The sequence below is a fragment of the Camelus bactrianus genome, chromosome 21 (assembly GCF_048773025.1).
Source record: "Camelus bactrianus isolate YW-2024 breed Bactrian camel chromosome 21, ASM4877302v1, whole genome shotgun sequence".
Taxonomy (NCBI): Eukaryota; Metazoa; Chordata; class Mammalia; order Artiodactyla; family Camelidae; genus Camelus; species Camelus bactrianus.
In genome coordinates this window covers 9,715,731-9,857,694 of record NC_133559.1, presented here as the reverse complement: position 1 = coordinate 9,857,694, position 141,964 = coordinate 9,715,731, and the positions used below count along the sequence as shown (strand labels likewise).

Sequence of the window (141,964 nt, the reverse complement as noted above, 5' to 3'; positions counted from 1 at the left end):
CATGTCTTTAAACTCTCCACCATGGAATCCCAACAACAGTCAGACAAGCCTCACTCTTGACTCTAAACCTTTTCACTGAACACATCTCTCCTCATTAGAAATTAAGTTCCACGAAGGCAGAGGTTTTTTTTTTTTTTTTTATCAGTTTTGCTCCCTTCTATACATCCCAGCACTCAAAACAATGTCTGGCATTACTGGTTTAAAAAAAAATAGTTGAATGCAATTACTATTTGGTATTTAAAAACACATGGACCTCACTGACCAAAAAAGTATATTCCCAGACAGCTTAGTGAAAAGTAAATTAATGAATATTAAGTGTTAGTTTCACTTTGTCTGATGTTGCTATTTCAAGATGGTGGGACTTTCAGATTGACCTTGAGTTGAAAAGTTTCATTTTCTCTTTAGGTTATAATGCCTTATATAGTTTCTCTACTGAGTTGCTAATGATCTGGAAGCAAACACTTATATTTAGAGGAAAAAATTGTATAAAAGAGGAGGACAGGGATAAGTTAGGAGTTTGAGATTAACAGATACGCACTACTATATATAAAAGAGATAAACAACAAGGACCTACTGTACAGCACAGGGGACTATATTCAACTTCTTATAATAAGCTATAATGGAAAAGAATCTGAAAATAAAATTGTATGTGTGTATATATATACATATATATATAATGTATATATATATGAAATGCTTTGCTGTATACCTGAAACTAACATTGTAAATCAACTGCACGTCAATAAAAAATAAAATAAAAATTGTATAAAGGAACCTAGTGATTCATCCACTTTGGAAAAGTAGAGAATGATCACCTAATATAATTGTTTGGTAACTGCCTGAAATTTTAAGCTTCCTAATGTCTGGTTAAATTTAGGGGAAGTTAAAATGATCACAACAAAGTTAACATTCCCATCCAAAGCACAAACCCAGCAAAATGGATCTAGGATAAAACATGTATAAAAGTTAACCTTTTATTTTTGCTTTTTCCAAAGCTACCTATAAATATTTTAAAACCCAGAGTTGCGTTATACATGCAAATTGTGAAAATGGAGACATGTATTCCATATTAAAAAGGGTATTAAGTTTGTGTTTTAAGATTTCCAGTTACCAATCAAAAAGCTACAGTGGATTAAGAAGGAACACAGTCTATAAGAAGCTATGATGAGGTAAAAAATTATTATCTGAAAAGTGCTGCCTAGAATCAAGTCAGCGGGGAAGAAGGGACGAAACACAAGGTGAGAAAGAGAGGAGACTCGAGAGCAAATTGGGACGTGTGGGAGGGGCTAAAGTCTGGGATTCAGGTCACGAGCACCAGGACTGTCTGTCTTGTGGCTGTTTTGCTTTATTGTTGTGTTGCAAAGTGTGAGAAGCTCAGGCAAACATGACAGCTTAAGAGAACATATGAGACCACACAGGAAATGCTCGTCTCAACACCAGATCTAACTTGTAACAGCTGTGTCACCTTGGACAAGACTTAGCTTCCCTGAATCCCAGTTTCCTGATCTGGAAAGCAGGGGCAATGAAAGCCCCCGCACAGAGTTGCGATGTTGGGATTGATCATGATGGTGCACGTACTTGGTACATTATCATCAGCCAGACAAAAATACCTAACCTGCCCGAGGCAAGGTCCTGATTCTTGCCCTCTCCCCAGAACTAACCTATACCAGTTTTCTCATCTTTGTACAGTGGCAATTTGGTTCATAAAGTTGTGCAGGCAAAACAAAAAACAAAACAAAAAAACCCTTAGAATTATCCTTTTACTCCTTTCTTTTTTCCAGCCCATCAGGAAATCCATCAACTCCACCTTTAAAATATATTTAACACCCTGCCACTTCTCACCACCTCCGTTACAACTACCCTGGTGCATATCACCATTTTTTTTTTCCCCTAGGACTGTTGCAATAGCCTCTTCACTGGTCTCTCTGCCCCACCTTTGCATCCTAAAGTTCTAAACTTAGCCAGAGAGAGCCTTTTAAAGTATGTCAGATCACATTACTCATCTGCTCAGCACGCTCCAATGGCTGTAATTTCACTCAGAGTAAAATAGAAAGCCTGGATCATGGCTTGTAAGGGCCTGAAGGATCTGGTTCCCTATCATACCTCTCTGGCTCCATTTCCTGCCCCTTTTCTCCCCCCTCACTTGGCAATAGCCACACATGGGCCTCTTGACTGTTCCCGAAAAACCATCAATCGAATTCTCACCCCAGGACCTTTGCACTGTGTTGCCCTCTGCCTGTAAGACTCATCCCCCTGATAAAAAAATATAGATAGATAGATAGATAGATAGATAGATAGATAGATAGATAGATAGATAGAGATAGAGATATATCCATATATATATATATGAGTAAATTTGAAGATCTAATTACTTTATTCAACGGTTCGTGAATCACGCAGCATCCCACCAGTAAATAGAAAGGCATTCCAAGGAGTTGTGCTGCAAAAATGGAAGGTTTCTATAGGCAGAAAAAATAGGGGCAAGAAAGTTATTGGCAAAAGAAAAGAAAGTCGTCCTCTTCAGGAGGTTAGGGAAGGTCAGGGGTCTTATTATGCAGATCACCTCATGCTGACTTAAAGAAATATGCGTAACATGACAGTTGTGAGTTTCAGTTTTATTCAGGGTCTTACCAGAATAAAATATCACCTGGGAGATAGCTCAGTAGCTCTGAGGAAACTGCTCCAAAGAGGTAGGGGAGGAGATAAATACATATTATTTCTGACTAGTGAATATGTCTAGTCAAAAATACATCTTGGTAACAGATTATGACTAGTCACAAAGATCAGATATCTCAAATTAATGATTTTAGAGCTTTCCTGTGTATGTATCAAAGAAAATTCAATTAACAATCAAGAAGAAAGAAGGGAATTTTACTTGAGCCAAACTGAGGATTACAACCTGGGAGACAGACTCTGAGAAGCTCTGAGAACTGTCTCACCTGTTAGAAGTTGAAGGCACAGTCAGATACACTTTTGAGGCAAAGGATTGTACATCAGAATGACACAGTGATATTTTACATACAGTTCAGCATATATATAAAGTCCAGGTAAGTGCAGACAAGGCAAGCAGCAAGTCACTATGACCCCCTGCAGAGTTGGGAAAGAATGCCATTCTTTGAAGAACTTACATTGTTAGCATCAGAAGAAAGGAAAAAAAATGGATCCTTACAGTCGAGCACGCTCTCTCATCTTTGAAGAGGTCCAGCTAACGTGTAATGCAGACACACACTGCACATTAGGGAGGGAGGGAGGTGACCCAAAAGGACACAGAGGATTTTCCATTTAAATGTTCTTGCCCTGCCTGAAAATACAAATTGTATTTCATCATATGGGAGGTGCAAGCATCTGGATTCATTCAAATTCATCCTGAGCTTTACATCTAACTATCTAAGCAGCCTGCTTGTCCAAAGTACACATCCTGTATCATCTTAATTTCCTCTCAAAGTGCACTGTTGGTCAGCGACGGCAGCAGGTTATGACTTAATTCTTTAGAGCTAGTGATGGGCAACAAAACTCTTGGCTCCTCTTTGTTCATATTCACTCATGCTGATTAGGAAATTTCAGATTGTCCGTTTAAAGATAACATTCCTGAGAGAGGCAGTTAAATCTTGCTTCGCTGTTGCGGGGACAAATGACTTCACTTGGGGTCTATGGTTTCTTTTTTTTAACACCCAAATATCAGCAATTATTAACACCACATTACAGGGAGCACCCCTCCTCCCTGCCACTGTCTGTCTCCCAACACTGCTTCATTTTCTTCCGAATATCTTTAACTACCTGATGTCATAGTCCATATTTACTTTTCTGTCACTCTGCATGAGAATGTCCACAACTTGAGGTTAGGAATTCTGCTGCGTTCACTCTTGTCCATTTAACACGCAGAACATTACAAAGCATGTCTTGAGCAGTCAATAAGCTATCTGTCAAATAAACTTACTGAATGAAATGTGAGATTTTTTTTCCCTTGATTAACTGTAAATAATAGTTAAAATGCTGAAAATAAAAGCTGTCACTTTGTGAAATGTGAAATAAGATGGAGCCACATATGTCAAAAGATTTTAAACAGAAGCCAGGAGGCCATTAAGGAGGGGGACCTTAAGCACATTCTCACCAGCAGGAAGGAACCATGAACTTTTGAACTGGGCCGAACCATGAACTTTTGAACTGGGCCAAACCACAAATATTCAAAGGACTCTGCAAGAACCCCTGCAACCTGCCACAAAAATGAACTTTTACCTCCTGCCTGTGACAGTCTTAGCAATCCATCATGTTTAGCCAAGACTAGCTTCTGCCTCCAACTCCAATTAAAATTCTTTGTAATGCACACTTCCCTTCTTTGCTTTTAAAAACCTCTGACTTACTCCCTTGCAGGACAGTTTGGGTTGCTGCCCGAATCTCTGCACCCTGAATTGCAATTCTTTGTTCCTAAATAAATGTGCTGTCCTTGATTATTGCTTCCTAGGCTTATTTAGGTTCACAGCATTAAGTAAATGTGAAAAATTAACAAACAGAAACTTTAATTAAATAGAGACAAGAGATCTGGATGGGGAGGTCTCAAGTCCTGCAAGGACAGCAGAGCCCAACAGGAAGAGGAAAGATCCATCTTCTTTCCTGACAAAAGGACTCGGCCAATGAAAAGCCATGGACTCTTTGTTTACTTTAGCCTCCCCCCAACTTCCTTTTCCCCTCTATAAAAGCATTCTCTTTCTCTGCCATGGGGCATTTGCACATGGGTTGCAGACCCCAAACTGCAATTCTCGGCTGATCCTGAATAAACCCATCTTTACTGGAGAAACATCTGGCGATCTATGGTTTTAGGTCAAGATAATTAAACACATGGTTAAAATGGATATGACAACCCGTATGATGTGTGTTTGCAATAGCATGTCACGCCAGTCATAGTTTACTGCCTGACAGCAACATAATGAATAAGAGTACGGGTGAGGGTGAGGACCTGGCTAGTGATCAGGACACAAAATGTCCAGTTGAATTATGCAAACGTTTTCAGTTTGGTGACTTTTGAGTTCCTAAAAGATCAATTTTTAAAATTTGGCTTTACAAAGATAAACAGATCAACCTCCTATTTAAATTGGTCATTAACTTTCATTAACTTTGTTTTTCTGCCAGAAACATAAACAGAACTAGATAATCGAGAAAGCTTAGTTAATTTTATTGGGTCTCAGTTTCCCCACCTGTAAAGTGGAAAGATTTTTTTTTTTTGCATTGGAAAATAGTTGGGTCTTTTGTTTGTTTGTTTTTGTTGTTGTTATTTTGGGTTTTTAAAATTTTTTTTTGAAGTATAGTCAGTTTATAACGTTGTATCAATTTCTGGTGTACAGCACAATACTTCAGTCATAAAGGAACATACATATATTTGTTTTCATATTCTTTTTAGCCGTAAGTTACTACAAGATAGTGAATATAGTTCCCTGTGCTATACGGTAGAAACTTGTTCATCTATTTTATACATAGTAGTTAGTTTCTGCAAATCTCAACCTCCCAATTTATCCCTTCCCACCCTCTGCCTCCCCTGGTAACCATAAATTTGTTTTCTATGTCTGTGAGTCTGTTTCTTTTTTGCAGATGTCTTTTTTTTTTTTTATTAAAGTGGAAGGATTTTTGTGAATATTTTAAAATGTGAATATATATAAAGTGCTTAACACAAAGTCTGGTACAAATTAAACACCAACAATAGCTATTTTATTATTATATCCCTTGGCATAAGAGAGACATTTGGTTTTTGTCCCCAGCTCCTGGCACTGAGTTCCTAAACCCTTGGTATTTCCTGAGTGACAGAGTGATGGGAGACTCTTGTTCTAATGAGGCGACGCCTGACAAGTTCCTAGATAGCTTTAAGATGGGAGGCTGGCTGCCAGAAAGGCCAAGCCTTGATAAGAAGCTTAGAACTTCCAGCCCCACTCCCAACCTCTGGGGAAGTTCCAACCTCTGCGAGGGGAAAGGGACTGGAAACTGAGCCAACCGCCAATGGCCAATAATTTTATCAATCCTGCCTGTTATGAAACCTCCATAAAAACCCCTAAATGGCTGCGTTCAGGGAACTTTCGAGTTTGCAAGCACACCCACACGCCGGGAGGGTGGCACACCCCAAATCTATGGGGACAGAAGCTCCTGCCCTTGGGACCCTTCCAAGTCTTGCTTTATGTATCTTCTAATTGTTCATTTGTAAGCTTTATAATAAACGGTAATTATAAGCATAGCATTTCCTGAGTTCTGTAAATTATTCTGGCAAACTATCAAATCTGAAAGGGGGAGAGGGTGTGGGAACCCCTGACTTTGTATCCAAGTAGGACAGAAGTGGGAAGTAACCAGAGGACCTGATACTTGCAACTGATATCTGAAGTGAGGACGTTTTGGGAGACTGAGTCCTTAAACTCCAGGTAATTAGTGTCAAAACTGAATTGAATTGTGGGACACCTTGTTGGTATCAGAGTTGGAGATGTGGTGTTGGAAAAACACCATGTAGTTGGTTGGTATGAGAAAAAAATCCAGACATAAGCATTGTATTATCGTATGCATGAAACTTGTGGTCATGGGGAGTTTATAGAAATCTGAGAAACTTAGGTTTAGTTTCCAGAGCCAGCCAATGGCCCTCCAAAGACATCTATGTCCTAGTCCCAAGAATCTGTGATTATGTTAGGTTTTATGGCTAAGAGGAATTAAAGTTGCAGATAAAATTAAGGTTCCTAATCACCTGGCCTTAAAATAAAGAGATTATCCTGGATTATCCAGATAGGCCCAAGGTAATCACAAGAATGCTTAAAAGTAATTGGGAGGCAGAGAAAACATCAGAGAAAACAGATAAACAACAAGTTCCTATGGTATAGCACACAAAACTATATTCCTTATCTTGAAATAGCCCATAATAAGGACATAAAAAGGAATATATATATGTGTACAAATGAATCACTATGCTGTACACCAGAAATTAACACAACATTGTAAATCGACTATACTTCAAATTTCAAAAAAAGAAAAAAGTCAAGAGAGGTGGCAGCACGAGGATTCAGCCCACCATTGCTGGCTTTGGAGCTGGAGTGAGCGGTCATGAGCCAAGGCTTGTAGACAACCTTAGATACTGAAAAGGGCAAATCTCTCCTAGAGCCTCCAGAAGGCACACAGCCCTGCTGACACCTGGACTTCAGCCCAGCGAGACTCATTTCAGACTTAAGACCTCTGGAATTGTAAGCTGATAAATGTGGTTGTTTTGAGCCACTCAGTTTGAGCCTACCTTCAGCATTGCCTCATGTTGTCCATCCCTGTAACTTACAGCCCTTTTAAAGTCATGAACCCAACTCATGCCTCATAGCTCAACAGCACATTAAAACAGACCTTCAATACCTTCACATTATGTCTGACGTTAGTCCCAAACCACTTACACTACCCCCTTCCCACTACAAAACTCCAACATCCTCTAGCTTTACCAAATCCAATATGGTGGCCATTACCTCCACGTGGCTACTGAGCATGTGAAACAGACCAGTTGCATTGAGATGTGTTGTCAGTGCAAAATGCAAACTAGATTTCAAAAACTTGAACGTACAAAATAATGTAAGAATCTCACTGTCAATTTTTTAAATATTGATTGCTTGCTGAAATGTTCATATTTTAGATACATTGGGGTAAATATGTAAAAATTAACTGTACTTTGTTCTTTTTACCTTTTTAACATGACTACTAGAAAATGTTCAGTGATGTACATGGCTTCCATTACATTTTTATTAGACAATGCTGTTCTGGACCCATTCTAACTTGTACATTTGTGGTTAGTCATACTGTGTATGGCCTCACTCAATCCTCAGGCCTGAAGCAATAATGTGCTTCTTCTTCCCTTGACTGCTGTTGTCCACCCTGTGTCTGATTTTTAGACATTCTTGGCCCTCCCATAAACTAGGCGACGATGGGCACAGAACACCTAACCATGGGCAGCAACACTGCTTCAAGGTAACTGTGCTCCTTACTCAAGCCTTCTTACTCTATCTATAACACAGTCTCACAATTTTGGCAATTCTGCTCTGTTTTACCAGTTGTGTTTGGTATTATTCTCTAAGAATTCATAAAAGAAAAAAAGCACTAAAAAAAAATTTTGCTCACTTGCCAACTAAAGTTTACAAACACTTTGATTCCTCCTCCATAGCCTTGTTTATAAACTTTTAAGTTTACAATCAAAAAACATTTTAATTAAAAATAGGTGTGCATATTATTTTTAAGTTTTTATACATGTGCAGATAAAACTATTGGAAATCTCTAAAACGTTAAGTGTTTTCTCTGAGTACATAGATAAACAGGTGATGCTCGTTTTATTTTTCAATTTCATGATTTTTCTGAAATATATACAATATACATATGTTACTTTTATAATCAAAGGGAGGGAAAAAAAACTTCAATTTATAATCAAACAGCCAAGCCTGATAAAGCACAGAAAGCAATGTTTATTTCCTGTATTTATGAAGAGAAGAGTGGACTTCCTGTGGGTTTTGCTAAACGAAGAACCAAATGAAATGAGCCAAGCTGTTGGCTGATTCTCTTTAAGCATCTTTAGGAGACCCACCTGCAAAGGCTCCTAGTGGGAAGAGAAGGAGATAGCTTAGGACTCTTGAAGATGGAAATACAGATTCAATAAACAGAGAAGGCAGGAGAGGATTTCCTGGGTAGGTCTGCCTGCACTGAGTAGCAGATAAAGTCACAGATCCCAGAACACCATATCCCTTCCTCTATAGGCACCAGTCACTCCATCCCTGACACACACGACCAGATCAAAAAAAAAAGGGGGGGGGGGTGGTATTTGCGAAAAAGTAACAAGAGTCCTCAAAAACACCTAAGGACCAAGATGGTCCTACTCTGCCCCAAATGTGCCTCCCTTGCCTTGGTGTCTCTCCCTTTGGTCAAGGCGCTGCAGTGAGTCTATCACCACTGGGGTGGGGGGGGGGGGGCGGTCAGAGTGATCACAAGTCACAGCATAAGGGGAGGACAGGAGACAGCAGCACATGGTGTCCTCACTGAGCAGGTATGTCCCCCATGTCCATGTTCACTTCTGCATCCCAACAGCCCTTCCCTATGGAGTTCAGGGAACACACCAGAAATGCCAAGGACTCTACTCCAGGGTCACCCCCACTACCAAACAGTCATGCAGACCTCGGTTCTTTACTCTGCTCTTCACTTACAAGGGTGAGATTTTAGACACGTTATTTGTTTCAGAATCTGTAAAGCTGCAGTCAAGGTGCATCAAGGGGGAGGGAGACCAGTCAGGACCCCTTCCCTAAGAGGCAGCTTTGTACTTTCCAGGAATGCTTCCTAGGTAGGGAAGGGCATATTCTAGGTGAGGCGGGTCTCCCAGGGGTCCCTCTGATCTCTCCCTCACTTCCCTCGTCCCTGTTCTCTCTGGAGTCCCCTAATGGACTAAAATTCCCCCTAATATTCATTTGGTCAGGAAAAAGAGGGGGGGCCTACATTTATGGTAGTTACTCTCCTGACCTTCTACATCTCTCTCCACACACACACACACACACACACACACACACACACACTGCCTCTGCCGAGCCTTGCTCGTGACACTCCCTAATCATATCATTGTGTCTTATTATAGTTCTTTGCATGGACTTATGTTTGAAACACACAGGTCACCCAGGGAAAACTTTCAAGGGGCCTAAAAAGAATCCTGGGGTCTAAAAGAAGAGAGGATAAAATGATTCCATTTGCAACAGGAAAAAATTACATTAGACTCCATAAGAACTCTTTTAAAATAAAACTAACTCAAGAAGTACCACCTCCTCTTTTGAGTAAAATTGTCTCCCTTTCTTGCTTTCCCTTCCACTATACAGTGTCTTTCCCCAACAATCCTTCCCTCAATAGGTTTATGAGTCACCTGGGGAGACAGTGTAACCCCAGGGAACTGCCAGTATGAGGCAGGAAGCAAGACTTAAGCCCAGTTAAGAGATGAGTAAGATTAGATCATTTTACTGAAGAGGACGGAGGCCCAGTGAGTTCTGTGATGTACAGCCAGCAAGTGTCAGAGCTGGAATTCAAACCTGGGTCTGACTGACTCCAAGGCCCGTACTCTCAAACGCCAGGCAGACAGCCCTTTCCATAACCAGCTTCAAAGGACCTACGGTCTGGTAGGTAGAGATTCATACATACAAAAATACGTTTTGTTTTGATAGAAGGAGTGGGCATAGGAGAAGAAACCCATCTACCCTGGGCAGAAGAGAGCTGTTAGAGCTTCTTGGAAGACATGTTCCTCTGGCCGAGTTGTGAAAGATCAGCAAATGTAGAAAGGCAAGGATTAAGGGAAAGAGCATTCTGGACAAAGAAAACAACAGAGAGAAAAATAAAATAGTAATATAGTCAGGGGATTGCAAATTTCATATTTCTGAATCATTAAGTCAGGAAGAGTATAGAGAAGATAAAGATGTTGAGATAAAGTGGAATGAAAGTCGGGAGCGGAGAAGGGGTGCCTGGAATGCCAACTAGGGAGCTGCCAACTGAACGGCTTTACGTGGGAGACACGCTCAGCTTTGTGGTTGGTGACAGTCCCTCTGTGGCAGTAAAGTGGATGCCCTGGAAGGGGAGTGAGACTGGCAGCCAGGAGACCAGGATAGAGGCAAAAGCAATAGGTCAGTCTCATCCTTCCGCACAAGAAGGTGGGAAGTGGTCCCAGAGATAACAGAGCAGTACTGAAGCCAGTTCAAAAGTGGGGAAAATGGTTCTATGTCCCCGAAACACCACAGTGGACCCTGGTTCTTCAGACTTAGGGAATTTGCTTAGCCACAACTTACTGAGATAACCCTTGATTATTCTAGTTTTTCTATATTGCAGATTGCTCACAGTTAAGGACTGTATCTTATTTGTCTCTGTAGATCCCACACTATTCACTATACACAGTGTCTTGCACACAGAAAGCGCTCTGTAAATGCTTTTTAAAAAATCCTTTCATTCTGCAAATGAGTGCTTTCCATACACCACGTCCTAGGGACTGAGGAAACAGATTAAGACCATACTCTCATGAGGCTCATTTTCTAGTTTGGGAAACAAGACAATAAGCAAGTCAACAAATGTATATTTTCAAGAAGTCATACTACTTGACATGGCTGGAGTGATAAAAGCTCTATTTTAAATAAGGTGGTCAGAGAGGCCTCTTTGATGGATGAGTATTTGCGTGAGGCCCTGAAAAAGGGTACCTGAAGAAGGGTATTCCAGGCAGAGGGAGTGTACATGGCATGTTCACAAAACAGCAATAAAGCCAGGTAGCCAGAGCAGAGTGACCACAAGGAAGAGGGTAGGAGGTGAGATTAGAGAGGTAAGAAGGGATCAAATCATGTAGGGGTTTGGAGACGATCCATTTAAGCACCGAAGATGAAATTTCACCTCTTTAATGGTAGGCCCCATTCTCAAGGGATGCAAATGAAGTAGTATTAGTCATAAACAACCTCAGAGGTAAATCTACTGCCCAAAGGCATTGCAAAGCATTCTTAAACTAAATAAGCATGGTTATTAGATTATTTATTATTTGGAAACCTATCAACCCCCACCCACCTACTGCACTGCCTCCAATAAGACAATGTAGAATAGACTAGGGGAAGAAAAAGATCTGATTTAACAGTTCAAAAATATCTTTTGAAAAGGTAATATTCCCACTCTAGCCTAGCCAATCCATTAAGGCACTCTTGAAAAAAAAAAAAAAAAAACAGATGCTAAGGCTTATCTTCCCCAGTTACACAAGGTTCTATGTCACATCACACATCAGTGGGTCCCTCCTGTCTACTGTTTTCATGAAATTATTATTTTTTTAATGGAAGTACTGGGGATTGAACCCAGGACCTCATACATGCACTCTACCATTGAGCCAACCATGAGATTAACTTCTCAAATCTCAGATTCCTCCCATCACTCAATAGGCAGCAGAATAATTAAGACAGTTGGAGCTGCATGGCGCGTCACGATCCTGAAGCACTGCAAGTGACTGCGGCACAAGCAGTGGGTAAAAGCGCTGAGAGACCGCGGAGCCCTGCAACAAGACGACAATTAACAGGCATTTCTTCACACAAGGATGAAGGCCAGGCATGGGGCATTCTGTGTCACTAAATCCCCTGCGAACGTGGCTTTCCCCGCAACACTATCCGGTGGCCAAGTAACAAAACAGCAAGATACAAAGGAAACAGCTTGGGTCAGAACAAGGGGAGAAGGGAGCCTGGGAATGGTAAGAAGAGTACGGAACAGAAGGAGAGGTGAAGAGGCAAAGTACTCTGGAATGAGCTGAAGGAGGGATGAGAATAAGCAGAGGAACACAGAGGAAGGTGGGAGAGAGGCTGACGTCATCCTGCCCTGTTGCTTACCTGTACATCTGTGTCATCCCAGACTGGCTCCCCCAGCATCTAGATGGTTTTTGGCTAGGGCATCCCCAGCACGGAGCCCACAGAGCCCTGCTCACAGCCAGCACCAAACTGTTTGCTGAGGTACACAAAGAAAAGGATTGCTCTCTCTTCCCCCTCTTTCACCATATAGCCTCCTGACTTCTATAAAACCTAGTTCTGCACTTTCTTCTTTTTTTTCTATCCAGTTTCTTTCATTCCCCCTCTCTGGCCTACAAGTCAACCCAGGTGTGCACCCACTGTTGTATTATCAAAATGTGGAGGACAGAGACAAACTGTCAGGACCAAAAGGGGGCCGTCTGTGACCAAGGCTGCCCACCAGGCTTAAGCAGAGACTACGGAGAGGTGGAACCAGAAAAGAGGCAATGACTAGAAGAGAAACAAAAAGAAGTGAGCTGCAAGTCTACGTAACTGGAAGGCTCAGATCTGCTTATGCCTACAAACATGCTGTGAGAGCCTTTTCTTGGGGCCCTTGGCATGCCTCCTGGGCTAAAGGCAAAGTGTTAAGAAGAGTTCTGTCTGTCTAGGACAGAGACAAGAAAGGGTACTCGCGAGAGAAAGAAGGATGGAGGTGGATTCCAGGGACCGAGTGTGAAGATCACAGAGAGACGAGGAACTTAAGGCCAGTCGGAGCCAGCTTAGAAGCATAAAGGGGATTTGTAGGTAACTGGGGCTTATAAAGAGGGAAGCCTCAAGTCTGGGACGAACTGAAGGCCCCTGAAGGAGAGACAGAAAGAGCAAGGTCTCACCCGAAAGAGAACTAGCAGAGCAAAACCACACCCACGCAGCTCCTCCACACCCGATTCTCCCGTGCAAGCAGCTTCTCCGCACCAGCTCGGACCCACTGGCCTCCAAGACTTCTCTCCGAAAGACGGGACCACGGTCCCCTGAACTACAACGCCCACACTGCCCCACGGGCAGGCCGAGTGACCCAGCCTCTTCTGATGCCCACTAGCCAATGGGCTTCGCCAATTTCCTCCGTCCCCCGAAAAGTCACGGGAGGAGTGGGAGCTTCCGGCCCCCTGACTTGTCCTCTTGCCCCTCGGGGACTCCAAAGGTGCAGCGCTTACGACAAGACGGTAAGCCAGCGTTTCCAGGCGTAAGGAAGGGAACGTCCACTGCTCGGGTTCTGCTTGTTAAGCGTGGGCTGCTTCCGCTGATAGTTAGTCCCAACCCACTCCTTTTAGGCTCCTTCCCCACCTCTTCCGGGGCGGGGCCTCGGGCCTGCGGCGCATGCGCACTGTCTCCCCCGTTCCGGGGCGGGCCTCGGATCTCCAGCACATGCGCACTTCCCCACCACTTGGGGCGGGCTACGGCTTGGGACGCATGCGCATCTCGAAAAAGACGCAACAGCGCGTCCCGGGTCTGCGGTTGTTTCCGTTGCTATGCTCAGGGCAATGCATTTTGGGGAAACTGCTCTTTTTTCCTTCATTTTCTTTGTCTTGTTTAACATCGGGAAGCAGCAGTGAAGCGTTCTTAAAAGACCCCTAAAGCTGGAGTTGAAATTTAGACTCTAACAAACCAGCTGTGGCGTGTTGGGCAAGGCAGGACCTCTGCCTCCTGGTGTGTGAAAGCCGACGACAGTAGAGGCGCAGCCGGCGTCCTCGCGCTGCTGGGACGGCTGTGTGCAAGGGGTACTCGTGGTGCCCACGGCCCTCCAGGCCCCCGTGGGGCAGCAGTTTCCAGGCCAAGCGGCCTTCTGAGCGCCGTGCCCCAGGTAGAACTAGGCATTGGTCCAGCACTGAATGCAGAGAAAGAAAGGAATTGGATAGGGGAGAGCATTTTGGGCACTTAGTCCCCTGGCTGGTGATAGACACGTGACTCCATCAATCTTTCTCTTTTCACCTCCAGACCATCTCCTATTTATTTCCTGCGGAAGTGGAGGATGGGGTACTGGGGTATGGTTTGGGATAGCAGAACTGACTTGCCACCTCGTGATGGTACCTCTCAATTTGACATCGTAACTTGACAATTCTAAAGTGCCAAAGGGGTCCTACCTAACATCCTGCAACACAAACGCCATCTCCTTTACCGAGAACACTTGTTACACACCTTCTCTTTCTTCCTCTTGTTTCTGTGACTAGCTCCTTCTCATCTTTTATGTATCAGCGTAGATAGACATCATCACTGCCAGGGAGAAATGCCAAAACTGCCCAGCCTAGGCAGGGGACTGACCTATCACTTCCCAAGTTCCCCATGCCTCCCTCATAGCGGTTACCACGCTATGTTCTAAATGACTCTTTTATATATATATAGATAAAATGTCTGTATCTCCCTCTCTACATCTGTTGTCACATTGCCTTTCTGTCTGACTCCTAAAAGGTGACTTGTGATTACATCTGGCCCACCCAGATAATCACGGATAACTTCCCCATTTCGAAATTCTTCACTTAATCGAATCTTCATAGTCCCCTTTACCATGTAAGACAATATGTCCACATGTTCTTGGGGATTAGGGTGGGACATCTTTGGGGAGACATTACACAACCTGCCACTTAGGGTATCTGCCTGGCACATAGTAAGTGCTCAAAATACTGTTACTAATAATAATATTTATACTTATATGCTGAGGGGAAAGAGCCATCAGAAAGACATTACAAACATAGGAAAGAGAGACTCTGAGAGAGAGAAAGCAAGAACCCTTAAGCCAAAAGGAATGTGTCCAGAACACAGCTGGAGGGAGGAACATTGTGGTCCTGCACAGTGAGGTAATATACACACACCTGGCAAAAGTGTTTTAATATGTCATTCAATGCATTTTTGTTTTTTTCCTTTATTCCTTCAAGTGTGCCTACACTAGTGAAGGAACATGGTATTGTCACTATCTCAGCCTGACAACCTCACCACATGTGATCACAGAAGCTCCCTGAAATTTCACCTCTGATTTATCGCTGTTTCTCCCAGAGCTTCTGGCTCGGTCTCTTTCACAAAATAGATGCTCAATAAATGTGTTTTTTTGGTGGGGAGGGTATAGCTTAGTGGTAGAGCACATGCTTACCATGCACGAGGTCCTGGGTTCAATCTCCAGTACCTCCATCAAAATAATACATAAATAAACCAACGTAATTACCTCCCCACAAAAAAACAAAACCCAAAAGAATTATCTAGGAGTCTGAAAGATGTAGTAACAGCACTACAATAGGAAGAACATTGGGATTTAAAAAAGCACTAGGTTGGACTTTTTTTTTTTTTTAATCTAAAGGTAAATGCCTGGTTCTAGAACCAATTTCTGCATGGCTTTGAGCAAATTACTCAATCTCTCTGAGCCTCGGTTCCCTGAGAGGATTAAGCCAGCTGCTGCAGCCACTGAGCCCAGTAGCTGGTGTAAAGAAACAAATAATGCAATAAATGCAAAGATTACTGTGTCTCAGAATTATGGTTTTCAATAAAATAATGTGTCAGAGCACCAAGGACAGTGTCTTAACAGAGACAGTGAACTTTAATTTCCTCTCTTCCATGTTAGAAATTTAAAATAGATCTGCATAAAAAATTTAAACTTAACACTCTCCGTAAAGAGGGCATGAGAAACACTGGAAACTGGGAAACTCATGAGATTCTATTACCATCACCTAGGTAAGAAGACTTAGATAGTGGGCAGGGTTTTCCAGAGAAACAGAAGCAACAGGGGTGTGTGTGTGTGTGTGTGTGTGTGTGTGTGTTAGAGGAACAGGCTCACACAGTTATGGAGGCCAAGAAGTCTCATGATCTGCCATCCACAAGCCGGAGACCCAGGGAAGCCAGTGGTTTAATCCAGCCTGAGTCCAAAGGCCTGAGAACCAGGAGCAGTGATGTCCATGGGCAGGAGAAGATGGATGTCCCAACTTAAACCAAGAGTAAGGTCTCCCTTACTCCGCCTTTTTGTTCTGTCCAGACCCCAAGTGGATTGATGAGCCCGCCTGCTTTGGTGAAGGCAATCTTCTTTATTTAGTCTACCAGTTCAAGTGTTAATCTCTTCTGCAAACACCCTCACAGACTTACTCAGAAAAACTGTTTGCCAGTTACCGAGGTGTCCCTTAGTGTAGCCAGCTGGCACAAAAAGAACCATCACAGTGGGGACGGTATAGCTCAAGTGGCTTAGCATGCATGAGGTCTTGGGTTCAATCCCCAGTACCTCCGTTAAGAATAAATAAACCTAATTACCTCCCCTCCCCACCAAAATAAAAAATAATTAAATAATACAATAATAAAAGAACCATCACAACTCAGAACCTTCAGGGTTCATGGAGGACCCACGTGTCGGGATCTCAGTGGTCAATACATTTAGAAAGGAGCAGACCCAAATGGGTGCTCTCCGCACCTGGCGAGAGGGGGTGAAAGCCAGGTGGAGAGAAGCCAGGAGTGCTGGTAATAGAGGGTTTCTGCCCTAAGAAAGAAGACGTCAAGAATGTGGGGAAAGTGCCCCCCAATACCACATTCTACTTCATTTCTTCCCCTTAGGCTTCCAGATGCCACCATCCACGTCATCAGGTGCTGGCCCCAGCCAGTGGTGAACTCTTCCTCGACACCGTGGAGGGTAACTCAGAGGGGTCTCCCCTGGAGATACTGGAGGGAGCTCAAACCACCTGGCCTCTCAGCATGACTCGTTTCTGGGCCCTGCCTCTCAGGAAATACATGAAGGACAATTCACCCTGAATATCTCTGGCAGCTGATTCAGAGGATGATGAGTTGCTTGACCGTTTCCTGTAAGTCAGCAACATCACCAGGGAACATAAAGGAAACTGTCAGGCCCAGAGCCCCACCAAAGACTCCTCAGTACCCCGTCTGAAGTGAGTTCGGGGTAGTCAACCAAACCACAGCCCCATGTGAAGCATCAGACTAGAGAACGAGAAAAGAGTAGAGAAGATAAGAGCTTGCGAAGTCCCGTCTGGTTGGGGAGGTACGACCAACGTGCCTGAAACAAGGAGCCATAAAGATCCAGACAAGAATGCTAGTGGACTTGGGGTTTCTTTTGGGAGGGATGAAAATATCCTCAGATTAGATTGTGGATTGTGATGTTTGAACAACCTTGTGAATCTACAAAGACATTGAACCATATGATTTAAATGGGCAAATTGCATGGTATGTGAATTACATTTCAATACAGATGTTTAAACATGTTGTGGTGAACCAGGAGAGGAGCAACCAGACTCCCGGTCCTTGACTCAGTGTGCCAGTAACTGTGTGACCCTGGTCACTGTTCCTTTTCATGCCTCAGTTTCCTCACCTGTTAGGTGAAGGAGTTGGACTAGTCTACCTGTAAGGTTCCTGTGTTAGTTTCCTGGAGCTGTTGTGACAAGTTACCACAACCTTGGTGACTTAACACGACAGTGATTCTCTCACAATTCTGGAGGCCAGAGGGCTGAAATCAAGGTGTTGTCAGCACCATGCTCCCCGCAGGGGCTCTGGGGGAGAATCCATTCCTTGTCTCTTCTAGGTTTATTCCTGTGCTTGTGGCCACGTCTCTCTCTGCTCTGTCTTTCCACTTGGATAATCTAAGTTAAACTCCCCGTCTTGAGATCCTTAATTTAATCACATCTTTTGCCATATAAGGTAACATCCACATGTTCCAGGGAATTGAGGGGGGTAATTCTTATACAGATCTTTGCAAGTTTATAGGAGAGTTGGGAGAACCACCTTGAGAAAATACGAAATGCCTTATATCTTGTAGACCCCCCTTCCCTTCCCTTCCAACCTAGTCATATTTAAAACAACTTCCATTTGTATGGAATTTTATGGTTTGAAAAGTTATTATGCATTTATCAGCTCACTGCAGTCCCATAAAAAACTATGAATTTGGTACTATCACTATAATTTCATTTCTGATGAATAAATGGAGGCTCAGAGAGATTAAGTGACCTAACCAAGGTCATGCACACTAGGAAGTCCTAGTGCTGGACTCTAGTTTTAGTCCTTGCCTTCCAAATCCTTTGGTACCCACTCTGCCATCACCTGCCTGAATCTTGGTATAGCATTAAGAGGTTCCAGAGCAGGTTGGGGTTGATGCACTTGGAGCTAATTCAGTTCTCATTATTCCTTCTGCCAAGTACAGCTGAAAACCCCAGCTATAAAACCAAACTAAGAGGACTCTGAAAGTTGGGAAGAAGGCAGGCTGACTAGGGTTCTTGGGACCCAGAGCTCAACATAACAATACATTCCATGGTTGGGTTTTTTTTTTTTTTTTTTTGGTGTTGTTGTTGTTGTTGTTTTCCCTCATATGTCCTAGACGAGGTGCTGGAGAAGCAACCTGGAAATGCCAATGGGCACAGACAAAAAGAAGTCCAAGAAAAGCCTACTTGCTTTCTCTAGCTGAAGTACTAGGGAAAAGGCAATCAAGCAAGATGAAAACCTTCAGATAATTCCTTACTCGAGCCAAACACCGTGGAAAACTCATGGTCCCACCTCCAACCCTACAGGGAGGTGGAGACCCTAGGCTTCCAGCCTTGTCCAGCTGGAATGAAGTCCCGTTCTCCATTCTTCACCCCTGGCCATAAGCTTCTTCATTTCTTCATCCCTTGCCAGGGTGGTATCAGAGAAGACAGAGTGGGGAGCTGGGGCTTTCTTTCCTGCCCAGAGGTCATGAACTCCCCATCCAGAGATGATAAGACGCCCCTCTCCCTCCCTGTCAAAGTGTCAGAGGAGGCCACCTGGGGAGTCTGAAACCCCACACCCATCCTGCAATGGGGTGTAACCTCTCCCCACTAGCCTGGGTTGGCAAAGGAGGCTGAGTGGAGAAGCTGAACCTTCACTCCTGACTGGCATTCGTGAGGTGATGCTCCTTACCCACAGCTAGCATGATATCAGAGGAATCCTGCTAAAACAGAAAATTTAAATAAGATCTAGAGTCTCAAAACTCCCAATATGTCCAGCAGGCAATCGGGATCACAAATCATCCCAAGAACCAGGAAATTCTCATCTTAAATTTAACAAGACACCAGATGCCAATACCAAGATGATGCAGGTATGGGAATTACCTGACAAGGATTTTAAAGAATCATAAAAATGCTTCAGCAAACAATTATGAATGCACTGGAAACAAATTTTCTTAAAAAATAGAATATCTCAGTGAAATAACTGAAGATATAAAGAAGAACCACATGGCAATTTAAGAACTGAAAAATATAATTACCAAAATCTTAAACTCAATGGATATGCCCATCAGCAGAATGGAAGGGACAGAAGAAAACAATCAATGAACCTGAAGACCAAACAATATAAATGACCCAAGTTGAAAAAGAGTCATTTGGATAAATACAGTAGACTTTTTTTCTCCTCTTGTGTTTTCTAAATTGTTTGACAATCAAACCAAAAAGTATAACATTGTTCATTTCAATGTGTATAGAAGAAATACTTAATAAAATTATATTATAATGGAGGAAGTAAAGGGACTTAAAAGGAGGTGACTTTTCTACACTTGTCTCCAACTGACAGACTGTGAACACCGATAGCTCTCCATTCTGTAGCTTGATTTCAGCGGTGATCACCAGAATCCACCCATATGATGAAATGCCATGTAACTGTATGCGCACATTGGTTTCAATGTCCTTTCACTGGTTTCAATTTTGTACTATAATTACACAAGATTAGCCACTGGGGGACACTGGATGAAGGATCCATGGAACCTCCCTGTATTATCTTTGTAACTTCCTATATATTTAAAATAATTTCAAAATGCAAAGTAAAAAAAATAAGTAAATAAAATAGGATTGAAGGGGCAATTTCACAGGCAATTGGGGAACTCCCTTTTCAATCTGGAGCCCAGATGTGAAGGGAGGTGGTGCCCAGAAGGTGGCGGCTTCTGGACTAGAACCTTCAGTTCAGACCCTGGCCTCATCCTCCCGTGACTTCACAAAGCCTCAGGAGCCCCGCCTACCACTCGGAAGTTTTGCCAGTTGAACCATTGTTTCAGGACTGTGTTTGCATTGGAAGCAGTTGTTCAATCTTCCTGAGCAAGGTGCTCTGCCTGCTCAGTTACACCCAAAGGAAGATGGCCCCATGTGAGCAACAGGATCCGTAGACGTGTGGCCGCGGCTTCACACCCATTCCTAGGCTGTCACAAAGGACAAGACCAATCCTCGTGGCTTTCGTGGTTGTGCGAGCAGTTGGCTTCTGCCACGTATCTCAGCTCTTTGAGAAACCTATGTCTTCCCCACAACTTCCAGCCTTCTTATGGGACAAGGGTGCACTCAGCGTTGCCTTACCTGCTCCTGCTCACCTAGTGAAAGCTCTCTTCTTCTTTGTGCTCCTGATGGCTCTCGTCACGCTCCTCATCCTGGTCTGGACAGTAGCCAAAGTCAAAAGCAACAAGAGCAGAGAATCAGTCCAAAGCAAGGAGGCAACACCTCTGGCATGAAGATCTGCATTCTTGGTGGAGATGCCCCTGCAGGGAAGATCTGGAGGCCCCAGAGGCAGGGCCATCTTGGAGCTGACTTGGAGGGAGAGCCTGGGGAGGAAGACCTGCTTCAGCCACCCAGTCCCCCAGTGCCAGCTGTTCCCCACCACCAGGCCTCCTTTCCCTCCTCTGCCACCGCCTCCGATAGAATTCTCACTCACCCTGCTGCTCTTTGGCTGGTCCAGGCTTCTGAGTTTAAATGGCTTCTCTCTCTGGATCTTCCACACTGAAATTATAAATGGTTCTTGATTTCTGTGTTAACAGAAGAAAGGAATAAATTCAAGGAGAATTAAAATTTGATGACAAAGCCCAAATTTCCCTTTTTAAATTGGGTATATGTTGGCTCTGGGATATCAAAATTATTGGGCGCTCACAGCATCTCAGACTACGCAATGAAACTACACTGGAAGCTCAGTTCCAGAAGATCCTTAAAATGGAACAGCTCACCTACCCTGAATTCTAGGTAAAATTCTCCCTCCTCTTCACCTAATTCTAGGAATAGAGTATTTCTTCTCAAAAAAAATTTTTTTGCCGCACCAACTACTTTTCTCTCTTCTTCCCCATCATCCAACTTTGTGGGTTGGCAAATTTTTAATATTGTATTCTTGTCTGATTATTAACATCTTTTCTGAATTTGGAACAAATTAACTTCTTTTTCAAATGAAACCCACATTAAAGAGACGGTGTTTTGAAAAAAAATCCATACTCTCGTCCAATTACCCTCAGGAGCATTTGACATTTGCCTGGAAGAAATCAGCATTTTTTTAGGAGAAAAACCTCTGTGTCCAACCCCACGGTTAACTGTTCCTCCTAAAAGCATCCTGTCCGGTGTCCCTTGTCTCCCTTCCCACATGCACTTGACTCCAGAGTCTTGAGCCAAGAGCCCCTCCCTCAAAAATCTTTTTCATTGCTTAGAGTCATGGGACTGTGTCTGTTCCTCCCTGGGACCTGGGCTGTGTACTTTCTATCTGAACCCATTGCAGTCCACTCTAATCCATAGAAATTAAGGAGCTTGGTCACTTGGTGCTGAGGAGAGGCTAATATTGCCGCCAGATCCAAGGGAAGCCCTCCTTCCCCCCCATGCCTGCTTCCTCCAGCCTGTCAATGGTGGTGGTATTTTTGTGGTTGACCAGCTTCAGCGTAAACAGATTACAGGTGACTTGAGGCAGAACCAAAAGCCTCATGGCCAAGGAAGAGGTAGCCCTCGCCCCTCTGGTAGAGTGGGCCCCCTTTATCGGAGACCCGCTAGGGTTCCCTTCCAGCCACACCTCTTCTGAGTCCAGCATGCCTGCTCGAGAAGTCGGTGATGGGAAATAGTGTGTGTGTTTCCCACGCATCTCTCTTTGACGCGGAGTTCCACACAAGGCCTGTCAAGCTTCAGAGTTGGCAGAAAAGATCCTCAGCTCTGCTTACTCTCCAGATCTTTCTCTCCTATCCCGCAAATGCCTCTTCATCCATCAGACGTTTATTGAGTTCTTGCTACGTATCAGGCTCTGTCCAGGGTGCTAGAGAGACGAAAGAAAGAGGTCCCGTCTGCTCTCTCCTAGAGCCTACACAGCAGAGTGGGAGATAGGTGTCAATGAACTAATCCCAGGGATGGATGCTTAATTATCAACTCAGAAAAGTGCCCTGAAAAAACGCAGCTTTGTGAGAGCGAGCATCAGAAGGAGCTGATGTGGACTGGAGAAGGCTTACCTGAGGAATCACACTTGAGCTGAGAGCTGAGGCATGAGTGGAAGTTAGACACGGGACGGGTCGGGGCAGAAGGGCACAAGATCAGCCCATGCAAAGGTCTGTAATGGGAGGAGTCTGTTGTTAATGGGCTAGAAGGACGGTGGTTCCAGAGCACAGAAGATGAGCATGAGAATGGAACCACGTGGAGCTGGAGACGTCTGTGGGTCTCACAAAAGCCCGGTGAGCAATACTAGTCTGGACGCCCGTGGAGGTGGGTGGGGGCCAGCCTCTAAGGTTCCTTGATTTAACAGTGCTATGTGTGATGATAAAACTCTAGGCCAGTTTGATCCATGCTCCCCAGGGGCTCTAAGTCACCCTCTTTCCATTTTCTTCAGTCTTCCAGGATCTCCCCTCTCCCCAGACTCCTCATGCACCCAAGTCTCAGTTGTATCCTCATTTGAAACTTTCTGACCAATCAGCCAGGCTGCATTGTTAGGCTATGGCCACCTGATGGCAGCAAAGGGTCAGCAAATCAGCTCCCAGGCAGAGGACGCCTCTCTCCTTCACACTCTGAGAGCTGGGTAGTTAGTCTCCAAAAGACTATAATCACATTATCCACAATGATGGGACTCACTTATCCAGGAGATCTCCTGAGCTGGAAAGTTCATCATTTTTGATCATCAATTATATGCTGGCTCAACATGTAGTATCTTTATTCTGCTTAACTACCCTATGAAAAGACACCATCACTCCTACAGGTGGGAAGTTGAGGCTCACAGACTCAAACAGAGAGGCTGATTCTCTGCCCAAAGCCTCACAGCAGAGCCAGATTATCTTTCCTCTCCCATGTGCCTCCTGCATTCATTGAAAAATAAGACATCTCCTGTTTGAGGCAGCTCTTCTTTCCCTATCAGAAGTCTCTTTGCTCTTAAAATGCCACTAGCATGAGTTAGTATGGGCGCCCTGCATCTGCCTCTGTTCTCTCCTCCTCTGGCTTCTCCCCGGCACTTCAGAGAGATCTGTCTGCAGCTCTGGGTCCTGCACCTGTAGGAATGAAGCCAACAAGTACCAACCACCATAACACTTCAAGGGGTCACGGGGACCAAAGGGAAAAGGCAGTGAAAACAATGGTAAGATGCTGCTCCCTTTTGCAGGGAGCTTCTGGGCCAGATGTGGCTAGGGCTTCCCCAGTCACAGTGCCAGGTGGTTTCTGAGAAAGGTGAAATGTGGGTACCAATGGAACGCTCTAGGCATTCTGAAGCCTGGGGTGCCCTGTGGGCTGCATCCGTCAGGGAAGCAGCTGAAATGTTAGCAAAATGGACAACCTAAATTTAAGAGTAGATGGGAGCATGTGACAGACATGCGGGACAGGATGCATGTAGGGAAACAATGAAAAATCAGGTTGAAAAAAAAGGAGGAGGGTGTAGCTCATTGGTACAGCATGTGCTTAGCATGCATGAGGTCCTGGGTTCAATCTCCAGTACCTCCATTACATAAGTAAATAAACCCAGTTACCCCTCAAAATAAAAATCAGGTTGAGAAAAGAGTACCAGCCAGTGGGAAAGGGCCTTGAATGCCAGACTAAGGTGTTCGATTTCAATTAAGAGGAACCTGGGGAAGGTTTTCAACTAGGGGAGTAGCAAGTGAAATAAACATTCAAGATTAATTTGACATAGTCAACGTGCAGGATGAGTGGGAGTGGGAGAAGGGAGAGACTGAGTCAAGAAGACCAGTTAAGATGTTAGTTGAGGGAGGGAGTGTATAGCTTAGCGGTAGAGTGTGGCCGTCAGTTCAATCCCCAGTACCTCTGTTAAAATAAGTAAACAAGATGCTTGTTGAATAACAATACTTTCTGAAGTGTTACTTTCCCATTTCTGTGACTTTGCCCCATTCTATTCCTTCCACTTGAAATACTCTTTTGTAAGCATTTCTCTGCTCAGTAGTTTTTTAAGGGTGTGTGTGAGGAGGGAGGGTGAGTGGCATTCAGAGGGGTGCATGCTCAGAACTTGGTCCGAGAGCGGGCCATAGGAAAGGCCCCATCCTCCTGGCCCCAAGGTCTGAGTGGCTGCGTAATGGGCTGGAAAAGATGGTGCCTCAAGTTGCGATGAGACATCTATTTTCTTAGAAAACTTTAGACACACAGAGCTGCCTTCTCAAGAGGATGTGCGAGTGGGAGGAGAATGGTTTGTAGAACCAGCACTTTCTCCAGTGTCACCTCAGAGCTTTTCCTGGCTTTCTCTGGAGGCCCAGAGAGCCAAGAGTCTGCGGTCTGGGGAATGAAGCATTATGGAGTAGGAAGATGCTTTGCCACTGGAAGCCAATGTCTGCATGCACAAAGACCCCATCTGTGCCTGAAGCAGATCCCTGCATCCGACCACCGAACAGTGGGTGACAATTTCATTAGATGGCCCTGTGCCACTGTGAGAGCCCAGAAACGTGTGTGCACTTGTAGTTCCCCGCTTTCACCACCTGAGGGCAGCATGCCTCCATAAGTAGAACGGCAGCGCCGGCTCAAGACAAAAAATAAGCTTGGCGCTTCCAGAACAGAAAAAGTCACTTCAGAGAGTCTCCCCGAAGCCTCTGGAACATTCCCCAACAGTGAGTAAGTAAGGGCAGCCGACCTGGCAACAGGGATGATAAACCAGAAATTTGGGAAACAAACCCTGAGGAGTCCCAGTTACCAGTTTTCCTTCGAGTAGAAAGATTTCGAGGTTGTGTTACCTCCCCAGGTCCTTTTCATCACGGCTGCCTCCAGCCGCCAGTGAGCCTGTCTTGAGTCCAATGAAAGCAAATGCTGGAAGGAGTCGTGAGCTGGATTCCTGGACCCAGCCGGCCACGAATTCCCTATATGAATGAGCCTCAGTTTCCTCATCAGGAAAGTGGGAAATACACATATATACCCAACTCATAGGATTGTGAGGGAGCGATAAAGGGTCTTTGTGGGATCCACGGTGCTAGAAGCCCTTTAATAGTTTAGTGTCTTAGATAGGAAGAGCCAAATAGGAAATCCTGTGATGATAGACAGACAGACAGACAGAGAGATACAAATCTTTATCAATGCAGGCCAAAAAATATATATGCCTGGCTTGGGTCACTAAGGTGCAGTGACTAAACAGGATCAAGTTCCTTAGAGTTTTGTGGGTCTCCTGAATTAATTTAAGCTCAGTCCAGATAAGATGACCCCAGAAGACAACCACACAAATGGGACCTGGGAAAAAGCATACTTTTCTGTTAATAACAATTAACACCTAGATAACACTTTAGAGCTTAAAGGTGGTTTTGCCCACATTCCCCTGACCCCTGAGAGCGGAGAGGGAGATGCTCTCATCAGTGTTCTTTCACACTTGAGAAAAAGGGCTCAAAGAAGTGAAGCCACTTGCTCAAATTCACAAAGACAGTCAGGGGTCCAGGCAGACCCTCTGAATCCAGGGTTTGCATTCTTTCCATGATGCAGCCCCAGAAGACTGGGACGGTGAAGGAATCTCCTCCATCTTAAATCCCAGGGAGTCGCGTGGGCAGCTCCACCACCGGAGGCTTTGCACGGTCCAGTCTACCCAGCCTGCTGATGGAGGGTCAAGAGGGCTCCCGGCCCCCCTTCCTCATCCCCAGTAAATGCCAGCGACTTTTTTTTGTCCCCTCTGAATGGCAGACTGGATACCACTGACTGCTCTGAGCTTGGGTCTCTTCTGCCACCCAGCCGCAACCGTCCCAAGCAGTTTCTTCATAGCTGTGCAGCAGCGAGCCACGTGGAGCCACGTGGAGCCACACGAGCCACGTGGTAGCCTAGGGCACAGTGCAGTACGGGGAGAGGGGGCGGAGCCCAATAGAGGGGGCTGTGATCCCCACAACAGCAGAAGGCAGAGGAAAAGGGGGCCGCGGTGAGCTGGGGACCACCTAGGGTCGGAGTCAGGGGCTCTGAAGAATTGGAGCTTGCTTCCGCTGCTTACTCCTTAGGGCTCTCAGACTTTATTGGATCTCCCCAATTATCTACCCCTAAATTGTACTTTTTAATTCACTGTAACATGTATTTCAGCCCATTGCTTCTACTCTTAGCCTGGGACCCATGGATAGATGGGGGCAGGGTGTTTCTGGGAACTTGGATTTAGGAGGGGGACACATTTTCACTAACCTAAGTGAATTCAGTATTCCTCTGCTACAAGCCCCAGTAGAATGAGGGATACCGGTGCTTCTGTCGCCAACAGACATCAAGATGCTTTCATATTCTGAGTCACCACAGATCTCTTGAAATGCCATTTACACTCATCACAGCTTGGAAATTATGGTAGTTATTTGATCTGCTGCTCGGCCTGGTGATTGAATGCCTTGTTAAAGAAGGTGGTAGGTTACTGTGTCACAAATTTGGAGGCTTTTTTTGACTCTTTCAATAACGGTGTTTCAATAAAATTGGCTTCCCTTGTAGTCCTCTGTACTTCAGTGTGTGCATTTGGGAACACTGAGAGCCCCCAGGTCTCCCCAGGCCACCAGAGGGGTCCTGTGCACAGGAAGGATCAGGACCCCTGAACCAAAATGCTCCTCAGAGTCCTTAAAGGGGTCTGCGTCTGACCAGGCTCCTGGCACGGAGCTCCCTGAGTGCAGAGAGACAGAAGGGTGAGGCACCTCGTTTCTGGAGCCCCTACAAATACCAAGGCATGCCATCTTGTTCAGCTCTCACAAGGATTCAGAGACGATGACCACATTAGGCACAGCTGAAAGAGGAAGAAACAAAAACTCCCACAGGAAGCGAGCAGCAGCGCTCCCCCTGCTCCCCTGCTTTCGAGGACTAGAGCCCCCTGGAGCCCCAACCCACGCCAGCGAGGAGCTGGGCCTCAAGTCAGGTGCCACCATCAGCTGTGTGACCGAGGGCTGGTCGCTGGAGTGCTCTGAGTCTCAGCCCTAATCTCCACAGCGAGGATAAAAACACCCCTTCCATAGGGTCTCCTTGTGGGGCTTGATGAAATAACGTGTGTAAGGAGCTTAGCACGGCGCCTGGACCTGCTGGCGGCGCTGTGACCGCCATCACTGTCACAGAGAAGGGACCCGGGACGGTGCCCTGCCGTGGCCCGACAGCCCGTTTTGGACATTACAGGAGACTCTGAGGCCTCTCTCCCACCTCCAACTCCTCTCATCAGAAACAGCCAAGAATGTGTTTGTTTCCTTTCTTCCTCAGCATCCTGACTTCTCAGAGGCCAAACGGACCTCCCCGTTCTCGCCAGCGAGGAACTCGGGCTGGAAAGATGAAAGCCAACGTGCCAGGGCCGGGAGGCGGGAGGCGGGGTGCCCGCGGGCCGCGGTGCAGGTGTCGGCAGCCCCGGGCTCGCCCGAGCAGCGCTCTCCTGCCGGAGCGGAGCCCGCTGGGGGGCGGAGGGCGCGAGGGCGCCGTCCGTGTCCCCGCGTGCATGTGTGCAATTTATGTTCTTGCAGGGTTGCGGGGAGGCGGCTGAGGTTTCACAAGCTGGACCTGACAGATAATTACACAAAGACAAATTGTGCCCTGCCTTACCCTTCTCCCCGTAAGGCAACCTCCAGACGCCGCGGGCGGTGGAGGGGAGGGGGATGCGGGGGGCGGAGCAGCGGGACGGGGAGGCGCTGGGCCCGGCGGACCCATTACTCATCTCCAGCCGGGGCGGGCCGCGGCGCCGGGAGGGCCAGGGGCGGGCTCTCGCTACCACGCAAACGCTTCCCGGGACTGGAGTGGCTCTCCTTGACGATGACAGACGCAGGGAGAGTCAGTGCCCTCCCCGTGCCTGGACCAAAGCTAGTTACTCTGTGGGAGGCCAGAAGCCAGCCCCCCAGGGATGCTGCCGACCAGACACAGGGTGCTCGGCTGCGTTCCCCGGAGGAGAAGCCGCCCTGAGCCTGGAGGGGCCCCAACCCGAGCTCCGGGTCCTGCTCTGGGAGCTGATGGGAAATCCCGTTTCTCACGCAGGTGTCTCCCCATCTCCTACATTCCTGCCCGCATTCTCCCCACTCCCACTATCTTCTCCTTTTTCCTTTTCTTTCCCATTAAAATCTTTCCTATTGCATGAGAGGATTTTTTTTTATGTTCCCATGAGAAAACCTGGAAGACAGGGTATGTAGCCTAGGAATCGCCTACACTTTTTTTTTTTAGTGAAAACGATAGTAATTTTCACTGTAATCTTGAATTTATAATTATTTTATGTTGACCAGCATGGAAGCTAATAAAAATAAATCAAACCTATGAACGCATTAAACTTTTTTTTTTTTCAAAGAGAGAGAAAACAGACTGCTCAAGCTAGTTTTAGTTTTAAATTCTCTCAAAGCTGAGGGAGAGCCTCGACTCCTTCATCAATAAAATTGGGGAAAAAATGATCTTCCTTGCTTGGTGGAAGGCACGCTACTTTGTTCAGTTATTCATTCGTGGCGCATCTTCTGAGCACCCGTGGAGTGGCCAGCACTGGGTGTGATGTAGTTTGGTCTGTATCATCAGAAAGCAGAGTTACATAGGAGGGGCCTATGTAAGGGTCCCCGGGGGCCGGCCCACCCAGGCAGTGATCGACGTCCTCCACCGAGGGCCAGAGAGGCCGCCGTGAGGAGGCTTCTGTGATCAATGATTCTCTCCTGGGCCATGTTTTTTCCCCCCCGCACAGAGCTCGGCCTCCCTGGCCCTCCAAACAGATTGCTACCTGTCACACCCCTCCTCTCTACGTATCTATATAGAAGAGCTCAGTCTTTCCTGCAGCCTCCCCTGAAACCCCAGGCGAGATTAGCATCCCCACCCCTGCATCCCTAGTGAAATTACCTGTGGTGGCGTCTCCTCCTCCACCCTGAAGGCCAGGGCCACCTCTTCCTTCCCCAGCCGCCGGCCCCACGACGCCCAGAGCAGGTGCACAACTATTCCTGAGCTGAACGGGCCTCTCCTTCCCAGATCAGTCTCTGTCTGGCTCTGTCATTCTCCCACTTGCCTTCCCTTCTCCCTCCTCCTCCTCCATTTGGCTTCTACTCACTCTTCTCTCTCCCTCCGTGCCGGGCCTCCTCCCTACTCCTTTGTTCTCTTTCATAAGATCTGTAACTGGGGAAAGATTCCTCCTCCTTGTCAGGCCCATTCATTCTCCTGCCTTCGCGCACGCAGCCTGGACCGGCTGGATTTGTACCTCCTCTCCCTGGTTCTCTGCCTTCCCGTGGCTCCTCCTTCTTTCCCTGGAGCTGTGGCTGAGCTCTGGCAGGTGCTCCCAGGTCACAGCAGCAACCCCATTCTTGCACAGCACCCCCCCATCCCAGCACACTCCAGTCCACACATCCATCCCCATCCCCTACACAGACCTCACTGTGCACACACGCGCCCCCACACAAACACACCCCCGCAGGTCTTCCGCCTTTCAATGATAAGCCACTTTGCCTTTCCTGGGAAGGAGGAGGCCATGCCTCGAGCATAAACCCAGAAGTTCCTTGGAGGAGGTGCCCCTGCACTGTTGGAAAGTCCAGCAAACCGCAGGAGACAGGGTCCTCAGATGACAACAGGCTTGGAGGAGATTCAGCAAGGAAGGTCCAGGTCCCCCACAACACAACACCTCCTCGCTCTCCAAGCCACATGTCCTCGAGGCTCTTGGACCACTGGCCCTGGTCAGTTCCTGGCCTGAGCACCTCTCTTGTTCCCCTCCCAGCCTGCTGCGGCCCTTCTGGCTCCTCCTGCCACTCCCTCCTTGCTCCCTGAGAGACTTTCAATTTCCTCCACCCGGAGGACATCACCTGAGGTGTCCTGAAGCTCTGGACTTCAACCCCCACCCCTTTACTTTCTAATCACATTCTCATCCTGTGGCCACACTTGCATCCCAGCCCCGCCCCTCTCCCTTTGCTGCTTCTTTCAGACACACACCTACCCCAAATCCCTCCTGCTCCTCCTTCCCTGCCCCAGCCTACCCCCGCCACTCCCATCCACTCGTTCTCATTACTCATGGACTCCCCCTTGCATAGGGAACCTTCCAGAATCCATCAGCACAGAAGACATCTCCCTGCCTGGGATACTGTGGGACAGTCTCTACCTCTAACATAAGTTCACACGTTAGCACAGTTTGTAGATCTGAGTCCATCGAATGCAACCGCCTTATTTTACAGATGAGAGAACCGAGATTCAGGGCAGGGTGTGTGTGGGGGGGGGGTGCGGTGTAAGGCATCAGGAGCGCACAGCTCACTCACCTGAGTGTAAACAGCATGCACTCACCGTTGGCTCAGTGTTCTTACCCTGCTATGCAGATGTGTGCATAGAGGCCAGTTCCACTGCCTGACCTGGTGAAGTTTGTGGTGAGGGTAAGGGGTTGGGGGGAACGAAAGCTGGGAGTAATTCTGTATGGGGACCCCTGGGACAGGCAGCTTCTGGCTTCATTCTGAGCCAGTGGAAGAACCATACAGCTGAGGAGACGGTCAACTGGCTGATTTAAACACCCATCGCAGGAGATCACCCCAGGAGATGCCAGCCTGGACTTTCTCCCTTCTCTCTCTCTCTCTCCTGGGATCCCGTGGGCTTCAGGAGGGAGACACCGCTGGTGAATGAGGAGACGATGGGAAGACCTCAGGAGAAACGGGCGCTTATTCTTCGGATCAGCTTCGAGTTTCCTCCACCTGGAAGCGATGGGCAGGGTGCTGGGGTGTCTTCCTGTGGGCATAGGGACAGAGGTGAGGGTCGGCTAAGTAACTGATAGGACTACTACAAAGGGGAAAAGAGAGCCCGAGGTGGCCTGGAACGGGAAGCAGTGAGCCGAGGTTCCCTGCGGGGAGGATGGCTGCTTTAATCATCCCTGTATCCCTCCTGCCCCTCTCCCTCCCGGTCCCAGCACAAAGACGAGGGTGCTGGGGAGGAAACGAGGGAGAGGGAAGGAAACACTAAGTAAGGCTCAAAGAATATGGGGCAGAAAAATAGAGGGAAATGGGAGAAACAAAGGAAACCGCTGAAGAAGCAAAGAAGGCCACAGAAAGAAGGGTGAGGAAAGGAGTCGGCCTCCTCCGCGCGGGCCTCTGGCTCCGGGCGGCCACTAGGGGGCGCCGGGCGCATCCCTCGCCCCGCGCCCCGCTCCCCGGCCCCCAGTTCCCTGCTCGCGCCCCGGCCCTGCCACACTCCAGCAGAAGCCATTACACAGAACAAACTACCTTCTTGTCTCCGAGATGGGTCCCCGGGGCGCAAGGCAAATTGCCTGCCTCGTGCATAATAAACCAAGCGTGGAGAGCTGCGCGGAGGAGGTCCGGGCTGCCAGCGGGCAGAGGCAGCGCCGCCCACCCCGGCCGCCCTGGCTCCCGGAGCCCCTGCCCGTGGCGTGGGTGGCTGCACCGGGTGCCCGAGGGGGTCAAGGGTGCGGGGGGATGACATAGATCCGGGAGAATCTCAATAATGCTTCAAACACCAGCTTGCCCCCGGTACACCCATCCTGCACCCCAACACAAGTTTGTGACTGTCGGCTTATCCCAAGGAAGCCACTCCAAGTGCTCTGCTCCTTGTCTTTATTAGGCCGCCTGCCTCTGCCTGGAATGCCTTTCTTCATGTGAAAAAGTAGGCTGCCTTTCTCATCTGTCAAGTCCCTGCTCAGAGGTTACATTCTCACTTTGAACTCTCAACAGTTGTAAGCGATGGCTTTCTCTTTCTGCTAAGTCTGCACTGTGTTCAAATTCCTAGTATCCCGCGGTTACATCACATATTACATTTATTTGGATACAGGTATGTCTCTGCTACCGGACTGCACATTTCTGAAAGATAGAAAGCATTATCTACTGATCTCCATATCCCGGAGACTTAGCACAGTGTTCAGTACTGAGTGACTGACTGAATGAATGTTTTTAAAAGGTGAAACTAGAGTCTGGACCACCAATTCCTCACAGGTCCTTTTCCTCCACTTACAGCTGGCTTCCTGCAATCCTGCTCTGCCCTCTCTGAGATTCTGTATGAGGGGGAGGGGTTATATAAGGAGTGAAGCCTCCCCAGGGGAGATTAGCCATCCTCAGGAACGATGTAAGAGGAAGACATAGGGGTCGGGGGTGGTGTGTGTTGAGCCCAGTCCCTGCCTGCAAGGAGCACCCAGTCTCACGAGAAAGCCACGCCCATGAACGATGATGACTCAGTATGCCAAGTGCGTAGAAAGAGAAAAGCAGGAGAGCCACACCTTTTCCTGAGATAACCCAACAGTCACAAACTTGTCTGTGACCTTGAGTCCAAGGAGCACCTAGAAGAAGCCCATAATCCAGACAGGGGCAGGAAGTGAGGAAATCTCCAGGTAGAAGGCAAAGCCCAATATAGGTTTTGTAGGGTGACTAGGAGTTCGCTAGGAAAAGGTAAAAAGGGGAGGGACAAGTATTTCAAGGAGAGAACAGCCCATGCCAAGGAGGGAAGCAATGGCGTGGCCCCCATCATGGGGAGCTGTGAGTAGAGGCACAGGGGGTACCCTAGAACCCCAGGAAGGAACTCAGCAAGAGGTGAGGCTGGGCAGAGGGGGTCAGTTCACAGAAGCTCTCAACTGACTTTTAATGGGCTTAATTTTTTCCCGACCTTGACAGGGAGCCTTGGGATGATTTCAAGGCTGAGGTATCACATCAGATTTGCATTTTTGGAAGCATTATTTCAGCAGCAGAGTCAAGTATGGGTTAGATGGGGTCAGGGTGGAGACAGAAAGATCAACCAGGAGGCTCTCGTACTAACCCAGATAGGAAGTGAAGAAAGCCTGAACCAAGGCAAGTGTGATGGAAATGGGGAGGAGCGGACAGGCTGGAGCAGGAGCAAGGAGGCAGAATGAGCAGGTCTTGGTGACTGACTGGATGTAAGGAAGGGAGCAAAGAGTAGCTTGAGTCCCAAAGGTTTTTAGATTAAGCAGCTGGATAAAAGGTGACAACAACCAAAGAAGAAAAGGTGGGTTTTGTAGGTAGGGCATGTTGTATTTGAGGTGCTGGAAGGACATTTTTTTTAAATGCAGGTCTGCAACTGAGAAGGAAGCTGAGCTGGAAATGGAGGTTTGAGAGTCATCAGCATAACCTTTTCGGTTTAAAGACAAAAGAATAGATGAGATTGTTCTCAAAACTGTGGGAGGGGGAGGGCGTCCAGGACAAAACACTGGAGGTGACCTACCTACATTTAAGGAACAAACAGAGGAAGAGGAGCCCACTTCTGCTGAGAAGGAGTAGTCAGAGAGATGGGGGAAAATTGGAGGTGACACCACGGAGCAAAAGGAAGAGTTTTAGAACAGTCATTAGTGTTCAATGCTGCAGACAGGTCAAAGAAGTGTCAGGAAGGATTTTAAAAAGGACAAAAGGAGTTATTGGATGCCCGTCTAACTTACCCATCAAGGTTATCTCTGCCTTTCATTGTCTACTGGCAATTTTACAACCTTGTAAATTGCAGAAAACTGATAATGCAAATGATTCTTGTCCAGAGAAATGCAAATCAGTTGCGTATGGTAGAGTGCAATTGATTAGTGCCTTGTGGACAAAGTAGCTTTACATCTATTTGTAAATTCATTTCAGAATCCCTGGCTGACCTATATAAGTGTGGTATTTTGAATTTTCCTTTGAACCAGTTGAAATATCTTACTGGATCTCTCATTAATTAATGTATTAAATACAGTTTTTGACACATGTTCATTTTATATTTATGCGAAAATCATGATTTAACCTTGGTTTAAAAACTGATCCTGTATCAGAAGAAAATAACTGAAATGTGAGCACAGGGTTTGATGACTAGAGCAGGATCTGTCTAGGAGGTTTGGCAGGATCAGAAGATAGTAGTGTGTTTGGGTGGAGAAGTGATAAAAGTGCAGAAGTTTGGACAATGGATTTCCGGAAACTTGGCTGGGAATGATGGAAGGAGAGAGATTGAGTGTTAGCTGGAGGGCACCGTATTGTGGAAAGAAAGAAGTATTTGTTTTACAACTGGCACCACAATTCCTCTTTAAAATGTCAATGCCTTGATTAGCTGTGTTGGGTATAAAAACAGTGACAGAGGCACAAATGGAAGGGGACCAGAAGGGGGCGCTATGAGATGACAAATATGGGGCTCTTAATCTGGCCTGGATACTATATATAAAATAGATAAACAGCAACGTCCTACTGTTAGCACAAAGAACTATATTCAATACCATGTAATAGCCTATAATGAAGAAGAATATGAAAAGGAATATATATATATATTTATATAAAAAACTAAATCACTATACTGTATACCAGAAATTAACACAACATTGTAAACTGACTATACTTCAATTAAAAAAAGAAAAAAAGCATAAAAATAAAATTTAAAAAATTACTAGATAATTTTGTATGCACACCAACAGAGGCTATAAAAAACTTGTTTTTTTTTCTCTTGGGTTTTTTTTGTTTTTTTTTTTTTGGCATAGAGGTGGAGGTCTTCCCTGAAGAGAGAACTCCTGGTTTAAGTTTTTAAATAACAGGAGTGAGTTAAGCCTTTTTTTTTTTTTTTTTTCTTTTTCTTTGCTACTATTATGGAGGCCCAGAAGGAGTCAGAGATGCTGCAGTGAGTCCATGCCAAGTATGCAGGAAACAAGCTGTGGTGGGAAAGCCTTAGGATCAAAAATCTTAGATCCTGGCTCTTGCCACTGGTCTGCTGTAAACATTATACCGAAGCCACATGTTCTGAATGGAAACTAGGTGCAGAGTATTTGGAAGTGCCCTGTCCTGAAAAGCCAGGTTGCTTCATTCCTGCCCATGCGAGGACCGGAAAAGACGTCAGAATCCAGAGTGCTACTTGTTAGTGCCTAGAGGGAGGCTCAGAGCTCAGCGGTCCAATTCTTCAGCCTTTAAAAAAATGGCAATCTATTTGCATAAATTCCTTGATTTTTTGACAGATAGAAATGTGAAGATGTTTCTCATTATTGGCAGACCCTGTCTCTGTGAATCAGACCTGCTCGTCCAGCCCACTGGCCTGAACTCAAATATTAGGCTTTTTGTCCTCAATCTACCAGAATCCCAATGCTTCTCCATTCACCTTGAAGGTCTTTTATCCCCATGGAATTTCTAAATCCAAGAGGAACCCATGCCCAGCCCTGAGGGTCTGTGTCCCCCCATCAGAAAGGGGCCGTTCTCACCCTGGTGAGAGGCTGCCCTTTCAAAGAGGAATCTGGGATTCCAGCTTCTTTCTGTGGCATGTAGTCAGGGCCAGAGGGACAGGCATCCAAAAAAAAAATTGTTTTAATAAGTGAAGAGGCTGTTAATAGCCCTTTAGTTATTAGAGGGAGAGAACTGGAGCCCAGAAGGCTCTGAGGCCGGAATCTTCTCGGGTTTATTTGCTGAGCTGGCCCACTGGGTGCTGGGATGGAGGACAGAGGAGTTCCCTCCAAGGTCTAGCTTCAGAGGCCTATTCTTCTGAACATTGCATGCAATCACAATTATGAAAGGGCCTGGCACATTTACTTAATGCATGTTAGCTTCTTCCCTATATCCTGAGCATCCCCAAAACTTCAAGTAGTTCCCCTGAAGGAAGGGGTCCAGACAGCAAGAGGGCAAGGTCAGTGGAACCAGAGCGGTAAGTGACAAAGTGAGGGCAGAGGCCAGCTTAGGTGGGGTCTGTCCGAAGTGAAAAGAGTGTGAATTTTATTCTAAGTGCACTAGGAAGCCATAAGTCCTGGAGCAAAGGAGTGCTGTGATGTGATTTACGTTTTAAAAGGATTACTCAGGTTGTGTTGTTTTAGTTAAATACAGTTTTCTAGTATGAATGGTAACACTAAGAACAGATTCTTTTTTTCCCAAGTAGGGTAACAATCCCTTAAGGAATCACTACTAATGCCCTGCTGTGGAGAACAGACTTTAGGGACACAAAGAATGGACGCAGGGAGACCACGTAGCCACTGCGGGAGTCTGGACAGTGCTGGAGGACGCTGGGCCAGGGGATGGCGCTGGAGGCAATGCAGAGTGGTGGCTTTTGGGATGCATGCTCATGTAATACTCAATGGTGCTAGCTCTTCCCTTGGCTAAGGGACTAGCATCAATTATTCCCATTTTATGGATAAGAAAACTGAGACTCAGAAAGTTTCAGTGACTTGTCTAAGGTCACATGGTAAATCAATGGAGCTTGGACTAAAGCCCGTATCTCCAGATTCTCAAACCAGAGAGTTAACAGATCTGGATGCCAGGAGCCATGCTTTTAGAAAATTCCAAGTAGGCCCACCACACAGAGCACTCCAAGTCTTGGGACACCCGGAAGGACACAGGTCATGATGCCAGGCATGGCCTTGGCCGAGCTGCTGGACCTGAGAACCCCTCTTATTCCATCTCCTGGGAGTTTTTATCGGAGGATCTGGCACCGTCTCCTGCTGCAGTGCACACAGTGCTTCTCACGGCCGCTGGAAGGTGAAGGGGCCACCACTCCCTCATGGGGGGCAGCCGGAAGACAGCTTCCATACTTACTGAAGGTTAGGAAGTGAAGCCACCCAGAGAACCTTAGCGGGTGGAGGTGGGGAGCTCTCCCTCCGACTAGCAGGGTGCAGTGGGAAAGGTGGCTTCCTACCCATTGTTCAAAATTCACTCAGAAGGCAAGAGGAGGCAAGGTGGGGAAACCTTATCATAAGAGAAATGGTTTGAAGAATCAGAAATATTAAACTCGGAAAAGCAGCATCTCAGAAGAGACAGGACATCATGGCAACTATGTTTCAATCTGAAAAGGGTCATTTGGGCTGGGGGGTGGCGACTGCAGACAGCACTGCCCTGAGAGCAGAATTACAGCCAGTGGAAGAAGCTTACAAGGAGGCAGACTCAGGCTCAGTAGAAGGAAGAGATATCTTCCAATTAATCCTGCCAAATAATAGAAAAGCTTGTTGTTGTTGTTTAAGAGGTAATAATAAATGAACAGTGCTGCGCGTTTACGTCTGTTAGGCTGAACCGTATAAAACCGCTGATGTTCAGCCATTCCTGACCTACAGAAACAGCAGTTTCATAGGGCTTGATTTGCTACATTTTCCCATCTCAGAATAATTTCCAAAGTTGTTTAACGGCCTGCAAGTCCTCACGGAATCTGTTCGACCCCACCTTTCTTTCTAACGGGATTTCCTAGCAGGTGTCTCTACTCCCTTTGGACAGAAGACTCGCTGGGCCTTGACCCCGCCCCCAGACTCATTTCTTGCCTCGGGGCCTTTGCAGTTGCTGTTCCGTATGCGTAGAATATTCTTTTTCCAAGTCCACCTGTCCTCTTATCTTAGAGGCTGTCTCTGACCACCCAACACGAAGTCGTCCACCTCCTCTTCCTACGCTCCCTCACTGTCCGCCCTCCCTGCTCTGTGTCTCCTCAGAGCACTTACCACAATCTGACAGACGGGTGTTTATGGTCTACCTCCCGCCATTATAATGTAAGTGCCATGAGAGCAGGGACTTGCGTTGTTCCCTGCCTCAGCCCCAGGGTTTGGAATAGTGCCAGATACATGGTGAATGTTCAATAAATATTTTTTATATGAATGAAGGAATGATTTTTATCAACGAGGAAACCAAGGCTTGACGAGGTCAAATGATTTTCCCGAAGGCACAGAGCGGGTGCCTGGAAAACCCGGAGGCAAGTCCAAGCTTTTGGGTTCCAGCATCCAGATCCCATGAAAAGCCACTCTGCTTCCCAGTCCCCTCGTGGTCTCGATGCAGCGCCCCCTCGTCTCTGAGGCCAAATCGCGCCTCCTCCTTTGGGTCTGTAGTTGGACCAGATGGCCCCAGAGATGCCTTCAAAATTTGAGCTTCTCATATCCACAGTTAAGTGTCTGTTTTAGTGTGGACCCTGAGGTCCATGCCATCCCTCGGGCTATGGCATATCTGAGGAACCAGACCAGGAGTGTTGACCTGACACTGTTTGCAAAGAGGTCCCAACCAGTATCTTTTTGAGGGAGATGGACCATTAATCTGAGCTTCAAAATATGAAATATTCCCCAGTTTGCAAATGAATGCAGGATGTGTTTGCATAGCGACCACCAAGAGAGCAGTATTATGTGGAGAGGAACAAAGGGACAAAGCTCCCCAGTACAATTCAGGGAGCTGATGGCTCCGCTCTCCCCGGGAGGTTGCCTCTGTGTAGCTAATTACAATGAGTAAAGGAAATGGGAAAGTGAGTACGATGAAGTGATCTTTCTCCTCCCCCAGGTTCCTGCTTTGCAAAGAGCTGGTCTTTTGGTTTTTGAACCCTGGGGGCCAGGAAGATGGGTTCTGTCGTCCCAGCTGGATGGGCACAGTCTCTCAATATCAGGTCGCTGTTGGAGCTGCCAGTACGTCCTGTGCAGGTGCAGGGGTGGGGAGTGTGTTTGCAGGGGCGAAGTGTGCGGCGAGGGATGCTGCGGAGAATGGGGATGGGGTGGGGGCCGGATGCTACAGAGCATTCATAGACCCAAGAAATCAACTCGTGTTTGAATAGCTTTTGGCAATTTACAAAGGGCTTTTGTGCATCTCATCTCATGGAGGGTTCACAACATTTTACAGATAAAGAAAAGTCAGCTCAGAGAGGTATGCTGACCTGCCCTGAATCAGAGTTCCAGGGGGCACTGCTGTGATTTTAACCTAAATCGTCTCATTCCAGATTCCACACTCTTTTCATAACCCCTGGGCAATTGTTGACATCTTTTGTGATGTCTCTAAGGAAAGGGGCAAAGGGGAAGGGGGCAGGTCCTCAGTACTCCCCTTTCTCCAGGGTAACACAAGCTGACGCTTACCGAGACCCACGTGCTAGGAACGCTGCTGAGCACTTAATATGGAATTCGCACTATTGATCCATTTCACAGAGAGGAAAGCGAAATGCAAAGAGGTCAAGTAACTTACTGTAGGGGAGCAGAATTGGCCAGCCTAAAATACGTTTCTTTGGCACATTGTTTTAATTTGGTTATTTTCTGTGGAATGGTAGACTGGAAAAGGGCTCAGAAAACCAAGTAGGAGTTACCCTTTTGTAAGAAATATTTACATTCGTAAGGGAAATCTCCATTTTTAAGGGTGTCTCTCTCTCTCTGTACCTGGAAGAGGAGGATGACCAAACCTCTAGAAATTCTTACCAATGGGGAAGGCAATGACTTAAGTCTTTATCATAGTCAGCTTAGTTTGCTGGGTGATTATAACCTCTCATAACTGACTCTACCCACCCTCAACAGCCTCTTCTGTCTTTAGCTGAGGACGGTGTGTAAGGACAGGGCTTTTGCCATTTTTTGGTGAGTTACTCAGTTTTCCTGGGTCTCTTCTCTGTGTACCTGTTACTAAATTTTTACTGGATTTTCTCCTGTTAATCTGCCTCATGTCAATTTAATTCTTAGACTGACCAGAGGAACTTAGAAGGGTAGAGGAAAATTTCTTCCTCCCCCACATTATTTCCAAGATCAAGCAGGAGCAAACGGTGAAGCTGTGTTATTAATCAGGATGGGATACACTGTGTTGCAGTAACAAACAACTCCAACATCTCTATATCTTAACAAAGCAAAGATTCACTTCTCCCTCAAACTACACGTTCATCGTGGCTTGGCAAAAGGACTCTTTTTCACATCATCGCTCAGGGTCCCAGGGGGAGAGGGACTCCATTATTACAAAGGTGCACCATCTGGAATAAATGAGCTCTTGTCGCTATGGTAGGCAAAGAAAGAGCTGGAGGGGGGGTCTCACTAGCAATTAAATGCTTTGGTCTGGAAGTGACATGTCACTTCTGTTTATAGAACACTGGCCAAAACTAGTCAGGTTGGCCCTGACCAATAGCCAGGGGACTCAAAGAAAGAGCTCAATATTAGTGAGTACTGATAATGCCCATCAGCTTGGCAGACTGACTTGACTCTCCCACTTCATCAAGGATGGACTCTGCAAGGTTAAATTCCCTTTATGTATTACGTTTATGGGTTTGGCTCCCTGCCCGCCATCCCTGCATTCCTTCAGCACATACTGAACAAGTACATGCCAGGGACTCTGCTGGGCGACGATGGTACTAAAATAAATTCTATATTAACAGACATGCATTACCGTATATAAAACAGATAAGCAACAAGGCCCTACTGCACAGCACAGGGAACTATATTCAATTTCTTGTAATACCATATAATGGAAAAGAATCTGGAAAGAAAAAATATATATGTATGTATATGTATAACTGAATCACTTCACTGTACAACTGAAACTAACATTGTAAATCAACTACACGTCAATAAAAATTTTTTTAAAAAAATGATACATGATCACTGCCTTCCAGGGCCCTTATTTTAAGAGGGAAGTACTAATGTCTTCTACACAAAACCCTGTGCTCAAAGCAGACAGTTGTAAATGAGGTGAGTGAGGCGCAGCTCACCTGTCCTGAGACTTCCCAGGAGGGAGAGGTGAGTCCATGATGAGACTCAGGCAAGGCTTCCTGGAAGAGGTGGCCTGTGAGCTGATTCCTACAGATAAATAAAACTTGGAAATAGAAAGGTCAAGGGTCATGGGCATTCCAGGCAGAGAAAAGAGCTTGGGCAAAAAAGCACAGGGGCAGCAAAGTGCAAGCCTGAGCTTCAAACAAGGCCGGATTCCGCTGGACTGTGTTGAAACACTGGGTGAGTGAAAGGGAGGGCTGAATGATCCGATCCTCTGGGAAAGTGAACTTGGGTAGGTCTTGGAGGACTTTGAACCTCTGAACATCACACTTGGGTGTGAAGGTGCAGACAGGAGCACATTTGCAAGGGCAAGGCTCTTACTGTGAGGAAGGAGACTCCCCGAGGAGGGAGCAGCTTTTCAGACTCTGTGAAGAGTGATAAAGAGGCTGTCGGTGTCATTCTTATCTGTCCTCTGGCTGGGGGGGGGCTTAAGGGAGGGGCTTGGGCCCCAACACAGGAGACCTATTACCTGGGACAGGATTCTGAGTCCTGTCGCGTGCCTACAGAAGGGAGTGGGTTCCCCCTAAAACCGAGTCCTCCTGCCACATTTATGATAAATCTCTCCATCCAAAATTCTACTCCCTTTCTTGTCCCACCCTCTTCCTCTTAGGATTGAGGAATAGCAAAGAAAAGAGGGGATTGAAACCGAGCAGGACTTTATGGGGCCCTTCCAGGTACAAAACACGTTCTGTGCCCCTCATTTCTTTTTTGTAGAAAAAGGCTTTAGTCTCCTAGGCCTTCCCTGAGTTCCAAAGAACAGACTTCAGCAGTTACTAAGTAGGGACATGGGTGAAGGAATACAGAAGCAAAGGAAAAGCAATCAAGAAACAACAGGTCAGTGATGAAACAGAGTCCTAGAGGGGGAGGGTAATAGTTCAATGGTAGAGTGCGTGCTTAGCATGTGCCAGGTCCTGGGTTCAACCCTCAGCACCTCCGTTAAAAAAAAAAAAATTTGGAAAGACAAACAGTCTTAGTTCCCTCAAGGGATGTATCTAACAATCTGACATGTATCTTGGAGTTGTTCTGCAGAAACTAAGACCCCCTCCCTGGTGGAGGATGGTGATTACATGCTGATCACAAGCAAGTAGACCCCAGACTGGTTGGAACCAGAAGATTGATGATTAAGATTCCTGAAACATCACCTTGTTACCTCGCCACCAATCAATCAAGAGAAAGTCATGTCCCCTGCATCCCTCATCCCAAATACTGCCTTTAAAATTTTTATAACTCGGCCAGCCAGTAAGATGGATCTGAGACAAACCTACATCTCCCACCTTCTTGGTCCATGCGCTCTTGATCGATAAACTTTCCTCTGCTCCAAACTCCGACATTTCGGTTTGTTTGGCCTCACTGTGTGTCGAGCACATGAACTTGGGCTCGACAGCCAGCATTGTGTGGTGCTCTAGACAGCTCACTGGCTTGTCCCGAAGTGCCTGCTGGCTCTGCGCTGGGCTCTGGGGATGCAGAGAGGAATCAAATGCAGCCCCAGCAGACACAGAGCACAGGCTGCAGCCCACTGAACACTGCGTGGCCTCACAGAGTTCACCTGGGCCTCCATGTTTGCATAAACTTGGTTCTTCTCTGTTTTTTTTTTTGTTTTTTTGTTTTCAAACTTTCTTCTGTTTGCATCTGGATCCCAACAACCATGTCCTGTTTTACCTGTGCCAGTTCAACTTACCTGGCTGTAGCCTCGAGATGCAGGGGCCTCTCATTCGCATCCAGGTCGGACGCCCCTGGGGCTACCTACGTTCTCTCGTCCCAGATTGCAGCCCCCACGGCGTCCTGCCCCTCCCTCCATGGTAGCTCTGGGCTGGGACCTCCGACCTTCTTGGAAATGGGTTGCATTTTCTCTTAAGTACTTTTTCAGCTTTTACATCCCTATCTTTGACTGTGTCCTGTGTCCCTTGTGTACAAAAAGGCTAGTGTGGCCCATCTTCAGTTTGCCTGGCTGTTAACTGGACAAGGGAAACGATAAACCCTTGTATTCTCTAGTGATTTATAGCTTTCAAAAACATTATCTGAAAACACTTGTTTGTTTTTTTTTTTTTTTCAGTGACCCTCAGACACTCCTGTGAAAAGAGCAAAGTAAAATCCTTGCAAATTCTACTAAACTCGGAGAACTTAGAATTTCTCGCCAGGATGGCCTCTGTGTGGGGGTACTGCTGCTCTGTCTGCTGTCTTAGTCTGTCTCAGTCCAAGTTCAAAAGGTGGGCAACCTGGTAACTTTGCTTTTTACCCAAACCACTGCATTTCAAATAAACTAAACCAGTCCGAACAGGTCCCTCACATTCCCAAATCCTTTGGGATTTGGATCCCCTGTCCAGTCTCCCCCTTTCCTATCCCCACAGTCAGATTCGGCACAGAATGTCCGGATGCTGTGTTTCAAAAACACGGACTTCCAGCCGTCTGTCCCTGGACTGGCATACCTGGCCTCAGGCTTCTGCGACCGTCACAAACTGGTGAACGAAATGCGTTTGCCCCGTGGCCTGGAGGTGACACAAAAACATAGCCTCTGCAGCCTTGACCCAAAAATCCACCTTTTCCTCCCATTTAGGTCATTTCACCCCAAATCTGGCAAGCTTCTGAGTGATGAGCACTGCTTGTGCATTAAACAACACAAACCACGGTACTTTTTAAAACATTTATATTTATATATATAAAAAAATTAAATATATATAATATATAGTGTGTTTGAGACTAAAAATATAGTACATAATATTTAAAAAAAAGGAAAATGAAAAAAGGCAGAATAGGAAAAGGTGTGAGGGACACACAGATACACATTGCTAAAAATCTACGATGGTCTGTCCTAACAAAAATAATATTTTTTTTTCCTCTTCTCTTAATGATCATCATGGATCCATTTGTTATCGGGGTTTGGGTGGAGAAAATTCAACTGGAGTCAGAAGTGGAGGCTGTAATTCCAAGAACGGTTGGGGTAGAAAACATGACCACAGGGCCCTGGGCCTCTTTCTGGTGTAACTGGAGGTCACTCAGCCTCTGGGTCACTATTGCTGACAAGATTGTGTCGCGAGTTTGATTGTGTTGGCAACCTGACTGCTGTCTCCCCAGAGTCAGGGGAGCAGCACCTGCAGACCCCCACAAGTGAACAGAAGAACCCACGGCCCACCAACACTTGCAAAGGCCAGTGGTGGGGCCAGCAAAAAGCCGGGACTGGGGGACAGGAGGCTGGTAGGAATGAGTGACAGCGCTATGCAAATGGAGTTATTATTATTACTGTTATCATTTCTGAGGGCGAGCTTGTACCCGGACCGCCCAGTATGGCCTGTGACTTCTGCGCAGCAATTATGTCTCCAGGGACAGGGCCTGGAGCTCCCTCACAGTGATGCAGGAAAGTGGGATTCTGCCCTCTCCCTGTCCCCTATCTCCCAAATTCTGAGATCTGCCCCGAGCCACACACATCTTCCCAGCCCCTCCACCAGCCCAGAGTTGTGATGTCAGGACCAAGCTGAGAAAAGTGAGGCCAATGCCTTTCAGGAGGCTGGCCTCCAGGAAAGGAGACAGACTGTCGGGGGAGGGTAAAGGGGGAGGCAAGGAGAAGGGATATTTCTGTGTTAAGTTGATCACCTCTTCACAAAAATAAATGCCTTTCCAATTACATCCCTCGGTCTGTGCACATCAGTGTTCTAGTATCACCTCCTCACTGGTCCCACCAGGGTCGGAAATTTCATTAATGCCTTTCAGGTGAGTCCCTCCACATGCAGAAGGGCCTGCAGGGGCACAGAGCGGTGACCTGGCTCAGGACACACACTAAACCGGCAGAGAAGCCAGGGTCCCCGAGGCCGGGCTTGCCTTGGGCGTGCAGCAGTGGGCACTGAACCGCCTTCCCAGCAGAGGGAGGCCAAGAATGAGCCAGTTAAATCCAACTGGGGTCTTGGTTTTAACGGGGTTTTCTCCAAACCCAAGTGGCCCAACATTGCCAGGGACATGGCTCAAGTACTCTGAGTGACCATCTGATCCCACTGGAAGGAGCCCAGGACGTGGGGCTCCTAATAGAGTGCTGCTCAGTTAATGAGGGAATGAGGGCAAAACAGACCCCAGGGCAGAAGAGGCCACCCTCAACATGATGAGGAAAGTGGCACCTGCTGTGACAAGGAGAGGGCACAGTGCCTGGACCAGGGGGGATCAGACTAACCTCTTTCATCCCGAGTGGGACATTGGCGAGTGCACAGCCCTGCTCCCACCCTGGCCGCTTTCCTTTCTTACTGTTTTCCTTTTTCTTTCACGTAAACTTTGTACCTAGACTTGGGGGGATCTGGGATTTAGGAGGTAGATTGGGCCCTGCACAAGGAGACTGTGGGTCACCTAGGATCACAAGAAGCTCTTCAAGATCCAGAACTTGTGTCAAAAACTGCGGCACCCCCTCTCGCTCTACCAGCTGCCCTTTGACCTGCTCCCGCACACAGGGGTCAGCTGCACTCACGCCTCACCCTCTGGTTTGATACCTCAGTCTGCAGGCTCCGCCTTGCTCAGGATAAGTGGGGCTGGCTGTCCTTGGGCCATGGGAATGCACCTCTTCCCAGAGAAGGTTGCCTGAAACCTGGGTGCACAGTGGAGGGGACTCCCTAAGTCCTGCCCTGGCCAGACACGCCTCTGCGACACTGCCGGTATTCAGCGTGGGGAGCAGCACAGTGGCCAAAGGGTCACCTCACATCAATTTCACTGAAGTGTAGGATGTGCTTTTAGATGCTGTTTGGGAGCAAGGGGTTCCCGGTGCAAATTCATTCACAACCCTTCTGAACAGGAGGATGAAGCCCATGGTGACAGCTTCTTTCAAGAGAGGAGGACCTTTCAACTCCCCCATCCCTCCACCTGCCCAGTCACTGTTTCCAAATCCTTGCCAGGGATGGGAGGCCCCTCCACCTCACAAAGAGCACAGCAAGAGAAAAATGACTAGGTCTGTGCGACCTTAAAGACCAGAACACGAGCCGCAGTGAATGTAAGAAGCTAGGCCAAGGTCCCTCAGTAAACAGCAGCCTCAGGACCGCGTCCCACGTCTCCTGAACCCTGGCCCCTCCCACAGAACCCCGAATGTCAAAGGTAGTCAGGATCACCAAAGTGACCACAAGTACTGAGACACCATCTTGGAGGACTCCAGCCTTAGACAACAAAGCTCAAAGCTCAAGGGCATCTTCTACTCCCCAGGAAAGCAATTCCATTGGCCTCAGGTCGGTCCCAATTCAGTCTGATCGGACCACAGTGCAAGTTGCAGAGGGCAGAGACAGCCTTGATTGCCTTGCACGGTGCTAGCTCGATACCCAGGAGGCCCCAGGTCATGTGCTAAGGAACAGAGAACAGGGAAGTAGCTCTGTGTCAGGCTTCTGAACTCAAAGGTCCCTGCAGGGTCAGCCGAGTTACCTAGTGACTTCAGGGCTTCCTCCTCTCCATCATTTCAACAGAACGGACCCAGAACTAAAACTAAAGGAGGAAAAAAGAGAATGTGGCCAAACCCCGTACAGAAATGTCTTTTTTGGGGGTTTACTCCCGTTTTAAAAAGCCACCATCTTTAGACTCTAACCGTTTATATTACCTATGTCTTCTGTGAAAATCATCAAAATACGCATGAATTTGCACAGGAACCTGCATCCTTAACAGAGCTTGTTACTGAGTTCACATAAAAAGACTCCACAGGGAGGAGTCAGCTTCCAGGGGAAGGGGTGGAATAAAACCAGGAGCCTCTACCGTGCTTCTGGCCGGGCAGGTCCACAGGACTTACCCCGCTGAAATGGAGGAGGGTGCAGTGGCAGCCCGAGAGGCTCCAAGCCGAGTAACTGCCTTCCTGTGCTGGCGGGTCCTTACCAGCAAGGGGATGGCGAGGAATGTCACCCCACAGACCCATCCGCGAAGGTGGTGATGGCCCGTGGCTGATGAGCGCGTAACGCATTAAAGTGAACATGCTAATGAACGGTGACCACGAGAAAGGGCAAAGCGCACTCTGGGAACTGCAACGGAGGACTGGTCCCGTTAGAACCCAGCGAGGGGAACAGCAGACTCCAGACCCTGCTTCTTGGGAAGGGGAGGCTGGGGCAGGGCGACAAGTTCTCTTTGGAGCGCCGGTTCTCTTTGGTCAGAAGGTGGCGGCTGGGAATGCGGAATGCGCGTGCGGGTATGCGTGCACGGTGTGTACGGGGGTGGGGGGCATGGGGGCAGCATGTGGGCGGCTGCCTGCAGTGCCCTTCCGAGTGACCCTACCTGGCCAGCCCTTCCTCTCACCAGACCCCCTTCCTCTCCAAGCCCCCTCACCCATGTCCCCTAAATTCTGCAACACTTGACACTGACTTTGGGCTCATAATACCAGCCCCCCACATAGCCACCCAAACAGGGCCGGTCCACCAACGCTGGACACTGAAGGCACTGAAAGTGGAAGAAGGAATCTGAATGGTTCAAGACAAAAAAACAAAAAACAACAACAAAAAAAACACTTAACAAACCCAAACCTGTCCAAAGAGAACATCTCCCATGCCCCCTGGAAGGTGGCCTCTCTAACCAGCTGGTTCCCCCTAGGGTAGGTCAGCAGAGCCTGACAGCCAGGTCCCCTCCTTGTCCTAGCAGAACCTACTGGGTGACAGGTCTCACCACCTGAATGTTTAAAAATGGATTCAAAGTGCTTCGAAATTGAAAGAGTAATGGAAGGTGCCTGGTGGAGACAGACACTCCTTTCCTTTCCACTGGGACTTGTATTTGGGTGGGGGGACTCCCTACAGCTTCTTTTTTCCAAATGAGGTTTTCATTGTGTTTTGTTTTTTTTTTTTTTTTTTTTTTGTCTTTGAAAAATAGCCTATAGTACCCCCACCCTCACCCTACCACTCCCCTAGGCAGGCTAAAGAGTTAAAGCCAGGAGGTGGGGCAGAATGGGGAGAGCAGGGGGCTTGGATGGGCTCCTTCTAGCATGTGTTCTGGAAACTTCTATGTAGCACACAGCTGTCTTGCTGGGGAATCAGGACATGGTTCCTGATCTTTCTTTCTCCACCACAACCCCTGGTTTCTCTGGCTGGCCCAGCGCGGAAGAGAAGGAAAGAGGGCAGCGCTACGGGAGATACCTGGAACCCCTCGGCAGGCGGACAGACAGGTGTCCGCAGTGGGCAGCCAGGATGATTGGCATCTGAATGAGGGCTGGATCTGAACTCGGTGCCAGGGCTAAAGTAAATCCAAGGTCCTTCTGCAACCCGAGGAGGGAGAGATGCACCGAAGGTATGAGTGCAGATGACAGAGGGACCGGCCAGTCTATCCCAATTCCATCTACCTGTGCCAGAGCCACTCACCCCCCACACTTCATGTCTCCTGGGTCAAAGCCTGCTCATCCCCACAGGATCCCCGTCCACTTACGGGAGACTAGAGGGGTGAGATAGAAAGGGAATGCTAAAAAGTGCCCCCTCTGCTCTCCGCAACCTTCACTTTCCCCGTGCCCAGGCTGGGGCCAGGCAAGAGTGCAGGTCAGAAGAGACACATCCTCCCGAAGAAGAGGGAAAGGCAGGCCCAGGAGGCTGGGGCATGCACAGAGCACCATCCTCGGGACGGGGTGTTTCCGGGAGACCTGCTCCCCGCCTGCCACGGTGGGAGGAGGAAGGCTGGTCCAGGACGGGAGCAACAACGAGCAACGCCCCTGAATATCAGGGAACAGCTGTGAGAGCCTTCTCCTCTGCCCCGCAGAGATGCCCCGGCCAGGCTCGGGCCCTACACGTGAGTCTGCATGCGCTGCTGGAACCTCTGGCCGTAGTCCGAGTGCTGGGAGGTGTAGGAGAACCGCGTGGCTGTGGCGTACTTGCCAATGGGGTCATACGCCTCGTACGGGGTCCGCTCCAGGCCGGAGGGCGGGGCCTGGGGGTAGCCCAGCCGGTAGGTGGGGTACCCTGCTGCCCCGGGGAAGGGATGGGAATTGAACTTCTCATAGTTTTCGTAGGACAGCTGGCTAGTCGTGTCGGTGCCAGCGGGGGCAGCGGGCCCAGGGGCTGTGGGCTCAGGGCCGTAGTCGGAGGCCGGCGCCCGGCTGTAGGTGTTGAGCTGGGCGTAGCCGCTGGAGTGGGAGAGGCGGGAAGACGGGCGGCCGTCGAAGCGCGCGGGGCCCGGGGCCCGATAGTCCGCATAGAGCACTGCCCTGGAAGACGGGCGGTCCTCGTGGGCACGCACGTTGTAGTAGCCATTGGTGGGGTCCTGGGGGGCAACGAGAGAAGAGCATGGAGGAGGAAGGTCCCTCTTGGGGGAGGGGTGTCAGGTCTGGTCACGCGCTCTGGGCCTCGTTCTCTGGCTCTGCCCTGCGTTCTCAGCCAATAGCTCTCCAGCTCTCTTCCCTCAGTAAGCCTCCTGACCGCTCCTCCCCAAACCCGCCCTCATCCCACCCCCTGCGCAGGCCCACAGAGTCCCCCCACCCCACCCCCGGCACTCGTGCGCCGGCCCCTCCCCCTTTCCCACCTTCATCTCATACTCCTCCCGGGTGTCGATGGTGTCACAGCGCAGGTCCTGCTTCAGGTCCACATCATCCTTGAAGGACTGCAGAGCAGCAGGAGTTGGGCGTCAGGAGATGGACGCCCTGTTCTTGTCCCCTGCTGCCCACCCCATCCCCACGCCCACAGGCCACCTGCTAGGGGGAAGGATCTGGGGTCACAGGCAGACTTGAATTCTGTGTCCTATCCCAGCAGCGCAGAGGCTCTGGGATGTGGCAGGAAGAGGCCAGAGTCCTGGGTTCTAGCACTGATTTTGTCCCTAACATGCAATGCTTGGGTATGTCACTGCTCCTCTATGAGGCTGTTTCCTCATCCAAGGAGTGAAGCAATTGAGCCAGAAAACTTATAGGGGTTTCCAACTCTGACACTCTATGGTGGGAGGATGGGGCCCCGGAAGCCCGTGGAGGCCCCACCTGCCTGTCCTCTGCTGAAGGGAAATTAGCCTGGGGAGCGTGTGCACGTGTATGTGTTTGTGTGCGCATGCGGGCGCCAGCGTGTAGTGTGTGTGCACGTGTACGTGTGTGTGGCAGGACCAAGGTATGCCAGGTGGGGCTGGTCCCAAGAGTGTGAAGAAGGGTGTGGGCCAAGGAGAAGAGGGCCTCACCGAGTAGATGGCTTTCATGACGCGGGTCGCTGTGGAAACACTGGCAGTGTCATCCTCCCGGTCGGAGTGCATGGTGAGAGGCTCACGGTTCACTGTTTCCACCTTGATGTCCAGCTTCCTCAGGGTCACGTCTTTGCGACCTGGGACAAGGAGGAGCAGCCTGGACGCTTTCTCCCAGCCTTTGCAGCGGCTGCTCCCGGACCCACCTGGGCTGGGGAGTGCGGCAGCCAACCCCTCTCGGCCCTCCCAGGCACTGCTGGTTGGGGACCCCCGGGAGAGCTGCAGCTCGCATAGGGCCCACACTCACTGCCTTTGCGGCGCCGGTAGAGGAAGAACACCAAGGCGATGAAGAAGAAGATGAGCAGGATGCCTGCGCCAATGGTGGCCCCGGCGATGATGCCCACGGGTAACACTTCTGCAGATGAGGGAAAGAAAGGGGCAGGGCTAAGGATGGAGTCACACCGGGGATCTGAGCTCAGTGCCAAGCCCCACGCACCGCTGGATTGTGCACAGGGTAGGGTGGGTTTCTGCTGAGTTGTGTTCAGTTTAAGTAGAGGGGGTATTTGAGAGGAAATCTGCATTGTGTTTGGGTTTAGACCTGAGCTTCAGCTTGATCACAGTCGGGATCAGCTTGACCCTGGCCTCGGTGGTCCGTCTGTCCCTTGCAGCCCACCTGCCTGTGAAGCTCGTCTCTCCTTCCTGGCTGGGCTCCTCAGAGGTCAACTGTCTCCGAATTCTCCCACCTGCCACCTGTGTTCCGACCTCTTTCGCCACCTTCCCCACCTGCACGTTGTGACCACTGTAGCTGCACCTACCCTCCCAGGGCTCAGTTGGTTCCCCCTGCTCCCCAGGAATCCTGCCGCCAGCTCTCTCTCCCTTCCTGGCTGTCCTGGACGGATCAGATCTGTGTCAGGCTCTTCCCCTCCAGAAAGCCTTCCCTGCAAAGTCCCGCCTTACTCCATCTGCTCTTCCCTGCCACCTCCTTGTTCTCACTGGTGCCCTCAGCTAAGACAGAACTGACGGGGTCCCCAGTTATTTTCCTCCTTCTCCCATGTCAAACGGCTAGTTCTTTTTTTTTTTTAAAGGCTCTTTCTTGGGAGCTTCCAGAAAAAGTCAAAGGCACGCCTCTTTCTTCAGGCTAGAAGTGCCTTAAGCAAGGGAATATGTCTCTTATCAGATGAAGGATTAGTGAAGAGGCTGGGGAAGCAAAACTTACTGGGCGCCTATTATATGCCAGATACTCTAAGGATATTCTCTCATTTAATCCTCACACGAATCCAGTGAGGTAGGCAGAGTTGCTGTTTCACAGATCATTTGGTTTTTCTCCATCTGAAGTCATTTGCTACTGCTCTGTAAGTCCTTCACTAAACTGAAAGTTCCTGGAGGGCGGGGACAGTCACATCTGCTCCAGCAGCCCCCAGCGCAGGGCCTGGCACATAGCAGATTCTCCACAAATGTTTAAAAAAGCAAGTGGGTTTCCCCAGCTGAGCACCAAAGCTAGGCCCTGGAGGGCAGGATCAAGAGAGTGTTGTCTCTGAGCTGTGCTCCCGGAGAGAAGAGGGAGCGGGGTGCCCAGCCTGCCCCACGCCCTGGCTGCACAGCCAGCGCTGCCGTCACCTCGCTCTTCCAGCTGAATGATGGCCGTGCCCGGCCCGAAGCTGTTCCAGGCAGTGCAGTTGTAGTGGGTCTGGAAGTCGGCCTCCATGACGTTGTTGATGGTGAGCGTGGACAGGACCCCGCTGCCCGAGTTGGTCCTCTCCACCGTGTAGCGTTCCAGGGTCCCCACCTCCAGGAAGTTCTCCTTCCATGCCCATGCCTGGGGTGGGTGGGGAGGGCGGGACAGGGTGAGGAAAGGCAGGTGGAGGAAACTCCTGGCCCACCCTCGGGGCATCCTCGCATCCTCACCCGTGTGCCCTGACGCCCAGCCCCATGCTCGCCCTGCAGCAGGCCCCTGTCACAGCTGCTGCCCCAGTCCTGGCACCGAGCCTCCAGTCTAGAAACAGAGGCTCCCAAACATGCCTGAGACGTGTGCCAGATACACCCAGGGACACTTAAACATGCAGATTCTGGCGGGGGGGGGGGGCTTATCTCCTAAATATGACCCTCCAGGGGGCTGGCCCAGGAATCTCTTTTCCTGTCACAATGCCAGCTGATCCAAGGAACCAACATGTGGGAACCCCTAATGTGGCAAAACAGGTCCTGGATAGAGAGCCAGGATCTAAGCCTGGTTCTCCCCCTGAGCCGTACGGCCTCCCCTCCCCTCCCTGGGCCCCAGCTTCCTCATCTGTGGAAGGAGAGGACGAGGCTGGAGGCAGACGGCTTCCCTCCAGCGCCGACAGTCTGAGAGTCTAACCAAACATAACTCAACTGTTTCACCTTACTTTGAACCACCCCGCAGCCGGCCCTGCCAGAACACGCCCGCTAGCTCTGGCCACCCACCCACAGACCCTGATAAGGAGTGGGAGTTATCACAGGAGAGGGGTCTCTCCCAGGCTCCTCCATCCTCTACCCCCACGCTGGGGCATCGCCCCCTTGGTGTCCCCTCCCTCAGAGTGGAGACTGAGGGAGGGGGAGTCGCTGAGAACTGGCTCCTTTCCAGGGATCAGGCCTCCCAGCTCTGCAAGGAGAGCCCCCGGGGAGCCAAGCCGCCTGCTGCCCAGGCGGCCGTGGTAATGAAGTGTCCCTGGGCAGCCCTGGAGTTAGCCAAATGGTCATTAAATGTGATGAGGGGTTTGCCGGTTAATGGTCACGGAAGGAATTAATGGCTCATGGTGTGGGGGACGGGGGAGGGGGGAGTGGTGCAGGAGCTGGTGGGAGGAGGAAGGCAGAAGGGAGAGAGTGGACGACGGGTGGGACAGATCCGAGGCACCAGGGTGGAGGGGCAGAGGGCAGCGTGCAGAAGAGGGGGCAAGGAAGAGACGGGGAAGCTGAGGAAAGGGGAGGAGACGAGCGAGAAGAAAGAGTAAGCGTGAAGGCCCAGGGGAACCACCAACGCACCCAGCCAGGGCTCCGCCAGACCTTTCACACCTGTGGTCACTATCACTTCTCACAGTGGCCCTGTTCCACAGGGATCACTGCCCCCATTCTGTGGATGAGGAAACTGAGGTTCCAAACACTGCGTACTTGGCTCAAGTTCATGCAAGTAAGAGAGGAGGTAGCATTTGAGCAGGGAGAGGGCCAGAGGGACAGCAAGTCAGCAGATGAGAAGCACAGGAAAGGCCAGGGGAAACGGGAGGAGCAAAGGCAGAGAAAGTGGGGAATGGGGGGGAGAGGCTGAGCTGAGCAGAGAAGCAGGCTGCTGGCCCCCGGCCAGTCCCCGGACTCACAATGCGGTCTGGGGGGGGCGTGCTCCCGATGAAACACTCCACTTTGCCGCCGTCACCCCTGACGGCGTACTGCACGGCCTCGCTGGAGATAATGGGGGGCCCTGCAAGCAAGGGGATGTCGTCAGGGCCAGCTGGAACCTGCAGCGCCTACCCCACCCCACCCCCAGACCCCTGCCCCCCTCGGGCCACTCACCGTTCACATAAAGTGGCACCTCCCGCTCAGCCACTCCGATCCGAGGCACGATGGCCCGGCAGGTGTAGGTGCCGGCATCTGCCTGGGTCACCGACTTCAGCAGCAGCTGGTTGCTGTTACTCAGGACCTGGGCAGAGAGAGCAGCCTCGGGTGGGGAGCCAGGAGGCCTGGGCCCCTAGGTCCGGGTGGGCCCCCGCATTGGAGGCATTGGAAAGAAAGCAGGAAGGGCCACAAGTGAATGCCCAGAAGGGAAATGGGGTCCCGAGTCTATCTGGTCCGTCCCCTGACTGAACTGCTTCGCATTCAAACACATCATCTCTGTACGAGTGGGCAGAGATAGGGGAGGCTCAAGAGGGCAGGTGAGGCTGTGATCGTTGCACAGAGGATGCAGCCTTTTCTGGTGATCTGTTCAAGTGCTTTTCTGGCCAAATGAGGTAGGAAGTTTGGCTCGGAAATCCCTCTTTCTGCAATTTTTAGCCCAAACTGTCCAATGTAGGTCACTATAGAGCTGCAGAATTCAGCCTTCTCCTCTCTACTGAATCATCCCAGCTTCCCCAGCCTTGTGTGCAACATTCATTTACCAGATCTCTTGCTACTGCCATAGCTCCACTCAGGCCCCCTCTCGTCCTCCCACCCACAGGTCACCGTGTCCCTCCCACTGCCACTGAACTGGCCAGCTGTCTGCGAGGAGGGTGGGGCTGACTGCAAGCACTGTCCTCCTCCAAACCCCAAGATCCTGGAAATGTCCCAGGTTGAACTTGCACAATAATGCTGCTCGCCTTTGCCCCCTCCCCACCCCCGCCTGAGGCTGGGCTCCCTCCTCCCAGCGATCAGGAGAGGCAGCAAGCATCTTACCATGTTTGAGTCCTTTTTCGTCCAGGTGAGGGTGAGGGGGGGATTCCCAACCCAGACACAGGTGAGGGTCACATCAGAGCCAATGTCTGTGGTTGTGGGTTTGGGGTCAACCACAATCCGGGGGGCAACTGAGGTAGAATGAAACAGCTCTTTAGGGTCTCAGTCTCATTGGGCCTCAATGCCAATCTTTCTCCTCCTCCTTCTCTGGCCTGTCACCTCCCCACATCCACTCCCCCGTCTCCTCAGCCTCACAGGGCCTCCCCCACTCCCGGGGCCCTTTAAACACCCCCGTCCCCATCTCAATTTCTCCTCCTGCAGCTACTCACAGTGGACATTGACCAGCGTGCTAACGTTGGTGCTCCCCACTTTGTTGTGGACCTCACAGGACACAGGCTCCGTGAAGAAGGAGTAATCAACGTTGGTCTCATAGCGACTCTCGTGGGCATCCTCAATCAAGAAGCCGCCCTTGGCCCACCTGGGGGAGGAGGCAACCCCAAGCAGGGTCAGGCCTTGGGGGGTGCCTCCCCACATCTAGTGGCCTGCCCTGCCCAGCAGCCCCCACTCCTGGTCCCCCTCTCCCACCTGTAGCCCAGGATTTCGGGGTTGGCTGTGGCCTGGCATGTGAAGACGACACGCTCGCCCTCCTGCACTGTCTGTGGCTCAATGGACAGGGTCACCGTAGGAGGGTCTGCAAAGTGGAGGACAGGAAGTCAGGGTCTCTTCTGTCCCTCGGGTTTCTTTTTCTCTCCCTAGCACATACACTGAGACCTCACCCCTGCGTGAGGACCTGGGAATTTAAGTTTGCAGTGTACCTGTTCCAATTAATAAGCCATCTTCTTCACCTTTATTCCAGGAGCCTCTAGGCTAGGGTGATGACCAAGGATGATACAGAAGACAAATTAGCCAGTGGATGTAATGACCAACTGTGGCCACTAGGCGTCAGTGTGGGCTTGCTAGGCTCACTAAAAGGGCTGGGGGTGGGGCATCTCTCCAATGGCTGCCCACCCTCCCCCCACCCACCGCCCGGCAGTGGGAATTTATTGAGCACTTACCAAGTAGCATACTCCATGCTATATGCTCTTCCACTATATCTCACTTAATGCTCACAACCCTGAGAAGCAGGTACAGGTCCACAATCCCTTATCTGAAACCCTTGCAACTAGATGTGCTTCAGAATTTGTAATTTTTCAAATGTTAGAAAGGAAATGGCTTGGGGGGAGGGTACAGCTCAGTGGTAGAGCATGTGCTTAGCATGCACGAGGTCCTGGGTTCAATCTTCAGTGCCTCCATTAACAAAAAAATAAAGAAAGGTAATGGTGTGCATAGACCGTTTACTCTGCCAGACCCCCAGCAGAGTCTGGGCAGCATCCCGTAGTCACACGCATCAATACATCTGCAGTGAAATGTATGGCTATTCAGACTAAGTGGGTTAAATAAAAGATTCTGAAAAGCCCAAGTTCAGGTTTTGCCACCAAATCACTTTGGGTTTGGAATTTCCAATAAGGGACTGTAGACCTGCATTTTATTTTCTGCACATATTCAGAATTAGAAACTGAGGCTCAGGGGGATTAAAGCCCTGCCCAAAGTCACCTGCTGGTTTAAACCCAGGAACTGCCCAGCTCACAGCTGATGCCTCTTCCACCAGCCCTCAGGGCACCCGGTTCAAACCAGAACATCCCAGAGGAGGGAGAAATGCAGCATCCGTCCTGGGGCCCCAGGGGACTCTCCTGTGCTTCTCAAAAGGTGCCCACCTCCCCCGCTCCTCCCCAGGACCCTGCTCACGGTGCACGTCGAGCTCGATGGACGTCTCCTTGCCACTTGGGATGGCCTCGTTCATGCTGCGGCAGGTGAAGACGCGCCCAATGTCCAGGTCTGTGGGGTTAATGAGCAGCTGGCTGACGGTGGTCTCCCTCTTCCCGTCCTTCAGCAGCTCCTGGGTGGGGAGGGGCCAGGCACGGTCAAGCTCCTCTGCTCTCGGGGACACCCAGTTGGAGCCGGGCTTGCTGGAGGGGGCTTTAAACCTGAAGCTCAGCCCCTCCCCCAGCCCCTGCCTCCTCCCCAGGTTGGGTTCAGTTTGGTTTTCAATTAATGCACTATATTTTTAAGAGAAATTTTAAATTGACAGAAAAATTGAATAGAAAATATAGTGAGTTCCCATATAGCCACCTCCCTTACCCCACGGTTTCCCTAATTATTAATTAATATGATGCATGAGTGTAATACAGGTGTTACAACTCATGTACCATACTGATACGTTACTACTCACTAAACTCCGCATTTACGTTAGAGTTCACTCTCTGTGTTGTACAGTTTTCCCTATGGCTTTGAGCCTCATTCCTGGAATTCTCTGAGTCCAGCCCGAGTCCCTCCTCTTCTGGCAAGTCTGCTTTTGCTCTCAGGACTCTCTCCCAGCCTGAACTTGTGCCCCTCGCAGCCAGTCTGTCCTGCACAGCGACCTGTGCACATCTGGCCTTGTCTCTTAGGCACCGTGTGTGCTTCAGTGCTGGGTCTCTCCTGCTAGACTGTAAACTCCTTGAGGGCACGGAAGGGACTCACTGGCTCAGTGAGATCCAACCTGAGGTCCCTGGGGATGGTCACAGGGACCCTTGGGCTGGTTTCTGTACTGCACGCTGCCTAAGGGAAGCCAGACTATCAGGCAAAGTAGAGCCTCACGATTTGACAGCCACACACGCATCCTTGCTGGATCTGATGCGGTACTGGAACAGTACCAGCCTGGTGCTGGAACACCAGCCCCCTCGGCCTGCTTCGAAGCCCCATCGCCTTTAATTAATTTAAAAAAGAGGGTGGATGACAAATGACCATTAACAAATCAGCTTGTTTGGTTGCCAAAATATTTCAAAACGTGTAGCCCTAGAGGAGAAAAATAACACAGTTCTTGGTGGTGAAAAGGTTAAGCACCACCGAGGCCAAATTCTCGTTTGTCGAATGGTGACACTAAGGCCAGCGAGGCGTGAATGGTCCAAGGTCATGCAGAGCTACTGTAGGTACTCCCTGGGGCCACACTCCAAGGCACCCAGGTGAGCCGTCTCTCCCCTCAATGAGCAGGGTCTCCTGCAGCACCCAGCAAAGTGCTGGGTGCACGTGTATTTGTCCGCTGTGGGCAGGGGCAGGAGGAACTCCAAACAGGTGATCTGAATTCTAATTCCAGCTCTGCAGTCAACTTTGCCGTGTGGTCCTGGGCAAGTGACCTGATGTCTTTCTCAGCTAGAGGTTCCTCATCTTTATGATGTACACATGATCCCTGCCTCACCGACCTCTCAGTCGTGCCAACTGGGATCATGTACCAACTAGGGGCTGGGGGAAGAAGGTCGAGGGGCTCAGCAGAGAGAGACCACGTTCTGACCTGGGTAGAAACCAGCTGTGCTGCAGGTCAGCTGTGTGACCTCGGGCAAGTCACTCAACCTCTCTGAACATTGGTTTACTCTTGGTGAGTTGGAAATAAGCTCATTTATGAAGCTCCCATAAGGATTAAGAGAGACTGTCCATAACGGGCTTAGCATGCACAGTGCCTGGTACAGAGTAGGTGCTTAATCAGTGTAGTTCTTGTCACTATTATTCTTAGTCTCTGCCAAGTACTGAAGGGCACTGTGAACCTGGGAATTCACTTCTCCTCTCTGAACCTCAATTTTCTCAACTGTTTATTGGGAGGATTGGACCTGATGACCTCTAGGGCCTCCTTTCCCATCAGTGACCCCTGAGTCCATCCATAGGGGAAAGGAAAGGTGACCTGAGATGAGGCCCAGGAGGGGCTGGGGGAGCAGGCAGGGTCTCACCGTGCTGGCTACAGCCCCCTCCTGCTGTGTCCCGTCCCGGAACCAGATGATGGTGGCAGCAGGCTTGGCGTTGAAGGCGCGGCACGTGAGGTTGTGGGGTGTGCCCGCCTGCAGCAGAATCACAGGACCGCCATCAATCCTGGTGTCCTCCGGGGGGACTGTGGGGGAGAGCAAAGTCAGTCCAGGGTGCAGCCAACACTGTCCTGATGACCAAAACCCCTGCCCCTGGAGGGATCCCTCCGACTGCATGTCCACCGCTTGGCGGGGCAGTGCCATCCTCACCCCCTAACTTATGATCACCGTATCTGTCGCTCCTGTGGCCTGAGGGGCCTGGCACAGAAAGGTGGCTAGCTCCTCAGAGCTTCTTACATCCCCTCCCTCCTGTCGGGGGCAGCCGGACGGAGCGGGTCTATTATAGCAACGTCCCACGTGGACTCCCTGCCTTCAGCCCCTGCTGGCCCGAACCCACCCATCCCTGCTGGCAGGCTATTTTCCCTCTAGCGCCGCTAAGACTGTGCCTCCTCCCTTCTCAGACACCTTCCATGTCTACCAGCCTCCCCGGGCACAAGCTGCAGAGCATCTCAGCCTGCTGTCCAGGGCTCGCCAGGCCAAGGCCTGTGCTTTCCCACCTCGTCTTGTTTCTGCTGCTCTTCTCAGAGCTTCTGCTGAACCACTGTCCATCCTGTTCACATCCCAGCCGCTGCGCGGGGCCTCTCCTGCCACGTCCCCCTCAACCACCCCCTCGGTGGTTCCCAGGGGAACTCGGAGCTCCGAACACCATCGACCTTGTATGTGGGTTACTTATGATTATCTGTGCCCCCCTCTCTAACAAAACTGTCATCCATGGAAAAGCAGGGACCCTGTCTTGCTAATATTCCGTCTCCAGTGCCTAGAATGTGGCCAAAGTAGGCCCCTGCTAAATCTGGGAACTGACCAGTCGGATGTCTGAGACGAGGAAATGGCGAGCCTCCCTCTGGCCTGGCTCCACAGGCTCCTGAATGCCCAGGGAGCCAGAATGCAAGTTCCCCGAGGCCAGGGGCTGCTCATTTTCTCTTAAAGCTCCAAGGTCTAGTGCAGACGGTGGTGGATGGCATGTCCTTGGGGACATTAGCTGAATTACTAAGTAACTGATGAGATAAGGCAGAAGGATTTTGATTATAATTTTGAGTTCTGGTCTACCTTGTGTTCCTCAGGCTGGCCATGTGAAAGGGTTTTGTTTGCTTTTTGCTGGGAAAGGCCCAGAGACTCACAGGGGGCTCTCTGAGGGAGCCCTTGAGAGGAGACCCCGGGAGGCCTCTGAGTCGAGTGGTGGGTAGGGCTGTCCTGGAGTCTGTGAAGTGATGGTCTCTCTCCACGCTGGGGTTTCCAGGAGGAAGGAACCACTTGCAGCCTGTCCCAGCGCTCTGCTCGCCTCGTGCGTGCAGAGTGGGAGAGGGGGGTACGCACGAGAGTCAGGATCGGGCTGCCCTGGTGTTAGGTCCTGGCACCTTTAGTGATGCATCACGTGATCTTGGGTGAGGCCCTCAAGTCGGAGTTTCTTCAACAGAGGCGTACGATGCCCGTGCCTGGGGCCCTCATGAAGGCCAGATGAGGTGCTGTACGCGGACTGTCATGGGCAGGGCACGTGTGACGTGTGCAGCGTGTCCACTTTACTGCTCGGAAAAGAGCCAGCAGCGCCTCTGCTCCCGCCCGGCTGGGGAGTGACCCCTGAACCCTGGGCTCTTCCTCTTCGCTCGCTGGTGTATTTGGTTCCCAGGCTGATGGGTGCAGATTTGGAAATGGGGTGAGGAGAGGAAGGTGGAGAGAAATGGATAAAGAGCTGCCATTCAGGATCTCCTGGTCTGTGTGGGCCTCTCCAAGGTCACGTCCTGCCGCCACACCCCAGGAGGACAGTCCTGGATGGGCAGAGGCCCTGGGCTTCTGCAGGGGAGGCACCGCGTCCAGCTTCTGAGGTGAAGACCTCCCCGCCCATTGGTTCTCCCCTCCCTTGGAACGCTGCCCTTCACCCTTTGTTCACTAGCCCACCTTTCTCTTGGCATCTGGGGCAAAGGAAAATAAGGCTGGGCGTTGTCTGCTCAGCCATCACTGCCACGCGCAGATGGCATGTGTCCACGTATAGTTTATGAGCATGTTTATGATCCGTGACTTAAATTTGTACATCAGTATATCCATGTGTCTGCGGCCTCAGTTTCCTTGTTTGTAAAATTTCAGGAAGCACACTGACATCTGTTCCCCAGAGTCGTTACCGTGACGGCAAAACCAGATCGAGGATGTGAAGCCAACTGTAAACTGTAACGTGATCGACAGCATCTCCACCTTCACTGAACGCTCACCACGTGTCAGCTCGTGCCTCGTGTGCATGACTTCATTGACTCCTCACCACCAAGGCTATCTCATGAATCCTTTCATGGTAAATACCACCCACCCCCATTGACAGATAAGGCACCGATGCCCAGGGAGGTCAGGCAGATGTGCTCAGAGACAGGAGTCACTGAAACAGCCGTGCTGGGAAGTGAACCAGGCCCGCTGACCCCGAGCCACGCTCGTCACCTCCGCACTCAAGTGGTTATTGCTGTAAATAATGAGCAAGCTGGAGGCCTGCAGATCTATATTACGTCTGCCTCTGCCTCTGCGAGGGTGGGAGGCAGCTGCTCCGAGGCCGGGGTTGGTCTGGGGTGGGGGCTGGACCATGGAGGGGCGTGGCTGCAGATGGGGGGAGGTTGAGAGGTTGGCCGAGGGCAGGGAGCCTGGTTCCAGGCACTGAGCACAGCCCACTCTCCACTCTGCCCTGCCTAGTCTCTGGGCCCCTGGCTGCCACGGACCAAGGCTGTGTGCAAGCAGGTAAGCAGGGAGGCGCCACAAAATGCCCTGCCGCCTTCTGGCATCCATGTGGCTGCAAGAGGCAGGGAGCTGGAGAGTTCCAGAGGGACAAGGTTGGGGGAGGAAGAGTGAGGGGAAAGGAGGAGCCGGGCTAATCGTTCATCTCATGCTCTCAGGGCTCCTTCGGCTCCCCTCATCTGCCCAAATAGTCCAGACTCCAAAGGCTCACATCCTCAACACCAACCGTGTGCCCTCCAAACAAACCAGTCAGCTCCCCTGTCATGTGGTTCTCCCTCACTGACTTGCAAGCTTTTTTAACCAGGTACTCCTCCATCTAGGGTTCCCATTGATGTTCTCCTCTGCCAGGAAGCCTTCTTTGATTGAATCAAGCCACCGGATGCCATGATAAATCCTTGTTCCTGTACTATCCAGGGGCTTGGTCGGCCTGCACTCATCTCTATTTCTCCATCTCTGTGCCGGGCTAAGAGCGGGAAGGGAGAAGAGTATCAGCGACCCCTCACGGGACAGCTGTTCTCCAGTCCAGAAGTACACCTTCCAGGACCCACGCCGAGGCAGTTAGGGAGGGGGGAAAAGCAGAGACAAGGTCTCTTAAGAACCTCATGTTCCCTCAGAATGCCTGGTCCAGCACGGGGGCTCATACCCTCTTCAGCGAGGGACAGAAGTTGATGTCTTGGCATCCCCTGCCTACCCCCGGCGGTCAGCTAACTCCTGTTCCCTCAACTCCATCCTGCTCCCTGCTAATTCTGCCCATTTTGTCCCCACCGGAGAGGAAAAGCGTGTCATCCAGCAGCCTTGAGTGCTAGTCCCGCAGGGCCTGTACATCCAGAGACACTGGCTATCGGTCCCTCCAGTCCTCACTTGTCCTGACACCTCACATCTGTCCAGACCTTCACGGTTTACACCTCCCTGCTCAGGGAGCAGCAAAGCGGCAGTTGCTAAGAAAAGGCTGGCATCACTATGCCATGTGACCGAGGACGCTGCTGTCCGCAGGTCATGGCCGCTTCAGGGTCGTGATGCCAAGACAGCCCAGGTCTCCTGACTCCCAGGTCACCCGCAGGCGACCTGTCCCATTCTCCACCTTCTCCCCCATGTAAACACCTTCCTTGTGCCCAAACTCATTCATCTCACTTGTCTCAGGGCCCCTCCCCTTCCTCCCACCCCTCCAGGGAGCGTCCCCCACTTCAAGGATTTCAGGGTTGGGGAGAGAAAAAGAGAGGGAGCAAGAGAGATCAGATGGAGGCAGGAAAAAGGAAAGGGGCAGAGGTGAAGACAGAAGGGAAGGAGGGTCACAGGCAGGCAGAGCCGAGCCGGAGACAGAGCACAGCAGAAGCAGGGGCCAGCCAGGCACCAGAGCTGGAGGGAGACAGAAAGACGGATGGCGCTGGAGGTACCGCCAGGGAGGTTGGGGGGTCAGAGCTGGCCTCATTCCTGTACTGTGTGCAGGACAGAATCCCCTCATTATGCAAATGGCCCAGGGTGTTACCATAGAGGGACATCTGCTCTGTGCCCCATGGGTGGCAGCTGGGGGCAAGGCTTCCTCCAGAGCCCCCCGCCCCACCCCCTCCTCAGTTCTCAGCCCTCAAGGCCCATTCCTTCCAGTCCTGCTCCCCTGTTCCCTGAGGAGGCCTGAGGTGAAGCCAAGGAGGAGGGATGAGTGCCGAGGGTGGAAAGGAGGCAGCGAAGAGGAGGAGGGGCTGAGTATGGAGGAAAAGGAGCCAAGGGGGCAGTTTCTTGGGCTCCGAGGCAGCAGAGGGGGAGAGGAAGGGAGTCGCCTTCTCACCGACAAGTCCATCTGCTGGGAGAGGCCAGGGTGTCCATCACCCCAACTCGCCTCCACTCTGGTGGGGAGCGCCTATGGCCACAAGGCGGAGCCCAGTCCCTGCGACCTGGGCACAGGCTGGGGCCGAGAGGATGCCAGAGCTCACACACCCCACGTGTCCCACCAGTGCGCGCCCACGTGCCCGTCTTGCTCTCATCTGTCTGGACTTGGCTTTGGGAGAAGTTTACAGGATCTGGGGAGGGAAAGCTAGGGAGATAGTAGGGGCAGACAGGAAGCCAGGAACAGAGAGAGAGAGGCTGGGAAATGAAAGAGAAAACTGGAGAAGCGGGGACAGCCAGGGCACCAACAGAAAGAGACAGGAGGAGGCTGGGGGCCCTGCAGGAGGCGGGGGTCATTACTGAGCACGGTGAGCTTGGCTCGCCGGGAGCGCAGGGCGGCCTCCGTGGCCTGGCACTCATAAGAGGCGTCGTCAGAGAGCTCCGCATCTGCGATCTCCAGGTTGTGCTGCCCGGCGTCCGCAGAGCCCACGACCCGGTACCTCGGCCAGGCTGCAGGAACAGAGAGGGCGAGCTAGGGAATCAGCCTGGACCACCCAGCCCCCAAGGGCGCACCCTCTTCCCACGTCAGGGTCCGCATCCCACCCCGGGGCCCGCACTCCTCCCTCCACCCGCTCCTGGGACCCCACGGGCCCTTGACGAGGATGAGGTCCCCACGCAGACACCGCGATGCCACAACCTCCCACAGTGAGGCTGGGAGCCATAAAGCAGGAGGAGCGACGGGGGAGAGCGGAAGAGGGAGTTGAGCAGGAGCAGATGAAATCTCCGAAGCTGTTTGCAGACAAATGTCTCTCATAATAATAGGAAAGAAAGGGGAAAAAAAGGCAGACAGCAGGGAAAAACGGAGAGGGAGGGGGAGGGTGTGTGGGCGCTAGGAAATATAGGCCATCGCAGCACAGACATGAGCTCACTGGGGCCAGAGGGAAGCCCAGGGCAAGCTACGGTCTCACCCTCACTCACCCAGGGAGGGTCCTGCCAGCCCCCCAAAGGAGCCCCTAAACTGAGTCAGTCCCCTGCAGAAGCCGTGGCTACAGTGGGCGCACCTCCGAGCCTCTGGCCTCTCCATCCTCCCTCCCGCGCCCCTCTTTCCACTCCTCCGTGCCCCTCTCTAGTGCCCCTCTCTCGTGGTCCCGGCACCAGCTCCCTCCCACCAGCTCCCTCTGTCCAGAGGCTATTTATTCTTCTCACTCCATATCTATTGATCTCTCTCTCTCCCAGTTTCTTTCTGTTTCTATCATCAATAGATCCACCAGCCCCATCTCTTTCCTTCGTACGGGTTGCTCTATACAGACAAATTTCCCCCACCTGTACTGAGACACGGAGCCCACAGCAAATAATAATCTCAGCCCCCGGAACAAGAAGAAGAAGAAAAATAGACAATCTCCCCCCTGCTTTTATCATCACACCGCCTTACAGTGAACACTGTTCTCACGAGGCACTTTCTCTCATTTGGATCAAACCTCACCAACACCTTGATCAGGCAGGCGGACCTGTGACTCGTGCCTGTTTCACACAGGAGTAAATTAAGGCCCAGAGAGGTGAGGTGGCTTTTCTAAGGTCGCCCAGATGGGAGGTGGCAGAGGCAGGACCAGTACCCAGGTGTCCTGATTCCCTGTCCTCTCTGCCCGGCGGCCTTTCCACAGCTACCTTTACTTGCTCTGGAATATAGGGTTTTCTTCCCTCTTGAGTCATGATGTTTGTTTCAGCAGTGGCTCCGCAGTGCTTAAGAAAGGCTTGTTGGATGAATAAAAACTAAGTGCTCAGGCTGATATTAAAATGAGTTTTTGGCCACTGAGCAGACACAGCCTGGGCGGGGGGCAGGAGAGAGGCTGGAGAAAAGCCAGCCTGGCAGGAGACACTTGCAGGATGGAGAAGTTGCCTGTGTCCTCCTCCTGCAAAAGCAGGGGGCTTGGGGTCTCCTAGCCCCTCCTGCTTTGCCTGTCTGCCTGCAAGTCTCTTACGTAAAGGTCTCTGGGTTTCCCTTGATCTCTCAGGCTTCCCGCTGGCCTTTCATGAGCCAGTCCACAGCCAGGAGGAAAGGTGGAGCTGTGGGGTTTGGAAAGCAGTGGAGACAGAGCTCAGGAGGAGAGGGAGAGATGGACACACACACAAATGGCAGAGGGGAGGCTGGAGCGCGGTGTGGGACGGGGTGAGGGGGTCCAGGAGTCTTTGTTGGTTGGGGAGGGATGCAGACAGGGGAGAGTCTGGAGGCTGGGCTGGCTGGCGGCCCCACTCACCTTTGAGGCCCTGGCCCATGCCCAGCGCCAGCCCGTCCTTGGTCCATTGCACGATCCCGGAGTAGTTGAGCAGCACGCAGGGCAGCACGGCCCGCTGTCCGGCCACCACGGTCTGGTCGGCTGGCTCCTGGCTGAAGCGGGTCTGGGTCCCTGGCAAAGCCAAAGCCGGCCCTGGGTGAGGGGTTGCCTGAGGACAGGGCTCCACCCATAGGCCACGCCTCCCGGGCTCCCACTCCCACCAGACGATGGGTGAGAGTCCAGTCCTGGCCCCACTGCAGCCCCAACCCCTTCCCTCCAAGATGCCACGTGCCAGCCCTTGATTCCTCCCGCTTGCTGGGGTGGCCCAAGGGATGGGCTTCAGGCGCGCGATCAGAGAAAGTGGTGCAGTGTTATGTAAAGTCTGTAGACACCAGACTAGCCCAACCCTCTCATTTTACAGAAGAGGATATTGGAGCCCAGGGAGAAGTGTCACCTTCCTGAGGGCACCCAGTGAGTTAAGGACAGAACTTCCGCACCTCGGGTCCCGGGCTCTTGCTCAACCACCTCCCCCGCGCTCCCCTGCCCGACACCCACGTCAGTGGGTGATGCATCGGTAACAAGTCCTGCTGGGGATGCTGTGGTCCGCCTCCATCCTTGAGACAGGCGTAGACCACCATCCCCCTACTTGGACGTGCATACATGAGCCCATGTGAGGTGACACACGTGTGCCACCATGCCAGGTACAATTCCCCCACGAACGCACCCAGCAAGTGCCCAAAGGCAGATTCCAGGGACAGGCACATCCACAGTGTGTGTATAAGCTTCCTGGGTCCCAGACAAAGTGGCTCTGAGCCCACCTCTGCACACTTTCCCTGTTTCGTGTGTGCACCCTTGCTGCCAAGCTCTGGAGGCATGAGTGCGTACACAGGGACACACCTGCCCACGCCCGCCTCCCGCCCCGCACCGTGGGAGCTGAGAGGCCACGTGACCGGGTTCCACTCGCCCTCTGGCTGCGGGAGCCACACATGGCTGCCCGGCTGGCAGCTCGGCCGGGAGCATTTGATTAGAGAGCTGCAGAGTAATTGCCTTTAATTGTGGGGCCTAAATGGAGCAGGGAATTGGACTGCAGGTTTCTTCACCCCTCCACCGCTCCCACCCACCCACCCCACCCAGCACGGGTTGGCCTGGTGGGGGGGCAGTTCTGGGTACCATGCTGTGACCATCGGTTCCCTGGGCTGGACTACAGGGAAGAGGACGGGAGACGGAGGGGCTGCGGGACAGCACGGGGAGAGGTCTGGGGCTTCCCACGCACGTCCCCAATCTGTCACACGCTGTAACCAAAATCAGTTTTCCCTGGAACTCAGGAGATTCCTCCCCCTTCTTTCCCTCCTCAGCTCCCATAATCCCCACATCCAACTCTTTCAAACCCAGCCTTCCAAAAGTTCCCTGATCCTCCATCACTCCTGTGTGTAAGCCAACGGAACTTGTCCCTCCCCATTCCAAGACCTCCCTCTAAGTCACTAGAAACAGAACCCTAGTCTTCTTGTCCTCACTCTTCTTCCTCCTCCTCCTCCTCCATATTTCCCCTTCTCTCCAAACCCGGCCCACATTTCCCCCTTCCAGGAAGTCCTCCTAGATTGATCTTTTTTATCCTGGGCAGTTAGATCATCGGGGGACCGGCAGGAACTTGAGCAGATCCTTAGGCAAACACAGCTTGTCCCACCTTTCAGCCCTGCCATCACAGCTCTATCCTTGGGATTTCCTGTCCCAAACCATCAGGGTCTGTGCTCATGCTTTTGTTTGTCATGGGGTAGAGGGCAGCTGGTGGGTGGGGCTGATTGCTCTATCTGTTCCACCAGAATGGAAACCTCTTCTCAAGACCAAGGGCCATGCTCTCTCTTCCCTCGGAATCGCCCTGGACATCTGACATCCACATTGGTTGGTGAACATAAAGGGGACCAAGGCTAGGAGCAGACTGATAGCCAGCATACGATTTAATACAATGAGGCAGCCCTGTTTGGTTAAGTGTGCAAATCCAGCTCTTTGGGTCTGCAGGGGGTCAGGAAGTTAGAAACAGTGCCCCTTTCCCCAACACTGTGTGAGCATCTCCCCCACTGTGCTTGACCCAACACCCCATCCATGACTTCTAAAGAAGGAAAGGATAAGGCTCGCCTCTGTTCCTGGGATGGGTGGCAGGTGCTGAGATCCTGGGGGAGGGGATGGGTCAGGTGAGCAGCCAGCATTATTAATTCAGGTATTGCCCTCATTATTATTCAAATTTATTCATATCATTGCGCATTTCTCTAGTGCAGCTACATGCTGCAAACTCTCTACGCTCACGTTTCTCCTTCCCACGGCCCCCGGAGCCCAAGCCAAGGGCTCTGGAGCAGAGTGGCCTGTGAGCTCTGGCTCAGAGATGGAATTTACATTCACAGCTTTCCTGTGCGGGTCCTGGACACCTTGGTCTCCTGTCAAAGTCTCCCGAGGACAGAGAGAAGCAGGCTCCTTGTCCTGTGGGAGCAAGGAGGCAGCTCGCCCTGCAGCAGGACTGAGGTGGGAAGCCTTGAGAGTCAGAGATGGCATCTCGCCAGAGGGATGGAGGACCGATGTGACCTTGGGCGTGTCACTGCCCCATCCTGGCCTCCTCCGTGTGCTCACCTGTACAATGACAAGTCTGGACTGAGGACTGCAAAGGTCCCTTCTAAGAACAGAGGTTTAGGAGACAGACTTAGGCATGCACAGTGACTCCGACGCTTCCTACCAGTGTGACCGTGGCTGAGTGACTCTCTAAGCCCCACTTTCCTCAGTGGTAAACTGGGGGGGGGGGGACTGATGATGCCTACACTGGACTGCTGGGGAGCTAAATGGGATGGGGTGTGTGACATTCCCCTGCACGTGCCCACTGAGTGGTAGCTACGACCTTTTTTATCCTGGGCAGTTAGATCATCGGGGGACTGGCAGAAACTTGAGCAGTGACGCGGCAGAGAGCATCCATCATCCTGGGGATGCTGAAGCACGACGCCCTCCTGGTGTGGGCCTGGGTGAGGCCGTTTAGTCTGGAGACCGGGGGATGGAAGCAACAACCCCAAAGAAGGTCCAGGGAAGAGGGGAAATGAAGGATCTTGGGAATTCAACGCAGTGGAAAGGGGCAGGTGCTGAGCCTGTGCAAGTGGCTGGCCCCAAAAGAGCCCCTGCAGCCAAGACAATGTCTGAGATAGATGGACTGTCCTGACCTGGATCACGATTAGGAGAAAGCCCCGAGCCTGTCCTGCCACCACCAAGTCCCCCTCTTTCTACTTTGCACACTCTGGGCTTTTGTCCTTGTCTCCGTGCCCTTGCCCAGGCCTGCCCTCGGGGCAGGACACTGCCCCCCCCCCCCGCCCTCCTTGGGATCCAAATAGTCATCTCCTCTAGGAAGTCTTCCCTGACTTGCCTGCATGCCCTCAGAGCCCTCTGGACTCACTTCCCACCTCTGCAACAGTAGGTCCATGCTGCACTGCCCACCCCTGCCTGGCCCAGGGAAAACTCCTTGCATCTGGACTGTGTCGCTCAGAGCACCAGCCCCATCACCCAGCACAGGGCCTGGCTGCCAGGCACATGCCAGGTGTTCCAAATAAGTCTGCAGATTGATGGAGTGAAAATGAATGAATGCCTGCAAAAACTGTCCTGCCTGTGCACTGCCGTCGAGGAAAGGCAGAACACCCCGGGCCCCAGGTCAGGCTCACAGACTCCAGCAAAGGCAGACAGGGTGGGAGAGTGGAGGGACAGGACAGGACTCTCCCTGCAGGGAAAGGAGGAGCAGTCCTGGGAGGCTCCCTGAAGGAGGGAGCATGGAGCAGGGCTGGGTCAGGTAGGGGAAACAGAACTCTGGAAAGTTCTGATGCAATGGTGGGGATGAGTGATGAAGGGATATGGGGATGGCTGAGAAAAAAAAAAAAAAAGCTTAGAAGGTGAGCAATGAGGTGCAGGCACCAGACAGGGCACAACAGGAAGGGCAGAGGCAGCGTTACAAACAAAAAAGAGGTGCTGGTTATCTGTCCTGGAACGTCAGGAAGGCATCAAGAACCAGGACCTGTGGCCTGAAAAGGAAGCACACAAATCAGAACACACACATGCCTTGGAGCCTGCATTAGAATGGGGTGTGTGAAATTCCAGCCCCTTTCCTGTGCCCACACCCCACTCTAGGAAATAAAACCAGGGGAATGGCTGGCTGGGGAGCCAGGTGGGAAGGGAGTCAGGAAGGTCCTGACCACAGGCAGAAGGTGACCACAGACCAGCCTCTGGAGCAGCAGCAGTGGTGTCATATCAGCTGCCTTGCCTGTCTGGCAGCTCGGGCCTGGGATGAGTGCAAATCCAAGCGTGTGTGTGTGTGTGTGTGTGTGTGTGTGTGTGTGTGTGTGTGTGTGTGTGTGTGTGTGTGTGTGTGTGTGTGTGTGTGTGTGTGTGTGTGTGTAAGTGAATCCCCGCCTGCTCTCACCCCACCGCCTCCCTGTCTTCAGACACCGTCACAGCTCTCAAGCAGCCATTGTGAAGACAGACACCGAAGGAGTGTGCTGTACACGGGGCGCGGGAGCTCGCACACGCGGGCGCACACACACATGCATACAGACTGATGGGGAGGCTGGCGGAGGCGCCAATGACACCGAGCAGAGCAGCGGAGACAAAGACAGACATCCACCAGGCAGAGGGAGAGCGAAGGCGGGGAAGGAGACTGGAGGAGAGGCAGGAAGGGAAGAGGGGATCTTGGTTAGAAAGAGGCCAGGAAAGAAGACAGAGGCCCAGGGCAGAGACGCAGAGAGAAAAACACTGGTGACGCAGAGACGCCGTGGATTCCCAGAGGCCCAGGCCACGGCAGAAAAGCAGGCCACCTGAGGGTCGCTGGGAGACAGGGGGGAGCAGGGCAGGGAGATGATGGGGAGTGTGGTCACAGGGGGCCAGGGCGCCTCTCCAGCTCAATCCTGTCCTTCAGACACATTGCCATGAGGCTGGGGTGGTCCTTAGACTCCAGAAGCCCCCCTACCCCCAGTGCTGCCACCAGTATTCCTAGCAGGCGCAGACAGGGTATGCAGGCAGGTGAAGTGCCGAACAGGGTGGGGAGGGCAAGGGGAGCACAGAGGGACCCTGGGGAGAAATGACGGTTGCAACAAGGGTGCTGTGGGGTGGGACCTGTGGGCTCCTCACACAGGACGAGGAGAGGTCAAAGCTGGAGAAACCCTAGTTTCCCGTCAGCTTCCTCCCAGCCCACCCCGGAGACCTCCTTCCTTCTAGGTAACCCTGGCCCTCACCACCCGCTACAGAGGCTCCTTGGCCTCCACCTGGAAGGTTCCCCTCCCTAGTCCCCTCCCGCATCATCTGGGCTTCTGGTTGCAGCACCTATCACTGCCTGCCTTGGACTAGAAGTTCCTCACGTGTGTGCGTTTCTGTCTCTCCCTCTCCTGGGAGCCCTCAGAGCACAGAGATGTCTTGATTTCCCTTTCCTGTCCCTTCAATCCCAGCAACGTTCCTTAACCTCCCAATTATAAGATGCTGGCTGTGTGCCAGGCACCAGTGCAGATGTCCTATAGACACCGTTCCCAGCGCGGTCTAACCCAGGGCACAGTGGCAGTGATGACGTCCATGTTATGACAAAGGGACATAAGGCTCCGACGTGATGGGCAGGAGTGCAGGCTTTCAGGCTGCAGTCCCTGCTCTTGGTGCCCCGCTGCCCCACAGGAATTTCCAAGAAATATTTCCTGGATGGACGGACTGGACTCACGGCCCCCACCCCAGCGAACTCCTGGTGCCCCTGAGCTCTGCGCCCACCTACTACTTCTGATCTCCGCTCGACACTCAGATGTGCATCTTAACCGTGTTCACGGCCCCCTACCCTGGGGAGGCCAGTGCTCCCTCCTCAGACCCGGGCTGGCCTGTACTCTACAGCCACGGGGGACTCGCCGCACGTGCCGTCACCAACCGCAGGAGAAGGCTTGATGTAAATGTCCCTCCAGGAGGGGAGAGTGGTTCCAAAGACTGGAAGGACCATCAGGAGCATCTAGAGAGATTTCAGTGAATCACAAAACACCCCCTTTTAAGCCACCACTGTCCACCAGTAGGAGGGGGAGTAATAATTAATAGCTCCTTCTTACAAAGTGTCAGTCACTGTGCCAAGCACCTAACCAAGCCTAGTTCACTTAAGGGACACAAAACCCGATGAGGTAGGTACTATTATCATCCCTAACAAGGCTCTAAGGTTCAGAGACATAAGCACTTCCTTCCAGTTTTGCAGCTGCTAAGTGTTGGAGCCAGCACACCTGGCCCCCCTGGAAAGCCATCTCATCAGCTTGGCCACAGCTGTCTTCCCACTCTCCCCATCCCTGGGGCTCAGGCCCTGGGCACTGTGCAAACTGGCCCCCTGGCACCTCTCCATCTCCCTTGGATACTGTGCCCTGACTAGGGGACCCCCTCCTCTTGTCTCAGCACCATCCCACGTCTCCTCCTCAACCCTGAGCTTCCGGGGCGACCCTGCCTTCCAGCTCTGCTCTCTCTCCAACTCCCTCCTGTGTCCTCAGTGCAGGACAGCACAGGAGAGGCCACCTGTCCCCGTCTCTGTGGGTGAACACACCTCCTGTTCCCACTGGGCCTGTCCCCGGGGTTGGGGACCAGGCTCCTACAAAGGCCTGGTGAGAACAGAGAGGTCAAATCTCATTTTTGACTGAGAAGTAGGAATTGACCTCTATATCTGTCTGGGAAAGGCTGGAAATGCTTACAGATTCCAGATGCACGTTGTGTACTCCTGTGGACACCCGTGTACCATCACACATAAGCACACATGTTCACCGGTGCACACTCACCCCCCCCTTGCACCTCTGCATTTCTGCACCCCCACGGGCACCTTTCCACCCCTCTGTCTTGGCACATGTACCTTGGTGGTCGTGTTCCCAGAGCCTGGCCTGCCAGGCCTGCCCGGAACCACAGAGGGAGCGGGGCCACACGCAGGAGACACCAAGGAAGCCAGGCTGCAGGAGAAGGGGGTGGTGGAGGCCAAGCCCTGTCTCCCCGGATTTATCACACGAGCAGTAATGAACCCCCTGGGCCGGAGCAGTCCCCGCGCTCTGCACTCCAGATCTCTGCCGGTTCAAAGGGATGCCTTTGATACACACCGACAGCTTTCAGATGGAACTAAATCTCTCCTCACTCCACTGTTCCTCCTGCCACTCTTCCTCCCTCCCCCGGCTCTCACATCCCCCCCTCCAGCCTGTACCCCCACCACAGCCATCCCCTTCCTGCTCTATGAAAAATACAGCAGTCAGAGAGGCCCCCCCACCCCACGCTTGGATTCTCTCACAGAGTAAAGAGGATTGCAATTCTCTGGGCTGGGCCAGCAAAGGGGAGAGGAGAGAAGAAAGGAAGATTTGCACTTTTGATAGAGGAGAGAAGGCAGGGGAGGAAGAGAGAGAGAGAGAGAGAGTGTGTACGCGCAAGCTGGCTGGGGCGGGCAGAGTGAGGACGGGCAGGAGGGGAAGACAGAGACCCTGGCTGCCGGCAGCAGAGACATACCGGCAGCAGAGACATACCGATGCGGAGAGAGAAGCGGGTTCAGGACCCTCAGCCCAGAGGGAAATGCCACGCCTGCCCAGCTGACTGGGTGTGAGGGGTGGGGTCTGTTGATTCTGCCTTATACAGAGCCCAGCCCAGAATCCAAAACCGTCCAAACGTGATGGGACTTGGAGACTATAAGCCCCTCCTTTACAGGTGACGGGTCAGAGCTCAGAAAGTCAAAGACGCGCTGACTTGCTCACAGCAGGTCACCTCAGTCTTGGCTGTGAGGAGAGATCTGGTGATGGGGTACCAGGTGAACACCCCAAAGACAAGTTACTAAACATTCAGAGACTATTGTCACCCCTTCTCCGCTGCCCACCAGCATTTACCACATCAAAGTACTTTGCTTTTGGGTTCACAGTTTGATGTGAAACAGACAGTGAGCAGCAGGGGCCTCGAATGGCCCCCTCTTTGACTCTCTGGCCGCCTACCATCACCTCCTTACCACTCTGGGGCCTTTCTCATCCCAGGAGGTCAAAGCCAGAGGCAGAAGAACCAGTCTGTCCTCCCTCCCCGCAGCCTGCTTAGCCAAGCCATCCGAGTGTTTGTCTCCAAGGCTGGGGTATGGTAGGGACAGCTGAAGGGGACTCTTTCCAGGGACCAGATGGGCTTTTACAAGTGACCACAATCTGGCCTGGCTTCCCTGCATTGAACAGACCAGAGGTGCTGCAGGGCCTGGCTGCAGGGCTGGTATTCACGGTGACAGGGCACACGAGTTGATCGTCTGGGCCAATGTATCAGTCACCAAAAGAGGCAGGCACAGGACCCTGAGAGAGACAGGGGACCAGCCCAGCACCAGTGGGGACAGGCTGGGGTTGGGGTGGGGGGCAGAGCAGTCAGGGCTGTGGGCTTGTCTGGTCCTGGCTCTGCCCCATCCAAATGCGCCACTTTGTGGGGGGAGAGGTGTCACTTCACTCTACCGTGGCTCTCAGTTTCCTTAAACTGTAACGAGAGGGAGCTGAAGTACTTGGCTCCCGAGGGCCTTTCCAGCTCTGAGGTTCTAGGATTCTGCTGCATCTCCTGCTCTCCTGGGGCCTCAGCCAGACCTTGCTGGTGTCCCTGGGGCCATCCTGGCATCTCCTCCCTGCAGGGCAGAGGGAGATCTGCAGGTTAGTGACACCAAGACAGTGGCTGAGGGAACCCACGCAATGCATCTTTGTTTCCGCCTGTAAGGAACTTCCCATCAGAGTTCCTCACCTCTCCTCCTACTAGGTTCATGGTGGGGGAAAAAGAGGACAGAGGACAGGCAATTCTGGATCTCTGAGGTGACCTGCCAACCCAGGCCCACTCACAAGGACGCTGAGCTCCTGAACCAAAAAGACTGGCAGGTGTGGCTGGAAACATTCCCCCTGCTGCCCCATTTGGACCTCCAGCCCCTCTGTCCTGCCAACCGGAGGCACCTGGGCCAGGCCTGATCTGACAACTTTATGCAAATGTGCCCTTGGCAGGGGACCCTGAGAATGTTCTCTGGGAAGGACAATGGCATGGTGAGCCCGAGTGGGGCTGGCTGTAGCAGGTATGACAGGCGGGAGCAGAAAAGGGGGGGTGGCAGGGATGGTGGAGGGTTCTGCTGAAAAACTGAATTTCAATCTGGCTTCAATGGGCAAGGGAAGGGCGATGCGGGGTGGGGAGGCAGGTGGCCGGCAAGGACTTAGCTCGGAGAGGAGACAGAGGATACAAGGAAAGAGGGCGAGAGATGGAGAAGAGAGAGCAGAAGCGAGGGCAGTCACCAAGCCAGAGAAGGCTGGAAGAGATGGAGCGAGACCCCGGGGGCTGGGGGGAGGGAAGGCCGGGAAGGGAGATCTTCTGCCCCACCCTTCCCCGCTTCAGGCCCTGCACCTGCCTCCCCATGGCCGACAGGAGCAAAGGGATGAGGTGGGGCAAACACCTGGGTCTCCAACAGTCCCCAGACGCTGAAAAAGAGGGTCCAACGTGCAAAGACAAAATGAGAATAGAAAAAAGGGTGGCAAGAGGGAGTCACAGACAGAAAACAGAGAGCCAAGCAGAAGAGGGGAGAGCTGGTGGCAGGAAGGGTGGGAAGGGCGGTAAAAGGTTGCTGGGAGGAAGGAAGGGGCTGAGGAGACACTGTGATATGAGAGAGACAGAGGACAAGACAGAGACGAGACAGGGAAAGAGAAGAGTGTTCAACTAGAAAGAGAATCTGAAGGCTGGAGCTGGAAAGGGCCTTGATCACCATCCAAAGCCTTTATTTTAAAGAAGCGGGGGTCCAGCAAAGGAGAGAGGTATTTGGGGTGGGCCTGTCTCCAAACTCTGGTGGCTTCTGAGCCAGCCTCCCAATGACACAGGGCTCCCCTCTCCAGGGGCAGGGCACACTCCAAAACCATCCCATCCTGCACAGATGGTTGGGACAAGATGGGAGGGGAGGCATCTTTAGCTGGAAGCCCTCCTTCCCTAAAAGGAGGGAGGGGAAAGGAGCAGTGAGAGAGAAAGGATGGAGGAGAAGGCTGGGAAGATGGATAAAGATGGGAAGTGAAAGTCAGGAACAGAAGTGACGGGACCCTCTGGGAGAGGAGACAGGATGGAGAGAAGGGACAGGAGCAGGAGGAAAGACACTGGAGGAGGGGAGGGGGCAGCAGAGGCCTCTGGGGGCCATTCGGGTGGAGGGGAAGGGAGATCTGGGGCGGATTACCACCCTCTGGCCTCATCAGAAGGTCTTGAGCATTTAGGTCAAAGAAAAGGAGTGAAATCCTTGAGAAATGGAAGGGATTTTTGAAAGGATTAGCCAAGGCAGTGGGGAGGGGGGGGAGTGGGGAAGAGAATGAGGTGGGCTGTTATCTGAGATAATTCTAAAGGCAGTGGAGGACCGGGTCCTGTCTCTCCCCACAAATGAAGAGCCTGAGGCGCTGTTTTCCTCCCTCCCCGCTCCCACAGGTGTCCTCGCCCCAGGCAGCAGTGTGCCCACCAGGAGGGCGATCAGTGGGTCACCCCTGCAGCTCCCGCCACTCGGCCTTTCCTGGGGTTCCTTTCCTGGGGTTCCGCCTGGGGGCTGAGCCCTCCCCTATGGCTCCTCCCCCAGGCAGATGGGCAGGCACCCCTGCTAGTTCTGCTCTGAAAGCCCCCCTCCGCTTTCTTTAACACTCTTCCTTACCACTGTTACGAACGCGGCTTCAGAGAGCAATCTGAGAGGAGTGAGGATGGCACCCTGGAGGCCCCTCACCAGGCTCGCATCCCAGGAGGAAGTGCAGCCCTGCCCCCAGGCCCTCTCCCCAGAGGTCTTCTAGCACGTTTAGGAACAGTCTCCAGAATAAATAGCCTGAACTCTGAGAAATCCAGAAAGGTGAGGGCTGGGGCATCGGAAAGGAGGGCAACTCGCTTTCACCCCGAAACCAAAACAGCCAGAAAGAAACTCAGGTCTTCTGACCCCAGACAGGAGCTCTGAAGGACACGCCTCACTTCTAAGTTTAATGAGCTTTACTGAATGCCGGCACTCTCCCCGACCCCGTACCCTGCTCCCCACAAAATTAGAGAAAAGAAAGAACTGCCGATCAGAGCCAGGTGTTTAGACCTTCTCCTCCCAGACTCAGAAACCCTTCATCACAGGTGCCTGCACAGCTTTCTCTGGCACTTCCAGGAGGGCTGTCTGACTCTACGAGCCAGGGAGCAACCAGTCCGGGCAGGCACGGGGCTCTGACGAGGGCTCTCCACCTTGGCACTGGCTCTTCTCTGGTGCCTCCAAGAAAGACAGACTTGGCAGGCGTGCCACAAGCCTGTACGTAACACAAGTGCATCCCCAGGTCCCATTACTAAGCCTTCATTACAGACCCCTAGACCAGACATTAAGGACTGGCTCCCAGGGAAGCAGAGTTTTTCATTCATATAAGAACTTTCGAACAGCACATGGCAGTGAGCTCCCTGTCACTAGAAGCGTTCAAGATAAAGAAGGATGACCACGAGACAGCAATGTTCCAGAGGGCTCTGGGCAATATTAAAGACCCCTTTCAATGCTGGTGCTTTATGATTCTATTCACACACCTCATATATTGCCTTCTTACTTTGGACACACACCTATCAGATAATCAATCTGTAACATTTCGATCAAGGTAGACCGAAATGGTTTGCAGTAGTGAAGTTTAAAGGAAGGAATTCTCAACAAAGCCATCTGCAGGGAAAAGAACAGTTCAAAAAAACCGTCTAGGATGGCAGTCAAGGATAAGGAAGACTTCTGTCCCATGGCAATTAACCACGCAACCTCAACGTTTAGTCTGTAGCCATACTGTAGATTATTCTGACTCCTGTTTCACATGCAGAGATTGTGAACTCCTTGAGGCAACTGGTGGGATCTCAGTTGTGCTGCCTAGTACAGAAGTGCTTTGCACACAGTAGGTCCTCAATAAATGTTTGTCATTTGATTATCTGAATGAGTTCACCTGCACCCAGAGAAAGTCAACTCAATTCAACATGCATTCATTCATGTAACAAACATTTTCTGAGTGTCTGCTACGTACCAGGCACTGTTCTGGACTCTGGGATGCAAAGTGAACAAGCTTATGGTCTAATGAACACACCCACGTACCCGGGCAATACAGCATGTTGAGAGTCCTGATGGAGTGACATGGAAGAAAGTGTGTTACATCAATGAACAGATTGTATTTTTTCACAGGTCTGACTTCCACACTGGTCTTGCCTTAGGCTGAGCCCCCTATCTTGTTGGCCTTTGTTAGCTCTCAGTCCTTTTTACATCATATGGGTTAAACATTGGAGGCCTGGCTTGGCACACAGTAGGTATTTAATAAATCCACATTTACTGTTTAGAAATGCATTGAGTCTTGAAGACAAGAAGGATTTCAACAGCCAGAAAGCTGCGGAGAGGGCATTCTAGACAAAGGGAACAGCGTGAGCCAAGACTTAGAGACATAAAAGACCAGTGAGCAGTTGGAAGTGGCTGGAATTCAGGCACATAAAGAAATTGGAACCAAGGTCACCTCTCTTTAAAAATTAAACCCTTTCTCCTTCTGGGCATTCCTCAGTCTCTGCCCTCCAGAAACTTCTAGGCTGCTGGGAAAGACTGGACATACACATAGAAAGAGGTCTAGATTCAGAAAGACAATGGTGGAAGTCAGGGCTGATCCAGGCTGCACAGAGCCACAGTGGGTAAGGTTCCGGGATGGGCTTAGAAGAATCAGAAGGACCATGGCGGCTGTTTGGTGGTGTGAGGACAAGACCGCGTGTTGTGTGTGTATATGTGGTCGGGGTCGAGGGGTATGTGTCCTTGTTCGCATCCACATGTCTAGTGAACTTGTGTGTGTTTCTGCACGTCTGTATACAAGAGTTGATGTGTAGCCGCCTAAAGCGAGAATGGGGCACTTTCCGCCTACAACTAGGACATTCTAGGCTTTTCCAATTAATCTCCATTAAAAAGATTTCCCGCAAAGGCGCTTCTAGAGGCCTCAAGTTGGGGTCATCTGGATCAATCCTGCATAAAGTAAAAGCAGCTCCGACTGGCTGCTCCATCGATCCATCTAACTCGGTTCATTCTACCCGTGCAAGGGGCACGGAATGTTAATTTGCTGCAGGGAGCTGAGGGAGCCTGCAAGAGGAGGCTCTGTAATTAACAGCGGTACGAGCAGGGTCTCAACATGGCGACATTCGACAGGCAGCGCCTGGCGCAGGGTGGGGAAGACCCAGAGGTAGGTTTTCGGGGTTGACGAACGCTGGTCTCTCTGTCTGCTCCTGCTCTTTCCTGTTCCACCTGCCTCAGTTTGCTTGTCAGATGAAACACAAGTGCCCCAGGAATGCAGGAAGGCCAGGGAGACAAAAGCCATTTGTCTAACCACTGTCGGAAGTTCACAGGACATTGATGGGGGACATGGTGATCAACTGGAAATCCGTGGTGAGGGTCCATGGACAGACCTTCTCTTCAAGGCCATGCACACTGATGACTGCTCCTGGGACCCCAAAGTATGTGAAAGCCAGGCCAGCTCTATGGCCTTATTTCCATGAAGGAGTTTAACAGAAAGGGGAGAGCATGCTACAGATACACATGCCAATCCCATCATCCCTAGCAGGTTTATACCTACACTCATTCAGTGTCTGCTACACATCCTTCAAAGCCCCCTCCTCCAGGCAGTCTTCCTAGAGTGATGGTAAAGAAGGTATTGAATTTCCTCTTCCATCTCATCCAAACCAGCCACTCTGGCCTGTGCCCTCATCAGCTACTCCTGTGCACCCTTTTCAACTTTTCTACTCACCAAAATTTTCACTGACCTGGGGACACTCAACCCTGCTCACCTGTCTATTTGTCCTGTGTCCTGTGTCAGTCTCAGGATGGCCCAGGAGCCAGAGGGGAAGCCAGGAGCACGTCACTGATGGAGGTACAGACATCCGGGTATAGGAGAAACCTTGGAGAAAGCAGCCTGCCTCTCCTTTCACGCTCTCTCTCTGCATCTCTGATTCTTTCCTTCCCTTTTTGATCTCCCTGTGTTGCCCCCCAGGGGAATGCGGCAGTGGGGAGGGGGGATCTCTCCTTCCTCCACCTCCGTTGCCCCTGGTCTCTGCAATAACCTAATGATTTCTCATTTAGCTGCCCAGCCCTCTATGGGGAGAGGCTCCCTTTGATTGCTCATAACACCAATCTCACAACAAATTTAGCACCTCGTTTCCTGGATGAGCCAATATTCCTCCTCGATTATCTCTCTATGAGGGGGACAGGGTGCCGTGCATTCCAACGAGCGGCTTATGCCTTCCCTGGGTATCAGAGTCAATCAAGCTCACAGTCCTCGGAAGGAAGGGTGGAAGGGGTCAGGTGGAAGAAAGTTCTCAGGGGAGCACTCGAGGGCTCCAAGAGCAAGAACAAGACAGGGAGGACGGCTGGGAACAGACAGAAGCCTCTGGAAACTCGGCCCTCAGCAGGCTGGTGAGCAGACTCTCTGAATGGAAGGTGGGAATGGGAGCAGTGTGACCTTTGCTCAGAAAATTCTGGAACTTCCTTCCCAAGCCATTCCTGAGATCCGGGCGTTTCATCCAGCCACCTGCTAAGTTCTTAGCATGGGGCTAATGGAGGGAGAAGAGGGATGGCCCTGGAGTCATGCTGTTTCACCCTGGAATGAAACACGGGAGGAAGCGCTACCTCCCTACTCCGTGCCCCCCCCCCCCCCCCCGCTCCAGCATCCCTCAGCCCCTTGCATCCCCTGGAAGGATCTGCCCCACATGACTGACAAGGGGAGATGAAAAGAAATTTCTCCAGCCCGAGAGGGCGAGTTGGAGGGATGGGGCGGGAGGTTCTCTGAAGGGAATTAACAGAGAAGGAAGGGCAGACTGAAATAAAAGCCGCAGGGGACTTCTGACGGGACCCTGGAAAACGGATCAAAGGAGAAGGAGGGAGGGAGTCATGAGGAACGTTGCTTAAAGGCAAGAAGGGAAACAAGAGGAGGCCAGAGAACCACGAGAACTGCCCTGAAGACAGAGGGTCCCAAACATGTGGGCACTGAAGTGGGCGAGCCCGGGGTCGGGGGCCTGGGGCGGAGGGGCAGGAGGAGCGCGGGGTGGTTGTATAACGCAGGGAGACGGAGTGGAGAAGGGGGGCTAGGATCAGAGACTCCCTGGACTTGAGCTGAGATTGAGGGCAGGGGTGTCAGGCTGCCCCCAGGAAGGCAGGACACAGGAACCCCGCCGGGAAAGGCAGAAGGAGGAGCAGAAGAGGGAAGGAGAAGGGGCTGGCTGATCACCAGGAGGGGTAGCAGATGGTTGCTGTCATTAAATGGATTCCAGTAAGTCCGGGATGCCTGAGACAGCAGAGCCGGGCTTGGGCAAGCAGTGGGAGGGGGAATTAAGGAGCAGAGCCTTGGAGGAAGGAACTTACACAGAAGCCCCCCACCAGTCTGCATGATTACACCTCCTCTAACCCTTATCCTTACTTCAACACTAACCTCAAGCAGGAACCCCTAACCCAGCCTCAATCGCAACACTAATTCCAACCCAGACCAATCCTAGCAATCACTGTAAACCCAAACCCTAACTAGAACATGAGCTTTTTGAAGGCAACACATTTCAAATACCCTCCGGGCCTGGAACACAAGTGATCAATAGGTATTTATTGAATAAATGAATACAGAAACCAAATCTTAACCCCCGTCCTTAATGGCCACCCCTGTTTTGAGCCTGACCCCTCCTGCCTATCCCAGTGCCGGGACTGAGCACTGGTCAACCCCAGGCCCCAGCTCTGATGGTACCCTGACCCCAATCTTAAAGGCCAGCATCCTTAACTACGATTTTACTTCAACTCTAATGTCCAGTCTTTTCTGCCTCCCCACCTCTGGATGGATGGTTCAAGTTCATCTGGGCATACAAAGGTAGAGACAAATAAAAGACATCAACTTAACCTGGAGGGCAAAACCAGGTGGGAACTAGCCCCTGAATTCGCTGGCCGATTATGGACACTTAACTCTTGTCTCGACCCAGCTGCCCAGAGCTTTCTGCCCCAGGGGCTGGATCCTAGAAAATGGGACTGAATCCACCTATGAGGTTCAGGACAAAAGGAGTCTAATGCTTGAGACACCGGGAAGAGTGAGTTAGATCTTAAGAGGCAAGTGTGAGCAGAGAAAAATGTGACATAGAATAAGTGAATGGACCCCAGCTCAGGAGGCAGAGACCAAACATTCATCTTCCCACCCACAGCTCCGACCCTGTGACCTCTTGCCCGGGCGCAGGGCGCATGGGAAGTGCCTGCCGTGCAGGGTGCCCGTGGGAAGCTCTGCAGTGCAGAGGGCGCTGTCGAGGTGCCGAGCTGCTCCAAGACTCTGCCTGCTTGCCACATGACCCTGGAACAGAGACTGTTCCCTCTGGGCCCTGGCCTCCCTCTTCCAAGGAGCAAGGCTCTCCCCATCTCTCAGGACCTGTCGCTGCAGCGCCAGGGACAGGAGCTGGGTATTCTGTTCTGTTCTTGCTGCAGCCAAATCTGATTATCAGGATGTGTGATGGATGAGCTAGGTTTGGACCCCAGCTCAGGGAGTGGGATGATGGAGTTAGTCTGTCACTCTTTCCCCAGGGGATGAAGCATCGTGGTCCCAGATGTCATCTGGAATGGGCACACCTCCGAGGTGTCTCCCTAACCAAGACACCTGGGAGGCACAAGTCCCTTTCCAACCACTTCTTGATATAAAGACCTCTGAGCACCGAGGTGCCTGCACACGCTCCCTGAGTTCTGCCCAAAGCAGGATCGGGAGCCCTGGTGTGAGAACCCCCAGCCCTGGGGGAGACCCAGTGCCTCTGGCCAGCTGCCGCACCTGTGGGGGCCACTTTGAGGGAGGGAGTGGAAAAGCCTGCTCTGCTTGGCTGGGGCCTGCAGGCATTTCTCAGTGACAGCCATGGGCCTCGAAAGCCTGGGGCAGGGCAGGAAGGGAGGAGGGAGAGAGACAGTACAGAATAATAATGAAGGATTTTTAATAACTCGTCAGCTATGGTGTCAGCTGAACAGCAGCGGCAGTGCAACCCATTGGGAAAACTTTGTGAGGAATTGTCTTCCGAGGAAGTGAGAGGAGTCAGAAGGGCTGAGGGCAAGGGGAGGCGTCCTCTTTATCCCCAGCCCCACAAAGCTTTGAGTTAGCATCCAGCCGGCGGTGCAGGACAAAGTGCGTGCAAAGTTACAAAGCCCCCAGCCTGGCCCTCTGGGAGCTTCCGCTCCGGGCCAGACCCATGGCCAGGGCTGAGGACAGAGCAAGCTCTCAAGTCACTGCGGAGCCTGGGGAACGCCCCCCTCCAGTAAACCACCCCTCTTTCTCCGCAGCCAATCAGTTGGAAGGCAATGACATACTTATCAAAGGGCTGCTTCTCTTTACCTAATAATTCACCAGGGAATTGTTTGAAGTAGGAGAGTCATCAAAGACACGGTTGAGAAAGCTCTGGTGACCACCTTTCCAGTGGCCTCCTTTTTCGGATCCTTTGGACACAAAGGTCCAAAGATGTTGCAGACAGTTGGTGGCAGAGCGGACTCCTAGAAACTAGAAATCCAGGTCTCCAAAAAGTGAATATGATTTTTAGAAAAACAGAAGTTCCATACACTTTTCAGGGGCCAGCTTTACAAAGAGGTCAGTACCCTGGGACTCCAGAGTGCCCTGGGCAGCTGTCTTTTAGGTGGGAGCCATGGGGGGACTTGGGGTAATCCATCATAATCATGACATGCCTTCTTTTTCCCTCAGATCACTGTAGGAGGGCTTCCTGGAAGCAGTGGCTATGGATGCGGGCTGGGAAATGGACAGATTTCCCAAGACTTTGGACTGACGTGTGCAAAAGAATAGAAGAGAATGGTCTAGGTCTAGGAAATGCCCTGGAAGGGTATGAAAAGATGAGGGTGCTTATCAAACACGTATGTGAAAGGCATAGAGGCTACAGTGTAAGGGCTCAGGAAGGTTCTGGTTCATAGGAGGTCAAGGACCCTAAAAGCTTAGTGACTCTGAGCAGACCATCAAAGGCAAGGAGGATTCCCCTCTAAGTCCACAGAGGGGAGATAGCTGTGTTCCCCTGGCAAGCCCCGGCAGCCTGCAAAGAGCAACCCACACTCCCTCATCCCCAAAATAGAGCAAAGGGGAGGGTAGGTGTCACCCCTCAGTTGCCTTTGCTTTAGGCCACCAGTGCTGGAGGGGGCAGGGGACGCACACCTCTATCTTATCCAATCCCAAGAGCCCCTCAGTCAGTGACACCTCTGCATCCTGGCCCTGGCACACAACAGTCACTTCACCGGGGTTTGGTGAATGGAAGAAGCAGCACGGGAGGCTTTCTAGGAGACGATAAATGCAGAAGGAACAGGTCTGGGAGCACAGGGTAGGGTGTGGCAAGGGGAGGCATCTCCATACCCTGGTAGGAGGCCAAGACCGAACGATTCCTTCCCGGTTTCCGAAAGAGAAACTAAGGCACAAGGAGTAGGCGCGGGTTCCGGATGAGAAGCCCTGAGATGGAGCCCGGCAGTCAGCCCCACAGCCCAAGCCCGGGCTGCCGGCCCCCCTGCCCAGCCAGCCGTTCTGCAAGATGTAAAGTGCTATCTAAACGTGACGCATTATTAACGCTTTAGAAATCATATTTCACAGCCTCCTGGCTGAAGCTGGGAAATGAATTCTTCCTCCTGCTCCCTGGCTGGGGAATTATTGTTGGAGCCAAATGTGACAGCCGTGACATGTGACCGGAGGCCAAGAAAGGGCCGTTGAGGGTGAAGGTGGAGGCCATGGGCACCCACGCTGGGCAGGTCCCGAGGGCTCCTCCTCCGCCTGGGGCCTCGAATCCAACACTCCAGCCCCACCCTGGCCAGGCAGCCAAGCTGACCCTGCCTTTCCCACCTCACGTGATCAACCTTCCAGAGTCCCTGGAAGAAGGCGGATAGAGCCTGTGAGCCAGCCCCACACCCCAGGACCCTGCTGAGCACCCCCTCGGGTACAGGAGGAGTCACAAAGGAGGGAAGGTGCTCCAGCCTGTTGGGAGAGGCAGGTTCTCAGGAGGGACACACAGGGCAGATCTGGAAGGATGGCAGGCCCTACATCACTATTGTGAGGGGCTTCCCGGAAGAGGACGGCACAGAGCAGGTTGGGGAAGGGCATTGAGGCACTGGGGACGAGTGTCCCGCCTGGGCTGAGAGGCCTTGAGGCAGCCCAGAGGTGGAAAAGAGAATGGTGTTGACAAATGGAGACAGTTTTGCCCAAGTGGGCTGGAAGGAAAGGAGTGGGCAGGATGGGGGGTGAGGCGAGGTGTATATCGTCAGCAGAAGGGAGGAAGCAGGCGGTGAGCTGCATCCTGTCCTCACTGGAGAGTCACCAGCCGTGAAACAGGGAGGGAGGGACGAGGTGAGGGAGAGTCCCGCCTGCAGAGACCAGTGTCTACTCATAGGTAAGAAACCGGAAGGCCTCTCGTGGAGGATGTGGAAGAGGAAGCTGCCAGAGTCGCTGCATCCTTGTCCCAGGACCCAGCCCCCGTCTCCCCGGAGGGGGCTGGGCTGCCGTCCGCATGCTCTGTTAGCCGTGAGGGCGGCTTGTAATTAGGCACGGGGAATAGACGAACCGATTTTCAATTAAAACTTTATCTACAGGGCACATTGATATAAAGGCGGGTAGGTTTGATTCTTTCCTAAGGCAGCCTTCAATGTTTGCAGTGCCCGGAAGGAGATGAAGGGAGGGCACTCAGGCAGCCCCGGCGATGTATAAATTCTGTTCGTAATTACACGACTTTCAGCACCACGAGATGCCAATAAAGGATTTGCAAGGCACACAAATTAATGGCGTGCTGGCATTCCCGGGACAGTGCTTGGACAGCCAGGGCACCGGGAGGGGCTGCCGCTTCTGCCTGTCAGGTAGGGGAGCCCAGGCTGCTGATGTAGACTCCTCCTCGGTGCTTCAGCCAAGTCCCCCAGACCTGCCCGCTTCTCTCTCGGACCCCCACCCCTGTTGGAGTCACAAATGTAAAGGACTTGAGTTGTGTTTCTTCCAGAAGGAAGCGGAGGAGGGCCTGAGGGGAGCGAGGGGAGGGGAGCTGCAGAGCTGCGAACAGCTGTTGGTGATGACAGCACATGTCAGGCTCTGGGAGCTCGGGCAAGGCTCCCTCCCCTTCCCGAATGTGGTCCCTTTCCTAGCTCCCACCTTCTCCAGGTGGGCTGGGCACCTCGGGCTCCCTGCTTCTCATCCATCCAGAGGGGAAAGCAAGCGGTGGTACTTGGGAGCCAGCTCTGTCTCTCCGATCCTCAGTTTCATTAGTGGTCAAACAGGGATAGTGGATGGCCCAGGAAAGGCGGGCAGCAAGAAGGCCCAAAGAACTGAGTCTGATGATGCCTCGTGAAGTGCTCTGTGAGAGGAAGGTCCCCTGTGTGCCCCGCCATCACACCCCACCTCCATCCACAGCTTAGGCAGTAAGCTTGTCAGGGTGACGAACTTCATCTCCCCCATCTCTCTCTTGTTTCAATATCCCCCAGCACAGGCTGCTGGGCAGGAGTAGATACTCAATAAAATAAGTATTTGTTGAATTGAACAGAATTGAGGAAGATAGATGTTGAGAAACTCTCCCAGCAATTCGCCAGGGGCAGGTTTTAGCGGAAGGAACAACAACAACAACAACAACAACAACAACACATCGGCTGGAAATCAACAAACTAGCTTGAACTCCAGCTGTACCACTTTACTACCAGGGAGACCATGGTGGAGCCAGCACGCCTCTCCAGGCCCCCGGTTCCTCATCTAGAAAGTGCACGGGCTGGACAGATCTGTAAGATGCCTTCCAAGTCTCGAGGGGGTATGAGGACAGGGAGTGAGTTCCAGGAGCCACCGTGAGAAAACGTTAAGGAGTTTCTGGCACGGGCTGAGGCTAGCCATCGGCTCACGACTCAGAACTCAGCATGCTGTTTGGGATAATCAAAAATTTAAAAATAGTAATAATGATGCTTTCGTAAACATCCACAGGTGACTTGCTGGCAAGAAATCTTGTTTGTGACTTGAGTGGAAGAGTTTCCATCAAGCTGAAGGAGTGTGCTCTCTGGCTCCTCCACCCTCACCCACCCTCAGCTCCCACCCATTCCCACCCCTTTGACTGGGCTTCTAGCAAAAACCGGAAGAACTCTGAAACCTAAGCAATTAATTGATCCAGTCCAATTCTATTCTAATTGGCAACAAGTACTGGGAACGTACTATGCGCCAGAGTTTATGCCAAGTACCAGAAGGATTAAGGCATCGCCTCGCTCTGGACGCATTTATAATACATAGCGTTAGTTACATATAAGGCTTAAACATCAGTTTTGGTGTTTAGGAAAGAAGTGATTCATTGCAAAGGTAGGAAAAGAGGAGGGAGTGAATCTGAGAAGGGACTGTGCAAGGGGCAAAACTAAGCCCTGAACCAGCAGGTATGGGAAGAAAGCGACCCTAGACACAAGGAACACCGAGGACAAAGTGTGCGGTGTGTCTGGGGCATAGTCTGGCATGGCTGGAGCCCTGGGTATTTGTAGAAAGGCAGGGTTGTGAGGATTAAAAGTGATAATCCCCTTAGATGCACTTGCAAGCTCCATGTGCATGGCAGTTACAAGGTGCCACACTTTTCCTGTTTATGGAGCATAGGAAAGGCTAGGTAGACCAGATTCAGGTGGTGGCGGGTCTCGAAGGTCATTTGCTCATCAATGCACTCCACATGTAATGCTCATTTACCCTACTGTGGGCCAGGCACTGTGCTGGGGGCTGGAGGCAGGAAGCAGAATCCCACACGCCTCCTGCTCTCAAGGCAGTTACAGGAGAGGACAGGTTTGAACCCATGAGTGTAACGTGGGGTTGTTAAGTGCGATGATAAAAGAACGGAAGGGGTGTAATGGATGCACAGAGAAAAAGTCAATTTGGCCTGGGTGAGATGGGTGGGGGCTTGGTGGTCAAAGGGCTTCACAGGGGCAGTATCACTTAGACTGAGATTTGACGAATGGGAGGTGTTCACCAAGCAGATAAGGGGGGCCCTCAGGTGGGGGCGGAAGACTTCCTCCAGGCAGAATGTAAATGAGTGCAAAGGCTCAGAAGCAAGGATTTTTGGGGTGGGGTGGGGTGGGGAATTAGGTTTATTTATTTAAATAAGTTTATTTATATATTTATTAAAATACATAAATAATAGAATAATAAATATTTATGTATTCATTTTAATGGAGGTACTGGGGATTGAACCCAGGACCTTGTGCATGCTAAGCACATAGTCTACCACTGAGCTATAGCCTCCCCGCCGGAAGCAAGGATTTTTGGTGGACTGTGGTGTCTGCAATTGGTTGTGATGAGAGAGAGAGACAGACAGTGAGAGAGAGGGAAAAAAAAGAACAGAAATGGAGCAAAGGAAGTAGTCTGAAGCCAGATCATACAGAGTTTTACATGTGGGATCAAGAGTTTGGATTTTATCACAGTGGTTCAGAGGAGTAAATGAAGAATTAGATAAAATATTCTGCCAGCAGTTGGGGATGGCGGGCAGGCAGCGGACTGCGGAACAACTCCTGAAGAGAAATTGTAAGGATGTAAAACTAAGATAGTGGATAAAGAGAAATGGGATAGATCTGGAATATACAAAGGAGGTAGAATCAACAGGATTTAATGGTTAGGACAACGTGGAAGCTGTGGGGAAGTGGAATCGTGTTCAGTCTGGGTGAGCGGACATCACGGGACTCGTGGAGAAGGATGCAGCGGTGGGGGTGGCCTGGCAGCCATCCAAGGTCATTCTAAGGAGAACAGACACTATCCTGTTGATGATGGGGAGCCCCGGAAGGGTAGATTTTAGAAAAATGACTCTTGCACCCATCCCAGGGGAACAGTAAGCGGGAGAAGAGAAGCAGTTAGCAGAAGGGAGGGAGAAGAGAGTGGGCATCCTGAGTGTGCCCCTCCAAAGAGGAGATTACTGGAAGTCAAGCGTAGTGGCGGCCACTCTAGTGTTTGGTGCGGCTATGGCTCTGACATGGTTGTTGGTAGTGCTCACAGCTTAAGCATTAAGTGAGATACACACATAGCAAATGAAAAGATGAGCCGCTGCTATTACTTCATGAACGTCAACTCTGTCATCCATAGGTCTCTGTTGTGTGACCCTGAACCAGTAATAGTAGTAGCTTATCCCCTGTGATTGTAAATGACTAGAGCCAGACAGAGCCGGGAGGCAGGGCTCTCACACCTCCTGCCTCTTCAGGAAAGGCCACGGGGAGGAGAGGAAGCCTTCCAGGCACTGGGAACAGCGTGAGCACAGGCACGGAGGACCGTGATGGCATGGAGAACAAGTGTGAGGGGGAACAAACTCTGCGAAGGCTGCGCGCTGCCCATGGGCTCCCTGCTCTCCACTCGTCAGGGCTGACCCCACGTCTACCATCAGAATAACGAGGGCACTCTTGAGCCAACACTGCAGGCCGAGGAGGGGCCTTCGTTCTGAGCAATGCTGAGCAGGTACTTGTTTTTCCCACTAAGTTTTATGCTGAAGCAGGGGAAACGGAGGGTAGACATGAAGGAGGACTTCCTGCTCCCAAAGTTTTCATGACTTAAGAAAAGGTAAGGTTTCGGTAAAGTGGAGACAGTGAGACCAGGAAAGGGTCAAATGGGCAGCAGTTATCTGAATCCATTCTTCAGAGTCAGGGACTTTTAGGGCTGGAAGATGCCCATACGGGATGATCTAATCCAGCCCTCTTATTTCACAGATGAAAAACCTGGGGCCCAAAGAGGTGAAGCGAATTCTCCAAAGTCACAGAGCTGGTCAACAGAAAAGCCGGGAGCACAACTCTGGTCTCTCTGGACTCCTGATCAGGGGCCCTCTCCACCCCACCCCCACCCCAGCTCCTTGTCACCAGGAGGGTTCCCTGAACACCGTGCACTGCAGTGCTGAGTGGCCTCTCAAGATTAAGTGACGCCTTGCTTTAATAAGCAGTATTCTCCTGTATTTCTGTTAGCCTCCAAGTCCTCTATGTGATATCCCTGACCTCTTGCAGAACCCCGCAACGGAGGGAACCGGGTTTGATCCTCTGTTCTCACCAGGAGGCCGCCGGCGCGGTGTTGGGCCAGTGCCGCCGCTGCCTGACATGCAGAAAAACATCAGAGGGCCAGGAGTCCTGCAAAGTCAGGAACTCCTGGCCAAATGTTCTAGATACACTCTCCAAACACACACACACAATCCTCTCTCCCCAACACCCACCTCCAGACGCTGATTTTTGGCTTTAAACCTGAAAAACTGCCAAGTCCTTGGTCTTCATCCAGGGATTTCTAGGAGCTGTGCACCAGCACTTGAGCCCAGCTCAGTCCACAGAGGCCGCGGACTCCGACTCTGGGTCACAAGCAGGCAGTGGCTGCTGTGAACTCGGCATCTTCAGCCCCATTTCCTCAGTCCTTCTGCTTGCCACCCCTGCTACTTCTCCACCCTCATTTAAACCAGGCAGCCATGCCAGACTGTCCTCTCTCTCTTACCTCGTACCGGTACCACCAACCATCCCTCCTACATAGGTCTCAATCCCACCCCTCCCCCTCCACGCCAACTCCCGTGGTTGAAGTCTCATCTTTGCTGCCCTGGACTATTGCAATAACTTCCTAATTGGTTCCCCTGCCTTCAGCTTGTTCCGCTTACGTCCATTCTCCAACAGTTGCTAGAACGATCTTTCCAAAACGCAAATCTAGTATCACTGCCCTGTGTAAAACCCTGCAGGGGCTCCCCAGTGACTTCAGATGAAGTTCAAATTAGGTTAGGTCCCACCTGACCTAGCTGCTATCCACCTCTTTAGCCTCATCTCTGCTCTCTCCAATGTGCACTTTACTATCTAGAAATCCCAGGTGTCAGAGGCTTCTGCACACTTCAAGCTGCATCCGACCTCAGCTGCACCTCTACACGCTCCCCTCTCCCACACCTGGCTCACTCTACCCCATCCTTCAAGACACAGCTCAGGCTCAGGGCCCCAGGAGCCTTCCCCAACCCCCCAGCAGGGGCCAGGGCCCCACCCCGAACTGCCATGGTGCTGGTGCATCCTATGACTCCATGAAGCACTGAACTATAAGCTCCTGGAGGACAAAGGCTATGTTTTAATTTCATCCTTATCAAGAATGTCTGGCTCTTGGATGCTCAACTAACATTTGTTGAATTGAACTCAAAAGTGAACTTTCTTCTCCCTTTCTGCCTCCCCCATCACTTGGTCCTACAAATATTTCATTCATTCTGCCTCCTTACTTCCTAATCCAAGTTATTCTCCTCAAATGCAACCCAAAGGCCCCTCCTCCAGGAAGCCTTTCCCAAGAAGTCCCAAGACTGCTTCTCTTGAAATCTCCGAGCTCAGCTTGTGCTACATCCCTTAGCATCTCTGCCTTAACCTTTCACTTCTCTCTTCAAAGTCAGCTCTACTCCTACCAAATTGGACTGCTTGCTCTTCCTCAAAGCTTTCTTAGATGCTTTACGCTGTCTCGGTCAATGTCATCCTATTTCCTGCCCTTGCAATTCCCCTCCAGCTGAGGGTGGCAAGGACTTCACCTCCCGCCTGTGACAGCACCCAGCACACAGACTTCCCACAACAGGGGCGCACAGCGGCGGGTGCTAAGGGCCCCGCGTTGAACTGCCAACTCGCGTGTTTTATGCTATTTTTGTCTGTGGGCAAAGGTGTGTGTTCCCTTTTCCTTCGGGGATGTTTCGCTTCACCTCGCTGTGTCCCAGTTTGGACAACGCCTCTGAGATCCTCCCCGCTATGATGTCCTGTGATGCTGGAGCTGTGAGTTCAATGAGGGCAGGACTGAGATCTATTTCTTCCCCCGTAGCTTCAGCACAATGAAGGCTCAAAAAAAATCATGCTGAATGAAAGTCTTCCTGAGCCTTCATTTCTCTCCTCTTTCCTCTTAAGGGAGGCAGTAGAACACAGAAGCTGAACACGCTGACTCAGTAACCAGTTCTGCTACTCCGCCTGGGGCAGTGGGCTTTACTCCGTCGTGCCTCAGTTTCCCCATTTGTGAAATGGGGATGATATTAATACTTCCTCATTGGGAGCGAGCCTGAGGTGAGTGGTTATTTTTGTTGTTGCTGTTATTATTAGTGCCCTATCCTTCTTTCTTCTTTCTTGTTTTTGAGTATCTCACCCTCTTTAATTGTTTGGGCTCAGTAAGTCTCATCAAAACCAGAGGAACCCAAGGGCTGCTGATCCAGAAAGTCCGAGCAATCCCGCTTCAAGCCCCTCTTGGGTTCCAGAGATCTCCTGGAAGTAAATGGATGGTAAAGCAAGATCAGGACGATCTCGGGAGGGTCAGGGCCAGGAGGGAGAAGCAGGAGGGGAAGTTCTAGGCAGAGGGCAGGAAGCCGTCCGTTCTAATCGGAGCAAATTATTTCTGCCGGAAGCAGACTGGGGAAAGCGCCAAGAAACCAGGGGAAGGGGCACGGCTTATGGAACGTTTCACGAGAGACCCGAGTGCTGGCCCCACAGCACTGCTGTGCGTGGGTCGGAGCGGGTTATCATCAGCGTGGCCGAGAATTTGGCCGCCCTGGAGAAGGTGTGCACATTGGACTGGGGACTCGTGAACTTGGTTCTGGCCCCATCTCCATCTTTACAACAATGTGACCTCAGGCAGGGCTCACCGCTCTGAGCCTCAGTTAACCCAACTATAAAACAGGGATAACAGAACGGATCTTGGCAGCGCTGCTGTGAGGATTAAATGTGCCCCGCGAATGATAAAGCACCGCCCATCTATCAGCCATCATTTTTATTAAGGCTGTATCTACATGGCCCAGTCATCCAGAAAATGTACCTGATAACTGAAGCTCAAGTCCCCTTTTAAGCCTCATTTATTCAGGCCAAATACGTTCTCAGTTATCAGAAGGTGGAAGATCCTCGGGAACATTTACGACTCCCCTGCCCCGCCTGACCTTTCCCTGAACCCCCATTTCCCCACCCGATGCCCTTCCCCAGCCAGACACAGGAGCCCTCGTCAGCACTTTCCACCCGTATTCCAACCGATCGCCTGCGTGATTCTCTCCCACTAGCCACAAACGGCTGAGTCTTGCTCATGACTCTCTCCGTGGTGCCCAGACCAGTGCCTGTCACCGAGGAGGCATTCAACGCTGATTTCTGGGATGAATAAATAAATGGATGCCCAGAATTCTTATTTAGTCTGCGCTCCAATCCTCCTCTTTGTAGCTTCTAACCATCCTCGCTCTTCTCTCTGGAGTCACATAAAATGAATCTAATTCTCTTCCATATGACAGTCCTTTAAGCATGTGAGGAGTTACGACATGCCCCCGGAGTCTCCTCTTCCCATGACCAAACATCCTGAGAGTTTCTTAAACTGCTATTTCCCTTCCACGGGCATCTGCATATAAATGGGCTGCCTTTTCTCCCCCCTTTAAGGACTCCTTGGACCCCAGACTCAGCCCCCTTCTCTGCTCGGCCCTATAGCAGCGCTACGGCAGAGAGGCTGTACGCACAATTCCTCTCCCATTCTCTCTTGAACTCACACCAGAACTTTTCTGGTCAAGGTCACCAGTGACCTCCAAGCTGCTAAATCCAACAGTAATCCTCCTCTTCGTCCTTATCTTGCTGGATGGATCAGTAGCAATTGTTACAGTTGACTGATGCGTCCCTGGGCTTGCAGGACCCCAGGCCCTCCTGGTTCTTCTCCAGCTCCCCTGCCCCATCCGCAGTCTCCTTGGCTGGTTCCTCCTGATCTGCCAGTGGGAGTGATCCAAGGTTCCTGGGGCCTGTCCTGGGCTCTCTCCCTCTCCATGCACTCTCCCAGTGAATTCATCCAGTTATATAGTTTTAAATGCCATCTCTACACTGACGGTCTAACAGTTCTGCCCAGCTCAGATCTTTCCCTCACACGCCAGTCACACCCGTCAAACTGCTTAGTCAGCATCTCCAACTGGATGTCTAATTGGCATCTCAGACATAACATGTCCAAACCTGGTCCTCTCAGTCAACGATGACTTCACTCCTCCAGGTTCTCAAAGACAAACTCCAGAGTCATCCTCCTCTCTGTTCTTTCTCTCTCACCCTGCATCCAATCCAGCAGTGACTCCTGCTAGTTCTAACTTCAAAATAATTGCAGGGACACTCCATGTGGCCTCCACTGGTACCACTGCGGCCCACGCCATCATCTTGCGTCTGGATCACTGCAGTAGCAGCCTAAAGGGTCTCCCTGCCTCTTCCCTTTCCTCACACAGTCCATTCTTAACCCAGAGCAGCCAGAATGGTTCTGTTACAACAGCAATTATCATCATGTCACTTCTGCCCCAAACCTGCCACTGACTTTCCACGTCATTTAAAGTAAAAACCCAAGCCCTGGGATTCCTTCAAGGTCCTGTAATAATCTGTCTGGTCTTTGTCTGGGGTTCCTGGGACAGGGATTCTAAACCCTTGGAATTTCCCAAATGTTAAGAGTCTTTGTTATTCAAGGTGGGCCCTAGGGCCACACCTGGCTTTATGCTAATGAAACGACTCAGGTGGGGCCAGGCGTGATGAGAGGTCACGTTGATAGCAGGCTGACCTGACCTGCTCACCTCCAGGGAGAGGAGGGGCCTGGAGGCTGAGTTTGATCACCGGCCCAATAACTCAATAATAAAAAAAACTTCGGGCACTGGGGGAGCTCCCAGTTGAGGAATGCCTTGACGTTCTGGGAGGGTGATGGCTTGCTTCTGCAGGTAGATTGGGAGCTCTGTACCTGAGACCCTCTTAGACCTTGCCCTATGTGTCTCTTCATTTGGTTGGTCCTGATTTTTATCCTTTAAAAATAAAGCTGTAACTAAATGTGGCACTTTCTTGAATTGTGTGAGGTCTGTCAAATTATTGAACTTGAAAAGGCTGTGGGAACCCTCAAATCTGTAGCCAGTTGGTCAAAAGTATGGGCGGCCTGGAATGCTCTCCCCCTTTAATATGTCTGCTCCTTTGTGTCCTTTAGATCCTTTCTCAGTTATCACTATCTGACTAGGTTCCTCCCTCATCATATGACTTAAAATCGCATCACTGCCCCACCACGTTCCAGATCCCTTTCTGTTGCTTTATTATCCCCATAGTACCTGTCAACATCCAACTTGCCAGATATTTCACATATCAATTTATGTACTGTCTCTCTCCCTGACGTGAGCCTCACAAGGCCCATGAAGGTAGGGATTTTTCCCCCATTTTGTTCATTGCTGTATCCTCACCACTTAGAAAAAGTGCCTGGTACTTTGAAAAGACTGAATGTACAATGTCATGTCTTCTAGAAGCTTCCCCACTGCCCCTCAGGGAAGCCCATTCTGTCCACTTCTCATTAAAGGGGGTGACCAGGAAGGCTGGAAGCTCTCCTGGCACGGACCTCCCAGTGCGGCACAGAGGACCGTCTCCTCCTCCGTGGAGGTGGTCACAGGAAGCTGCCGCAGTAGGCTTGGGGGCACGGCACCGCCCTTGGGGGCAGGCGGAAGTGGGCTCACCTCCTGCTCTGCCACTTTTTTAATAGCTGCCGTCTCCATCATGCTTCCTACATCCGGCACTCATCAGGGCTCGCAGACATCGCTCGTTTTCGAAAAGGCACAGCCCATGTTCACTTTGCTCACTTTTGTAAATCGGGTACGTAGCGCAGCCCTTGGCAGCAAACTGGCGCCCAGTTCACATCTGCTAAATGAATGAGTGAACGTTTAGGACATCAAGCCTGGCGTTCTGTGTGGATTATTCATTGAATCCCCAACACTCACCGTTCTCATACATATTATTCATTCCATTTTACAGACAGAAATGTAGAGTCTAAGAAGAATTAAGTAATTTGCCTAACGTCACAAAGCTCAGAATTTGCAGTGCCAGGATGGAAAAATACGATTAAACACTGGCCTCTTTTTGCATCAAAGAGCGTGAGTCTAACCTCAGCGCTGCACTGACTCGATGGTACCTAACCGTGGACAAGTGAAGCAGCCCCCCTGGGCCTCGGTTTCTTTCATTGGCAAAATTAGAGGAACCAAAAGTATATAAAGTGCTCCACACACTACCTGCTATTCAAATGGCACCTATTAGCAATACTTATGCCTGTTGGCCCGGCCAACAGGCATGGGCCGCCAGGGGCCCCAGCTCCCCACCCCCCGGCACCCCCAGAGCTGGTCTTGGTGGGAGGGTGGGGAGCAGGGTGTAGGGGGCGGGGCGTCACCTCCACCCGGTGGTTCACAGGCTCCCGGCCCAGCCTCCTCGGTGCCTCTCCAGAAGGCACATTTTCTGCTCTGTTTCCTCCTCTCCCCACCAGCAGGGACCCAGGAAGACAGAGGTCTCCTCCTCAGCCCCTGGCATGTAACTGTACTGGGGTACCCAGCCTAGGGGGAGGCGATGAGAAGTGGCAGTGGGGGGAGAGGGAAGGCGTTTATTTGGGGAGCCCTGTGTGACTTCCTAAAGCTGCCCCTTGGGCTCCCCTGAACCCTCAGTGTTCCCAGAAACAGAGGCCTCTAAGCCCTGAAAGGGAGCAGCCAGGCAGAAAGACAAAGGCAGTATCTGATCCGGGCTGGGGTGGAGGCCACAGGTTGGGGGAAGGGCAGAAGGGGCCAAGCAAAGGGTGGAGGTAACTAGGACAGAGGAGGGGGAGGGCGGCCTGGAGTTGGTGTTCTTATTCCCCTCCTGACAGAAGAGGGAAGGATGAGGTGCCAGCTGGCCACCAGGATACCCTGCACTTGGGTCATCATTTTTATTTTTAAGGCGTTTTCCATCCACTCTGTCCTCCCAGGGTAGATCTCAAGGCCTCCTCTGCACACAGCTTCTCCCTGTCTCCCTACCGCCCACGATGGTGAGGAGGGCCCCCACCATGAGGAACAATCCTTTATAGGACATAAAATAATACACCCAAGAGACAGGACAGCCAGTGGTTAAGAGCCCAGGCCTGTTGCACAAACTTGTCTGCATCTGCCTTCTCATTTGCACAACTTGGGGGAGAACCCGCACCCACCTGGTTTTGTTGTGAAGATCTCCTGGGGCAGTGGGCACAAAACAGTGCCTGGCACTTGGCAAATTATCCAAAAACATTAGCTATGGTTGCAGCAGTACGGCGCCTTGCCGATGATCAGGAGCTGTCATTTCCAGAGTCTCAACTCATCCCAACAGCCCCACGAGGAAGGGACAGACGTCCCTTAATACACGCGAGGAGACTAGAGCTCAGGGAACAAAGCAATGGCATCGCCAAGGATGCAAATGCTTCTGAAGCATCCTTCTGAATATCCTAGCTGCCTCCTATGAAACAGGAGGGCACAAAGGTCACCCACCCATGCCCTGAACGTCCAGGCTGGACCCCTCTTACCTGCACACTCACCCAGAAACCTTGCTCAGTTACCAGTTCTCTCATGTTCTCACACACACACACACACACACACACCCCCCTTGGGGAAGGGCCATACCGCCATACTTCTGCCCGCAGCCATAGGCCTGCGTCTATTGCCAGCTTTTGAAGCACTTTCTTCCTCTTCCTGGCTCTTACCCCTTGCTTCCCTGCTGGCATCCTGAGCTCCGGGTTGTGCAGCAAATCCTCTGAGCTTCTGTGAAGGCCCTTGCACTATGTTCTCACCTCCTTCCCAAGAAAGAGGCGCTGAAACTGCCCAGCTGCCTCACCTCCGCATTCCCTTCCACTCATCCAACCGACCTGCCGCCCGCCACGGGGACAGCTGAAGAAGTCCTCATACCAGCTGCCAGCCGAGGGTTTCACAACCACGTGCAAAAGCACGTCCCCCCACTATCCCTCGGCACAAATGAGAGGGGGACTTGCTCCCCGTCCCGCGCACAGTAGCAGGTGATGGAGCTGAGGTTGGAATCCGGTTCTTCAAGGAGAGGATTAACACGGGGAATCTGAAGCGTCAGGAGAGGTCAGGTGGAGAGAAATCACCCCAACCCGGGGTTGGGTTCTGAGTCTCAGCAGCAGAGGGAAGAGCTCAAACCCCAGTGCCTGTCCAAGGCGGGTGTCCCCATCCGGCTGCTCAGCCTTCTGGTCACTCCCACCAGGGGCTCTACCACCACTCCTGTCCCTTCATATGGGAGCCTCGGGACCTTCCTGAGTGGCCTGTTCCCTAGAGGGCCTGGGCCTCTTCCTCCACCTCCATCCCTATCTCAAACTGACTGTCAGTTCCAACTCCAGAATACTTCTGGAGTTAAATGTCTTCTCTCCTGAATGGTTGCTCGCATCCTCTCCCCTGGACAGTTGCAGTACTGGGACCACCTGGTGTAGCTGTCTGTGTGCACGCCACCCCTGGGAACGTGCGTGTGTGCATGTCTGTGAGGGCGAGGGACGGGCCTTGCCCACAGCCTCTTTGACTAGCTGTCCCTCCCTCAGGCCCCCGTGGGACCTGTGCTGCGAGCGTAACTGTCCCCACAACTCACTGTGTCCTCCATTCATCCGTCACCCTCAGGAAGCTCTTTAGTTCATCTTCGTACCCCCATGCTCAGTAGAGGGCCTGGCACATAATAGCTGCTCAATAAACGTTTGTTGAATGACTGCTTACAGTCTCCCCCTGGCCACACTCACCCTGCTGCCTCCCCTCCCTACTTCACTCCTATTTCCACACTGCCCCCCAAAGTTGTTATCCTAGAACACAAAATCCGCGCATACCACTTACTGCTTAAATGCCTCCAGTATGTCCCTGCTGTTCACAGCAAAATTCAAACCCTGTAGCTGGATCCCCAAGGCCCCCTAAAGCTGGATCCCCATCCTCCTGCCCGCACCCCACAGCACACACTCTAGCTCTCCTTCTCTGAATAAGCCAGGCCCTCTCCTTCCTAGGGTTGAGTTAAAGACATGGCTGTTCCCACTTTCTGGAATGTTCTTCCCTCCATCTCCACCAGGACAACTGCTCTCGGTATTGGAAGATCAAGCGCAACACCGCCTCCACTGTGAAGCCCTCCTAACTTCGCCCGGCAAAGTGAGTTACTCGTTTTATATTCTCCCCGACCGCAGGGAAGAAGGGTGCATATTTACAGGGTGCTGACTGTGTACTATACAGCTGAATGCTCCCTCACGACAACCTTCGAAGACAGACATTAACACTCCACTGAACGTGGGCTTAAGTAGGTCACAAAACTAGTAAAAGCTGGAGTCAGGATTTGAACCCCAGTCTGTCTGACTCCGGTGTCCCTGGTCTTCTCCGCCTCACTGCCCCTCACCTCTATCATGGGGCCGCCTTCCTATGCTTCATGGCATATATTAGTTTACATTTCGGTTTCTCCTTTTAGATGTATGGGTAAGAGGTTAGTTCTGACGTCTATCTACATTCCCAGAAGCCAAGCCCAGGAGTAGTTCATAGAAGACCCTCAATAAATCTGCTGAGTTGAATAAGTGAATGAATGAATGAACCGAGGATTGCATCACTCCCCCAGGCATTTGAAGCAGCAGCAATGGAGAAACTGTCCAAAGGGGAAAATAAACCCCGAGGGACCCCCAGTCTCATGCTCTGAGCAGAAGATCCCCTTGTGCACCAACTGTTCGGAGCTCTGCTCCACACACAGAGCATCAGCCCTCCAGGAGATGGCACGGTTGCCAAAAAACAAAACACCAAACACATCAAAACAAACCAAAAAACATAACAACAACACCCAGAGGTGACAAGCACAGCTCCCTATAAAGAACAAGACAGACACATCCCTTGCCTTCTGGGACCTCCCTTGGAGACCGATACACCAACACAGGTAGCAACATCCAGGCCATTTGGAAAGAAGGCCTAGAAATAGGAATCAATACGTGGCCAGACTGGATTTACATCACTGGCCCATTAGGACATGTGAAGGAGTGGGGAGGCCAGGGGAACGCCGCGCTCAGGCACAGCCCCCAAGTCAGCGGGTCCAGGAACGACCTGAGTGGCTGGAGGCTGCAGCCTGATGCCTTGGTGTGGGCCTGGCCGGGGAGGCCCGAGGCACACGGCGAGGTGAGCGCCTGCCCGCCCCGGGCCGCACCGCCCCAGCCTGCTCAGTGCTGGCCGCTCTCCGCCCTCCAGCCCGCGTCTCGGGCCAAGGGCGCTAATTGTTTTCTCCACTGGCCAACGGGTGGGAATGAGGGGCCATAAAGGAAGCAAACAGCACATGCCGTGCATCCAGCAATTTTACTGTTGGCAATTTGATGCAGAAAAATAAAACGGGGACAGAGCTGCAGGGTCAGGGAAGGGAAGTCTATTTCCAAGTGATTTTCCCGGGCAATGCCGAGCAGTTAGGGCTCCTCTTCGCGGGCAATTCCACTGCAAGTGAGACACAAGCAGTGTCAGCAGAGTCCGGGCGTTTATGATGCAGGAGCAGGCAGGCTGGGCCTGGGGAGAGGTGGTGACGGAGCAGCAGAGCCTCAGCGTTGGAAGGGACAGCGGAGGTCACCTTGCCCGGCCTCCCTCTCGATCAGAAGTCCCCAGCCCGGCGTGCCCAGCATGAGGTCCTCCAGGCTCCTCCAGAGCCCTCCTGGGCCGCGGGCTCACTGTCTCCTGGAGCAGCCCTTTCTGTGTGCTGGACAGCTCTGGCTATTAAGAAGCTTTTTTTTTCTTAGTAGTCTATGAAGCTCTGCCTCTCTGTGATGCCCACATCCTTTCATCCCAGCTCAGCCCTCTGAGCCCATCAGTCCTCACCGAGGTCCGACTCCAGACCACTATTCTAGGTTCTGAAGTTAAAGCAGTGAACACCATGGAGTCCCTGGGGTGCTCCTATCTAGCGGGCCAGTCGACTGTTGCCTCCACGTGACATGGGACTTTCCCCTTCTCCCCAGACCCGCTGGAGCCCTATCTGTGTTCAGTTTTCAGTTTGTGAGGTCTCAGAGGACTAAGGACAGTTTCTCCGCTCTACACCAAGAAGCATTCCTTGAATGAGGAACATGTTAAAAGGACTGGAAGATGTCAGCGTTCTTTGTATCACCCTGTTTTATTTTCACCATAATAACACTGATTTGGGTTTTTGGGGGGGAGGGGGGCGGGTAATTAGGTTTATTTATTTATTTTAAATGAATTGAACCCAGGACCTCGTGCATGCTAAGCACGCGCTCTGCCACTGAGCTGTACCCTCCCTGCCGGTAACACTGATCCTTAGTTGCTATGTTCCTGTTGACTTACTTATTGGACCCTCCTCACTCCCACCACCAATAACGAGCTCCCTCCGTCTACAGGGCTGAGCCTCATTCCTCATCACCGCTGATCACCGGGGCTTAGAACAGTGCCCGGCACACAGCAGGGACTCTTTGCACAGACCTCTGTCCCCCAGGTGTCAGTCATCACCCTCCCGAGGAAGCAAGAGCTGGCCTCGCTCCGCTGCCAGCCAGGCAGATAGGTGGCTAGCCAAGGAGAGCCTCCCAGGAAGGCCCTGCCGGCACAGAGCCAGCCCCCAACTCAGCCAGAGCTGCCAAGCAGCTGGCTGGCTGGTCCTGCCTGGTGTCTAGCTGACACAGAGCCCAGGACTGTTTCCTGGTGAGGAAATGCGAGTGAGTCACCGGGGGTCAATCAGTCAGGCAGCCCCGGGCTCAGCCGGTGCCCTGCAGGCGGGAATCCGCTCTGGGCCCCGAGGAGAGAGGTGGGGAGGAGAGGAGCTGGGCCCTTGCTCTGGAGACCATGTTTCTAGGACACTCAGGACAACAAACTGACAGCTACCCGGGAACCCAAGGTGAGGCCACAAGAGCCCAGGCTCAGGGTGGAAGAGCAACCAGTCTCATGAGCTTAGTCAGAGAGTGCTTCCTGGAGGAGGGGAATTGCACATCAGGTTTGGAAGGAGACAAGGGGCTTGAGAGCTAACAGCTTAAAATGATGTTCATTTTAACACTTAGGTATGCCAGGCACTCTGCTAACCACTTTATAGACAGAGATTCATTTAATGTTCACAACCCCCTGAGAAGAAGATATGATTAACTCCTTTCACAAGTGGAGAAACAGAGCTTAGAGAGATGAGGTAACTTGGCTAAGGTCCAACCGGAATTTGAACCCGGGTGTCAAGGACTCCAAATACGAACTCATTGCTACATGTCAGCAGTGGGCATCATGGCACCAGTGGTCCCCTGGCATCGGTGGGCATCATGGAGTCAGTGAGTCCCACAAGACTAGTGAGCATTTTGGCGTCACTGGGCATCTTGGAACCGGTGGCCCCACGGCACCTCTGGGATTTCTCTGTCATAGGAAAGTCAACCCTCAAGGGCAGAGCTGAGACTGTACCTAGCCTAGCCCCATCGAAGTCCAAAGCTCACAGAGGTTCACTGCGGACCTGCCAAGGCTCCTCAGACACGCAGCAGATCAAAGCCACACCGTCCAGCCCGCCCGCCTTCACAGTCCTCACCCTCAGCACCCTTGCTCTTGTTTGACGGCCCTCGTGGGTCTGCTCTCCCACTGTCTTTCTTGTCCGGCCAGCCTGCTCTCCACCTCCAAATGCTTTCTCTCCTCCCTTTCCAGCCTTGGACCAGGGCATCTGGAAGCCATCAGGTGGCCCCAGCACCATCCATCCAACATCAGCCCCAGCAGGCTGACCGAGGTCACACCAGGCTCCATGGTCAGTGGGATGTCTGTCCCCTCCACCAAGCCGCCTCCTTCACATGGGCTGTGCTTCACTTGGGAGAACTTAGCATCTTCTGTTCTACTCCATGCACCCTCTTTCTCTCCTTGCAGGTCCTGACCGGGCCTGGAGAGGTCCAGGAACCCTCTCTGATTGTTCCCATTCTCTGTGCCCCCTGATATGTGTTGAACTGTATCCCTCCCAAATTTCATATGTTGAAGTCCTAACCCCAGTGCCTCGGAATGTGACAGGGCCTTTAAAGAAGTAATTAAGTTAAAATGAGGCCATCAGGGTGGGCTCCAATCCAACCTAACTGGTGTCCCTATGAGAAGAGGAAATCTGGACACGCAAAAGCTATGCCAGGGATGCGGCTACAGGAGACCTTGTGAGGACGCAGCGAGGACGCAGCCCTCTGCAAGCCAGGCAGAGAAACCCACTCTCCTGACACCTTGATCTTTGGCTTCCAGCCTCCGCAACCATGAGGAAATGAGTTTTTCTTGTTGAAGCCACCAGGTCTGTGCTATTTTGTCATGGCAGCTCTAGCACACTATCACGCCCCTTCACCATTTGTAAGGACAGGTTACCCAACAGACTGCCTTGTCACCTGAGCATAAAGCATGTCCCATCGTGCCTGGGTCTGCAAGGGAGCTGGGCATTTTTCATCCTAGCGTGGCTTCCTAAACCACCTACACCGTCTGCCCTTGCCCCCGAATTCCTCCCACTGATGTGCACACTTGGCGCTGCAAGTCCAACACAGTGTTCATCGCAATGAGTCAAACCAGAAAACAAGTCTGGAGCGATGATTCATAAATGATGAACAAACACACATTTTGAAATTCCACACTGATTCTGTGCTCCAGGGGGCGCCCCTTGCACTGTAGTCTATGTTATGGACGCCCCCCCCCCCCCCACATCTTGCAGTGGGAAAGTCCCAGGGTTTCTTCTCTATCAGAAAATGACAAACTGCGACACTTTCGGATTATCTCAGTATCCCTTGGTTTTAATTGTTGGTCTTAGGGAAGTATCTCTCCACACTCTGTCAATGCAAAAATCTACCCCTGGAAACACCAGATCCCCTTGGCTCTGTGTGGTTCTGCAGGACTCTGTAGATTTCTGGGATTTTGGGTGGTAAATTTACCACCCAAAGTCCCAGATGTCTTTTTAAAGAGTAAAGGCATGTTCTTCCCAAATTACTGGCACTACTGCCTTAAGGATATAGGGTGTGGCTAAAGCCACCCAAACGCCCAGTTACGGTACTGGCCAGTCTCCATCCAGCAGGGACATGGCCTGTCTCCTTCATCAGAGTGGTTCTCAGAGGTCCTGAGAGATCGTGAAGTGGTAAAGAGACCTAGGAATCCGGGGTGGACAGGTCTTGGTTTGAGTCCCAGCTCTATCGTCACCTAACGGGGCCTTAACACCTCATCCAGAAAATAAGACTAGTAATTCTTATTTAACAGGGTTCCATGGGAATGAAATTAAATGGGTCAACAGTAAGTAGAATATCTAGCAGAGTGTCTAGTGCAGAGTAGGCACTCATTACGCATTATTTCTCTCCCGCTGATTTCCCTCCTTCTTTTGTATCTAAGGTCAGGGTCCCCTGGTCTCCTCCTGATACCCCTGCCCCTCCACTGATGGATGGAGGATGCCAGAGACAGAGGCAGAACTCTCTGCAGTCCTTGCTGTCGGCATCCGCGAGTGCAGTCTCAACTGTACATCCGCAACATAGCATCTGGACCTCCCTTCTCTGTGACACTCACTGCCCGGGGCCCCAGTCCCAAGAGGGCTGTTCTAAACAGGTTTCCTTCCAAAAGAAAAAAACTGACGGATGGTAAGTAATTGATCCCTTACAAGGGGTAGGGAGAGAGCCTGAACAGCCTTAGCCAGGAGGCAGTGGGGATGGCTCCTACCAGTTCCTGCTTCAACTCCCAGATTCCAAGATGCAATACATACCAAATGAGGTGGACAAAAAGGATGCAAGAAAAAGAAAACAAGGGCAAAAATAAACACAAACACCAACGTACGCACAGTTCCATAGGAACGTCTGTTAGGTGGAAAACACAGAGTAGAGATAATCTAACCTTGGCTTCCCCTAGCGTGCCTCAGTTTTCTTTCATGGAAAACTCATGCATATCTGGTGGCATGAGGAACAAATGTGTGATTTGCAGTAATAAGTGTGTAGCCCCACATTATCTAAGTTAGGTCTCCTCTGCCTACCCAACTTGTGGATTGGCCATAAGGGCCTCCTGTCCCTTGACTGGTGAGGGACAACAGGACTGACACAGAATTAGCAAGAAATAAAAACTCCTTCCCTTTGACGAACAGCTTTGTAATTCACAAATCATTTTCATTTTACTTTTTGAATCACAAAAACTCAGCCATAGTTAGTGAGGCTCAGAGAGGTGACGCCCCAAGTCTTATACCTCGTAAGAGGAGACTCTGAACCTGAACCCACATCTCCTGACTCCAAATTCATGCACTCTTTGCTAAATCCCACGAGAGGAACATAACATCACGAGCCTGTGGCTTACACGGACCTGCTCGCACCCCACAAAGTAAAATACGTCGAGGGAACAGAGATTTGTCAACGACTTCCTTCTGTGACAACAACCCATGGTTCAGGATCCTATTAGAGCTGGAGTCTCAAGGACATGAAAAATGCCAGGTACAGACTATGAAATTGAGTGGAAACCGGGAGAGGAGAACCTATAGGAATCTGTGGGAATCTGAGGCTGCTAGCAACACAGAGGAGAAGGAGGAAGAAAAATTTCATATTCTGTCTCTGGAGTGTTAGCTCCACGGGGCCTAGTGACCATCTGTCAGGGGCCACACAAGAGAAAGTGGACTCGCTCTACAACAGTAGGCTCTGAGACAGCGAGCAAACAGCTTCCTGATTGGAGTGGTTGGGGCAGGGGGCAAGGGGGGTCCCCAGCAATAAAACAAGCTGCAAAGCAAGGAAGGGAAGATACTGTGGGGTAAGGACACCAAAAAGCAAAGCTCACCATCTGGCCCGGACCCAGGAGGTGCTCTGTGGGAGGGAAGGTGGCCACTCAAGGAAAGCCATGACGTTTCCTACGAAGGGGCGTCGTAGAGACAGTGATGCGGGCACTCTCAAAAGGGAGCAGGGACCCCCCATCCTCGGCTGGGGATGGTTTGTAAAGAGACTGGGGACAACTAGTGAAAGGTGCTTGGTGGGGAGTCAGGAGGGGGGTCCTTACTCCCAGGGCAGACTGAACTGTGGCTTACACGCACGGGCACACACACCACAAAGTAAAAGATGACCAGGTAACCAGACAACAGAGATTCGGCAATGATTCACTCCCACTTTAGACAGTGCTCAGGACCCCATTACAGCCTGGGTTTCATGGACACGAGGAATGCCAAGTACTGGGCTCTGAAATCCAATGGAAATTGGTAGAGAAGTACCTGTGGGAATCTGAGGCTCCTGGCTAGAATCATAGAGGAGAAGTTAAAGAAGCTTTGTTTTGTTTTGTTTTTTAAATTAATTTTAAAATTCTTTTTTGGGGGCGGGTAACTAGACTTATTTTTGTATTTATTTATGTATTTATTCAACAGAGGGACTGGGGACTGAACCCAGGACCTCGTGCATGCTGACCACACACTCTACCACTGAGCTACACCCTCCCCCTCGGAAGGCATTGAATGGACTTCTTTTTCCACACCCCACCCTCTGCACCCCATTCCTACGGCAAATAATTTTTAAGTTCGGTTCATCAATGCCCTTTGGACTCCTACGAATCCCAGAGACAATGAGTGGGGTCCCAATTCCCTGACAATCTATCACATCAAATCCGATTTCAGACATTCATTCGAGCACCTACTATGTGCCAGGCACTGAGGTGCTAGGGGAGAGTCAGTCGAGTCCCCACACAACCAGCCCCCCAGCTCGGCCAACCTCATCCCCTGCTCAGGCCACACAGATGCAGCCGTCCCCCTCCTCTCCAGCATCTCCAGGGCTCTGTGTAAGGGGTTTCCTTCCCACAGTGAAAAAACCCCTGCCCCCTTCCCCTTCCTCCTCCTGCCTCCTCTAGTCTCCCCAGAGGACCCCCATCGCCCCCCAGCTCCCCTCACAAGCCAAGTATTTAATACCTAGTTTTACCCTATCTTGTTTTCATTTGCATGTTTTTAAGGCTTTTCAGGCTTCTCTAATCTCTCCTCCAACCCAATGGGTGCCCTTAAAGTGGGACAAACTCTTTTCCCTCTGGTTCTTTCCACTCTGCCCACAGGGGGCGATCAGTAACCAGGAATTCACTGCTCGGCCACAAAGTGTTTCCAGATGTTACTGCCCAGCCATTGAGACTCAACAGATATCTAACGCATACCCATCAGACTCAAATATTACATATACTATTTTCTGATGAGAAAACTCACAGCTCTAAAAGATTCACTGACTCATCCGCAATGAAACACGGATCAGAATTGGGCTCTTCTGCTAATCAGAATGATACCTGGTGTATGGTCTCTTTCCATCCTCACCCCAGCCCCAAGCCTAAAGACCGGGTACCCAGGAAGAACCAAGTTCTCGTGGGCAGTCCAGCTCCTGTAACAAGAATGGGATCGTGACTCTCCAAGCTTCGTGGACAGGAGTGTGTCTGTGTGCGCGCGTGTGCGTGTGTGTGTGTGAGAGAGTGTATGTGTGTGTGCGTGCAGCAGAGGAGAAAGACAGAAACAAAGAGAAGGGAATATGAAGGCAAAGGAGGCAGGAGGACAAAGGTATCTGCCATGAAAGTGATGCTAGAACGGAAGGGAACCTTCCTACTTATTATTCTATATTAGGGAAGACATCCTACCGTTTGTTTCCCATTACTGCCTTCAATTCCCTTCTCGTTCAGGGGACCTGAAGCACAGAGCTGGCTTGTTGATTGGTTTGAGTTTAATTCATTTGTGTAATATCCCTGTTCAGAACGACGTCTAATTAACACTTTTGTTGGGGGGAATAAAACCTCCCATAATCATTAATGAATGGGGGAGGGGAGAGGAAGTTTTCCCAAGCAGCAGCCTCAATCCTACCAGGCTGTTTGCTGGCTCCATCTTACAGATGTCTTAATGAGACATGTCTTAATCGCGGGATTATCACTCACTTTGGACCAGGACAAGCAGATGGCGCTGAGATTTGATGATGAGATGCTCGATGCTGTGGGAGTCAGCACTCACACCTAGTGTTGAGGACCTTGGTCTGAATGCCAGCTCCAGAGAGGGCAGCAGGGCTGGACAGCCTCCACCAAGCAGGACAGGCACTCCCCAAGCCCGCCGAGGAACTTGCAAGTATGAGTCTACCTTCTGGGTTCCATACACCCTTCAGGCTTTGCAGGAAGAAATAATACCTTAGATTTGTTTGTAATTCCACTGTTTGCAAAATAACTTTATAAGAGCTAGTGGACAACTCTTTGCAGGCAGAGAGTACTAACCCCATTTAAAAGATGAGGAAAAGTGAACTCAGAGAAATTAAGGGACTTGTCCAGGGTCACAAAACTAAGACGTGCAAGGCCAGGAGTAGCACCTGGCTCTTCTGATTCCAGAACCCTGGGCTTCCTGGGGAGCAGTCTCTGTTTGCAGGTCACAAGGCATGTGCCATGGCTCTCCAGAGACATCCCACAAAGCTCAAGCCCTGTTGGGGATAGATACAAAGAACGCACTGGGATGGTTACAGCTTCTACAGAAACCATATAAAATTATATGTGACAATCTGAACGGCATGAGGTGGAATCGATAGCTTTCATAAGATTCTCGAGAGAGTCTAGAGCTCCCAAATCACAAATTCAGCAACTTAGGGTCCCTCTGGCCGTGCCTTCTAGTGTGAAAGGTGTGAACAGCATGACTACAACATGCTGGCTTACGCACAGGAAGACCTGGGTTCTAATCCCACATTTCCACGCGGGTGACCTCAGGTAACTGTTTAATCTCTCTGGGCTTCACCTTCCCTTTCTAAAAAACAGGGCTAGTAACCCCCGTCCTGCCTACTACGCTGAGATCTTGAGGGTCAAGGCACATAAGGGGAAGAGAAAGGGGGGCCGGAAGCAACAACGGGAAAGCCATTTTCAGTTTACCCTTTCGCCATTTCAAAATGTTTGTACCACGTGCATTACCTACTAAAAATACAAAATAAAAAAATCGAACAAAAATGCATTTGGTCATCAGGTTACAGAGTGCTTTACACACGCAATATCATTTAATTCTCTCCACAGCCCTGCAAGGGAGAGATAATTTCCTTAACCGCACAGGAGGCAACTGAGGCTTGGCCAGCTCAGATAAAGTGCCCAATGTCATGAATGTGACTCAGTGTTAGCAGGGCTAGGATTAGAATTCATCTCTTTCTGATTTCAGAGTTGCTGTTTGGTTCTCTCTTCCCCCCCCTCTCTCTCTCTCCTATATTACAGGCACTCACTCCATCTCATAAAAGCTCAGTGTTAAGAGATAAACTTGATGTATATTGGAGGAGAGTAAATTTTACTATATTGCTGCAGGAAGGGCTAAAAGTTTCCCCATCATTATCTAAATATAGGACTTCCATAACTACTTGCCTTACAACCATCCCAATTGTGCACTGGCAGCGTGAAGAATTACACACACGCGTGTGCGCGCGCACACACACACACACGGGCCTTTGTTACAGCAAGAGGACAGAGGATTAGGATGGGTATTGAAAAGGCACTCCCGTGGCCTGGCACCGTGGAGATCTGCCGAGGCGGCTTGGCAAGGGTTGTTCATCCTGTCCCACCCCAAAAACGGACTCCTCCTGGCCTTGCACAGTCTTTAAATACTTTGCTGTCGATTCACGTTAGGTTATTGTTTTCACTCTGCTGCCTACATGCCCTGTACAGGCTTATCCATGTCAGTGCCTTGGCTTAGACGGTCGCCCCCAGAGGGCAGGGGCTGGGCCATACGTATCTCTTTATATGGTATCCAAGCTGAGCCAGACACAATTACGTGCTTAATAAAGGTCTGAGCAGATGACCACAGAGATAAAGGTCATTTATTCCAGCTTAAAGAAAAATGGAGCCTCCGGGTAGGGTAATCTTTATGAGACAGGGCTGTGCAGTGGAGTACGCCCTAGTACCTGGGGCAAGCACAGTCTGCATCCTGGCTCTCCCTGGCTCCTGAGCAAGGAAATTCTCTCTTGTAACAGTCTGTCAGCCTATAACATGGAGATAATACCTACTTCGCGGGACTGTAGTGAAAAGTAAATGAAGGGTTTGTGAAATGCTTTGGTAAACTGAAAAGTGCTATATAGCTGTTACTTAGGAAGAAAGAGAGAAAAATAAACGAAAAAATGACATCTAAGCCAACCCTGAAGTTTATCAGGGGAAAATGCCTCCCTCCTGTGCTTTCCACCCACCAGCAACGTAAACTGTTTTGTGTGCTGGAGCCCCTGGGCCCGGCGGAAGGCCTGGCACATCGCTGGCAAATGCAATGAATACTCCAGAGATCTCTGCAATAGCTGATTGCTACAGTGAAAAGTTGGCTTTTCACCCCCCTGGGGAAAGAGCTAACGAGAAAAGAAGTAGCCCAGATTCTCCCTAAATTTCACTTAAGTTGCATTCACCCACCTCCAGCCATTCTGGATGGGGCACACCACCCAACTCCACATTCCTCAGCGTTAGAGAGGGTCTGTTCAAGCAACACACCAACTAGTGAAGATGACCCTGCAGCAAGCAGAACACCCTGAGGGCCCAGCAAGAGGAGACCCTGAGGGGCACACCAGGCCAGTCAAGTCCCAGTTTCCACCGGAGCGTTGCGGCTAGTTTTGCAGGAGGTGAACGTCAAGGGTAGGCAGTGGAGTGAGAGAGGGCAGACCAGGTGGTGACAGTGGCATGTTCCAAGCCTGGAGGCCAGAGTGAGCTGGCCTTCTGTTAGGGACTTGGCTGTCGTTAAGGGTGGAAGGGTGGGGGCAAGCTTGTGGAGGGGAGTAAGAAGAAATGGAATTAGTAAAACCGGCTTGGGGGTGTCCTGGGGAGGGAGGAGTGTTGGTTCTTTTTGAAGTCATCTCTAAATTATCATTCATTCCCTGGGGGTGCCCCTGCCCTATCCCTAAGTCTGAACTCCTATTAATTCTCCCTGGTGGTCAAGCTTTCCCAGAGCACCCTAATAAGAAGTGATTTGCTACGAGCTTCCGGGCTATGCAACCCATGTGGCAGCTTAGCACCTACTGCCTTGTTCCGAGATGACACAAACACACTGAGGACCCAGTATGTGCCAAATGCTTTCAACTGACCTACTCCTCCCCACAGCCCTGTGCTCAGTTACATGAGCCCCATTTCGGAGAAAGGCCTCAGAGCATGGTTGTTAACAGCAGAGCCTCCCAGCCAGATGGACGGCAGTCCCGGCTCCTCTGTCACGTCTTAGCTGTGGGACATTGGACAAGTTACTGAACTTCTCTGTGCCTCAGATTCCTCTTCTGTAAGATGGGGATGACGAAACACCTATCTCAGAGGACAACTGGAAAGCTCATTAACGCATAAATGCACTCATGTCACTTAGAAAGGTGCCTGGCACTCGGTTAATGCACAAGGAAACTGATGCTTGGAAATTTGCCCAAGACCCAATAAGATAAACAGCTGGAATTATAACCAAGTACATCCAATTTCAAAATCCATGCTCCTTCCGCTTTTCCATACAGTGTCTTACTCCCTTGGATTTCCCTAAGTATACAGTTTCCCATCTCTCACAAAGCCTAGTTAGGTTCTACACCACTCATGGGACAATGGAGGTCTCCCATTCACCTCTCCGTTCTCCATGGCACCTAGAGGGTTGGGTGTATGATCAGTGTGAGTGCAGACAAGCAAGTGCCGGTGTTAGTATGTGAAACTCAGTTCCTACATTACCCAGCAGGATAGGAGTAGAGGGGAAGATGGAGCAGCCTGAGGCCAGTTTCGCCTGCCCTTGATTTACTTGCTGTGCCTTTGCGATTCTGAAGCATCAGTACCAGGCAGTAATCCTGGGCAGGGAGATACGCCCCCTGAAGGTGCCGGGGAGAAGAAACCCCTGCCTGCAGCGCCTTCCTCTCCTTTCCCTTTCTCATGAGGCCTTCGGCTTTCTCAGGACGTCCCCAAGAGAACAGCAGTGCCACAGTGGCTAAAGAAATAGGTGCGCCTCCTCCCACCACCCCATCCCGGGCTGGCAGTGCGCCCGCCCCCAATCCAAGAGAAGCCTGGTTAATCTGGGGCAGGGGCCCCACCTACCATCCTGCCGATTCAGCACTCCTCCCTGCCCCCAGCCCCAGCCCAGTGCCCCCCCCACTCCCCCAGCCATTCTGCTGGGCGAGGGCATTTCTTCATCCCTCCCGACCTCCTCCTGCCCCAGGATGGCTGCGTAATTAGCGCGCGCTCCTCCTGGGGAGTGGGAGAGGCGGCGGGGCTCATTAAACCAGCCATGCGTGCCTCTTCCGTGGCTGCCTCCCTGGTTTCTGCCTGTTTTCGCCTGCCCTCTCTTCTCTGCCTCCTTCGCTCCCATTTCCTTCTCCTGTCCTCTCACCCTTCCGGCCTCTCCTCCTCATTACTCTGTGCGCTCCCTTCCCTCTTCTGTACCACTCTTGGCTCTGTCTCTCCCTGTGCGTCTCACGGTTCCTCCCCTTCCTCCCCTGGATATTTCCCGCCCTGGCCTTTCTTTCCTCCCGCCTCCCAGAGTCCTCTTTTCTCCATCCCACTGCCCCTGCCTCGGTTTCCCGTCTGGGCGCTTTCTCTGGGCCTCCTGCCCGCCCCCCCCCCCGCTGCATCTTCAACCTCAGAATCCTTATTTCCTTGCTTCTCCTGCTCTCTGGTCCCATGTCTTTCTCTGTGTTCTTTATCTTCTAGCTCTCCTTTATTGGTCCATTTCTCTCTTTCCCCTTTTCTTACCACGTTCCCTTCGTTCTGGCTCTTACCCTCTGCCTCTCGGTGCCTCCACCGCATGGGAAGGAAGAGACGAGCATTTTGATGAATTTGTATACTTTCCTGATGGGAGGAGAGAATGGGGGGAAATTTGGGGGAAAGCACTTGTGACTTTTCTCACCCTAAGTGCCAAGCTGTGTTCAAAACTCTCTTGTTAGTTCCAAATCTGAAGCCCAGTGACAGGGAACACCTAGTGGAGTCAAGACCAAGGAGAAGAAATCTGATGATTCCTTCTCCACACACAGGAGGCAGTCATGGAGGGACCTGTTTTCTGGACGAGCTATCACGGGCCACCTTGGTGACAGGGTGTCTGCCAGCCACGCTTGAGCTACCCGCAGCTGTTGCTGAGGAAATCAAAAGGGAGGACCTCTTTTTCGGTCTGGTTTCCTCAGTTGAGGGCAAGCAGTCCCAGCCTCTGAGGAACTACTATCTTGGTTTTGCCGCACCAACCTCTCTCCTAAAAATACAGCTGCCTTTAATTCTGGGGTCAGGGCGGGTCCTGCAGGGCTGTGGGGGGACGCTTGCCTTAGGGAATACATCTGGATTCCCTCTGCCAGGGCTCAGTTTCAAATTCTTCTCTACAAACTGCTATGCTTTTAGGTATGATCATCTAAGCACTGAGTCCAAAGGCCCTTCCACACTCATCCTCCAGGTCTACCAATTCCTACACTACCTGTTCACAATATCTTTTCCAAAACCCTTTGTCTCCATCTTCTGCCTCCCTCCACCCTCTCCCACCTCTGTTTTCCCCCCAGACAACACTACACAGCAGGGCTGCCTTTCCTAGCACAGTAACAATATTTTTTTCCCCATCTTTCAAACATTGACATTGCACTTCTTCCAGGAAGTCCTCCTGGATTGATTCCATTTTAAAGATGGAAGAGACCTAAGAAGCTATTTAACTGCATGTCAATTTAGAATTAGGAGACTGAGTGCCAGAGCAGTTAAGTGATCTGCCTGGTGCACACAGAGGATTCATGGCAATGCTGGGAGTAGACAGCCAAGTCTCCCAACTCCTCCTCCTGTGCTCTTTCCATTGTCCTGAAGCTAACATCTCCGCAGAGATGGGAGAATAGTTGGCCTGGTCCGCTGGTCGGGGATTTCCAGAACTGTTGCTTGTTCTCTGTCCCAAAATACCTTCCCCTGTAGTCAACCTCATTGCTATGTCTGAGATGGGTATTGTTGGTCTTAAATTAAAATATACTTAACTGTGCACTCCTGGAAGGCAAGCAACCATACTATATTCTGTCTGCTTCCTCAGCACCAAATAGTGCCTGTTACTCAGTAATTGATCGATTAATTGAAACTAACTGAAATGAAAACATACTATTGACCCTCTGGAACTGCAGAGCTCTCACCATCAATAAGAAGATGATGGAGGTTTCTGAAACAAGGATGCTAAAGCTATCCATTTGGGGGCAGCTCTCTCCTGCCACTCCCCACCACTCACAAAGGACATGATCACTTAGGGGCACAACTTGCACGTTTTGCCCTTTCCAAGCCCAGAGGGAAAGGCCTGGCCTTCCAGGCCAGGAACTTTGTAATTGCTTGGCCCACTTCGTGGCTGCAGGCCACACCTATGGAGCTGCACAGGGCCCCAAAAAGAACTCCAGCAGACCCTATCTGTGGACCCTGTCATCATCTGGAGTGGTCACTCCCGCCTCCTCCTTGCTCCTCCTGGACCAAATCCGAGGTCTGTCCTCATTTGCACCACAGTGGGTACATGCAGATAAGAGTCCCTGGGAGGGAGAAGCAGGCTGGAAACAGGTCCTGTGGTTCTTTAGCAGAAGGCCTGCAGCTGTTCTCATGCTGTTCAGAGGAATACAGATGTGGACGGGCGAGAGAGGAGCCCAGCAGAGCCGTGCTTGCCCGAGCACTTGGATCCCCTCCCTCCCTTGCAATGAAGTTATTGGGCAATCTGTGCTAGAAACTGGGTGGGGAGTTGAAATCTCAGAGCCTGGGATTCTGGCAGCTGGCAACAGATCTGGGGCAAGTCCTGACTTCTGACCGTAGGGGACAGCCCATCTCTAGCAGGGCTCCTGAGGTGTGTTAAGGTCACTCTACACCCAGGGGAGCTCCTCAGGCACCACATGGATGGTACTTAGCTGTCATGTAAAGAAAACTGGAGTGGGGCTGAAGCCCCGATTCCATCAGAATCAGCTGTGTGGCCCTGGATGGGTCCCATCCCTTATCTGACCTTCAGTTTCCTCATTCATGGAATAGGTCACCTCTATGGTCCTTTGGAGAACGGACACCCCAGAACACAGTAGGCATTTAGCGCAACTTAAATGACTGAAGAGATTGAATTCTGAGACTCCCTTCCTCCAGATATTTACAGTGTTTTCCACACCGTTCCTATCCCACTGAGCTCATTTGGATGATAATGGCCCCTTCAGCATCCTCCCTGCTTTTTCCTCTCCCCACTTCCATTTGCCCAGAAATCTGAATGCCTCTCGAACTTCATCATGTTGACCCACTTCTCAAGAACCCGCAATCGCTGCCTACTGAGAATCCAGGTGCACACAGCTTTAATAGCTGCCTACCAAGCCCCACCCCGCCCGCACCCGCCCACACACCTGGAGTGGATTTCTTTCTCCCCTTGCAATCCGTGCCACGTCCCCTCCTTCTGAGCCCTGCTCCAGACTTACCCTTTAAGGAAGACTGGCCAAACTAGCACCATCTATAATCATACCAGGTATTATTTCCTGTCCCTTCAGTATTTAACACCTCAGGTTGCGTCATATTTATCTGTAATTTCATATATATATATATATATATATATATATATCTCCTGGTAATTATAGGCATAATTTTCCCCTGAAACCTGACAAGTGAACAGAAGGGGCAAAGGAAAACCCCTTTCATCAAGCCCACCACAGCCTCCACGCCCAGCATCCAGAGGCCCCCCCCACCTTGGTCTTCCTCCAGGTAAGAGGAAGTTAAAAACACATAATAATTTTATATATAAGCACACACACACAAAAAAAACTACAGCTAAAAAGAACCTCTGCTTTTAACCACCCCAACTTCTTCATGTTAGGGAAGATGGAGACCCAGAGATGTTAAGCAACTTGTTCAAAGTCACACAGCTCATTTAGCAGTCAGGAAGGAAACCAAGATGGGGGTAATGCCTCGTACTCTGTGACTCTGTCACCAGCTGACTGGAGTAGCCAAACTGAAGAGTCATTTTGACATCATGCAGAGAGCTGAACTGTTTGGTTTTGGTTTTTTTTTTTTTTTTTCGTGGAAATCTGCATTCAAATGCATTGAAAAATCTGCCTTTGTCACCCAGAAAAGAGATCTGATAACAAAAGGGGACCCACAGGTCTGAAGAAGAACTGAAAAGATTTTATAATCCTATCCCAAGAAAGAATGTAACAGCTCTAGAACAAAGTCCAGGATACAATATTTTTGACTGAATTTTTGAGGTTTTGGTGGAGCTACTTCCTTGATGCCAGCCCACACTGGCCATTTTTAGGTTGCTGCTGAGGGCGGGACCACCAACACTAAGTGCTCTGGGCAAATCCCAGGATGCACAGACACTGAGAAGAAAGAATTACAGAGGCCGTGGGCCACTGCCCCTTCCTCCTCCAACCTAGTCAATACCAACTGCCCTTCACGGCGGTCCTGTCAGCAGTGATGAGGGAAACTTTCACATCTCAGTTATCAGTAGCACTGAGGAAGACCAGTGGTGCGGATAATGCAAACGTCACTTCTTTTTGGCTTTGGAAAGCATGATAATGAGTTTTTAGCAGCACCTAATTATGTTCTACCGAAGATAATATTTTAAAAGTGTTTGCATCCTCTGAACACATATTAAGTGACAGTAAGGAACAGAAGTGGTTAGCTGGAAGAGGAACGAGACTTTGAATTAAAATTTCATTATAGGGACCTGCCGATGACCAGAATATTCACTCAACAAACATTTGTGTGTGTGTGCATGTGTGTGGACTTATTGTGTGGCAGGCACCCTGCTATGTGATGGGGAGAAGAGGTCAGAGAGGGAAGTTACAAATAGGAGCAAGACATACGCCCTGTCCTCCAGAAGCGTTATAGTCTGGTGAGGGAGACAGGTCAACAACTTACTACGATTAAGACAGAATATAAGCGCCATGTCAAAATTCATGCAGTTTGCTTCGGAAGTCCAAAGGAAAGAACAGTTTATTCTTTGGAGGGAGTATAGAAGATTACCTTAAGAGGGAGGCATTAAAAGTATACCTTGAAGGCAAATCCAGACTTCAGAGGGCATGGGATGGGAAAAGGCATCACCGGTCTGAATGAGCATGGAGGTAAGATGTATGGGCTGTTCAGGGAACAGTGTGTGGAACAGCATCGGCTCTCCCCTCCTCGCCTAAAGCTGTGGGAGGAGACCTGGCTGGCTTCCCTCTTTGAGCAAAAGGAAATTCCATAAACCCCCAAGACCCCTTCCATGTGCTCCCTGCTTGGCCATCATTTACTTCAACAAGACAGTTCTTGCTCAGGTTCTCCTAAAGCAAGTTCTTTTCCGCTGGCTATTCCTCAGAACTTAACAAAAAAACCAAACCAAACCAAAACAGAACAAAACAAAAAAATCACCCTGGGAAAAATTCCTGTCCCAGTCCACAGCAGTCAGTTTTCAACCTCAAACTTACTCAATTCAGGGCCAATTTCTCTGGGATTCCCAGACCTGGAACTTTCTTTACAGGAGACTGTTATGCTTGGGGCCTCTCTCTTAGCCATCAGCCCCACTAAACCCTTCTAATTTGCTGCTGCTTTAAAACTGCGAAGGGAAAAAGATGGAGAGGAGGCAGCCCTCTCTGCCTCTTTCCCTTGCTCTGCGGTTACGCTCAGCAATGATCCTACAAGCCTGGAATTTGAGGAATTTCCTGCCCTGTGCTCCCTGGAAGAGCTGAGAGAGACCTAGCAATTAGGCCTAGAGTTTCCACTCCTGCCTCCCTCCACCCAGATGAAGTGCCCTGAGCGAACAGCCCGCTCTCAGGGGGCCGCGTGGAGCTCAGCCTGGGAGGTGTCCATGGCCTTAACGTTCCCCGTGAATGTCACCCCCAGAAAGTCACCTCCGCTGCCACTCACTCCCTCACCCCTGCCCAACCACCCAAAGAGCTTCTGCCAAAATGCTCCACATCCCTTCCTTTGCTCACCTTAGACTGTAGTCGCAGTAAGACAGGATATACCCAGGGTTAATTCCATCCTGAATCCGTCCATCCATCCTGTTCTTCTACAGCTGTCTCAGGATAACTCAGTATTCTTTTTTTTTCTTGCTTCCCCCCATCACAGGAGCCATGCTTTGCCTCAGCTCTTTACTCCTCCCCCCTCCAGTCTACCCCTCTTTCTAGCCCTTGTCTCTTTTACCCCTTTGAGTGTATTTCACTATGTACTGACTTACTTGATTTGTGTCCTTGACCAGTGTCCTTTTACAGGCTGAGGGTCTGAGATCTGGCCCCAGGCAGCATGCCAGCCTCCGGGACTTCCAGAAGGTAAGGGTGGAGGCTCCGGGCCTCAACTTCTTTGTTCAAGTCAGAGACACAGGGATGGGAACGGGGAAGATGGCTCCAAGTCATTTGAATGAACCTTATGTAACTTCTTTGCTGCAGCAACCAGAACAGCAGAAGCCAATTTCTCTTTCTAATTATGTTTTGTTCAGGCTAATATTAAAATCGGTTCATATTCCCTCGTCACACATCAATCAATGGCTGGATACCAGGTGCTGGGGCAAAAGCAGCCTGGGATTTAAACACTAGCCACAAATAGTTCCCAAGCTGACCCATCCACTGCCATCCACATGGCCTCCTGGGAAGGTAGACATTTATTTGGGCTGAATGAGTGATGAGCGGCTGTCCTCTCTTTGCACTTCCTTCTTTATTCTAGTGTTCCCTCTGGTCCAAGTGTCTGGCTTTGTGTCTTCCTCGTCATTCTAGTCTTCCTGTTCTTGACACTCCTTCCTTAACGCCCGTGTTACCCTTTGCTTTCACTACTCCTCAATTCAAAGGACACTTCTAAATCTCTTCTGCCCAAAGTCCTGGAGGAGTTATGAGCAGTTGGAACCTTGTTCCCCCACCTCCCATCTCTGTCTGCACAACACTCACCCTCTGACACCCCACTCCCAGGTGAGCGGCCATCTCTCCCCATCCCGGTTCCATGACAGCACCGCCATATGTCTGCCCATCCACCCATCACTCCCAGAGTTTCATACTGCACCAGCTCCCCCGGGCCTCCCACCACGCCTCCACTCCGCTTACCCCCTTCCTGTTCCCGCTTTCGGAAAGCATGAAGACCGGGAACAGCGGTGCAGCCCAATGGGACCTACGTTTCAAGGCCTAAGCTTTCTCTGCCATCATCTCGACTCTGATTCTTGACAATTCTGACCCCGGTGTGAAATTAAAATGGTAGTTTCCTGCTTGCCTTTCCTTCCCACCCCCTAATTCTTCTCAGCAAATTCTACCAGCCTCCAAAGGAGAAGACTCTCTGGTTGAAAAGGAAATCAAAGCTACGCTAATACTTCAGTGGGAACGTGCACTGTCTCCCGATTTCCTTCAACCCTCAAGATATTTGCCTTTTGAGGTTGAGAGTTGCTAGTTGCCAACCCTCTCCTCCTCCCCCTTCACATTCCCTTCAAACAAAGCTTTTCTGTCAGGTTTTTGACCCTCATGAAGATTTTTAACTGGAATCTTTTTTTTTTTTTTTTTTTTTTGCTTTTCCCCCTTCCTCTCTAATTCTGAAGGATCTTTTGTCTTCTGTGCAAAAGAACTGAGAGATTGAGGGGGGCTGCTTTTTTTTTTCTTTACCTTATAAGTAATTTGTAAAGAGTTTTAAAAAAATCTGAAGGAGAAAAGACAGAAAAAAAATTTTGAAAGCTGTTTTCTTTCTTAAAAAATTATTTTAATAGAAAAAAGGAGAAAGACCTTGAAAATGTGAACAGAAAAGAAGGGCTTTGAAAAGGAGAGGACCTTGGAGAGGTAACAGAGTAAATGAGGGAGGGCTGGAGAGAAAGACCTTGAGGAAATGAGAGCAGAGTGAGAGGAAGAGGGACCTTGAGAAATGCATGAGGAGAAATGGGGAAAGGACGGCTCTGATGAGGGCTCGGGACGCAGGTTCCCTGGGCTGGGTACCCACAGGACAGTTTCCCCAACTTAGAGGTGACGGAACCAGAAGCCGGCCCTGAGGCGGGAAAGAGAGCTCTCCTCCCCACACACCCATGACACCCAACAGCGTCTAGCACGGAGCAAATAAATGTTCCGTAAATGTGGGGCTGAACAAAACAAGGCTGTCAAGGGTGACTGTTGTATTTTCATCTCTGCTTTTTCTTTCTCCTCCAGGACCCAATGAAAAGTTGTTTGGAAATGAATAGACAAGAAAGAAACAAAGAACCTGGGCCAGCCTCACCTGATGGAGATCAGGTTGTGCCAGGCTCACAAACAGAGGTCAGCCTCTTCTTGTGTTACCCTCCTGTCTTCCCTGGGCTTAGCGAGGCATAACCCCTCCCACGAAAGACTCTCAGTTCTCAATTACCCGCAATCACTCACAACTCGCATGTTGGTTTCTCCCTTTGGAGATTATCCAGGGAAAAATCTTAATCCCAGGCAAACTGATTCCCTTTGCCACCCAGAACGTCTCAGTTGTCAGTCTTGGTGTGATCAGGGAATTAGAAACTCATTTAAATAGCAGTCCAAGTCAACTCTAATAAGCAAGGCAAATCTGATTTTTATCATCATTATTATCACCATGATGCATTCCAAAGTTAAAAAAAAAAGATTAAAAAAAATCAGTGGCTGTGTGTTATCCATTTCAAGGTTCCCCTCTCTACCAGGTCAACTGAGAGTTAATTATATTTACAGACAGCCTTTAATCTGCAAGACTCAAATAGCTCTCCACAGCCTCTGGTCCATCTTTACAGCACCTCTTAAAAAAAAGGAAGATTACAGACAATTTATATTATTTGCTACTTAAAATGGTAGCTGACATTTTAGTAGCTGCTGGCTTACTATGTGCCAGGCACTATGCTATATGTTTTCTATATTTTAGTTCATTTAATTAATTCAATTCGTTCCAAAGATTTGAGGCAGCATACATAGAGTCGATGACATGAAGAATAAATGAAGGGGTGACATTAGACATTGGGTGAGGATGGTGGTGGCAAGCAGGGAAAGAGAATAAGCACAGGAGAAATAAACTGAAGGTGGAGTAAAGTTATAATACTAAATACATGGCACAAGGTCCTCATTGGAGATGAACTGCAAGGTGAGCCTTGAGCTTCCAAGCGGCAAGTGCAAAGAGGAAAGATTCAAACTTAGTGATGCAATTTACATGTATCCACTAAATAAAAATTAACCAGTGGCTTAGGAAAAGCACTACTACACAACTTTCTCCTGTGGCTCCTCATACCAGGTCACTCCGATGTGGTGAGCCACGTCCCAGGCAGTATCCCGACCATAAGTACAAGAAGGAGTTTCGCGGAGCTGCCCCTCAGAACATTCCTCAGTGCGGGCTGGTGGCACGGTGCGAAACGCTTAGCTCGGTGAAAGCAATTCTTCGAGGGGCCAAACCCGTTTCATCTCGGTTTGCCACTCTCTGATGGTCTGGCTTAGTCTAAGGATAAAATTGAGAGTATGTGGAGGAATGGACTGGAGGTGGGTGATAACAGTGGGAGGCAGGGCTGCGGATATAAAACAGAACTCTTGGGACTTAGCTGTTTTGGCCTTCAGTTCAGAACTGCATCCCAAGATGAGAGGAAGAAAAGAACATCATAGCCTCCTTTGAGATCCAGGATTTCTTGGGAGGCACCTGAAGATAGGGGAAGGCAGAACTCAAAAGATCATCCCCCCCCCCCCAGGAGATGGCGCGAGGGGCCAGCCAGCTGTTGTGGCGTCTGGGGAGGGAGTGAGGTGACTGCGGGAGACTCATTTAAAAAATTTAAAAAAGTACTTTGGTATTCTTTTCTTTTTTATTTCTGCAGAGTATACCTCAAAGTATCGGCTTAGCTTTTGGCCATCCTGAGGCTTGGGAAGATTAAGCCTGCTGGAAAAATCCTAGGGAGCATTCAGAGAGGAATTAGGGGTAGCATTAAACACAGTTAAGCAGCCCCGAGAAGCTCCCAGACTAGGCTGTACCGCCCCCTCTTAGGAAGAGCCCAGGTACCCCAGCGTTTCGGAGACCTGGAGGGTGACAGTCAACAGAGGTCAGCCTGCCTGTGACATCTGCCTCCTTCACCCTCGAGATCATCCAAGGAAAGAAAGCCTACAACTTAATTATCCATCTAAGTCTTCTGTCTATCTGACCAAAGCCTTTTTTGTTATTTGCCCTACAAAGACTGTAGTTTTCCTAATAGTGCAGGAGAGAAAGCTTGTCCAGTCTTGGTCTGGGGAGCTGGCGCTGGAGTGCGGAGGGCAGTCCCCAGTCGAGGGGAAGAAGACTGGAGGGAGGGTTGATGCTCCCTGGCTGCTTCCCTGCTGTCCTCTTGGTGAGTGAGGACAAGGAGTAAAGGCGGGGGAGGAGGAGAGGTAGAGTCGGCTGGAATCTCAGGCCAAGTCCCCTGACAATGGGCAGGAGTCTGGAACCTGCAGCCTGTTACTTAATTATCTCTGAATGGTTTTTGTTCCTGGCTTTAAACATTTACCCCTATTGGGTTTTCACGGCTTCACAAGCTCTCTATCTCCTTTTCTTTGCTGTTGCCATAGCAACGACTCCAGGCGTACAAATGCTCTCTGATTTTAAATAAAAGTTGAGGTTTCTCTCTCTCTGTCTCTCTCTTCCCTCCCCGCTCCTCCCTCCTTTTTTCTCTTAGGATGGATGAGGTTTCTCTCATCCCCTCCCTTCCTTTCACCTTCTTCTCTGCCCTGCACTCCCCCAACCCGGCTCTGTTTCCTTATCATCACCTCATTCTCTCATTTCCTCCTTCCACCTGCCTCCTCCCTAAGCCCTCTCCCAAATCCTTAGCTGGCCCTAATCCCCTGGTTGCCATGGCAGCAAGAGTAGGCCCTTTAGGAGGGTGGGGGGCAGAGGCTGAAGGATAAGGACAGGTCTGGGGGAGCTGGGGGATCTGCTGACAGTCCCAGAAGCAGTGTCACCCAAGAGTCTCTGGGGACCACCACCTTCCTCTCTGTGCCTCAGTTCCTCTAGTGACTAATGGGTAACAGATTCCTTATCTCATCCCCTCCCCCCTCTTCCCACCCCTGGAGGGGACATTTTGATCTGTGCAACTGGGAATGGTCAGAGGAGGCAGGGAGCTCTGTGGAGGTGAAGTGGTTTTTTCAAGCTGCTGAGAGGGATGTGTGTTGGGTAGTGGGCGGGGTGGGGTGAGGGTAGAACTTTCTAGACTTGTGTCTGATCTGGGGCAGGGAGTCACACCCCTGAGTCTTGGTTTTCGTTGGTAACTTTCAGGGCTCGGATTAAACCTGTGCTTGTCAAACTGTGCTCTGAGGTGCCCTGGGCCATCAGGGAGTCCCAGCAGCTGTAGCTGGTGGGGGTGGAGAGTGGGGGGGGTGGTGTGAGGGGAGAAGAGGGAGATGCGGCACGTGCGTGCCGGAGATCCAGAACAGTCCTGCTGTCTGCCACTGCAGGGGTCCGCTTTTACCTGTTTAAGGCAGAGGTGGGGGTAGGTCTTCCAGGAACCCTCATCGCAAACTTCATGTCTTTCTAAAGGAAGTCAGGGCCTCCGCCCACTCTCCCCTGGACAGCTGCTGATCCAGGTAGCTGTCTTTGCCACCTGCCTGCTCGGATACACAGGTAAGTCACGGCTTAGGTGGAAACACAGTCATCTCTAAATTAGGCTAGAGATTGACACACTCTACTTACTCCTCAACAACATGAACCTCTCTTAACTTTATGAGCTGTGGGTCAAGGCTAAATACTTGGGTGAAGGGAGAAATGGACAACGATGTGGCATTTTAGGAAAAGCTGTGGATTGGGAGTCAGAAGACTTGACTTCTAAGTCCAGCTCTGCCTCTGGTTAGTTCCGTGGTTCTCAACTAGGGGGATTTTATCCCAGGGGACACTTGGAAAAGTCCGGAGACATTTTTTATTGTCACACAAGTGGGTGGGGAGGTGGGGGTGCTACTGGCTTCTAGTGAGTAGAGGCCAAGGATGCAGCCAACATCCAATGGTGCACAGAACAGCCCCCCACAACAAAGCGTTAGCTGTATCCATCTTGAGCAAGTCATCTTCCCGTTCGCTCCTAGTTTAGTACCTTATACTCAGTCACTCATGTAACACATTTCCTGAGTGCCTGCGCAGACACTGTTCTAGGTTAAGGGGGGTGGGGAAGATGCAAGACCACCAGAGAGGGCCCTTGACCCAAAGACTTTACATTAACTTATATTTGCAACTTGAAATGAAACTGTACAAGGTCACAGAAAAAATCAGGAAGGAAGCTGGACTCTGAACCCAGGTTTTCTGACTACAAAGCCAGGGCTCTTCTCATTACTCCACACCATAAAATGTCAGGATTCAGTTTGACAGTAAGAGCCAATCTATACCGCAACTTACAGCATCTCAGATACCTTTGCCAAGTGGTCTACACAGATTATTTACAGGAATCTTTATCACCACCCTACAAAGCAGATGGCAGTCTTCTTCCACACCAAGATGAAGGGACTTGCACAGGGTCATGCTGGCGGAAGGTCCTGGGTCTGAACCTGTGCGGTCTGACCTCCAGATCCTGCTCCTTTACCCGGAAGCTGAAGGGTACTTCTGGTGCCTCAGGCATCATCTAGTGAACTCCTTGTTCTATGGCCTCAGAAAGAGCATATGACTGCCCAAGACCGAACAGCCCAAGAAGAGTCAAGAGGAAAATCCGGGTTATCCGACTCAAAGTCTAAGGTCAGCTCCCATATACCCTCGAGCTGTCGATGTTTGTAACCTTACTGGAGGAAGGACGTGGGAGGTGTATTCTAAGAAACAAAGTCCAACACCCAAGCACGGAGTTTGAGGGAAAGAGGGTGGGGAAAATGGGAGGAACAGCCAGTGGTCAGGAGAATGGAAAGAGCTGCCCCAGATGGAGAAGAACGAGAGTGGGGGAGGGGGCGGCAGAGGCAGGGCGCTCAGGAGGAAAGGTGCTGAGCACACAGGGAGGGGCCAGACTAGGAAAAGAGGAGGCTTCTGAGCAGGGCAACATGACAGGGTCCTCCCACTTCTTTCCAGGCTCACCTTGGGCTCTGCCTCGCTCTGGGCCTCGCCACTCATCACCTCGCCAGGCTGACAAGATTTCCTGAGGCATTCCCCCACCTTAAAAGCCACCGTGTCCCCCTGGCCGGGACATGAGGAGAGCCTGGAATCCCCAATGTCCAGGGGCTTCACCTGCTGCTTTTCCTGACAACCAGCCCCAACCCTGAGGGCAGGGGCAATTAGACAGGACAGCCCTTGATCGGGTTCTAAAGCCCCCGACACAGATCACAGCACAGAGGAGAGGCTGCCAGGCTCCCTCCCAGCTCCCCGGTTCCTTCTAGAATCTCTTCCAGGCTCAGCTCATCTCTCCAAATCCACTTTACAAATGAAGAAAACAGGCCCAGGAGCTTCTCTGGGGGCCCTGACCCTCACAAAGGAGGCCCAGGCATGACTTATGAAAGAGGCTGGAGTTTGTTGTTTGTTATTTTTGTTTTGTTTTTAACAAAACATAAGCCAGGGCCTTGGGGAACTTGCAATCTGGTAGAAAACTGAAAGGTCAGTGCTTTAAAACTGAGTATAAACTGAGCCTGTGAAATGAGATAAAGGGAGGGTTAGTCAGGAAAGGCCCTTGGAGGAGGTAACCCTTCTGAGCATCAGATGCGGGAGGCGGAGGGCTCAGATGCAGACGCTTACATAGCAAAGGCTTTAGGTCTTCACAGACAGCCCGAAATTCCTGGGCTCTGGCTCCTAGGAGAGGGCCCTGGTTTTCATTTTTCCCCTTCCCCCACAGCTCAGCTCTGGTCGGCCTCTGAGATGATTAAAACCAAAAGAATTTTAAATGCCTGGAATTCACTTTTCACCACTGATGCCATTTGCTTATTTTCTCTCCCTCTCTCCCCTCCCTTCTTATAATTTCTCCTCTTGGGAGAGCTATCTTTTCGCCTCGCTCCTTTCTTCTGGCCCGGTTCACGGAGACGATTCCCAGTACCCACCAGTTCACTTTGTTTTCATTGTGGGGAGGAGGAGAGAGGGGGGTTGGGTGTCTCAGGCAAAGAAGGAGGGCGGAGGGGCGGGCGGAGGGGCCTTGATCTTGCTGGCGAAAGTTCCCAGAAAAAGAAAGGAGAAGAAATAGCTTTCAGGGAAAGAAATCTGCCAAATGTTTACGTTCCCACAAGACTCTGCAAAACCTTTTCATAGACCAAAGCTAAAGTTCAGGGCGAAGCCAGAGCATGTTTCTTAAGGGAGAAACTTTTATCAGCATGCACACACAAGCACCCACACCCTTGGTCCAGGGTCCTCCATCTTCCCAGAGCAGGCTGGACCATCCCTATCCCAGGACAGCAGACTTGGGCGGGGGGGGGGGGGAAGAAGGGGGGGGCACGCCTGCTGTCCTTACCCTGAGTCCAAATCAGATTTGAAAATGTAGAAAATGTTGGCTTCCACCCTGGTTCCCGACCACAGAATGCTTCTCCCGGGGCACCCCAGCTCTGGCGCTCTGAAATCACTACCTCTGGCCTTGGCTCAAAAACCAAATCAGAGCGATCCAGGGCCTCGTTCAGGAAGAACCAGTCCTTTCCGTGAACTCCCACAGGATGGCAAAGAGTCGGAAAACGGTGCAGCCAGAAGGAACCTTGGAGATTCACCTTCTCCTTTTGTGATAAGAAGGCAGGCCCAGATCAGTGCATAGGGCCACTCCATGACAGGCCCGAAGGGGCCAAAATCCACAGCTAGACTCGCAGTCCAGACCTCCTGCCATACTGCCTGCTGAATATAGACTTCCCTATTGTAATGCCTGGGAAACCAGAAGCCAGAGACGGAAGTTGCAGGGCATGTGAGACTGGACCCATTTAACCCTTGGACATGCGGGCTCTGTGGCAGGCGCAGGCGCGGTGGGCAGTCTGCGGCCTGGAGGTCAGCAGAGGGAGGATCGGCCCTGCTGGAGCTGGGTGCCAAGAAGCTGCGAGCTGGAAGCAGCCCTGGCCGGGACAGACAACTTACTTGTATAAAGAAAAATTGCACTGGGACAGAGCAGCCTAGGTTGTCAAGCTTTGGCTCGATAGTGCATCCCAGAAGGAACAGAGGGTAGAAATTTTGTGCCCTCCCTTACTGAGGAAGTTGAACAAAAGGACCCTCCCTCCCTCACCAGCTTTTTAAAAAATTAACGTGTTTTATGTGGTTTCTACAGGCATAGGGTGGGTGCTTTCCTGTGTAGCAGTCATCACCATAGTAGTAGTAATAGTAACAGCTCCGATTATTGTTAAACCCCTGTCATATGCTAGGGCCTCTGTTTTACGTATGCCATCTGCAGTCTTCTCAAGATTCCCATTTGCCAATGAAGAAACTGAGACTCGGGTTGTATGGCATTCCAAGGGCTCACAGCTAGTTAACAGCGAAAGGTTAGTAGGATCCAGTTTCTTTCTTTCTAAAGATCAAGCACACTGTGCTAGGATCATGATGGAAAATTCAAAATAGAGAGGGAAAAAAATGGATGTTCCCCATTCTCCATCACTCCCTGTGGACCAGCAGAAGCCCAGGCCACGGAGACACGATGAGGAACAGTAGTGGGGAGATGAGTTCATGGTGGAGACTTGGGTTCCAGTCCAGCTCTGTGTCTAACCCTCTGTGTAAACTCTTGTCTCTCCAGCTTCTCATCTTCCTCTCTGCTTATCCCTGGGTTGGAAGCCCAAGGAAAGCACCGAGCCCTGTGGTGATGCCAGGGCTGAGGACCCAGCGGGAACAGTGCTCTCTCCCTCCCGCACCTGGTCTTCTGAGGCACAGTTCTCCTCATCTCTGAAATGGGGACGATAAGCATATTGTGAAAACTGGCACAGAGCCTACAAGGTCTAGGTGTGAGTGTTAGGCCGTCCCCTCTCATCCAGTCACATTACTGAGTCATGTCCCTATTCACATCCACGGGTTTAACCTCCAGGGTGTGTGTCCTGCTGTCCTCAAAACAGAAAAACTCCCTGGCCAAGACTTGCGTCCTAACTGGATGGTGGCCCTGCCCATCCTTTCCCTGTCACCTTTCCCACCCCAGCTGGCCTCACTTCCCAGCACCTGCTTGAATGAACTTTGCTTGGGACCATCTCTTGCTCCTCATTCAGCTTTCTGGCCACCAACCTATGTGCATCTCCTGCTGTGTCCCTCCCCCGGAGAGGCTAAGGGAGCCAGCATCGTGCAGCTCAGCAGTGGTGGACCAGGTGGGGCCTCCCCAGGGAGCACGGCCATACTGCCTGCCCGCTGGCAGAGAGACTAAGGGTTCTGGTCCCCATGCTCCGCTCAGCACTCCACGTGTCTCCCATCGCTGCTGCCCCAATGTCCCTTTCTCCTCCTCCCTTGGTCTCCTCCGACCCGCTGCCTGCTGTCCCCACCCTCCCCCAGCATTTCTCTTCCCACTTGCCCCTTCTCTCCCGCGGCCTCCCCACCCCCCTCTGCTGCCGGCTTGGAGCAGGAGGTTATGAAAATGAGCTGCGTGCCCAGGAGACAGTAATTATCTGCTAAGTGTGAAAGCCAGAGTGATTAATTAAGAGATAATAAAAAGAAAAGGAGGGCGAGAGGGGGGCCTCACGGCTTTGCTTTGATGATAGAACCTGAGGTGAGCCAAGCAATTAGGGGACTCTTTATCGAGAGTTAGCTATAATCCACAAATTATCAAGCACCAAATGCTCCAGGAGCAGGGCACATTTCACTCTTGCCGAGTGACAGACCAACAGACAGACAGACAGGGAAGGACAGAGGGAGGAAGAGGGCCGGGGAGCATCCGGCCGGGGGGGCAGGGAGAAGCCTGGTGCAGTGGAGCGTGTGTCTGTGCTGGTGGACAGATTGTCCCGTGCCAGGCCACCAGGCAGCCCTGCCAGCACCCCGGGGCATGGCTACCCTTGAAAAAGGGTAGCGACCCCCCGACAAAGACAAAGACAAAGACAAGCTGCCCCACAGCAGACTGGGAACTCCCCACTGTCTCCTCCAGGAGGACCGCAGGGCCGTGCTCCTCTTTCCCCCCAGATGTGTCAGCTCCTCCTCTTCGGGGACTGACACTCCGCCCTGTCCTCAAGGGAGCAGGAGCTGCTTTCACACCAGTCCTCTCCCTGCCTGTGCATGTGGGAGTGTGTCACGCGGCCGGTGTGAATGCCGCAGAGGCCACAACTTGACAAGGCGACACCACAGCTCCCGGTTCCTGGAGCCTGCAGCCCACATGGCCCCAGCCGGGAAGCCCTCCTCCAGCTCCCACTCTTCTTCTACCGAGCCCCCTCCCTTAGGTGGTCTCCTTCTTTTACACTGGATCCTGCCCTCTCATTCAGCCACCCAGGTCCATCTTCCCCTCTGGCCCCTTCATGGAAACCTTCTGTAACTGATCCCACAGCCCCAGTACCTCTCCCCATCTTCTCCTGTTCCAATGTACAACAGGGTTCAAAACCCCTCCTTGTTTAGATGATCCTGGCGTGTGTTTAGACCCTGAGGACGATGGGGAACCTGTCCCCACTATTATAATTAGCCATCCCACAGTAGAAACCAAACCTCTGCCCCCAAGTTCAAGCTCAGAGCAAAGAGTCTGCATTTATCTAAAGTGCTCCAGTATCCTAGGGAAATGCCCACACTCCTTCACCAAATCAGTACATCACCAAAGGCGATACCCTATCCCCTGCTCTCTCCGCCCACACTGATGCCACTTGGGATCCAGCCTGCCCACCCAGGCAAGGCCCAGCTGAGGACATTCCTGTGTGATTCCAAGAGGAAAATATTCCTGCTCCGAAGCTAGAATCAGTCCTGACTGTGGGGCAGGCCGACCTCTGCCCTCTCCCCTCCAGGCCCCGCTGTCTTCCCGGTACCTGGTTCAGCAGCAGGCGCCAGGGCCTTCTCAGCCTGGCCCTGTGGAGGGAGGAGGAGAGGCCCCGAGGCCACCAGCCAGAGACAGCGGCCCAGTGAAGGACACCAGAGCCCTCCAGCCTCCAGCTGCTCTGTGCCACTGAGAAGGGGAAACTGGACCAGTAAGGACATGGTAACTCAGCCAGGTTCCTGGGAACATGAGTCTTCTGGCCCTGACCAGGGACACTGGGAAGATAGTCTTGGCGGTTTGTCAGAAAGCAGACCTGACCTCTAAAGAGATGGCTTGGTCTGGGTCAACTGGAGCCTCGGAGACAATCTCACCTATGACCTCTCTGGGCCTGCTTCTCTATCACAGGGAACTTGGCTTTGAAGTGACAGAAAAATGAACCTATTGGGGAAAATGCTATCTATCCAGACATAAAGAATACTGGAGACTTACCCAGTTACAGTCCCAAGTAAGACTTTTTTTTTTTCAGGAGCAGGAAGGATTCAAGTTAGACACAAAGAAGAACTTCCTGCTTGCCAGGGATTATTAGATGTGAAAGTGAATGGGCAGAGAGAGCAAATGAAAAAGGATCTCCTTCAAGAAAAGGACAAACACTGATGTGTGAGGTTGATTCAAGTTAGTCCTGCCTGAAGAGAGAGTTTTTTTAAACACCTTTATTGTGATATGACTCCTGTACAGTAAACCACACATATTTCAGATGTACAATTTGATGAATTTTGATAGATGTGTACACCCATGAAACCACCACTGCAATCAAGACAGCTAACACTGCTATCACTCCCCAAGAGGTACAAATTTCGCATCCCCAATTTATCCTTCTCCATCCCCTTCACACACTGGCAACCATAAGTTTGTCTAGAGAGAGATCTTGAATCCAAAGATGTTTGGATTCTTCGAGAATCATCTCTCTGTATCTTCATTCCTGACCCTAGGTTCTATGTTCTAGGAAGATGTGTTCTGATGGATCCCACCTCCTTCTCTATTTCCTCTGAAACCCCTCAGGACTGATGGGTGTAGCCTGCACATGGCCCCACGTGCACCTGCAGATGGCTGAAAGTGTAGTCAGTTTCCTGGGGGAGGGGGGAGGGTAAGGGGAAATGATGGGGGTTCCTGTTTCCCCTAGTGGCAGAATCCCCTAGATATAAGGACAAAGCTTTCCTCATTGAGTCAGGAGGACTCTGAAGGCAGAGGCTCTCTCTTCTCTGGCCTGTGGGTCTTCCTCTACAGCCCGAGGCTTTGCGCACATAGTGAAGTTAGCTCATCACGTTGCCTGAAGAGCCAGCCGGTAGGTCTATGTGAATGTGAGAAAACGACCTGCCCAGGAATGGGCCCCCATTGCTCCCTCCAAACCATGCCCCCAGTTAGGCCTACGACCCACCTTCATTCCCAAATCTCCATTTATTCAAGTCCAAATTTCCAGGCCACAGCTAACAGGGTCCAGGCCCTGGCTAGCAGCTCTGTTGAGATGTTTTCCCTCAAATCTCCACCAAATGAGAGCTAGATTATAAGGACTTTTCCTCATTTAAAAGAAAAAAAGAACCAAGTGTAAATGACTAACTGGCTCGGATACGGAGGAGTTTCCACCAACTTATTGGCTAGCTGCATTTCAACTTTGCAGCTGGCAGCTGTTGGCATGAATGAAGACTTGGTGGGGTGGGGTAGGGGAGGCTGGAGCTTGGGAGGAGGCAGGGAGGAAGGCAGGCAGGTCAGGCTTGGGGCCGAAGATGGGCATGCAGGCATGCACTGCACCCTCTCCCCACCCTTAACTCCTGCCTGCTTCCCTAAAACAAACACATCTACACTCCTGAATCAATGATCCATCTGGGCTCTGTTACACAACTAAGCTGGCGGAAAAGCGAATTCAGGTAAATGAATTCTATTTCCTCTCGCTTCCCATTAGAAAGTTGAAGATCTGTGTCCCCAAAGGAACACATCCTCTAACACTTCCAAGTGTGGTCCTAGGACCAACAACATCGGCATCACCTGGAAGCTTGGTGCCAAGGCGGAAACTCCGCCTGACCCCAGATCTTCTGAATCAAAATCTGCACATTTTAACCAGATCACCGAGTGTTTCATAAGCACATGAAAGTTTGCAAATCACTGTTCTAACATGCAGAGTTGGAACCTTCTTGAAGATTCAGGGGTTGAAACCTTCTGGTCATGCTTACTGTGCACTGCCTAAGGAGTGCTTTCCCAGGACTGAAAGCAGAGGTAAGCGGTTGCTATTGCTCCATTTTACAGATGAGGAAACTAAGGCTCACAAAGGTGAAGAGGCCCCTGAGTCTTCAGAGCCAGGACTCAGACCTAATTCTAAAGCAGGGTTATCTCCATTAGGCTCTGCAGCCATCTCAGTGCTCCCACTGCACAGCATTTCAGAGATCATAAATTCAGGGATTACCAACATCACTGACACAGTTCAGAGACGCATCCATATTTGCACCATTATTTGTTCTTCACTCATCCTGTTGTCTGCTTTCCCCTGCTCTGCCTTGGACTCAGAGCTGTAAAAAGCAAGCACTGTGCAATGTGGCTTACTGAATACAGACCGTGTTCCACATAGATTCCTTCATTTAGTCCTCACAGCAACCCTCTGAGGTAGGTGTTATTGTCACCATTTTACAGATGAGAAAACTGAGGCATCAGTGAAATGACTTGATCATGATCACACATGTGGTGTCCGCTCGGGAAAGCCTGGCTTTCCCATAGGCCCTCTGGTAAGGAGGTCCCAGGGCACTTGAATGGTTATCCAACTCCAAGGTTGTGTTGAAACAGACCAGTCTTACGACATGACCCTGGTACAAAACCGAAGACAACGTGCACACACTAAATCCCTTGGACACAGGCTTTACAGGCTCCCCTCTCCATTTTCTGCATAAATGGAGAGCCGCAGTGGTGCAGATAATCCAGAAGTCATTTTAACTTGGCTTTGCAATGCATTTGATTTTTTTTTTTTTGGCAAAGTCAGATTTTTCTTTCTAATTATATTTGGCTCCAACTGACATTAAAATGAATTTGTATTCTCCCTTCACCCACCGCCTGGTGAGGGAAGAATTCCCAGATGTGTGCAGGGTGATAGGCACTTCAATCTAGGATCAAACATCCTCCCCACAGTAGCTGACTGGCAGGTGGAGGCCAGAGAGTTGATAGCATAGCGCTGATAGCAGGAGCCGACCAGGAGTCTGTGTCTGGAGAGGTGAGCAAAGAGGGAGAGGGTGCAAGGGCTTCTGGGAGTCCCCTACCCCCACCCCGCCCCATCCCACAGGGAAGTCAAGCTGGTAGATTGTCTGGGAGGCAGGGAGTGAGGCACAGAGCAGCAAGTCAATTGTTCAGGGTTTGGGATTAAGATCCAGGAGTCCACTGGATGGCTAGGGAATCAAGATGAAGAAAACCCCAACTTCTCTCTGGGGCTTCACCCTGCCAGCCTGCCTTCCCCTGCTCCCATCTCTCTCTGTCTGCCCTCATCTGCCCATCTCAGCTTCTTTCCTTTTAATAACCTCCCAGTTAAGCGAATCGAATGGGAAGAAGCAGTTAAAAGCACCTCATGGCTTGACAATGCTGGGTAATGGAGCGAGCAGGGCCCCAGGCTGTTCCTGGGAGAATTCAGGAAGGAGGGGGAAAAAAAGAGGAAAAAAAAAAAAAAACTCAGCTAAGCTGATTACAAGGACAAAGTTAATTTAGAAATCAGCTTGGTTGGGTGGGATGGGGGTGGGGAAGAGGGAACTGGACACAAGGGGTTGGGAGATTTGGGGAAAGTGCGCCTTTATATAAACTGTCTTTGTTCCTGGAAATCATAATCCTTGGGAGGGACCTCACTCACTCCTTCGGATTCCTCAGCTCCTTCCATCCGGAGCAGGGGGCACAATCAGGGATTGTCCAGAGCCGGGATATCTTGAGCAGCACTGCATTCCAGAGGCTCCAGCCGCAGCCCAGAGCCTCACATCTGTGGCTGTGCCCTCCCCTTGCCAGGCTGCCTCCTCCACTCCCCCCTCGCGGACAGTCAGACTTCAGCATTTTTCACATACCTCTCTCCCAACGTTTATCTTACAGCCTTGTCGATATGTGTTTATACATCCATCTCCCACACCCGCCTGAGACTGCCTCAAGGACAGGGACTAAATTTCATTTACCTTTGTATCCTGGTGCCTAGCTGAGTGCCCGGCCCAGTCCAGCGATTAAAAGCACACTGGCTTAGTTTGGACACAGGCTCTCACCCCGCTGGTGGGAATCTTCTGAAAGGGTTTCCATTTGAAAAACCAGAGATCACTTCCTTGCAGAGGTTTTCAGACTCTCTAAGCTTAGCCCCCAAGTGCAGGCACATCTCTGGCCAGTGACCAGAGGACCAGAGCAAACAGCCCAGGGCTGATCCCACGGGGCTAAATCCCGGCTGGCCCTCTGATGGAACGAGGTGGTTCCCCCAGACTCTGGACAGTGCAGACCCAGACTAGGCTCCAGGGGAACAATTGTCAGAGCCTAGGTATCCACCAGGCTGCAGGGCTCTCCCCTTCCTTATCTCTGTTGAACTCTGCCTCCGGGCATCTTTATCTTATACCTGAAAATTCTCAGAGAAAAAAAGATCTTCTCATTATTCCAAAGCCTCCCCAACTCAGGTCACAGATCTGAGACTTCCCAAGGCAGAATCTGCTGTTTCTCTAAGGTTCTCTACTCCCTTCTGCCTGGTCAAACCTTGATTATCTGCCTATTTCACCATATTTTTTTTTTCAATTGAAGGGGTTGCAAATCTCTACAGCAGTCTAGCAGATGAAGCATTTAAGAGGAGGGGAGGGTTTGATGAGGAATGAGGTAGGGATCACACTGGTGTTTTAACATTTTCTTTCCTTCAAAAACAGAAACCCCTGGCTCCCTACTTCTTGTAGGACAGTCTCTGGCCTGGCTTTTCGAGGCCCCTGTCTACTGTCCTGGATCACCTCCGTAATTTCTCCCTGACCCAAATCCTCCGCTACACCAACCTCACCATGCCCTGCACATTCTGGCAGCCACACCTTGACTCAGGAAGTTCAGCCGGTCTGGTAATGCTCTCCCTCTTCCTGCCACATCCACATCCTGTCCATCCTTAGACCCACTTCCTCCACGGAGCCTTTCCTGGCCTCTTCAGCCCACAGCTAACTCCCCAGCTCTGACTGCGCACACTGCTTTTCTGACACTGACTACGCCCTGCCTAGCATTACCCGGAATCTTTGCACATATATGCACATCTTAGCTTCTTGGAGAGAAGGGACCTTATGATGTCGGGGTTTTGTGTTTTTTTTTTTTATCCCCCACAATGCCTATCAGAATGCTTTATATATAGTAATATACATTTGCTGATTTGAAAAACATTAATTCTCTCCATTTTATGGCAGAGTAAACCGAGACCTACTGAAGTTAAATAATTTGCACCTAAATCACAAAGCAAGACCTTTAAAGGGAGGCACCGTATTTCATTCACTTTGTAACACTGGAGCCTGGCACGTAGTAAGCACACAGCCCATTTTCTGCTGGATAAAGGAACTGAGTCCCTCCTCTCTTCCCACACATCTTCCAGGGAGGACATACTCCTCAAATTGCTTCAAGAGGAAATAAAGGGCAGAGAAGAAAAGCATCACAGGGCCAGTCCAGAAGAAGAATGCATGATTCCTAGTCGGGCCTGGAGAAGGACAGCTTCCTGGGACTGCCCTGCAGGCACACAGCAAAGATTCAGGTCCCTGGTGTCCCTTCTCTGCCTCAAAATCCAGTGCGCATGGCCTTCTGGGAGATTCTCCCATCACCTTCCCAGAGCCAGGTCCCCAGAGGAATGAAGCAGTGCATTATCTCCTGGGAAACTAATGGAATTTGCTAGGGAGTGCTGGAGAGTTCCACCCTGGATTTAAGACCCTTAATCCTCAGGAGGTTGGCTGGCTACAAGGCCCATTTATTTCAATATGATCCCAATTTTGCTAAATGGACTCAAGGAGGGCAGAGAGGAATGAGGCTTCAGCTCCCAGAGACTAGAGGTTAATAAAAGTTGCTGGAGAAATTACATGTGGAGGGAGGGAGAAACTGGGAGCTTGGAGAGAGCTGATGGGGGAGGAGGGTGGTGGCGCAGAGACAGTGGGATGGAAAAAAAAAGAAAAATGTGATCTTCGGCAATGTCTGAGAGCTGAAACAGTTTTCATTCCGGGAGCTCAAAGAACTTAATCAGGTTGCATTGTCTGTGAATCAGTGGTAAGAAGGCATTAAGAACTGGGGCTGCAGGATGGAAAGGGACCAGAGTCACAGGATGGGGAAGCCAAGGGTTCTAACTTTCTTAACCTTATAGCGTGTGCATCTGCAGAGCACCCAAGACGAGACAAAAAGAAGTGCCTTCAAAGACTCTTCAAAGGATGGCTGCCATAGCTGGAAGGGGGATGGGACACAAAAAGCTGGCAGTGTCAATCTGGTGAATGGAAGGACTGGGTAAAGACAGAGATTTCTGTCTGTAGATGCTGGGGGTGAGACACGGCGCACATGCAAGTGCGCGTGAGGCCACGTGTGAATCTGCACGTGAATGTGGGCGCACACTCTGCACGGTGGGACTCACCGGCAGCAGTCAGGTAGAAGAGGCAGACATGCCGGTCTCCAGGGGCTTCCTCCGGGGAGTCATTCCTGAACCCCACGCCGACTTCCCTGCCTGGGTTCTAGTCCTGGCTCTGTCAGTCCTGAGATGTAGCATGTTGGACAATCTGCTTAACTTCTTTGGGTCTTTGTCCACCCGCAAAATGGAGATAACTCCTACCTTTAACAGATTACTGTTGGTACTAAATGAGCTCCTAATACATGCAAAACACAAAGGGGGTCCCTACGAAAGTGAATGGCCTTCTCTCACTTGGAGTGAATTCATTCTCTTTCCTGACTCCTGAGACTGCCTCTCCTTGGCACTGTATTTCAGGATTGAGGACATAGTGGCCTCTTTTTCCTCCACTGCTGACTATTGCCACTCCCCACGTCCCCAGCCCTTTTTCTTAACATTTAAAAAAATTTATTTTATTTTTATTTTTTGGGCAGGAATTAAGTTTATTTATTTATTATTATTTTTTTAAATGAAGGTACTAGGAAATTGAACCCAGGACCTCGTGCATGCTAAGCACGCACTCTATCACTGAGCTATGTCCCCGTCACCTAACCCTTTCCAGGTCAAAGCACCCTCCAGGACATGGCCAAGAAAAGTGGCCTGGAGGCTCTGAGAAGAAACCTGGCAGGAGCTGGTAGGTCGGGAAGGGACACAGCCTTCTCTGGATGCACGGAGAGGAACTTCCCTACCATCATCTGGAAACAGCCCCCCAAAATTGGGGTGATGGAGGAATTTGCTGCCTTCCCCCTCCCTCCAGCCCAACTTCCACACTTTAGCAAGTTATTTCAACTCCCTAGGAGTCTGTTTTCTCATCTGTGAAATGGAGAAATAATAATAATTGCCCTGCCCGCATCATAGGGTGATCATAATCTATCAAATGAGACTGTACGTGCAAATAAGTTGTTAAAATTGCAAAGCACTACACAAAATTAAAAAGGCTTTACAGGTGGGAAGAAAGGGGGTTGAGGCATCACAGACCTCCTTCTCCTGACATGAAGAGCCATAGTTACCGTTCCCACCCCTACTGAATAAACCAGATGATCATCAAAGCCAGGCAGCACGATGGATGTGGGCTAGCTGTCCAGGCTGAGCCCTGAAGGGAAGGCTGTGCGAGGCACCAGAGGGAGCCTGTCAGTGTGGGGAAGAGAAGGAAGGCCTCTTCTCCCCTCCAGAGCTGCCTCAGTTTAAGGGAGACACTGAAGTGCACGTAGCTCTGCAGGGAGGCTGCCTGGCAGTGTGGGCTTTGTAGTGAGACAATGAGTTTAAATCAGGGATCTAACAGCCCAGGTACGGCCTTGAGCAACTTAATTAAACTCAGCCTTGGTTTCCTCGTCTATAAAATGGGAGTAACGTTACCTTTACAAGGTCATCGTCAAAAGAAATGGAGCATGATGAACGTGGTGAACACACAGTAGGAATTCAGTAAGAAATCACTTTAATGCTTTGGTAGGGAGCCCACTGGCTCCTACCCTAGGGCAGGCAGGGCCTCCCAAAGCAATTGGAATAGGCCACTCAGGACCCCAGCCAGGGACTGGACTGGACTGGGAGTTGACTGTCTTGGTTTTCTCCCCAGAACCATACACCCTACTGCCGCCCACCACCCCCAACTCAATACTCCACTCGTCTCCTCTGCATGATTCTCCCGGAGTCAGCCTCGAACAGTACAGGGGGAGTTCCCAAGTCTGCAGCTCGTGGACCTGTAAGGCTGTGCAGAATCTTAGAAACACACACACGCTTGCAAACCTTTTGATTTGCCCAGGAAAGCACTTTTTTTACAAAGTCATTTGAGGGCAGTATTGTATCATCAAAGAAAAACCGTTCAACACCCCAAAAGGTAGAAGGACAGAACCTCAGAATAAAGGGCAGATTTTTAAAATTTGAGTGAGTTTACTTTTATGAGCACTCATTCCTTTTTCCTTAATTCTCCTTCGGCTCTGGACCAGGAAAGACCCTGGCCTGGCCCAGCATTGGTCCTGCTGGCCAGAGGGATGCCAGGCAAAGGGAGGGGGGCGGCCAGGATCTGAGGTTGGCTGGTTCCCCTATTTTCGTGGAGATACTTGACCTGTCTAAACCTCGATTTCTCATCCATGAGATGGGGATAATTAGAGACCCGATCTCAGGAGGTTGTTGTACAGATTAAATTAGATAATGTATATAAAGACATTAGCACGAGGGCTCAATAAATGATCTGTATTATTTCCAGACTGAATGCAGCCACTTCAAGGCGAGTGGCTCTCATTTCTCACAAGAGCCCTGGCTCCTTCTCCCTCGAATGTCAACCTCTTCCACTTGGCTCTCCCCTTCCCCAGACCTTTCCCGAGGTCTCCAACCTGGGGGAGGCTGGGCAGCTTCCCCTTCTGGGCCCGCCACTACCAGGTTCTTTCCATGAGAGACACCAAGCAGAGGCACTGAAACCCAGGACCAAGAATCGGGGCAGCTGGAGCAAGAAAACCGAAAGAGAATTGTAAGAAGGAGATGGGAAAAAGGCAGACAACTTGGCTACCTATCCATTCATGTCTAGCCAGGAAGTCCTAACAGAAGCATTTACTGAGCAATTCTCTCTGTGCCAGACGCTGTTCTATGCACCTGACACGGATTAACAGATCTTATTGCCATCACCACCCTATAAAATGTTGTTTCTATCCTTAACTTACAGATGAGCAAATGAGGCACAGAGAAGGCACATCCCTTGTTGAAGCTGACACCACTACCCAGCGGCCAAGGCGGGGAGTGGGTTTGGTTAGGGAGCTGGACGGGAGTCTGTGATTTAAGCACCATTTAATACTGCCTCCTTCCAACATCATAGCACTCTCATCAAATCAATCAATTGATCAGATATTTAAGGACACTTACCATGCGCGCAGCACTGTGTCAGAAACTGAAAGGATAAAAGGGAAATTAAGACTCGGTTCCCGAGAATACAAAGAGGGTCCACAGGAGTTTCCATCAGAGCACTCAGTTCTCAAGTCCCGGAGGTGAGAACCAGGGGCAAGGGTGGGTTTCCTCATCGCCAGGAGACCAGAGAACCAAAGGCAGAGCAAGACAAGCAGCCGTGCAGCCAGGGTAGCCAGCAGAAGGTGGGAAGGCCTGGAGGCCTCTTCTGCCTCCTCCTCCTGGTCCTGGGTCTTCTGGGGTCCAGGGACGTAGCCAGAGGTAATGCCAAGCACTGAATACTGGGTTCACGCCCTCCTTCTAGGTCTGAGTAGAAGGCAGAGTCCAGTCAAGGTCCAGGAGAGGGACCTGGTGTCCTGCTTTCTGCCATGTTTCCCCATGCCCCTTCCTCAACCAAGACCCTGCTCTGGGCTGGGAGGGTGGGACATCCGAAGTGTGTGTGTGCATGTGCGTGTGTGTGTGGCTCGGGGAGGGGAGAGTCCATTCCCAGCTACTCTTCTTTCCCGATTCCTGTTCTCTGCCAGGATGTAGCTGCACGCAGGCAGTTGAATACTGGGGATTTAGGAGGCCCTGGGGCCTCTTCCCTTTACTCCTCACCGCCCTGCCAAGCGGTGGCAGGGATGCTGAGGGGACCTCTGGGGGCCAAAGGGACAGATCCCCCCCCCCACTTCCACCCTCCCCTGGAGGCAGCTCCCGCCCTGAGCCGGCCTGTCATCCCACATTGCTCTGATTAGCTATAATCTTTCTTTTTCAATTTCTCCTCCCTGAGACTGGGAAGCGAGAAAATCTCCCAGAAAATGAATAAATATTTCAATTTTCGGCGCAATCAGTCTGAGGAGCCAGCGCATGATGGAAACGGGGGGAAGGATAATGGTTTTCATTTAGATAAGATACAGAAAATTATTTAGTGAAAAATGAAGATTGATGAAGCCCATTGAAATTCTTTAAAATGCGATTTTTATTTCGCTGCCTAGGCTGAACATCCCCCTCCCCTCTCCTCTCTGCTCCCCTCAATTCGACTGCCTTCTCCTCCCACCTTCTCCCCATTTCCCCGCCACCATCCCTCATGGCATGCCCCCATCTGTCTCCTCTCACTGCCCCCAGCCCTGAGGCAAGACTCTTTCATTCTAAGGATGGAGGCTGAGGAGGCGGCTCCTACCGCCTCCTCCCCAACCCTGTGAGCGTCCTAGCTTCCCTAGACCCCGACTCCTTCCCACCCTGCCTCCTCCCAGTCCTTGCCAGGCACCCTCAGGAGTGATTTCCTCTCCCCTCTTGTCTGTTCCCTCCCCCTTTTCCCCTGTGGTATCCCCTCCCCCCACCCCAAATACTTTTGCACAGTTTCTTCAGGTCTTGCTTTCACCCCTGCTGGGCGATGGGAGATGGGAGCTCAGCTAACCCTTCTTAACCCCTCCCCCTTTCCAAAGGGAGAAAGACACATAACACACTTCTCTCCGACCAGTCCTGTCCCGATTCAATCCACATGTCTCTCCTGTTTGCTAACTGCAGCTTTTGTTTCTTGAAGCTTGTTCGTATCCACGTTGCTGACCTGCTAGGGCTGCGGGAAAGGGGCAGACGCAGACGCAAACCAATGCTGACCCAGCTGACCCCTCCCCCCACCACCGTGGGCCCTCCCCCTCCCCCCCTTCTCCAGCAGCCTGGCTGAACAAAGTCAGAACTTAAGTCATCTTCCCAACTTTCTGCCAACTGGCTGGCTTGGCCTGCCAACCCCAGGGCCAGGCCTCCTTTCCTCCAGCACCACTTCCCACTCCACTCACACCAAGGATGCGCGCCCTTCCCATATCTTAAGTGTGTGTGTTTGAGGTGGGGCGGGTGCCCTACGAGGAATGATGGATCAAGACCCACCCCCACCAACTCAGCCTGGCTTTGCCTTCAGAGCCTGGGAGGGGCTTAGCAAGGAGAAAGGAGGGGACTAGCATCACACCCCACCCGTAAACATACACCCACCAGCCCAGGAAGGCAACAGAGAGCAGGGCAATGCCTGAGGGCGCTCTGTCCCAGCTGACATCCCTCTTCCCAGATTCCCCCACCACCACCCCAAAAGGAGACCACCTCCTCCATTTTGTAGTCCATACATCTCCATAGGTGTCTGCCTATATGAATGAATGTTCAAGTTTCTTTGTTTGCTGGAGGGTTGGTATCTGTACAAGGCTTTCCGTGTGTGTGTGTGTGTGTGTGTGTGTGTGTGTGTGTGTGTGTGTGTGTGTGTTGTGTCCTTGTACATGCCCGCCCGCATACATGTACGGTGTCTGTGAGTTCTCATATGTCTGGGTGCACGAATGTGCAAGCATGTGCCGATATGGGGGAGGAATCTGTCTTCCTCAGATGTGTCAGTGTCTTTGTGTATATGTGTCTGTCTCCGTGCGGGGATGCTCGCGGGTATGTCTGTCTCAGTAGGTGAATAGTCCGTCTCAATGTCTATGACTGCTTTTTGGTGTTTGTGTGTCAATTTCTGTGTGTCAGCTCCATTTTAGAGGGTGGGGGGAGCTAGCTCAGCAGGATTAAATCTTCCTTAGAGTCAGACCCAGGAGGCAAGAATCCACTCCCACAGACCCCAGTCGTGGTGGAGTCTGGGCCTTTGATTTCTTCAGTCCCACTGTCCCCTCCAGCCCTGCCACAGGATACATTAACAATTCTCTCTTAACCTTTCCCTCCATCTTCCAGCCTCTCCCCTGCCAGTTCCGAATAAGCCCTGGACATCAACACTTTCCTGACCCCAAGTGGGGTGTTAGCTCCCCCTCCCCCCGCAAGTGCCCCCTTCCAGATTCAGCGGGTCCGGAGCTGCCTTTGGAACTCCACTCCCGGCCCCGAGCCTCCGGGGGCAGGGGTTCAAATCCCCACCAGGGGCCCCGAGGCACCCCTCCCTTCGCTCAGAGGGGGCGGCCCCAGGCAGTCTGGAGCCGAGGCTCAGACTCAGCCCCTCGAGGGGCTGGGCTGCATGGAGTACGGGGATTCCCTCAGCTACCTCTTCGCGAGCCGAGTCCCCAGCTTTCCGCGCACCTCCCACCCCCAGAATCTGAAACCCCACCCCCTTCCCGGCCTTCCCCCGGCCAGGACCCAGGCGTCCGGACTCCCGGCCTCAGAGGGTGGAGGTCGGTAGGGCTGCCAGAGGCTCCGGAAAGGACTTTGAGCGTTCGAATCCCTTTTTCACTCCGACCCCCGGCCCTCGCGGCCCGGATTCTCCGTTCTCCCGCGCAGCCAGAGGAAACAACTTGGGCAAATCAACGGGAAACTCCTCCTCGCCAGCCCCCGCTCCTCCGCGCCCCCTCCCCCAAGGCTCCGCGCCGGGACCTAGCCCCCGCCTCGTGGCACCCGACCCCGGGGACCGACCGCGGGCCGCCGGGCACCCCCCCCCCCAGCGCTGCCCCGGCCGGGGGCACAGATCCCGGCCCCGGGGATGGGGTAGGGGAAGCCGAGGGCAGGGGCGCGCTGCGGGAGGAGGGGGGGCTTACCTTGGGAGAAAGTATCCGAGAGAGTGAGGATCCAGACGAGGAGGCTCAGCATGCTGTCCGCCCGCCGTGCGCCCGCCAGCGGCTGGGGCCCGGAGTTGGCGAGCGAGCGAGAGCAGCGGGCTGGGGAGGAGGGGAGCCCTGGAGCCCGCCCCCCGCCCGCCCGCGCCCGCCCGCGCCCGCCCCTGCACACTTACACGCACACGCACACTCACTCGCGCGCACAAACTCACTTCCCTTCCCTCCGCTTCTCTTTATCTCTCCTCCCAGTCCCGTCCCTCTCCCTCTCTCTCTCCCAGTCTCTTTCCTCCCCCTCTCCCTTTGATTATTTCTCGCCTCTAGCTTTATCTCTCTGAGTCTCTCTGGATCTCTGCTCTCCCTTTCTCTCCGCTTCTCCTGCTTTCCTCTCTCCCTCCGCCGTCCCTCCTCCTGACGTCTATTCTTCCTCCGACGGCGCCTCCCTCCACAGCCCTCCCCCTGCCACCCCCCGCCACCCCACCCCCCCGTGCGCGCGCGCACACACACAACCCTCGCTGGAACTGAGGTGGACAGGGAGCCCAGAGAGAAAGGGGTGGAGGGCAAAGGCAAAACGGGTAACTAACATGACAGTCGCGGGCGCTGGGGCAGGGACGGCGGGACCCCGGCTCACCCGCACCTCCCTCCAATTTCCATACACAACCCTGGTCCCGGGCTAGAAAACTAGGCAGTAGATTAGGGGGCAGGGCATGGACTAAGGACCAGCCTTTAGCCCAGGGGATGACTGTGATGGGGAAGTGTGTGTGTGTTTAGGTGTGTGTAAGCGTGTGGGAGGGATGGGGGTGGGCAGGCCGTGGTTCATAGAATCAAAAAGCATCGAATCCTTTTTCCCCCCTTGTTAATTCTATACCCAGGATCTAACCCCCAGATTCCCCAAATCGGAAATTC

At 51.2% G+C, this 141,964-nt stretch overlaps 2 protein-coding genes, 1 long non-coding RNA gene and 1 other non-coding gene across 5 annotated transcripts; 2 read left to right on the top strand and 2 right to left on the bottom strand.

Annotated features, from left to right (window-relative positions):
• Window positions 1-8,430: 8,430 nt before the first annotated feature.
• LOC141574369 (uncharacterized) lies at window positions 8,431-13,273 on the bottom strand. Its single transcript, XR_012501342.1, has 2 exons — window positions 13,136-13,273; window positions 8,431-12,465 (listed from the first exon to the last, which is right to left on the bottom strand). It is a non-coding gene; the product is annotated as an uncharacterized LOC141574369 (long non-coding RNA).
• Window positions 13,274-13,339: 66 nt separating this feature from the next.
• Window positions 13,340-21,668, top strand: SMIM42 (small integral membrane protein 42). The gene is made up of 2 exons (XM_045517114.2): window positions 13,340-13,465; window positions 16,824-21,668. Exon 2 carries the CDS (start codon window positions 20,503-20,505, stop codon window positions 20,713-20,715), a length of 213 nt encoding a protein of 70 aa, XP_045373070.1. The 5' UTR covers window positions 13,340-13,465; window positions 16,824-20,502; the 3' UTR covers window positions 20,716-21,668.
• On the top strand, window positions 15,350-15,422 carry TRNAG-ACC (transfer RNA glycine (anticodon ACC)). Its single transcript has one exon. It is a non-coding gene; the product is annotated as a tRNA-Gly (tRNA).
• Window positions 21,669-43,339: 21,671 nt separating the features above from the next.
• On the bottom strand, window positions 43,340-141,452 carry KIRREL1 (kirre like nephrin family adhesion molecule 1). 2 transcript variants are annotated; one of them, XM_074349641.1, is made up of 15 exons: window positions 141,044-141,452; window positions 64,861-65,010; window positions 62,966-63,115; window positions 57,947-58,104; window positions 55,935-56,085; window positions 54,735-54,840; window positions 54,479-54,627; window positions 54,153-54,280; window positions 53,298-53,472; window positions 53,105-53,205; window positions 51,396-51,594; window positions 50,086-50,193; window positions 49,779-49,918; window positions 49,143-49,220; window positions 43,340-48,884 (listed from the first exon to the last, which is right to left on the bottom strand). In XM_074349641.1, exons 1-15 carry the CDS (start codon window positions 141,093-141,095, stop codon window positions 48,408-48,410), a joined length of 2,322 nt encoding a protein of 773 aa, XP_074205742.1. In that variant the 5' UTR covers window positions 141,096-141,452; the 3' UTR covers window positions 43,340-48,407. The 2 variants fall into 2 exon arrangements, with proteins under 2 accessions (XP_074205742.1, XP_074205743.1); XM_074349642.1 differs by having other exon boundaries at window positions 53,298-53,424; window positions 141,044-141,451.
• Between the last annotated feature and the right edge of the window lie 512 nt (window positions 141,453-141,964).

Bases quoted from the DNA above. Each gene is read 5' to 3' on its own strand.
- SMIM42 (XM_045517114.2), top strand. From the start codon at position 20,503: ATGTCTTCCCCACAACTTCCAGCCTTCTTATGGGACAAGGGTGCACTC.
- KIRREL1 (XM_074349641.1), bottom strand. From the start codon at position 141,095: ATGCTGAGCCTCCTCGTCTGGATCCTCACTCTCTCGGATACTTTCTCC. The intron at 54,281-54,478 runs GTGAGTAGCTGC...ATTCTACCTCAG, and splicing joins CACGCTGGTCAATGTCCACT to TTGCCCCCCGGATTGTGGTT. The intron at 53,473-54,152 runs GTAAGATGCTTG...ACCCGGACCTAG, and splicing joins CGAAAAAGGACTCAAACATG to GGGCCCAGGCCTCCTGGCTC.